At 41.8% G+C, this 105,801-nt stretch overlaps 2 protein-coding genes across 4 annotated transcripts; both read left to right on the top strand.

Annotated features, from left to right (window-relative positions):
• Window positions 1–32,328: 32,328 nt before the first annotated feature.
• On the top strand, window positions 32,329–64,572 carry BRPF1 (bromodomain and PHD finger containing 1). 3 transcript variants are annotated; one of them, XM_063426736.1, is made up of 15 exons: window positions 32,329–32,609; window positions 37,731–38,339; window positions 39,101–40,060; window positions 43,284–43,440; window positions 44,616–44,711; window positions 45,366–45,497; window positions 45,592–45,738; window positions 49,978–50,290; window positions 53,926–54,243; window positions 57,644–57,937; window positions 59,533–59,680; window positions 61,311–61,441; window positions 62,115–62,236; window positions 62,410–62,564; window positions 63,520–64,572. In XM_063426736.1, exons 2-15 carry the CDS (start codon window positions 37,741–37,743, stop codon window positions 63,701–63,703), a joined length of 3,756 nt encoding a protein of 1,251 aa, XP_063282806.1. In that variant the 5' UTR covers window positions 32,329–32,609; window positions 37,731–37,740; the 3' UTR covers window positions 63,704–64,572. The 3 variants fall into 3 exon arrangements, with proteins under 3 accessions (XP_063282806.1, XP_063282807.1, XP_063282808.1); XM_063426737.1 differs by lacking the exon at window positions 62,115–62,236 and having other exon boundaries at window positions 63,520–63,600; XM_063426738.1 differs by lacking the exons at window positions 61,311–61,441; window positions 62,115–62,236; window positions 62,410–62,564; window positions 63,520–64,572 and having other exon boundaries at window positions 59,468–59,550.
• A 5,829-nt stretch (window positions 64,573–70,401) lies between these two features.
• On the top strand, window positions 70,402–104,554 carry OGG1 (8-oxoguanine DNA glycosylase). Its single transcript, XM_063427533.1, has 8 exons — window positions 70,402–70,632; window positions 71,748–71,869; window positions 74,936–75,336; window positions 77,792–77,975; window positions 78,775–78,949; window positions 100,723–100,870; window positions 103,978–104,027; window positions 104,376–104,554. The coding sequence occupies exons 2-8, from the start codon at window positions 71,760–71,762 to the stop codon at window positions 104,481–104,483; spliced, it is 1,176 nt and encodes a 391-aa protein (XP_063283603.1). The 5' UTR covers window positions 70,402–70,632; window positions 71,748–71,759; the 3' UTR covers window positions 104,484–104,554.
• The last annotated feature ends 1,247 nt before the right edge of the window (window positions 104,555–105,801 follow it).

Genomic DNA, 105,801 nt, shown 5'->3' with positions numbered 1-105,801 from the left:
TTGTAACAGAACGAATATAGTTACAAAACACTAAGGCGGTGACCAAGGTGATTTTACTCTTGCACAATGAACATGTTTCTGATTTTGATTTTCTTTTGTTTTGTTTTTCTCAAGCTAGCCTTATTAAAAGGGACACTACAGGCTACTTTAGTGTAATGAACCAGTTTTGGTGTATATATCATGCCTCTGATGTCTCCCTGTTCAGTTCTCTGCCATTTAGGAGTTAAATCACTTTTGTTTCGGTCCATACAGAAACAAAAGTGTTTCTGTCCTAGCCACACCTACCCTGGCTTTGACTCACACAGCAAATTATTTTTTCATTAATCAGATGTTAACTTACTTTTCAGGTTTTCATCTCCTGCTCTGTGATTTGAACACAATCGCACACAAGAGACTCCTGCAAGGTCTAGAATGGTCTATTTTTTTTTTTAATTCTTTATTTTTGTCGTGCACGTAACAACAACAGGCACACAGAGCCGCATCAGCTTCTGTATGCATTTTTCATAGCATTTTACAATGTAGCAGGTTAATACAGCACGGTTTTTTAAGTTTAAGAACAAGAACATAAAATATCATTCTGTTGATTAATGGTAGGTTGGTATAAACACATCATACTAGACAGGCTTATGATCGATTTCTTTGTTAAAGACTAGTATCAAACTTGCTACATATGTTGCTCCATAACTTATAAATAAATGCGCATTGACTTTGGAAAAAGCCCATAAAATAACAAGAATACTATTGCACAGGAACATATTGCATATCTATACATTAATAGTGCATGCCTATCCCTGACATATACCTAAGGTACTTGCTGTCCGATGTGAGTTTTTCTAGAAAATTACGTGCATTAAAGTAAGACCATTAGCCCAGTCTAAGTGAGTACCTAACTTGCCCATATGCGACATTGTTCATCCAACCGTATCTTCGTATCTGGAGAAAAAGTAAAAATAAATGCCACCTCCCGAGGAGAAACCAGAGGAAGGGCTTTGAGAAAAAAGGAAAAAAGATAAGAACCAACAAAAAAGATGAGACCGAAAAACAAGTGGAAGTCTAGAACAAAGAGAGAGAAAAAAAGAGAAGTAACCGAAAGATAGAGAGTAGAGAAGATGTGAAGAAAGGAGAGAGGAGACAGAGGGTGGAGGGGGGCGCAAGCCATGTGGCATTGGACCAGGAACAGGTCCCTATCCAGGAGAACTCCCCTCTATATGGGGCCCGGCCTTCAAGAAAAAAGGCCCCCTCAATCACTGCTCGAGCCGAGTAAACTGTTGTCCCACAGTTCCTAAAGTTTTTGAAACGATGTTATCGTCCCCCGCACTCTAGCAGTCAAGTCGTCCATTATTCTACATTCTCTAATCCTAGATATTACCCCAGAGAATTCCAGGCCTTCTGGAGAGAGCCACGCGATCGCTATAGCACGGCGTGCGCTTAGAGTTATCTTATGCACCAATTTTTGTTCTCTCCTAGTCCAACCGTCGATTGATTTTTTTAGCAGGTATATTCAAGGATCCAGACCTAGGGGCTTGTTGAACGTCTGTCTCAAGAGATCCTCTACGGACCTCCAGAAGCTGGTTATTTTTGGGCATTCCCACCACATGTGGATATATGTGCCCCGGAATCCACAGCCCCGCCAGCCAGGGCCGGCCTTAGGGGTGTGCGAGCTGTGCGGCCGCACAGGGCGCCATGGAGCAGGGGGCGCCGTGCGGCCGCACAGCCGGCCGGGATTTAAAAAAAAAAAATAATTATTATTTATTTTTTTTTACATTTGCAGCGGGGGCGGAGCTTACCGTGCGACGGGGGCGGAGCTAAAAGCGCCGGAAAACTGATGCAGGGGAAGCAGGAAGGAGTCCCTGCTTCCCCACAAACAGTCACCAGGAGCTGCACTGCCTCCACAATGAACTCCACAGGTAACTGTGATTGTCAGGTGAGTGTGACTCTCTGCCTGTGTGTATTACTGTCTGTGTGTGTGTGTATGACTGTCTGCCTGTGTGTGTCTGTGTGTATGACTGTCTGCCTGTGTGTGTCTGTGTGTATGACTGTCTGCCTCTGTGTGTGTATTACTGTCTGTGTGTGTGTGTATGACTGTCTGCCTCTGTGTGTGTATTACTGTCTGTGTGTGTGTGTGTATGACTGTCTGCCTGTGTGTGTCTGTGTGTATGACTGTCTGCCTCTGTGTGTGTTTTACTGTCTGTGTGTGTGTGTGTGTATGACTGTCTGCCTCTGTGTGTGTATTACTGTCTGTGTGTGTGTGTGTGTGTATGACTGTCTGCCTCTGTGTGTCTGTGTGTAGGACTGTCTGCCTCTGTGTGTGTATTACTGTCTGTGTGTGTGTGTATGACTGTCTGCCTCTGTGTGTGTATTACTGTCTGTGTGTGTGTGTATGACTGTCTGCCTCTGTGTGTCTGTGTGTATGACTGTCTGCCTCTGTGTGTCTGTGTGTATGACTGTCTGCCTGTGTGTGTCTGTGTGTATGACTGTCTGCGTGTGTGTGTGTATGACTGTGTGTGTGTCTGTGTGTATTACTGTCTGCCTCTGTGTGTGTCTGTGTGTATTACTGTCTGTATGACTGACTGCCTCTGTGTGTGTCTGTGTGTATTACTGTCTGTGTCTGTGTGTATGACTGACTGTCTGCCTGTGTGTGTCTGTGTGTGTGTGTGTGAGACTGTCTGCCTTTGTGTGTCTGTGTGTGTGTGTGTGTGTGTGTGTATGACTGTCTGCCTGTGTGTGTGTGTGTGTGTGTGTGTGTGTATATGTCTCCCTGTGTGTGTGTATGGCCGTCTGACTCTGTGTGTGTGTGTCACATACAACCAATACACGCATATCACACACTGTTAATACACCGATTACAAATATCACACATAGCATACATATCACACACAGTCATCACACCTACTATCACATACACAGACAACACAAACATTACAGCATACATGGATGACGGGGGGGGGCGCTGTGAAGATTTTTGGCACAGGGCGTCTAAATGCCTAAGGCCGGCCCTGCCGCCAGCAATCATCATTATCTAACTTGTGCATGCGATATAATTTCACTGGCGTGGTATACCACCAAAGCATAGTTTTCCATGCTTGCTCTTGGAGAGTGACACATATTGAGACAGTGGCGTTCGCCTCCCATATCTCCCGCCACTCAATTCCCTCCAAGACTTCCCCGAGGTCCGTTTCCCAATGATCCGTATAGTTTAAACTACCCCATTCTCCAGTTTCTGCGCTCAAATGAGCGTACAGAAGCGTGATCATACCTTTGGGGGCAGTCCCATCGGAGCAAAGCCTCTCATAAAAGGTCAGCTGTCCCAAAGCAGCTTTCTTAATGTGAGGTGTGCTAGCAAAGTCACGAATCTGGACATAGCGAAAAAAATCAGTTGGAGTTAAATGAGCACCTTGTTGGAGTTCCGCAAATTGAACTACCTCTCCGTTTCGATATAGCTGATGTAGTCGTTGCAGTCCTGTTCGTTCTATATTATGAAAGTCTCTGGGTGCCATGCCAGGGATAAAATCCCTGTTTCTAAGGATTGGAGTCATAGGGGAGGGGGACGTTGTTAGTCCATATTTGAGATTACACACATCCCAAATTCGGAAAGAGTTAAGTATAGCCGGACACGTTCTCTGTATCACGGGTCTATGCCCTTTTGGAACCCACATCGCAAACTGGGGGACGTCAACCCCTACCTTCATAGATTCTATGTCAACCCATCTTCTCTCCTCCGGCGGGGAGTGCCACATGGCCACTTGTGTTAGCTGAGCTGCGAGATAATAGAAATATAAATTCGGGAGGCCCAAACCCCCTCTATCTTTACGTCTATACAACACTTGTCTGGATATTCTATGCCTCTTATTCTGCCAAATGAAGTCCCCCATCGATCTTTGCAAAGGGGTCAATTGAGTTTTTGTGACGCGGACGGGCAGAGCCTGAAACAAAAACAGTATACGTGGCAATATGTTCATCTTCACAGAATTGATTCGGCCTATCCAAGAAATGGGTTTATCCGTCCACTTATCGAGGTCTCCCATCAGGGCTCTAATCATCGGAACGTAATTAGCAAGGTACAAGCGCTCAGGATCAGCTGTTAGATGAGTTCCCAGGTACTTCAAGGAGTGTGTTTCCATCCGGATTTGATAGGCTTCCCTAATCCGAACTACCTCTGCATCCGTGAGGCAGACCGGGAGAGCGCTGGATTTCTGAATATTTGCCTTGTATCCTGATAACGCACCGTATTCCGTCATGACCTCCTTTAACGCCAACATGGAATCCATCGTGTTCGTAACAGTCAGGAGAACATCCTCCGCATAGGCCGACACTTTATACTTTTTGGCTCCCACCTTAACTCCTCCAATATTTGGATGCTGCCGTATGGTTGCAGCAACGGTTCTAAGGCCAACACGAATAGGAGGGGGGAAAGAGGGCATCCCTGCCTGGTTCCATTGTATAGTCGAAACGGGGTCCTCGGGGCGCCCGTTATCTGTACCTGTGCTCGCACATTATGATACATCGCTCTTGTTATCGCCATGTATCCATCCGGGAAGCCCATACTCTTCAGCACCGGGAAAAGAAATTGCCATCTAACCCTATCAAAGGCCTTTTCGGCGTCTATGGACACCACTAGAGTTTCCATATCAAGTCAATATTCCGTCTGGTATTTTCGGACAATTGTCTACCTTGAATAAAACCGACTTGATCGTCATGAATAAGCGAAGTCAACAGCGGGTTCAACCTGTCCGCTTGAATCTTTGCCAAGATCTTCAGATCATGGTTAATCAATGATATGGGCCTATAGTTTTCTGGCAGAAGTGGATCCTTTCCTGCTTTGGGTAGCAATACGATAGTAGCTAAAGACATATCAAGGTCCAGCCGTCCTCCCTGACGCAAGTTTTCGAAGAGTCGAACCAATGGAGGTGCAAGCTCCTCTCTAAAGGTTTTGTAATATGTGCCATCAAAACCATCTGGCCCCGGTGCTTTATTGCCTTTCAAATGCGAGATAGCTTTGTCCACTTCTTCCTCTGTAATCTCCGCCGCCAAAACGCCTGCTGCCTCCCCGCTTAGTTTAGGCATCCCTAGGTTATTCAAATATTGTAAAATCTGTTCCTCTTTCTGCTCCCCATGGGGACTTCCGTCCGGCGTGTGATTGTACAACCTCTTATAAAAGTCTTCAAAAACCTTAGCTATCTCGGCGGGCGTCGATTTTGTAGTACCGTCAGGATGCCTGATGGCTGAGATGTGGGTCCGTTCCTGCCTGGACCGGAGAGTCCTAGCCAGAAGGGCGTCCATTTTATTGGCCTTTTCATAGAAGGTCCGCTTGGACCACTCCATGGATCTGGCCGTGTCATCCAGTAACAGTGTACGAATGTCTCTTCGTACTGCTTCCAATTGCCTGTAGGTTCTCTCGTCCGGCACGGTCTGGTGTTTCTGTTCGAGGGTTCTCAATTGTCCCAGGAAGGTCTCCAGTTTCTGATATTTCATCTTCTTCCTCCTGGTGGCAAGTTTAATCAGGTTCCCTCTCGTAACAACTTTGTGAGCCGCCCATATTGTGCCCGCAGGGATTTCTGGGGTGGTGTTCAATTCGAAATATTCAGTTATCCCTTTCCGAATCTGTTCTCTTATCTCTTCGTCCCGTAGCAAGGACGCGTTCAGTTTCCACGTCCATGGTGAAGCCACACACAGGTTGCCCAGCGCAATAGATACATCCGCGTGGTCTGACCACGATATGTCACCCACTGTGGACCCAGTGATTCAAGACATGCCCGATGCATTAGCCAGGAAAAGGTCTATCCTTGAGTACGTGCCATGGGGAGCTGAGTAGACAGAGTATGCCTTATCCCCTGGGTGGTAAGCCCGACATATGTCCACCAATCCCGTTTCAACAATGAAATCCTTAAGTAACCTATCCTGTCCACCCCTGCCCTGGGACTTAGGTATTCCAGTTCACGAGCTCCTGTCAACAGCCGGGCACGGGGTAGCATTGAAATCGCCTCCCATGTACACCAGACCGTGGGGGAGTGCCGAGAGTTTGTCACGGAGCATGGTCCAAAAAACAGGCTCCGGTTGATTCGGTGCGTATATGTTTATCAGGTGGACTACATGCGAGTACAAGGAACCCGAGACGATAACGAAGCGCCCCTCCGGGTCTGCCTCATGTGAACTCACACTTAGCGGACAGCTGCGTCTAATAAGGTCGCCACCCCGTTGCGTTTGCGATGGGACCTGGCTTCATATGAACCTGCGAAGGCATGATCTCTCAACCTGAACTGGGCCTGTTTAGGCAAGACGGTCTCCTGGACAAAAGCCACATCGGATTTCATCCTTTTTAATTCTTTGAACATTAGTCGGCGCTTCCGTGGTGCGTTCAGACCCTTTACATTTAAGGAGGTGATCTTAATCACCATCATGAGATACTGTCGCTCTTATCATATTTACTATTTCTATAGTCATTTCGGTCGCTGTCAAGTCCCCGTGTGTACCCCACCGCCAAACCCCCACCCCCGCCGACCCCTCCAACAGGAAAAAGGTGAAAAAAGAGAAGGAAAAATAGCAAAGAATAGAAAAGTGAAAAACAGCATCTGGACTCAGTCCATCACTAAGCATCTCTGGTCTTACCAAATGCCAGAGTTTTTGGGGAACGTGCTCCCACATTCCAGTTGGGAGGAACAATGGGTCAACGAGCTCCTATACCTAGGCGCCTCCCTATGGCTATATCAGCCTCAGGTTTGCCCACCATCTTTTTGGTGTGTCGAGTGACTAGCAGGACCTATTAGTGACCTCAACTATTAGGCACGGAGTAGAGCACCCCGTCGGAGGGGACGTGAGTCGGCCAAAACCCACATTATCTAAAGCCTAAACTACTGTAACTCATTCGTTATAAGTGTACTTTGTCGATATAGTGGACGACAACGAGAGAAACCAGTATTCACAATTAGGGCATGGCACGGTACCCCTAGCAGCAGATCACTAGTGTTCCATTAGTAACATATTCCCTGGCGATCTCTATACAACATTGGTATACAACAAACCGGCATTGCACACATTACTTTTTGCCCCCCTGTTACTTTAAATAGGAGTGTTAAACATAGACCAATATACATATAGACATATCAAGGGATGCAGACATTAGACCCCAAACGGCATGAATCCCCCTGTGAAATCTCGGGAACCCCAGGAAAGAAACGCTAGAGATAATATACAACATCGTTATAAATGTAGACAAACCCATCCCCACTCACCATTCCGTTTATGCCCTACCGCTACCCCAGCAATACGATCTGGGGTCTAGAATGCTATTAACAGAGCAGGAGATAAAACAGAATGTGCAATAAAGAAATTTTAAACAGTAGATGTCTCTTTCCAGGAAGTGTTTAGGAAGGCTGTGCTAGTCACATGCATGGAGGTGTAACTAGTCCTGCATAAACAAAGTGAATTACCTCATAAGTGGCAGAGAACTGAGCAGTAAAGCTGCAGTGGCATAATCTATACACCAAAATTGGTTCATTAAGTTAAAGTTGTTGTGGTGCCTATAGTGCCCTTTGAACGTGTAACAATGTGTTCTCAAGGTTATGCTTAAAAAAACAGTTAACCACAATTTATTATTTATGGTAAAAAACACCTTTTGAAAACTGATGATTTGATGATGTGCACAAACAATGTTAATAACGATTCCTTAATTAATTACACAAATCAATTAGATCAAATAAACACAGGAACCAAAATCGAACAAGAAAAATAACATATTAAATACATATATATGCAATACCTGAAATATCCATTTAGAGGTGCCTTAATAAAACTCATACTGAAGTGCCTGTATGGAACATAACAGATTAGACACGTGTCACTCATTAGCTTCATCAATGCACTTGGCTCTCCGTAATCAACCTGTAATGTAATCAAAAACCTTTTTTTTATTTTGCATTAAACTTGAGATGTTGGCCTAAATAGATCAGTATTACAAGATTAACAGTAAAATTACCCAAGATCCTACAGGAGTTTCTCTCCTACAGCGTAAGGCAGCAGAGAGACTGATCCCTACAGCGGTCTGTACGTTTTTTTTGCAATTCTCCTATTTATAGTTAAATTCCCCCTCTCATAATATTGTAAAGCGCTACAGAATCTGTTGGCGCTATATAAATGGCAATAATAATAATAATAATAATAATAATAAATGTTGGGATAGCAGAGAACATACTTAAGACACAACCTTACATTGAAGCTATGTTGAATACTTGATACCAACTTTTTTTATTCATCATTTTTTGACCAATGGACGCAATAACAACCATCCCGATTAGTATTGATTCAAGTGCTTTTGAGTTCCTAGACAGGGCCCCCAGATATCTTTGTACAGACACTCAGTGGACTGATGCAGTGGTCTGATGCTCCTGCCCAAACTGACTCAAAACAGTCAGCTCATCTTTGGAAATCTATTAAATCCACCTGTTCAAACTATTTTATAATTTTTATTATGTTTCTGACGGCACTTCACAGACAACTTTTTCCAATTTAAAGAAATATGTTTTTGAGCAGAACCTTTGTATCACAGCATTTCCACCTTATACCAAATACACCTAGTTGGGGCCCAGTGTGCCCTGTTCAGGGAGGACGTCCTGCAATTATCCTTTACAGACCAAGACTGGACAGGACAAAACGCTGATGTATCAAAGTTCTCAATGCTCGAAATATCAGAAAATTAATTATAAAATTCTTACAAATTTGTAAAACTGCATAGATTCTTTCCAGAGCTAACTAATGCTGGTGTCGTAGATGCCATGGGGAGGTCGGGTACTTATTGCACATCTTCTGGGAATGTCCATCTCTGGCTTCTTTTTGGAGAAGAGTGTATGAAGTTATGACCACGGTGACAGACTAGGCAGTAGAATTTCAACCAGCAGATATAATTCTGAAAGTACTAAATTGCCCATTTCAAAATCTAAAAAAATTATATCTAAACACTTGCTGACAGCAGCAAAATCCCTGATACTCCCCACATGGTTTTGAAGAGACCCACTGACCCACCAGAGTTTTTGCGTCGAGTGGAGGAGATGCACCAGATATAAAAGCATACAGCGGCTCTAAAAGGAAGTTTAGACAAAAATGATGAAGTGTGGTGAACGTGGCAATATTACTTGAGTGCCTCACTAATGTGTGTGAGTAATGTGCTTTCACAAGGGTGTAGAAAAATATTTGGTGAGTGTTGGCCCATGAACCTTCACTCCTTTGTCCACACCTTAACTTGTTGCTCTCCCTTTTCCCCCCTCCTTTCTCTATATTTCTCTTACAACCTTCTATTTGTCTTTCTTATTTTTAAATTTTTAACTGTCACTCACAACAATCCTATATGCAACCTGGCATAATTCATTAAGTACAATTAGGGCACCCAACACACTGAACTCATCCTGCATTGCGGGGTGTCTTATGGAGAGAATGGAGCAGGGGCAGTAAGGGGGGTGGGGGGGAGGCAAAAAATGGACAGTTCTAGTCTTAAATATTTAATGATTCGTGGTTCCACAGGAATAGGAGTGGCATGGCTAGCGATCGGATCTTCCACAAAGTTCTTGCTATTACAGGGGTCCTGTAATTTATGATCATGTTACTGTTGGGAGCAGACTCAGAATTTTAGGTTGTCCCACCACTGCTTTTTCTTTAGAAATATTTGTACATGTCTGTTTGCAATGACGATGCTATTGATTCTTACATTTTGTAAAATAACTAAGGCGACAAGTGACATTGTTGCATATTTATTTTTGTCTGAAATACTTTAAATAAATAAATAAAGATTGTCAAACTAAAAAAAAAATAACAATATAGGCACAGTTTTAGGATGAAAGCATTTTCTGACTTTGGTGGCATTACAAGCATAAAAAGCACTGTGATTGCTTTAAATAACTGTCGAGCGACACTGATAGAATATCAGAAAATCTTATCAATCAGTTACCGCTTAACACTTGTAAAGAAGGCAACGATTCTAATGGAGGCCGTTATTAATATATGTGCCCCTCCCTCAATAACAACATTCACCAGTTATTATTATTTTATTATTTATATAGCGCCAACAAATTCCGTAGCGCTGTACAATGGATGTTATTGTAGCAAATATAACAGGCTATAGCATTGACCATATACCCTTTGCAATTCTTTATTTAAAGGAACACTCCTAGCCCTATAAACGCTACTACCAGCTATAATGGTTATGGTGCCGTGAGTGCCCTGTCGGAGGCCCAGTGTAATCTAGAATGATTTGTCAACTTACCTTAGTCACCTGATCTTCTCTCACAGTAGATACAAGATGCCTGAATTAAGCTAGGAATGGCCGAAACGAGGCTTAGAGCACTAACATTCTCTGTCAATGAGCACAGTCCTACATGGCCATGATTAGCTCGGTAGATGTAACAGGATTCTGCTTCCAGCGAATACTGGAAGCAATGTATGCAGCCGCAAGGGTTTATCGGGACTTGGGTAAGTTGTCAAACTGTTCAAAAACGGTTTGACGAATTATACTAGTACAGAGCTTGGGCAGCCCTTGCTTTATAACTATTACAATGGGCTATAGGACGTATGGTGTGTTCCTTTAAAACATTTATAGAGTGTTCCTTTGAAACAATAATGTGTCACGATCCATGAAATATCTGCACACACTTTAAGCAAAATAAATTTTTATTATTTGTGTCCACTGCCTCTCTTTATCTTATTCCATTACTTCAAATAAATATAACCCTTTAAGCAATGATAATGAAAAGGTTAGATACAGAATAATTATAAGAACAACTATTGGTGGTCCTAACGGCTATAAACGGTATATAAAGCAATGAAGACATGCTATTACTGATCCGTGTAATTATAAAATACCACCCAGGGTAGATCTTTTGAATTCCTTCTTAAACTCCTACTGGTAACTGCGTTCATTTCACAAATTGCACACTCATACATGTCCATCTCTGCCTGCCTCTGCCTGGGACAGCTACTGCAGAGTCATGATAGACGATATTAAGAAATGATGAACTTAAATGAGAAAGCAGAACCAATCTTAATTGGTTATAATAAAAATTACTAAACCCATCGGGCCTGGAAATATATTGTTCCTCGCCTTAATAATTGTTGCATTCACCTCCTCCTGGGTAATGAACTCGCTCAATGAGCCAGATTCCTTGCTTGTTAATTGCTGGAACAGGGAAGTGAAAAGAAATTTGCAGAGTTTAATGTCTGCTAATATTTTGTAAAGGGATTTAATATACTGGGTTAGGTGCATGAGGCACTATCCAGTAAAAAAGGCTATATCATGGGGTATCGTTCCTTGTGAAGGTAAACAGATTAGAATGTGATAGTTTACCGGATCATTAGAACATACTCATTTAGTCCCTCAAATTCAACCTCTTATCTACCCCTGTCTCTGCTGTTGGTCAAGAATCTAGAGATGAGGGCTCATGGGAAGAGAGACGTAACTTAGCAGCCAAATGGCTCCTGAGTGGGGATCTTCACCACGAGTAGAGCCCCAGTTAATCTGAACATTTTTGCCCCATCTATTATTATAGCAAGGATGAACATTGAGTACTGCTGTTTGTGCTCTTTAATATTACCAGGCTTATCAATTTAGTAAAGTCTTATGCCCATTTGCTATTCTCTGTCAGAATTTCAGTGATAAGGCCGGCCAGAGAGGCAGGGGGAAAAGAGAGAGTTAATGAGGGGAACAGAGGCAAAACAAAAAGCGAGGCATTGGGGAAAGACTCAAAACTGAGATGGGAACTGTAGTCAGACAAAAAACTGAGCGAGAGTTAGACACATAAAAGTAAGAGTATGGAAAGAAAAAAAAGCAATTCCTAATCACATGGCTTACCAAATTCATTTTAATATTAATATGTTCCAACATCTATCTCACCATGCTTTTTATGAGTCTGCATTATGAAAATAACCAGATGGGGGCTAGCAAGTAGGACAGGTGGGCAATTGCATACAGGGGTAATGGAATATTCTCCTGCAGGCTGCAGATTCAAACCATTGAGGTTGCTTTGGGATGTCTGTTGGTGCAGGGCTAGTGTAATAGGCAGGAGTGTTTCAAGGCATTTATTCACATGGTACTGTATGGGTTTGTTCATGGGCTGGGAGCTTGATCTTTAGGCCTGTGGTTCAGTGGGATATTTCTTTGGAGACTGCAGTATTTGTGGATGATCAGGCTGGCAGACTATGATTAGTATGTATGATGTCACTGGAGGTGTTAACAAGTAACCTTGCCTGTTGCTTGTCTATCTTTGTGTGACTGTCTGTACCTGTCTCTGTCTGGGTGTACCTGTCTCTGTCTGTGTAAACCTGTCTAAGTCTGTATGTACTAGTCTATGTCTGTCTGCTCCTTTGTATCTGTAAGTACGTGTGTGTGTGTGTGTGTCTATCTGTGCCCTTATGCCAATATGTGCCTGGGGATGTCTGTGTGTCAGTGCCTGTCTGTATATGTGAAGCTAAAGAAGGAACCACACTCAAATCCACTTAACACCGGGTGCACTAAAGCAGAACCAGCAAATGCAGAATACATGTAACAGAAAATAGGAAAAATCTCCAGGCACTCATTGAATTAAAGTCACAGGCAGGTTTATTAAATCAAAAAGGCAAAGCAACGTTTGATCCTGCTGTCTTTAACAAGTTTCAGTTGACTTCTGGTGTTAGCAGGTCGAAACGTTGCTCGGCCTTTTTTATCCCAAAAAACTGCCTGTGGCTTTAATTCTATAAGTGCCTGGAGATTTTTCCTGTTTTCCGTTATCTGTCTGTAAATGGGTCTGTACCAGTATCTGCTATTTCATATCTGTGTGTGTCTGACTGTCTCTGTCTATGTGGGTTTATGTGTATATGTGTGAGTGTCAGTAAGTAACGGTGTGTGTGTGTCTCAGTAAGTAACTATAAGTGTGTCAAGAGGCATGATAAGCTGTTAAATTGAGAAGGGGCAGGGTGGAGTCTTAGAAAGGGGGTCACCAAATATTTTTGGGGCTCAAGCCCTCTCTGTTTTTTGACCTTAGCAACACCCCTGCATATACTAAAAAAGGCCATTTATTTGTACTTGTCCCAAAGGCCAAGAGTTGCCAGCCCACCACGTATACAACGCTTTATGGGCAACAGCCATTTTATAATGCAAAGGGAAATACTGGAGGTTGGAAGCAAAGGGTACAAACAAAGGGTGTCCCTGCGGAGCAAAACTAATTGTTAAAAAAAAAAAAGTACAGTAAAATACCAGTAGGAATACAAATGAGTATAGTGGCATGTTATATATTTAGGTCCCTGACCCTCCCTTTTAAGGGGGTGAAATGTATTTTTTACTTTTTCTCCCTCACAGTCTCCACACCACCATCCCACCTCCTTAGCTGAGGCAATTGAGATCAATAATCTCAGCTAAAAACATACAAACATAATCAAAGGAGCTCTCAATGCATCCATAGGCTGCAAAAACAAACAAACTGAGAGATAGCCGGAACATCAATAGTTTGGCACATTCTGAGAAAAAAAAGAACACACTGGTGAGCTCTGCAACACAAAAAGGCCTGGGCTTCCATGGAAAACAACAGTGGTAGATGGTCACAGGTGCCCTTCCATGGTAAAGAAAACACCCTCACAACATCCATCCAAGTGAAGAACACTCTCCAGGAGGTAGGCATATCATTATCCAAGTCTACCATAAAGAGTGCAAACCATCCATATGCCTTCAAAAATAGACAGGCCAGATTAGACCAAAAAAAAAAAAATCTAAAAAAGCCAGCCCGGTTCTGGAACAGCATTCTTTTGACAGATGAAACTAAGGTCAACCTGTACCAGAATGATGTAAAGAAAAAAGTATGGATGATGTTACTGAAGCATACCACATCATCTGTAAAACACGGTTGAGGCAGTGTGATGGCATGGGCATGTATGGCTTCCAATGACACTGGGTCACTAGTGTTTGTTGATGATGTGACAGAAAACAGAAGCAGCTGGATAAATTCTCAAATATAAAGGGATATATTGTCTGCTCAGATTCAGCCAAATTTAGCGAAGTTGATTTTACAGCGCTTCACTTTACAGATGGTCAATGACCTAAAATATATTGCAAAAGCAACCCAGGAGTTTTTTTAAGGCAAAGAAGTGGAATATTCTACAATGGCCATGACAATCACCTGATCTCAACCCAATCAAGCATTGGCAGAAAGACCCACGAATAAAAAACAACTGAAGACAGCTGCAGAAACGGCCTGGCAAAACATTACAAAGGGGGAAACCCAGTGTTTCATGATGTCCGTGTGTTCCAGACAATGCCTGCAAAGGATTCTCGACAAAGTATTAAAAAAAAAAAATATTTATGGGTGTGTTACATAGTCACATAGTTACATAGCTGAAAAGAGACTTGCGTCCATCAAGATCAGCCTTCCTCACATTATATTATATTATATCCTTAAATATTCTGTTTTTGCAAGTATGCATCTAGTAGCTGTTTGAACATCTGTATGGACTCTGATAAAACCACTTCTTCAGGCAGAGAATTCCACATCCTGATTGTTCTTACAGTAAAAAATCCTTTCCTTTGCCTTAGACGAAATCTTCTTTCTTCCAGTCTAAACGCATGACCTCGTGTCCTATGTAAAGTCCGGTTTGTGAATAGATTTCCACACAATGGTTTGTATGAGTCCCTGAAATAAGGGGACTGTGTATAAAAATGGTTGCAATTCTAAACGTTTCATACAATATTTTTGTTCAATCCCTTGAATTAAAGCTGAAAATCTGCAGTTGCATCTCTGTTGTTTCATTTCAAATTCATTGTGGTGACGTACAGAACCAAAATTATGAAAATTGTGTCAGTGTCCAAACATTTCTGTACTTACATACTCGTTTTCCTGGCACTATAGGGTCTCTAGATCCCCCCCACCCTCAGGGCCCCCCTCCCGCCGGGCTCTGGGGGTAGAAGGGGTTAAATCTTACCTGTTTTCCCCCGCCGGGCTCCCTCGGCGCGGGGAACTCTCCTCCTCCTTTTCGCCGTCATCGGCTGAATGCGCATGCACTGTAAATTGAACTGTATTCACACAGAGGAGGCTCATCCAGGCTCTAGCATGCTATTAACAGTACAGGAGATAAGAAATTCGAAATTAAAAAGACTGTGCAATAAAGGACGTATAAACTTTAGATCTTTATTTACAGTAAGTATTTAGAAAGGCTGTGCACATTACATGCAGGGGAGTGTGACTAGGGCTGCATAAACAAAGTGGTTTAACTTCTAAATGGAGATAATTGAGCAGTGAGACTGCAAGGGCGTGATCTATACACCAAAAGTGCTTTATTAAGCTAAAGTTGTTTTTGGTGACTATACAGGGAGTGCAGAATTATTATGCAAATGAGTATTTTGACCACATCATCCTCTTTATGCATGTTGTCTTACTCCAAGCTGTATAGGCTCGAAAGCCTACTACCAATTAAGCATATTAGGTGATGTGCATCTCTGTAATGAGAAGGGGTGTGGTCTAATGACATCAACACCCTATATCAGGTGTGCATAATTATTAGGCAACTTCCTTTCCTTTGGCAAAATGGGTCAAAAGAAGGACTTGACAGGCTCAGAAAAGTCAAAAATAGTGAGATATCTTGCAGAGGGATGCAGCACTCTTAAAATTGCAAAGCTTCTGAAGCGTGATCATCGAACAATCAAGCGTTTCATTCAAAATAGTCAACAGGGTCGCAAGAAGCGTGTGGAGAAACCAAGGCGCAAAATAACTGCCCATGAACTGAGAAAAGTCAAGCGTGCAGCTGCCAAGATGCCACTTGCCACCAGTTTGGCCATATTTCAGAGCTGCAACATCACTGGAGTGCCCAAAAGCACAAGGTGTGCAATACTCAGAGACATGGCCAAGGTAGGAAAGGCTGAAAGACGACCACCACTGAACAAGACACACAAGCTGAAACGTCAAGACTGGGCCAAGAAATATCTCAAGACTGATTTTTCTAAGGTTTTATGGACTGATGAAATGAGAGTGAGTCTTGATGGGCCAGATGGATGAGCCCGTGGCTGGATTGGTAAAGGGCAGAGAGCTCCAGTCCGACTCAGACGCCAGCAAGGTGGAGTTGGAGTACTGGTTTGGGCTGGTATCATCAAAGATGAGCTTGTGGGGCCTTTTCGGGTTGAGGATGGAGTCAAGCTCAACTCCCAGTCCTACTGCCAGTTTCTGGAAGACACCTTCTTCAAGCAGTGGTACAGGAAGAAGTCTGCATCCTTCAAGAAAAACATGATTTTCATGCAGGACAATGCTCCATCACACGCGTCCAAGTACTCCACAGCGTGGCTGGCAAGAAAGGGTATAAAAGAAGAAAATCTAATGACATGGCCTCCTTGTTCACCTGATCTGAACCCCATTGAGAACCTGTGGTCCATCATCAAATGTGAGATTTACAAGGAGGGAAAACAGTACACCTCTCTGAACAGTGTCTGGGAGGCTGTGGTTGCTGCTGCACGCAATGTTGATGGTGAACAGATCAAAAACACTGACAGAATCCATGGATGGCAGGCTTTTGAGTGTCCTTGCAAAGAAAGGTGGCTATATTGGTCACTGATTTGTTTTTGTTATGTTTTTGAATGTCAGAAATGTATATTTGTGAATGTTGAGATGTTATATTGGTTTCACTGGTAAAAATAAATTATTGAAATGGGTATATATTTGTTTTTTGTTAAGTTGCCTAATAATTATGCACAGTAATAGTCACCTGCACACACAGATATCCCCCTAAAATAGCTATAACTAAAAACAAACTAAAAACTACTTCCAAAAATATTCAGCTTTGATATTGAGTTTTTTGGGTTCATTGAGAACATGGTTGTTGTTCAATAATAAAATTAATCCTCAAAAATACAACTTGCCTAATAATTCTGCACTCCCTGTAGTGTCCCGTTAATAGGGTTTACTAATAGGGTTTATTAATAGGGTTTATTATGATACTATTTCTAGTATCGCAGATTGTGAAAACTGTATTTCGGCCATGATATTTGAGGTGTCGTATTAGTCCAGTAATGTAGATGCAAAATAATTAAGTATTGCAGTTTTTTTTAATATTTTTTTATTGGACTAACAGAAATTTGTAGTGACGAGCGCCATCTTCGTCAGTGGTGTATTTTGGATTTTTGCTGCCCTAGGCACGACTAAATTTGGGCACCCCCAAAATCTAAATTTGCCCCCCAAGTTTGTGTCAAGGCCATTTTTGTGACTGACAGACACATGCCCTCATTGATACATGCACTGATATACACTCACTGACAGATACACACCCACTTTCACTGACTGACACACACTGACACACCCATTCACTGACAGGCACACACTTTCAGATACACATAAAATGACATACACACACTGACACATTCACAGGCACACCCATTCTCACTCACAGACACACACTGACAGCTACACTCACTTACTCACTCACGGTAAGGTGGACAGCCCCAGAACATGAGGCAAACAAGGCATTTGTCTGGGAGATTGGGGTAGCATTTTTTGGCGCCCCCCCCTGAAAGTGCTGCCCTAGGCAAATGCCTTGTTTGCCTTGTGGTAAATACATCCCTGATCTTCGTTTAGACTTGATAAAAGTAGAAAGGTCACAAAAGCATTGCTGCTACAAATTTTTTTTAGTATTAGTATTAGTATTTGTAAAGGTATAAAAGTGACTCACCAATGTCTATTTTCTGACTGTACTTCCAAGTTCCTCCTGATCTTCTTCTTTCTTGAGTGATGCCTGCTGCACCTCCAAACTTCTCTCTTACATGAGAGTGAGATGAGGGCCTCAGGGGGTGGTCACAGCTCCCAGTGTAACTGTGGTCGCCATTTTAACTTTTGGCCACTTGTTGGCACTGGGCACACAGACATCAGACAGCCTGGCTCTGTATTGCTGGACACTGGGGGCTGCCTCTGCTAATGATTCTGTTCTGTATCCTGAAGGAGTAGTGGCCCTGGGATAACAGCACTGACAAAACAATGTGCTCTCTCCATGTCATGCTCCCTCCAGGCAGGGCCGGACTGGGAATTCAAAGCAGCCCTGGAAAAAAATTATTTACCAGCCCCATAATGCGTCGCGCCAGCATAGTGTGCAGATACAGAGTTAGAAAAGATAACTTAAAATTAAAATTATTACTCCAACGTGAAAAAAAGCACATATAGGCTTAAAAAAAAAGAGTGCAGATTTATTTTAAGCAGACGTGCCTTTGCATATAACCAATGTTTCAGTCCAACTACCATGACATATTAAGGAAAGCTTGGTAATGGGACTGAAATGGTGAATGTATGTAGGGCACAACTGTAAAAAATGACGTTATCTTGTTTATTTTGAGGTCCTGTGGGTGCACTCTTCACTTTAAATATGTTATTGTGCTGGATTATGCACCTAGCAACAAGACTGGGCCAATATCTGCTTATTACATATTGTACATATCAATGACATTTCTTAGTGTATTATGCATATATAAATGTACATTAATATATGTGTAAATATAATAGGCATAATTATATATATATATATATATATATATATATAATATAAATCAGTGGCGGATCCAGAGCCTGATCTCAGGAGGGGCACCTATAGATTATTTAAAGAAATAATCCATGCACAATAACCACTACTGCTCTGTGTAGTGGGTATGGTGCCAGGAGTGCCGGGACCCGCTCCCAGATTAAGTAGTCAAACCGTTTAAGTACAGTTTGACAACTTACCTGGGGTCTGCTGGGATATGGGGCTGTAGTAGGGTAAAGGAGCAGTGGTGCAATGTGTGAGGGGTGCAATGTGTGTGAAAGGTTCAGTGTGTAGGGTGCGTGGGGCAATGTGTGTATGAGTGGCTGTGTGTGCAGGGGAATGTGTGTATGGGGGTCTGTGTGTGTGTATGGGGGGGGCAGTGTGTGAATGTGTATGGTGTGTGTGGGCAGTGTTTGTATGGGGCTAGAGTTCACTCTCACCACTTGGACCACCAGGAATCCCTGGTGGTCGCAGTGGTGAGAGTGAACTCTAGCCCGTAGCTCCAGGGCTAGAGTTTCCCTGTGGCACTCTCCCTCCCCCTCTGTCTCTCTCTATTCACCCCTTTTTCTCCCCTTGTGTCTCACTCTCCCCTCTCTGTCTCTTTCTCCCCCCTTTCCCTGTGGCACTGTCTCTCTCTATTCACCCCTCTTTCTCCCCTTGTGTCTCACTCTCCCCCCTCTGTCTCTTTCTCCCTCCTTTCCCTGTGGCACTCTCCCTCCCCCTCTGTCTCTCTCTATTCACCCTTCTTTCTCCCCTTGTGTCTCACTCTCCCCACTCTCTCTCTTTCTCCCTCCTTTCCCTGTGGCACTCTCCCTCCCCCTCTGTCTCTCTCTATTCGCCCCTCTCTCCCCCCTTGTGTCTCACTCTCCCCCCTCTCCCTGTGGCACTCTCCCCCCCTCTGTCTCTCTCTCTATTCACCCCCCCTCTGTCTCTCTCTCTCTCTATTCACTCTCCCCTCTGTCTCTCTCTCTCTATTCACTCTCCCCTCTGTCTCTCTCTCTATTCACCCCCTCTGTCTCTCTCTCTATTCACCCCCTCTGTCTCTCTCTCTCTTCACCCCCCCTCTGTCTCTCTCTCTCTTCACCCCCCTCTGTCTCTCTCTCTCTCTTCACCCCCCCCTCTGTCTCTCTCTCTCTCTACTCACCCCCCCACTTCCATCCCCCCCACCCACCTGAGAGGAGTCAGGGGGCCGGCCGCATTGCACGCTGCAGCCTCGCCGGTACGGCAGCACTGTTAATGCTGAGGGCTGAAGGGGGAGGGAGGAGCATGTCTCTCTACCATGCTCCCTCGCGGTTCCCACAATCGCGAGGGAGCATGGTAGAGAGACATGCTCCTCCCTCAGCCCTCAGCATTAGGTGTGCCGCCGGACCGGTGAGGCTGCAGCGTGCAATGCGGCCGCCTGCCGGCCGGCCCCCTCAAAGTGTGTGCCACCGGACCGGCCACCCGGTGGCACATATATTGCCAGAGCAGCCCCCAGGTGCCGCGGCCCACCGGGAAATTTCCCGGTATCCCGGTGGGCCAGTCCGGCCCTGAAAAAGTGACTCACCAATGTCTATTTTCTGACTGTACTTCCAAGTTCCTCCTGATCTTCTTCTTTCTTGAGTGATGCCTGCTGCACCTCCAAACTTCTCTCTTACATGAGAGTTGCCTCTGCCAATGATTCTGTTCTGTATCCTGAAGGAGTAGTGGCCCTGGGAGAACAGCACTGACAACAATGTGCTCTCTCCATGTCATGCTCCCTCCAGGTTCCTACAATTCCCAGCACAGACACATCATAGACTCGGAGTAATCACTACTCTATGATGTGTCTGTGCTGGGAATTGTAGGAACCGGGAGGGAGCATGACATGGAGAGAGAACAGCACATTGTTGTTCTCCCTCAGTCTTCCAGGGCTGGCCTACCTGACAGCTGCAATGCTGTCATTACAATTGAGTGTGTTGCCACACTGGCCCCCGCAGCAACACCATCATCACACTTGTTGCGGCCACCTGCCGCTATGGAACTGTTGATCCCGGCCACGTCCAGCTCCCTTTGAGTGAGCCGCACTCACCCTTGATGCGGTGCGATGTAAATTAAACCACCCGCAGCGGCTCCCTCTGCTTCTGCTAATTCCCTCAGAATCTGGAAATTTCCTGGTATCCCGGTGGGCCAGTCCGGCCCTGCAGGTATCACAAAAAATGCGAAACTTTATTATTTTGCATCTTATTTGGCCACACGGAGTATATATTAATATTATGGGTAATCATAGCTAGATGCCAATCCCAAAAAATTCTGGTCTATGCATACACAGATGAACTATCATGCTTACACATTTCTTGGTGCAACATCCCCACCTGCAGGCAGAATCCAGAATTCAGTCCACTGAAATTACTTGCAGGGGCATTATTTAACTTCAATAGAAACAGTCTTGTATATTATATTTCCTTATTCTCATATTTAACAAATATGTATTTGTGAGTTGTAAACAATAAAATTCATTGTAAAAATCCACGCCTGTTTATATTGCTACTGGATACCTCCATCTTCGCTCCCTGTGAGACATTGTTATAAACACTGCATCTGACAATCAGCATAAAGAAAACATAGGAGAAGAGGCGAGATGAAACGCTGTTTCTATTTTTCCTCTCCATTTGCGATGTTTTCCCTGGCTTTGCCTTGTCGAAACTGGATTATGATGTAGTATGCTAAATTTTTAATGCAGATTTAAAAAAGCAGAAATTATCAGAAAAATGTTAACACGAGTTGTAGGTGATTTACAAAATTTTCTTCAATTGCGTAAATCCCGGAGAAGTCATGGTTTGTTTTTAACAATACAATTTTTAAATATGTTTATACCATCCCGTGGGTACTTACTACTTTAAAAGAAGTTTAAAGCTATAGTGTCCTTGTTCCTAGTTATATACAGGTGCCCCTACAACCACTTTGCAATGCAAATTAATAAATTAAAGGCTTTACTTACCTTTTCCCAGTTCCGAATGAGCCTCTTTGCCACTCGCAATGTCATTGAGGAGGCATGGCCTCATCAAGCGATGGTCCTGGGTTAAAAGGAAAGGGCTACTGCACCCAGACCAATTCAGTGAGATTAAGTGGTCTGGGTGACTTTAGTGGTCCTTTAACCCCTTAAGGACCAAACGTCTGGAATAAAAGGGAATCATGACATGTCACACATGTCATGTGTCCTTAAGGGGTTAAGCAGACCATACCAGTCAGGATAATCATTCATCGAATGTAACTATGTATGTATAAACAGACCATACCTCACAGCAGACTCAAATGTAGAGTGATCATCCCAGCAAGTTTCCATGGTCCCCTGCTCCAAGACTACAAGGAAAACAAATGGAATGACCAAACGTGTATGCTCAATGGCATCATTATTACTTATTATTATTATTATTGCCATTTATATTGTGCCAACAGATTCCGTAGCGCTTTACAATATTATGAGAGGGGGGGAATTAACTATAAATACAACAATTACAAGAAATCTTACAGGAACGATAGGTTGAAGAGGACCCTGCTCAAACGAGCTTACAGTCTATAGAACGAGCTTACAGTTCTATTGGTTTATTGAATAGGAAGTATGCTTTAGAAAGCTTATTCACTAAACACTTGTGATTGTGCATCTAAATTACACACAATTTTAGCTAAGTATCCAAGTAAGGAAAAATTCACCAACTGTGTATCCATACTCGTGCGCTTATGTTTTTATTGTGTATATAAACCTGGAGAGGTCACTAGAACAAATAACGTGTTTATGGCCAAGGAACAAGATTCTCCAGAATGCTCCAGAAAGCCATTTGTTAATTTTCCTAGGGGTCTGTTCTTCGTGATGGCAGGATTGTTTGTTTAACTCTTTCTGTGGTAGTGTGGAGAGCAATGTGTGTGCTGTCCCAGCTGCAGGCAATACCTGCTCTGTAGTGGCTTTAGAGCTCTATGTAACAGAGTCAACTGCCAGATCATAAGGAAGCAGGAAGTTTGCAGCAGTAAGAAAACCCTCTGCTCTTGCCACAGAAATAACCCCAACTCTAGAACAGGGGTAGACCACCATCGGCACTCCAGATGCTGTGGACTACATTAAAGCCATAGGGTTGGCAAAAGGATCATGAAGTCCACATCATCTGGACTGCCGAATGTTGCCAATCCCTGCTCTAGAACATTAAACTATTCCAGCACATTTAATATGGTGACAAGTGAGGGAGAACAACATTTATTGCAATACTGCAAATGGGCAAGAGGACAAGTTAACCCCTGGTAAAGGTTTGGAGAAAAACATTTATCACAAGTGAAATTTAGATTGCGCCAATTATTATGTGCCGCTAACTCAGTTTGCTTTCAAATACGATTATTTGCATGGAGTGGCTATTTTATTTGTCATTTAAAAAAATCTATGTTTTTTTTAATATGGAGGATCAAAAAGTAAAAACACGTGTTGACCTTGTTTTCGTGTAATTATTTTTTAATGTTGCTTTTTGAAGAACATCACAGCTCACAAAGCTCCCAGAAGAAATCAGAAAATATTGCTGCCCACAGTTTCCCTTCAACATCCTCTTGATGTTAGTAATTGGGCATGTGTTTCCCCTTCTATATTGCACCATTGCTTGCAACCACCACTTGCAATTAGTATTTTGCCGTGATTGAACTGTTTGCGTTTTTGTGATGCCTTTTGACTCTTTGCAAAGGAATATGATGTAAAATTTAAAGGAATACTATATTTAACAATATTAAGTATGAAATTGGGAATGGAGGTGGAGAGTAGAGGAGGGAGCAATGGACATCAATCTGTAAGGACGCATGACAGGCAGCAGTTCAAGCCTTCAAATCAGAAATGCCCATGAGCGAGTTGTGTTGAAGTGCTCTGGTATGGGTTAGATTGTGGCACTGCCACAAGCACATTCCATGAAGTGCTTGCTCTGAACTTTAGTAGACGATTTCCATGTCACAGAAGTGGAATGCCAAAAATCTATGGATGATGGGAAGAGATCCCAAATCAGGACTGTCCTGGCAAATCCAGGATAATTGGGAGGTATATTCTGTCACCTAGACCAGTGTTACCGGCCTCTCACCTGTCCCAAATCTTGTGGGATGGTACCAGTTTGGGGGTTCTGGCCTGCCGTCCCAGGTTTGATCCCTAGTGTTTTGGTGGACCACGAGAACCTGTTTCAAGAACATAAACAGTGTGTAACAGCATGTAATGTTATATTTTCGGAAAATAAAAGTACTCACACACTTATACACTAGGGAGTAGAACATTTTTTGTATTCTGTACTTTTTTTCCCCATGTTTATTCTTTATTGGGATTTTCACATAACCATGCGACAATAAAACAGTTCCATCACATATAAGAAACTTTGCTGTTTTTGATCCTGTGCTCATTACAATTATCTCAAATAAAAAGTATACTTATAGGCTGACTGAGCATCATGGGAATCTGAAGTTCGCAAACATCTTAATTTTCAAAGTTACATAGTTACATAGGTTGAAAAGAGACAGGTGTCCATCAAGTTCAGCCATTCTCACATTTGTTTTTGCTGTTGATCCAAAAGAAGGCAAAAAACTGTTTGAAGTGCTTTCCAATTTTGCAACAAACTAGGAATAAATACTTCTTGACCCCAAAATGGCAGTCAGATGTATCCTTGGGTCAAGAAGCTAATACTTAACAAATTAAAAATGATATCCCTGAATATTATGTTTTTGCAAGTTTGCATCCAGTTGCTATATAAATATCTGTACTCTGATAAAACCACCTCTTCAGGCAAAGAATCCAACATCCTTATTGTTCTTACAGTAACAAACCCTTTCCTATGCCTTGGACTAAATCTCCTTTCTTCCAGTATAACGCGTGACATTGTGTCCTATGTATAGTCCTGTTTATGAATAGATTTCCAGACAGTGGTTAGTATTTGTATGATCATCTCATATTTAGATGTGTTAACCTTTCTTCATAACTAAAATCTTCCATTCCTTTTATTATTTTTGTAGCCCACCTCTGCACTTTTACTAGTGCCTTAAATGGACACTATAGTCACCAGAACAACTACAGCTTATTGAATTTGTTCTGGTGAGTAGAATCATTACCTTCAGGCTTTTTGCTGCAAACACTGCTTGTTTCAGTGATAACTTCACTGACCACTCCTCAGATGGCTGTTAGAGATCCTTCCTGGGTCATGGCTGCCTAAAATGCATCCAAACATTCAGTATTTCCTCCCTCTGCGTGCAGACACTGAACTTTACTCATAGAGATGCATTGATTCAATTCATCTCTATGTGGAGATGCTGATTGGCCAGGGCTGTGTTTGAATTGTGCTGGCTCTGCCCCTGATCTGCCTCTTTGTCAGTCTCATCCAATCCTATGGGGAAGCATTGTGATTGGATCAGGCTACCACTTCTGCTGATGTCAGCAGGCAGTGGGCAGGTCTAAAGGAAACAGTGACAAAGCAAGCAGCTCAAGACTTGAATACAAGTAAGATTTTACAATATTTAGGGAGGCATGAGGAGGACAGGGTGGCTATATGGTGGTTTTAACCCTATAGGGTCAGAAATACATGTTTGTGTTCCTGACCCTATAGTGCTCCTTTAATATCCTTCTTTAGAACATGTGCCCAAAATTGCACAGTATATTTGAGGTGTGGTCTTACCAGTGATTTATAAAGAGGAAAAATTATATTTTCATCCTGAAAATCAATGTCCCTTTTTTAACATGACAAAACCTTACTGGCCTTAGCAACTGCAGATTGACATTGTACATTGTTTCCTAGTTTGTTGTCTATAACAATTCCCAAATCCTTCTCATGTTGCTTGTGCATTCTTTACCCCAAAGTGTATAACTTTGCATTTTTCTACATTAAATGTACCCATTATTACTACAGTACATACAAAATTAAATGTATGTTGTGCCAGCAAAAACATTTTTTAGTTGTAAAGAAAAAAAAAAACGTCAGTGAAATAAGTATTTGGGTCAGAGCTTGTAAGAGGACGAGATGTAAGGCATTAATGAATCCTTCTGTAAACTATAAATAGAATGCGTACATTGCTTTGTCTAGATTTTGACATCTCCACCTCTGTGTCAGAATCTACATGGCTACACAACTTGTTGATGGGTACCTGGGTGGCACCTCCTCTTTCCGTACCATGCCTTCATAACAACAATGTATACCTATACATACTCTACGGAGACACTGACTGCTCATTTACACCAAAACATTATGCAACTTGGAATTATGGACTCTGACGTTCCCAGCGTGAGGATATGGCTTGACAATGCATTTGTGGATCCTCTTTGCACACATTACTAGACTTGTGCAGGGTGGAAAATCTCAGTTTTCCTTTACTATTTCTGCTGAAAAAATAATAATTAAAGTAGGCAGAGTTTAGTTGAAGTGACTGTTTGATCAGATGAATTTTGGTTCCTAGACAAATTTAAGAAGGTTATTTGGAAGGTTATCTGCGGACATGCAAAAATGGTTAACATTTTGCCCTTTCTAATGGCTACACAATACCAGACATTTTTGCAATGCCAATTGTGATTTGCCAAAATTAGGTTATTATATATCTGGATTAAAAAAAAAAGAAGAAGAAGTGAGGGAAGGAGGGAATGTATCCATAAATTAATGAAAAAAGGCAATGGGCAATTTACCACCCACTCACCCTTTCCACCTTGAACAAAACTTTTTCATACAACCAGTCTGTAGTGTCAGTGACCATCCTTCAGTGTGGGAAAAAACAGTTCACCAGCTACTCCCAATTGCGTCTGTGGAGGTAGCAGGCACCGCAAGAACAAGTCAGGCAGGGCAAAACCACTACAATGAAAGGCATTTGAAAAGAAGTCAAAACAGCAGCAGGAGTGGGTAAGCATGGAGAGGGCCATCAGCAGCACCAGATACATTTTAGAATATTTTATTTTCCACAAATAGTAAAAAAAAAAAAAAAAGACCTGACACAGTTACTGTAGGCACATTCTATATATAATATTGAGGGAAGAAGCATGCAATTACCAAACTAAAAGCAGTGGCAAAGAAGCACACTGAAAATGAAATACCCTATCTCTCTCTTACTAGGAATAAAATAAAAAATAAATGACAAATCAGTATATCAATTCTAAATCAGTGAATCAAAGTAGGTGTATGTAGCAGCTATGGTATTTTTTTTTTTTATTACACCAGATGATCAGGGGTCCAACTATTTCTGCCCAACCTGCCTGTGTTGACTACTGGTACTATCCTCACCATCCCCCCTGCTCTGCCTAAGGGTGGTGTTAGTAGTAGTAGCCAATGAGGCATTGTGTTGGTGGTAGGTTATGACAAATGCGCAGAAGCAGATACGTCACCAGTGAACCTTCTGCCCTTCACTAGTATTTTCTTGTTCTGCATCTCCTCTCAGTAATACAGACTCATGGTATCTTTGCAGATGTTGCTTTATACCAGCACTAGTGAGATGACCCATCACATGTCCACTACGGACTTCCTTGTTGCACAATTCCTAATTTGCAAGTTGACCTTCATTGAGGTGCTCAAAATTATCTCAAATTTTACTTCATTGACACAATACATTAGCCCCCAAACTTTGCCTTGTGGCTGATGATGGCAGTGGATTTGCATTGGTGGCAGTGGAAACTGTCGCATTATTAGCCTGTATACCAGAACTTGATTGAGTAATGCTAATGGAAATGTGGACAGTGTCGGTACAGGTGACGGTGATGGTAACATTGACAGCGGGTGAGCTATCTGTGCCAGTGATAGCAGGTTCAGCTGATGTCACAACTGCTGTCTCCATTGGATGAGGCGATTCTATAGCACATAGATATGGACTTGGAAATGGTTGAGAAGATGCAGGAGGTGAGTGCACGCTTGGTGCTGGAGAAAATACTGGGCTGCTTCCTGTCCTCTTCACACTCTCTTCTTCTAATTCCTCTTGCTCATCCAACTCATACTCGATTATTTCCTGGGCCTAAGGTAAAGGTGCTGTATCTGTAGTTGTGTGGGAAACAGAATTATCACCACTGGATTCATCACCAATACAAGACATTGGGGACACTATTTTGGTACTCTGCACTAAGTCCTCAATAAAGAGTGACTCTGATTACCCCCACAAAGTAGACTCTGCTGCACTCTCCCTTAGTTACATTTTTGGGTGCGGGCACCAAGATATAAAAGAAGTTCGGCAGTACAAGTTGCCTTTTTTCTTTTCAATCAGAAGTTATGTACATGCTCCTAATCCCACTATCCTGAGGCTGAACAGTATGAACAGTGGTGGTAGCGGCGGTTGTCGTGGTGTAGTCAGCATGATGATGATATTATTATTAAAGTGAACTTTTTCAACATAAATTACAGGAGGTTTTGTATAGCAATAGATGTCACTTTAATCATTTTATTTCATACAGGGAGTGCATAATTATTAGGCAAATTAGTATTTTGACCACATCATCCTCTTTATGCATGTTGTCTTACTCCAAGCTGTATAGGCTCGAAAGCCTACTACCAATTAAGCATATTAGGTGATGTGCATCTCTGTAATGAGAAGGGGTGTGGTCTAATGACATCAACACCCTATATCAGGTGTGCATAATTATTAGGCAACTTCCTTTCCTTTGACAAAATGGGTCAAAAGAAGGACTTGACAGGCTCAGAAAAGTCAAAAATAGTGAGATATCTTGCAGAGGGATGCAGCACTCTTAAAATTGCAAAGCTTCTGAAGCGTGATCATCGAACAATCAAGTGTTTCATTCAAAATAGTCAACAGGGTCGCAAGAAGCATGTGGAAAAACCAAGGCGCAAAATAACTGCCCATGAACTGAGAAAAGTCAAGCGTGCAGCTGCCAAGATGCCACTTGCCATCAGTTTGGCCATATTTCAGAGCTGCAACATCACTGGAGTGCCCAAAAGCACAAGGTGTGCAATACTCAGAGACATGGCCAAGGTAAGAAAGGCTGAAAGACGACCACCACTGAACAAGACACACAAGCTGAAACATCAAGACTGGGCCAAGAAATATCTCAAGACTGAGTTTTCTAAGGTTTTATGGACTGATGAAATGAGAGTGAGTCTTGATGGGCCAGATGGATGGGCCCGTGGCTGGATTGGTAAAGGGCAGAGAGCTCCAGTCCGACTCAGACGCCAGCAAGTGGAGGTGGAGTACTGGTTTGGGCTGGTATCATCAAAGATGAGCTTGTGGGGCCTTTTCGGGTTGAGGATGGAGTCAAGCTCAACTCCCAGTCCTACTGCCAGTTTCTGGAAGACACCTTCTTCAAGCAGTGGTACAGGAAGAAGTCTGCATCCTTCAAGAAAAACATGATTTTCATGCAGGACAATGCTCCATCACACGCGTCCAAGTACTCCACAGCGTGGCTGGCAAGAAAGGGTATAAAAGAAGAAAATCTAATGACATGGCCTCCTTGTTCACCTGATCTGAACCCCATTGAGAACCTGTGGTCCATCATCAAATGTGAGATTTACAAGGAGGGAAAACAGTACACCTCTCTGAACAGTGTCTGGGAGGCTGTGGTTGCTTCTGCACGCAATGTTGATGGTGAACAGATCAAAACACTGACAGAATCCATGGATGGCAGGCTTTTGAGTGTCCTTGCAAAGAAAGGTGGCTATATTGGTCACTGATTTGTTTTTGTTTTGTTTTTGAATGTCAGAAATGTATATTTGTGAATGTTGAGATGTTATATTGGTTTCACTGGTAAAAATAAATAATTGAAATGGGTATATATTTGTTTTTTGTTAAGTTGCCTAATAATTATGCACAGTAATAGTCACCTGCACACACAGATATCCCCCTAAAATAGCTAAAACTAAAAACAAACTAAAAACTACTTCCAAAAATATTCAGCTTTGATATTAATGAGTTTTTTGGGTTCATTGAGAACATGGTTGTTGTTCAATAATAAAATGAATACAACTTGCCTAATAATTCTGCACTCCCTGTATAGAGCAGATATATGGGGTACTGTGAAGTAGTGGTGGGCTTAAGAAAATATAGCCAAATGGTGTAACTGAATCCTCATATTTGCTTTCTAAGATAGGTGATTTTACGTAACCTTGTAAAGTGTAAAACTGTATTTTTGTGTAAGCACTGTTCCTTAATCTGTATTTAACAAAATGTATATGTCAGGAATCCAGAGCAATGCCACTAGACAGGTTAATAAATATATATTAGTTTCCCCTGTAAATCATTCTGACACATAAGGAAATTAACTAACATACTTGTGAATATTTTCTCTGCACTGGACTTTCTCCAGTTTGTATGTGAAAAGAGGCAGATAAAGGAGATGAGCAAAAGGGAAACTGCACAAACAATGAACTTAGGAAAAAGGGCTTTGCAGGGAGGAAAAAGAATGAACAAGGCATAAGGCTAAGGTGGGCAGCTGGGCTAGAACTTGCTTGTGGAGCTCTTTAAATGCTATTGTCAGCCAGTACTGCTGCTCTGAAGTGGTGCCCGCTTTCTCAGGGTCTTTTAAACAGCATTATGGGCCCCCAGGCAAAGTCAGCCAGTACTCTGGGGCCCTGCCTACACAACCACTCACATGAATGAAAATGTAAATTATGGATACAATTAAGCTTCTATTTATTGGTAGTCAGTTTCCTTTCTTTCTTTCTTTCTTTATGATGAATAGATAGCAGGGGACGGCAACTGGCATGAACTGCTAAAAATATTAGAAGAACTTTATTATAGCTTTACGGCTTCGAAAAATGCATTGATTTTGTCTTTCTTATGTATATATGATATGTATTGTCAACAGCAATGTACAGATAACAGCTGATACTGAGGTGACTAGTCCACCAAAACGTTTAAAGAGGGCATAAAGGCTCCTGGAATTATATACTGAAAAGTTGGCAAGCATATAGGGCCCCTATGCTTGTAGTGCCCCCATGCAACTGCCCAGCGTGCCCATGCGTTAAGACAGCCCTGCGCTCTCTGTGCGCACCCCTTCTCTGTGGTCACACAAACCTAAGGCCAATCTTTAGTCCCACAGATGTAAAAACCATAATTGACCAGCTTTCACACAAACATCCTGATGGCGTAGCTCAACTATTACCATGGATGTCTGTCTCAAGTGTTTCAATTTATGAGGATCCATGTTTGTATCTGAGCATGGGTCTACGAGGACATGTATGTGTAATTCTGAAAGATTGTTTATGAGCGAGCACCTGTATGAATGAACACTTGTGTGCATGTATGTATATTTACATTTTTGCAAGGCATTTGCCATATGTTTCCATATATAGTTTAACACCACTCTCCCCTGAGATTTAACTAAGCAGTGATCCGAGCAGAGTGTCAACAGGTAGCATCCATTAAAGGGACACTATAGTGGTCTAGGTGCACTGTATCAGTTCCCTTAAAACTGCAATAATTACCTTACAGGGTTAACTCCACCTCTAGTAGCTGTCTACAGGCGGAGTCTCAACCAGTGCCGAGGGCTATAAGCGCTGGAATCAGGTAAGTGGCGGAAGGGTTTTTTAACCCTTTCTGCACCATAGGTATTGGGAATTATCCTCATATGTATTGGTTGTTAGGATGAATATTAAAACACTAACAATAGGGGGGAGGGTTGGGGATGGCAATGATTAGGTAGGCACCATAGGAAGCTATAGTGCTAAAAAAAATAACTTTGTTTTCCTAGCACTATAGTTTCCCTTTAACTCTGTTGCATCAATTTAAATAGTACATTTGCAGGGGACTTTAAAGACAAGTATCTTTTTCTATACATTTTAATGCATTGTTTAACTATGTAACTATGTGATTCATTGAACAGAATGGCATTTCTATGCAGCAGTTTGCATTTAAGGAAAAAATGTCACTTCCAGAGAACTGACAGTTCCTTCACCCAAGAAAGCCTTCAGAATTCTCTCTCTTTCTTACTATTCCATTTGCATGCATGTGCTATGCTTACAGCATTGTGAGAGTTCGCTAATTTACACACTTGGCCTTGGCCAGAAAAGTGTGTCACTGAAAATATTATAGAAAAGTAATAAATAAATAATATATATATATATATATATATATATATATATATATATTTAGCACAACAAATGGTTAACTTTAAAGTGTTACTTTAACAAAAAACAAACCAAAAAAAGTGTTTTAACAAAAACACTGGTTTTGGTTCGAGTAACCCTTTCTACCCTGGTACCCCAAGGAGCTATCCCTGCACTGTATATCTTACCTCTGGGTAGTTAGTGCAGGGTGGAGTGAGGCAGCACACAGCAGACCCCCGGTAAGAAGTCAAACCAATCGAAAAAGGATTGACTGCTTGAAATAATGGGAGAGCACAGTGTGCTGGGCTGATTATCGAGCTTCAACGTTCCTTTAAGCTTCTTAAATAAATATATAGACCCGGTATAAATGTATGTGTGTATATATATATATATATATATATATATATATATATAAATAATATATTTTTTAATTTGTGTCTATATATTAGTTTATTTGTGTACCCTTGTGTTGATACAAACATGTGTCATATATATTTATTAAATACATCCATTTCAAATTTGCATTAACAACAAAACCCCACATTAAGTAAACCCAGGAAATAATAAATATAAAGTATCAGCCTGCAGTACACAGACAGCCCTGGGCATGCTGCTCTCTCTCCCCCCGCCCGCTGTCTGTGTGAGGCGGTTGGTATCGGCAGATTCGCCATTAACTGGAGACCGTCCAAAAAAAAAAAAAAATCCCCGTCTCCCGGAGCCGGCGGATTTTCGGGCGGGCCGGCCTGGGCAGAGCCGTGCTGACGGTTTGTGGGTGCTGGGATTTTTTCCGAGGGCTGTTTGCCCGCGGGATGGGGCTGTGTGGAAAGTGCGGGCGGTCGGTGTGTGAGTGCGTGGGTTTACGCGGGCAGGGCCGCAGCTCCCGGAGGTGGCTCCCATTGTTCCCCGCGGCTGCTGGTCTCGGGCCGCTCACTCGGGCTCTGTAACGGCCATCGGTGTAACAGCCACACCCCGAGCGGGAATCAACCTGCGGACTGTCCCAGCCAACGCCTCCTCCTCCCCGGCCTCTCCCCAACTCCATGTCCCCGGGCCAGGGGCCCAGTGTGTAACCCGCACCCGAGCGGCTCCCCCAGGCCGGCTGCATCAGCCCCCGCGATGAACCATAACCACTGCACGCCGGTGAGCATGTTAGATCGGCGGCCAGCGGGTGATAGATATACCATGGCAGATAGAGGGCCAGCGGGGCCATGGTAGATATAGGGCCAGCGGGGCCATGGCAGATAGAGGACCAGCAGGTGATAGATATGCCATGGTAGATATAGGGCCATGGTAGATAGAGGGCCAGCAAGTGATAGATATGCCATGGTAGATATAGGGCCAGCAGGGCCATGGTAGATATAGGGCCAGCAGGGCCATGGTAGATAGAGGACCAGCAGGGCCATGGTAGATAGAGGACCAGCAGGGCCATGGTAGATAGAGGACCAGCAGGGCCATGGTAGATAGAGGACCAGCAGGGCCATGGTAGATAGAGGACCAGCAGGGCCATGGTAGATAGAGGACCAGCAGGGCCATGGTAGATAGAGGACCAGCAGGGCCATGGTAGATAGAGGACCAGCAGGGCCATGGTAGATAGAGGACCAGCAGGGCCATGGTAGATAGAGGACCAGCAGGGCCATGGTAGATAGAGGACCAGCAGGGCCATGGTAGATAGAGGACCAGCAGGGCCATGGTAGATAGAGGACCAGCAGGGCCATGGTAGATAGAGGACCAGCAGGGCCATGGTAGATAGAGGACCAGCAGGGCCATGGTAGATAGAGGACCAGCAGGGCCATGGTAGATAGAGGACCAGCAGGGCCATGGTAGATAGAGGACCAGCAGGGCCATGGTAGATAGAGGACCAGCAGGGCCATGGTAGATAGAGGACCAGCCTTAGAGCCTCCATGGATTCCTGGACTCCTATCACTAACACTGTGTGATGGGCAGGGCATGAAAAGGGCTGATCTCTATCATGGGGTCATTCACATGCAGCAGGTAGGAAGGAGCTGGGTCAGGTAAAGATATTAATACTGCAGCACAGGAATGCTGTATACAGTGGGGGAAGCACTTTTCATGTGCTGCCCATCTGCAACGAAAATTGGTTTGTGCCCAGGAAAAACATGGGAGCAACTGTGACCAGGCAGGGTGGACGTACAGCGTATTAATTGTTTTTTTTGTTTGTTTGTTTTTTTTCTTCTCACGTCAATCTACACTCAACCCCCATGATTACAATGCAAAAGGAAAAAAATATATTTTTACATTTTGCAAATGTAAAAAAAACAAAGGGGCTAAAATATCACGTTGACGTAGGTATGAGACCCTTTGCTATGACACTTGAAAGGTAGCTCATATGCCTCCCATTTCTCTGGATCATCTTAGTAATCTTTCTACACTTTGGATGCCACCTGTAGCAAACTCGCTTGCTTGGAGATGATTTGGTAAGGCACGTAGCGGTAAATGCGTATCAGAGTACAAATCAAGCCATGAGGTCATAGGAGCTGTCTACCAAGTTCAGAGACAGAATAGTGTTAAAGCAGCACTGTCACTTTATGGGGACTTTGTCGAATTCGCAAAGTCTGCTGATGGAGACATCGCCGCTGAGGGTCTGGAGGCGGGACAGGTAAAGGCGAGTTTACTTACCTGAACCTGTTCCTCACGGGTGCTGCCATTTTGGTCCGGTGTGGTGTTCCTTGACGCTGACATCACTGCTGTACTCTCGAGCATGAGGTCTATGGGTAATTCCATACACAGCCAATTCTCTGCAGCCATCACTGATGACAGCTGCAGGTATTGACACTAAGGCTCCACCTTGGAACGTGTCAAAAGTCAGGCAGAAGGAGAAATACAAAGACAAAGTAGTCTCTACTTTTTCTCTGTATGTCTCTTGACTGGGTTGGAATTTCATGACAGTGCCGCTTTAAGGCACAGATATGGGGAAAGTTACAAAAACAAAACTTAATTCCCAAGAGCACATTGGCCTCCATGATTCTTAAATGGAAGAAGCTTGGGACAACCAGGACTCTTCATAGAGCTGTTTGCAGCTGTACTGAGTAATTGGGGTATAAGGGCCTTATAAGAGAGGTGACCAAAAACCCAATGGTCACTCTGGATGAGCTGCAGAGATCATGTGTGGAGATGGAAGAAACTTGGAATGACAACCATCACTGTAACACTTAAGCATACTGGCAAGACGTTAGCCACTCCTCACTGCCACAGGAAAGAAACTAGGAAATTGCAACTACAAAAAACCTCAAACACAAAGGACTGAGAGAAACAAGATTCTTTGATCTGATGAAATGAACTTTGAGCTGTTGTCCTCTGTTCAAAATTGCATGTCTGGAGGAAACCAGGTACCGCTCATCAACTACGCAGTGCCATTTTAGTGGTGAAGCGTGGTGGTCGCACCATGCATTGGGGGTGTTTTTTCAGTGCATGAGACTGGCACTGGTTGAGGGAAAGCTGGACACCGTAAAACAGAGAGATATCCTTAACGACAACCTGGTCTCAAGGCACTCAGGACCTTAGACCTTAAGCACACAGCCAAGACAATACAAGAGTGTCTAAAAATGCAAGTAAACCAAAATAGTGGTTTCTAGACCACTGAAGTGATGGGTACCATTAAATTATATTAAAACAGTACAGGACATTGATGTCTGTCTGGCTCTGCAGTACAGGTTTCTGGGTTTTATTTGTGTTGTTGTTTTTTCTGTGATGGTTAGTGTTGTTATCAAAGTGTTGGTTAATAAAAAGCATTAAAGGATCACTATAGTGTCAGGAAAACAAACTTGTTTTTCTAACGTTATATAATCCTTAGGGGCCCCCTCCCGCTGGGCTGAAGAGTTAAAACCCCGTCAGCCACTTACCTTAATTCGGCGCTGGTGACCTCTCCGACGTCTGCTCCCCACTGGAGCCGAATGCGCATGTGCCGCAAGAGTCGTGCGTGCATTAAAAACACCCATTTCTCAATGCTTTCCTATGGATGTTCTGCGTGCTCAATGCATTGAGCGTTGCAGAAGCACCTCTAGCGGCTGTCAGGAAGATAGCCAAGCTGGATTAACCGTGCAATGTAAACATAGCAGTTTCTCTGAAACTTCTATGTTTACAGCTGCAGGGTTAAAACCTGGGGGACCTGGCACCTAGACCACTTCATTGAGCTGGAGTGGTCTTGGTGACTATAGTGTTCCTATAAGAGATTAAATGTGCCTAGAAGTTTTGTTGTTGTTGTTTAGAGATTGAATGTACCTTGAAGTTTCTTTGTTGCTGTTTTTTAAATTTTATTTCGTATGCCTTAAGTCTGGTTCAGTGGCATATCAGGAAGTTGGAGTTGTCAGATTTGTGTGCTATTTAACAGAACAACTACTACTAGAAAACTCTGCAGTGGAGATTTAGGATAGCGTTCTTCAGTTAGAGACAGAGGAGAAAGCATAGTTACTGCCACATGACATATATTTAAATGTGGGGATAGGCTTATAGCTGCAGTTATTCAACACTGTTGTTGTTGTGTTTGAAGTGTCTCCTTAAAGATCATAATTGCAATATATAGCTTTAGTTTTATTTGTAAGCCCAGCCATTCACTTCTCTGTGGTTTTTTTAAAGTTACAATCTTCTTTAGAACACATGTTTGTGATCATGCATTTTGTCATGGCTCAGATAAATAAGATATTTATAATTAAACTTATACCATGTGCTGTGCAGCTGTTTACAGTTTAGTGTGAGTGAAAGTACAAACTGTCCTGAAATCCTGTAATGTAAACTTGCGCTAAATTAAATATTGCATAATTAAATAGTATGAGTATTGTAAATATTTTTTAAAGATAATTTTCAATGACATCTCTAACTTTACACATCTATTTAGTTCTTCAAACGATAAGATTCTAGTAATTAATTTTAGTAATGCATCAACCCTATAGTGTATCTACTTTTATTCCAATAAAGGTAGATCTAGCTTTCAATCATTCTGAGACTAATTAAAAGATCTAGTAGTAAATGTCTGTTAATCATCTGTCAGATTTTTAAATCAGAGAGTGTTCTAAAAACTGAGTCACCATTTGGAGAAAAGAGTTCTACAAAAATAGTTGAAAGTAATACTCTAAGGACCAGTACAGCATTTGTAGTGGTTATACAGAGTGTTTGGGCGTTGTTCTCCCAGTTTGTCCCACTAAAGTGTGCCAAACCGTTTTGGACTGGTTTGACAAAACTGGCTATCCTTGCGTGTACCGCATGCTCTCTCTGCTGCAACTTGAATGATGCGGAACCGTGTATGCATTATCTTGTCCATCTTTTTATAACGACCTACCCCTATCCGTCTACAGTCTAAAGCAGATGTTTACTTCCCATTCGCTGAGCTGCAGCATAGTTGCTAGGAGAGCCTTTAATTTTGTGAAACCACTCAATAGTGGTTTGATGCACACTGGGGGAGACAACGCCTAGAGGCTCCACGTCTTAACCACTACAGTGAGCTGTCCTGGTTATGTTTCTTAGAGTGCATATTTTAAATAATCTTTGCAAATATCAATTGCTCACAGATTCAGACATAAATCAGATTTTAGATCTACTGGAAATAGACTGAGTGGTGCATATTATTGTGGTCTGCATTTTAAATCACGCTACAGGGTTGGTTATACTTAACAAAAATAGTAGTTTTTTTTTTTTTTTCTTCATTATAATTTTATGGTATTGTTCTTCATCTACAAAAGGGAGTGGTGTTTTGTGTATGGAAAAAAAACTACCACTTAAACTTTAGGTGTTTAACTTCATGTCTCTGAATGCCTGTTTTATAAAAGTGCAAATTTCAAGAAAAATCTGCACTTTTTATAAATCCCTTTAGTACATTCCAACCGTCAAGCAGACTGTAGTTCAAAGTGGAAGTAAGTACTTATCTATGAGAAGTATTCAGTGGATTACTGAAATTGCCCTGCATACACTGTGTTTTCCAATGCTGTTCTGTGAGAAACCACCACTAATTGAACGCAAGTCAGTAATTATGACTTTGCAGGAGGCGGATTGGAAATACAGTGAAGATCATCTCCCTACGCTGGAATAAAGGTGAGTTAATGAATTTGAACTCTTACAGTGATAACAATAAGTACCTCCCAAATCAAACATGTTTAACCTGTTATCGGTATGGTTTTAAACTTGAAAAAGGCAAAGACCAAATCAAGAACTATATTTTTAAATACTTTGTATTCTTGTTTTATATTTATTTGTCATGTATCCTGTTTTGTTTGGATGACTTTATCTCCCGTTCTTTTATTGTTACTGCAGATGTAACATAATGGGGGTGGACTTCGATGTCAAGACATTCTGCCACAACCTGAGGGCTACCAAGCCACCCTATGAGTGTCCTGTAGAGACCTGCCGTAAGATATACAAAAGTTACAGTGGGATTGAATATCACCTGTATCACTATGATCATGACAACCCACCACTTCAGCAGCAGACCCCAATTCGTAAACCAAAAAAGAAAGGACGCCATCCTCGCTCCGCAAACAAACAGTCGCCTACACACTCAGAATTATCTCAGTCACCCAGCCGTGAGGTGATGACCTATGCACAGGCGCAAAGGCTAGTTGAAGTAGAGCTACATGGCAGGGTTCATCGTATAAGCATCTTTGACAACCTGGACGTTGTTTCAGAGGACGATGAAGTGCCAGAGGAGACGCCAGAAAACGGCAGCAACAAAGAAAACAATGAGACTCCTGCCACCACTCCCAAATCAGGGAAACACAAGAACAAGGAGAAGAAAAAAGACTCCAACCACCACCACCACCATAGTGCATCCACAGGGACCACTCCAAAACTCCCAGAGGTAGTCTACCGAGAACTAGATCAGGACACACCAGATGCACCAACTCGTCCTTCTTCCTATTACAGGTAAGTTATCGTTATTTAGTTATAATCTCCAAAAATCTGCTGCTACTATGTTTTTTTTTTTTTTTTGCATGTAAAGATTCTATGTCATGTGGAGGCATAACCTCACTGTACAACTAGTAAGGGATTGAGGAAACACACATGATTATTTATTAATCAAGAGCTTGTACTGTAGCCATACACGCGCTCAAATGCTATAAACGAAGCTACTGAGAAATTTGCAACTGTAAAGTTATTGTTCTGCATGAGTAAAAATTTATTGGTGCAGTCCATTTTAAATAAACACTTGTGCAGTTTTGTATTTATATGACATGGAGCTTATACCCAGGCTCTGGAAAATATGGTTTAACCTGGAGTCGCCCTCCGCATAGAGTAGAAACATTTTAATATAAGGTGTTCTTACAAAACTGGTATTTTCTAATATTTCTATTTCATAATACTTAACTTATAGTCTTACCTGGCTATTTACTAAAGTGAGAATTCACAGTGATATTCAAATTTAAAGCCAGAGTAGCTGAACTGAAAACATAGCTTACTGAGAGTATTTTACTTTTAGCTACTTTTACTTTAAATCTACCCTGTAGATGTGTGTTTTCTACTTGTACATACATAGAGCTGGAAAGTTGTCAGTCCACTTAAAATCACTGACAAAATCCGTATTCTGATTGGATATGCTCCTGATGTTTGCCCTCTATTCTGTGCATCTTTCCTGCAGTAATACCACCCAGATCTGTTTTGTAAGTGATTATTTTTCTGTTATTTAGGTACATTGAGAAGTCCACAGAGGAGATGGATGAGGAAGTAGAATACGACATGGATGAAGAGGATTATATTTGGCTCGATATCATGAATGAGCGACGAAAGACAGAAGGCGTGAACTCTATCCCACAGGAGATCTTTGAGTACTTGATGGACAGGCTGGAGAAAGAATCATACTTTGAGAGTCATAACAAAGGAGACCCGAACACATTAATTGACGAGGATGCCGTATGTTGTATCTGTAATGATGGGGAATGCCAAAACAGTAATGTTATATTGTTCTGCGACATGTGTAATTTAGCTGTGCACCAGGAGTGTTATGGGGTCCCATACATACCAGAGGGCCAGTGGCTTTGTAGAAGATGTCTTCAATCACCTTCTAGAGCAGTGGATTGTGCACTCTGTCCAAATAAAGGAGGGGCATTTAAGCAGACAGACGATGGACGTTGGGCTCACGTGGTGTGTGCCCTTTGGATACCTGAGGTTTGTTTTGCAAACACAGTCTTCCTGGAGCCTATAGACAGCATTGAACATATCCCAGCAGCGAGGTGGAAGCTGACGTGCTACATTTGCAAACAGCGTGGCTCGGGTGCGTGCATCCAGTGTCACAAAGCAAACTGTTACACAGCCTTCCATGTCACCTGTGCACAACAGGCTGGACTGTATATGAAAATGGAACCAGTGCGGGAGACTGGTGCCAACGGGACATCTTTCAGTGTCCGAAAGACTGCGTACTGTGATATCCATACTCCTCCTGGGTCTGTCTGCAAACTTCCAGCCCTCTCTCACAGTGAAGGAGAGGAAGAGGATGAGGAGGAAGAGGAAGATGGCAAAGGCTGGAGCTCTGAAAAAGTGAAGAAGGCAAAAGCCAAATCAAGGATCAAAATGAAGAAAGCCAGAAAAATCCTTGCAGAGAAAAGAGCTGCTGCCCCTGTTGTGTCTGTCCCTTGCATTCCTCCACACAGGTAAAACATTGTGCAATACCTGTTCTACTACTGCACGGTTATTATGTAGTAAATACCCCTGCAGAGGAGGTGTCAATGTCTTGTTTTTCTGTGCCAACTGTATTTCCTCTTTCTTAAAGAGACACTGTCACCGGTGACAGTATGGATTTACTCTTAGACTCCGCCTTGAGTAAGAAAGTCAGACGGAGGACAAATACAGAGACAAAGTAGTCCCTACTTTGTTTCTATATATCTCCTAACTGGGTTGGTTTTTCAGGGACTGTGCCGCTTAAAAAACAAAACAAAAAAAATTACAATGTATGAAAACCCTGTATATCTCAGTTAGTGTTCCTTTTACGCGGCGCAGTCCTGCAATAGCAATATTAGCTACTGTTATCTTTGGAAGTGACTTTGTTCCTCCTGACTGTAAGTTACTTTTAATGCGCATTTAGAAGGCAGTACGTTGGGTGCCTGAAGCCACCCAGTTTTATGGCCACAAGCAAGATGACCATTCTAGCAATGTAAGGGTTGTTGATATTTTCTGTTGCTGAGCGTCTTCAGTTTATTAATTACAGTAAATACTTAGATTGCTTGTGTCATGTGGGAGAACTTGCAAGTTTGGATGCAATAGGATACATGCATCTCCATAAGTGCTTTTATATTGTAATGCATGCTATGGCTTGTACATGCACACTCACCTGCTGGTGGAGCCAAGAACACATGGTGATGGCTGTTTCTGGCACCCTAAATCTTTGGCATCTCATTTCCCAGAATGCTCAGCCTGACGGTTGATCATCAATGGAAATATATTTTCCAGAAATCTGGTGTGACATGTTTAGCAATCATTGGTATTAAAGGGAAGTTCTAATGTTATAAATACATCTATTAGTGTCCCTTTAAGATATAAGCTTATATTTGAAAGATAAAAAATATATATATTTCATTGTAGATCAGAGACATGCATTCTGTACTTCTGTCATTGTACAGGTACAAGATTCCAGACTGTCTGTTAACTCTTATCTGTAGATAAATGTTTCCTTGGCAACCCAATACCAGAGATTGGGCAGGCTGCATTCATAATCGATCGCAGTTTGATGCACAGTGCTCTTTTTGATCCCCTGCCACTTTGCAATTGTCATGACAACCAGTGCAGACTGACCTTTTTCTTAAGTGTACAAAAAAAAATCAGTAAGTGTGTGGTAACTGCAGTGTTAAAAATATAAAAAGATTAACAATAGTGCAGCATATGTGCCAAAACTGCTGTGGTTCCAGCACAGCAAAATATAGACCAAAAAAAATAGAAACTCACAATGCACTGCTTAGTAGATCAGGTCCACTCATGAAACCCACATTCAATGAAGTTCATTGTTTGGAGTATATATTTGTTTATTTGAGGATATGGACACTGGGATACACAACAGGGAATAGCCCCATTACAAATCACATATGAAGTGTTTTTTTTTATGATGCCGACAATCAAATTGCCATCTTTTTACAGGCTAATGTTGAGATCATGCAGCTCTTAGCATATTAACATTTTTCATGTATCCTGAAACACTGCTATTTGTTCTTTGATACCTGCATTGGAATGATACAATGCCCAGAAAGTGCCACAAGAATTGACCGCATTTACATGGCTGAAAAGGAGCTTTTATACCATCGCAGATTAATTTGTCCCCTGAGGTGCTAATTAAAATGCTCCTTTCACATGTGTTATTACCACCATTGAGAGTAATTTAAGGATTATTCTGTCTATAATCTATATACAAAAGAAGGAGTTTTAATGGTTGCAACTCCTCTCTCTCAAGTTACGTGTAAATAAAGGAAAAGGCTGTTTGAATTTTTTTTTTTTTAAATGTTTATTGAACTTTTTCAACCTTTTTTTCATTTTTAAAGGTAATGCCACAATGTCATTATTGCAGATGGTAGTGTAACCCATAACTAGCTGAACATCAGCAACTGACCCCCTCCATTTTTTTTTTCTCCTATTAATCTTTTTATACTGTTAATCTTTCAAGGGTATTTATATACATATGCAAATCTTGATATAGTTACACTCCATGCATTATAGTGTTTAAAGGAACACTCCAAGCACCATACCCACTAAAGCTTGCAATCAACGGAAAAGACAAAGCAGGAAGGAGAAAGCTCAAGGAGCACTAGTGTTGGGGTTAAGCCAGGGAATGGTGAAGTATTAGTAAAAAGAGAAGAAATGAGTGCCCTAAATGCATTTAAAATATAACCTTTAATAGTAATAATAAAATCTAGTATAAGTATCCATAATGAGGGTAATACTGACAAAAATATAATAAACTAAGGTATATACACACTCTGGTAGGTAACAGTCAATAGGAAAATATGTAGACAAACTTGCTGTTTCACTTTTTTAGTGTATTATCGTGTACACGCATTTTTATAGCTAGCGGTAACTACCCAGCTATTGTGGATTGCAAAACGATCCCTTGCATATACCACTAGATAAGGTCTCTGAATACTTTGAAACATGACCTATCCTAGCCCTGTATCCCATCATTGTTATGTCTACATGGTCTCTCTACATATTTTCCTATTGACTGTTACCTACCAGAGTGTGTATATACCTTAGTTTATTATATTTTTTTCAGTATTACCCTCATTATGGATACTTATACTAGATTTTATTATTACTATTAAAGGTTATATTTTAAATGCATTTAGGGCACTCATTTCTTCTTTTCTCTTTACTAATACTTTTGCAATCAATGTATACTCATGTCCTTTGAGCTTAGCCATGCATTGCAGGAACCAGCTGGGGAAAGCAAACATTTTTCCTACAATGATATTGGAGGTAGGCAACGGTGCCCAGTGAATCCCAGGTAAGAAGTCAAACTATTCTAAAACAGTTTGACTCCTTACCTTAAAGGTGGCAGCAGACTCTTCTGGTACCATAACCAATGCAGTGAGCTGTAGTGATATGGTGCTTGGAGTGTTCTTTGATACCCATCAATTCATTATGGCTTATGTGAAAGGTTATTAACTGGACATTCCCACGCAATCCTTTTTTTTTATTTTTGCTTAATAAAAATTCGAAATTAAGTGAAGCAATGTGGTTTGGCTAGACTTAAAATCAAAACTCCCTGTTTTAAAGCCACTTTAGCATCTCTCAAAATTGATTCCTTTAAATTCCTCTGAAAATACTTTGATGTTTTCCACCCTTTGTCATCTCTGATGTGTGTTTGTGTTTTGTGTTTTTTCTTTTTTGCAGACTCAGTAAGATCACAAACCGGTTGACGATCCAGAGAAAAAGTCAGTTTATGCAGAGGTTGCACAGTTACTGGACGCTAAAGAGGCAGTCGCGTAATGGAGTGCCTTTGTTGCGTCGACTGCAAACTCACTTACAGTCGCAAAGGAGCTGTGAGCAGGTCAGAAAAGAGCTCATCTGTACCTAGAGCTAAGAAAAGCGCTGAACATGAAAATAAGTCCCTTTCTTCTTTTTTTTTTTTTTTTCTTTCTCTTAAATTAAAGGGAGTCTATAATGAAAAAGATGTAATGTCTTTTGTGTGTTAGTTGTTTGATGTCTCCTGTGTCAATGTAGTATAACTATACGTTATGTCTGTTTAAATCTATTTTACTACGATGGTAATCTTGCAGGCACAAACTCACCCTGCAACCCCTTCTGTGCTTCTTCCTGTCTGAGGTGATATAACACTATAGGTGTTTTGTGTTAAGAACAGCTGTGTAAAAATCACCATGGCAACCAATGGAATGTTTCCTACAGTAGTTTCGTTTAGAACTTTGCCCTAGGTTTGCACCTTATCAGAACCCACTGTGATTCACTGATTCAAAGTACATATCACTATGCATAACAAGATGTAAGTCTGTTTATGCAGTATCACAATAAACACTATTTGCAGATTTATGTAGAATGCAACTTATTGTGTACATAACTATGCAAAATAGCATCAGAGAATTAAAAAAAAAAAAATGTGACTTGACTGATCGAGAATAGGGGTAGGCTGCCTACAAATTTGAAAATGACATGTAAAACAAGTGAATTGTTTTCGATAACCCAGAGTAGAGAGGGGTTTGACCAACCCGAAAGCCTAACAATCAGTTGTCAGACCTAGAATTTCACAGAGTATTCTTCAAAAACAGTTTAATTTCAGATAACTATAAACTAATTTTATGGCTACTTTAAAAAAAAAAATATATATAAATTCTCTGGGCCATGGGACTGCAAGTAGGTTATTGTTGCTGAAACACTGTTCAGAAAGTCAAAGCTTAGTGTGAGGTGTTTTAGGCCTCACTTGACAGACCCTGCCAACAGCCACCACTCCTATATATGTTAACCGCTGTCTCCTAATGAATCAGTGCTCTGTTTATTCTTCTGCAATGTTGTGTGTTAAGTCATGTTGTTTCCTGTCTGGGCAGGGTTGTCTGCCTTTTCTGAGCAGAGTGCAATTAAAAAGAAAAAAACTTTTTTTAAAAAAATCAATTTATAATGGATTTTTGCTTTCAATCTGAGCATCACGCAATAGATTGTGTAGTAATATGATCATAGAAATCAATCTGTATGTATTGTATCCCTACCTAATAGGAAATGAAATGGCGTATACCTCTTCCTGATGATGTACCGGTGCACCTGGGAACAATTGCTAAATCAAATGATGAGTCTGGAGATCAAACCCATAAGGTGATAAGAGAGAAATCTCAGAGGAGACATATAGGGTTCTCTTTTTTTCTTTCTTTTTTTCAGTGCAGTTTTTGGTTTTCCCCTTTCCTCTTATATTTAAATGGGTTTAAAGAAAACATGGCTGCATATGGGTAAATCATTGTGTGACAGAACCATAATTAAAATACAACATTTTATAATTGCAAAGACTAAAGTCTACAAAAGAACTAGGAGGCAAAAATGATGTAAAAAATAGTATATTATGAGAGAGGTGAAATATATCTGCATGTGTATTGCAGCAGATGGTGACAAGACACTGAAAATTCATAAAGATAACCAGAAAGACAAAAGAGCATGGCCATTTATGGCAGTGGTGTCAAAAGATGGCTCCCCACAGATTAACCAAGAAATATGAGAACGAGTAATCCAACAACTGGAGAACCCAAGGATCAATTCCCCTCATTTAGGGCAATGTAGTTAGGAGAGAATTATTTGAATCTATTCCTTTAATGCGTAATTACCTTTAAGATGAATTGCTTTCTACTAAGAACTCATGATTCAAGACTTGTTATTTTTTTTATTTTTTTATTAACACTTGTTAAAATACAATTATTGAGTGAGGGTATGGTTCGCAAAGGGTAAATAATTTTGCATGTCCACTCTTTTTTTTAATAGAATGACTCCAGTGACAAGAACTGGGTGTTAAAGGAACAGCTGAAATCATGGCAGAGATTGAGACACGATCTGGAGCGGGCACGTCTGCTGGTAGAATTAATACGGAAACGAGAAAAGCTGAAAAGAGAAACGGTAATCGACCACAATCCTCCAGCTAAATCGTATTTTCCTGTTTTCTTTCACTGGTCTCTCTCGGCTAATTCTAAAGCGTTTCTTTCTCTTGCAGATTAAGGTTCAGCAGTTGGCACTTGAGGTGCAGCTGACTCCATTTCTCATTCTTTTGAGAAGAACATTAGAACAGTTAGAGGAGAAAGATACAAATAATATATTCACTGAGCCAGTCCCTCTGTCAGAGGTAACAGAAATCTACGAAGTAAGAATACCACCTCATCCTCTTTTATTTTTATACTTCATGTTCGACAGTGTGCATTTTATGTTCTGAATTTTCTGTTATTTACAACGTAAATTCATACATGGCATTAAGTATGTTTTTCAAAATGCAAGCAAAATATAACACTTAAAGAGTTTAGTTTTTTTTTTTTTCGTTTTTTTCTTTTCAATTTAGTTCTACAGGATGTCTGCATTTTTTGCAGCTATTTGTATTTTTTTTTCTCCTCTGGGCATTTCCTGATCAGATACTATGCCTTGAATTAATATCCGTGCTAAGATTGACTCAGACCAAAAAGCAGCTATTCGAAATGCAGTTTTGAATTCAAACGGAAAATAAAAATAATTGGTATCCCTGTGGAGCTATTTAAATGTATTTCATAATACATGATTGGTTGTGGAACATAACTCATAAAACACAATTCAAATATACTGTTTTACATAAATATAAACATACACCCTCCTAACTGTCTTAGATGACGACAATACAGGAAAGATAAACCTTGATTAAAGTGAACATGTAATGGAAAAAATGTACCACTTACCTTAAATCGCCCCCATATATATTGAATACATCAAGTTTTACTCACTCTTCCTCTGTTCCAGCGCCACTTTGTTCCTCCTTGCCATCGAACTCTTTGCCTTGCTTGGGATGCAGGCAAATATTGTGACATGGGCCAGCAGGCCGTCACATCACTCCGTTACTATACTCCCATAGCAACCACAGAGCATGCAGTGCGGTTGCTATGGAAGGAGAACAGAGGGACCTCCTGTGGGAGATCTTTTCTGCTCTCCCTCTTTTTAAAGCAGGGCTTAAAAATTCATGTCGTATGTTACCAGTGTAGGACAAGTAAATTTACTCTCCACTGCGAGCATAGAGAGTCCATGGCTCACTTACCAGGGTGAGTTTCTACTCACCAGGGTGGTATTTTTACTTGCCACTGAACATCAAATCCTGCAATATAGCAACAATACTTCTCATAGAGAAGCATTGAATCCACTCACGTACTTTAAAGTACAGTTCCAAACGAATGAGGCAGGAAACTTTCCCGGCTGTCTGCTTGACAGTCCGGACTTGTTACTAAAGGGATTTTACATCATGTTTTCTTTTGAGACATCCTGATCAGCCAGCCATTGTGCATTAAATCTCCTGATTAATCACAACACTAATAAAACAATGAATTAAATTTATCTTACTGTGACCAACTTATATAACCAGTATAAACAGTTAATTAATTGAAAAAAACAGTTGCCCAATGCTTATATTATTCTTTTAAATATTTTGTTTGTTTGTTAAGGAACTGCATAATGGTTATACCCTTATATATCCAATGGGAACAGTAAGAATAAAATTCACATTATAACATATATATATATATATATATTTTTTTAAATAAGAATGTTATCTTAAGATAACAAGCCTGATTTTCCTGTAGGTGTAACTATTTTTAATTTTTTTTTTTTTTTTATAAATTTTTGTTGTGCATGAAATAACAGTAGGCTTGCTCAGCTACAAGAGCAGTCGCAGGCAAAGTGATAACAGCCATTATAAGTATGACATGGCATATGAATAGACCGCACAATTGTTGGTTTATAGTAATAGGAGGGATAGACCGTGGAGAGACAAAGCATATAAGATACAGGCTTTTCTAGCTGTCTGTGATAGTAGTATAGATTAGAGTTCAACGCTTATAGTACATGCTAGGCAACTTAAAAATTAACATTTTTATATGACCAGGCTTAGACGTAGTTTAGTGCAGACAGGGTCATTTCTTGAGCTGGTACTGCACTATTGTTAGAGTAGATTAATTAAACTTGCTTATGCAGGATATGTCAATGAGTGATTGAGCGGTCATTACGTCTCATTGTGTAACATGTTCTGGCATTTGAGGTTTAAAGGAGCACTATAGGGTCAGGAACACAAACATGTATTCCTGACCCTATAGGGTTAAAACCACCATCTAGCCCCCCTGTCCGCCTCATGCTATCCTAAACATAGAAAAATCTTACTTGTATTCAAGCCTGCACCTGCAAGCTTTGTCCCTGTTTCCTTTTGACCTGCCCACTGCCGGCTGACAGCAGAAGTGGTAGTCTGATCCAATCACAATGCTTCCCCATAAAATTGGCTGAGACTGACAAAGAGGCAGATCAGGGGCAGAGCCAGCATGATTCAAACAGCTCTGGCCAATCAGCATCTCCTCATAGAGATGAATCAATAAATCTCTATGAGGAAAGTTCAGTGTCTGCATGCAGAGGGAGGAGATACTGAATGTTTGGATGCATTTTAGGCAGCCATGACCCAGGAAGGATCTCTAACAGCCATCTAAGGAGTGGCCAGTGAAGTTATCACTAGGCTGTAATGTAAACACTGCATTTTCTCTGAAAAGACAGTGTTTACAGCAAAAAGCCTGAAGGTAATGATTCTACTCACCAGAACAAATGCAATAAGCTGTAGTTGTTCTGGTGACTATAGTGTCCCTTTAAGGGACGTAGCTTTGAAAAAGTAGAGGCAATGCTTTGGTATGAGTTGGCAGACATGTTAATTAGAGTAATGTAATAATGGTAGTTTAGTCCAAATGTAGATATCTAGTACTCTGTAAAGTAAAAAGAGCAATTAACGATTGGATTGACTATGAATGCCAGAAGGACACCAAATAATGTGGTTACTGCAAGCGTTTCATACGCGTTCGGAGCATCCCTGTGGGCTGCTTAGCCGATGCCACGTGATGGGTGTAACTATTTTTAACTTTGTGTCTATTACCTCAGAATGCTTAGATTTTATTTTTATCTTTGCAGAACAGGAATATTCAGTAACTTGCATACTGAATGCTGTTTTGTGAAAATAAATATATATAAGCTGCATTTTTTTGCCTTTCTAGTTACTCAGTGGGGTTTATATGGTGAGCACTAAATTGAAAACTGAATCTCAAAATAAAGTTAGAAATTGTTAAGCTGTTATTACAGCTGAGTTGGAGAATATTTCCAAACAGAATTACAAAATATAGGCTCTGCATTGGTCACAGCTTGCAGCATCATTCGTGTATGGGCTGACTAATGTCAATTTCTGGCTGAGTGGTCTGTTAATGCGCTCAGCCAATGAATGGATGGCAAGTTTGGCATCTGGCTTCTGTAGCTTAAAGTGTAGGTACCATTCGGTATAAACTATGGCTCTTCCTCCAGCACACCTCTTGTTGGCTGCATTGATAATGCACGATATATTAAATCAATCTTCATTTTGTCCAACTTGGACTGCAGTGATTATTTGAGAGGACTGGAAACAGGAAAGGTTGGACAAAATTGTTAAAGCAAAGTGTTAATTCCACATTATTAATGGTCTACAGGTGCCAGGAAGACCAGGAAGTTCTATGTCAAATTGTTCTTAAATGATTTGACATTTAACCAGGGGACAGTGCGAGGTTGTTCGATGCATCATAACAAATATACAGAGCTGGACTGGTAATGCATTATTTGCATTAATCACCCCAAAGGGTCCCTGTTTTTTAGCCGCATGCTCTTTTCTCAGTGTTATGGTAACTTTTATTAACCCTCTTGAAACATACAGTATGCATCAGCTAACCGTGTCTATAAACTTGAATACTAAAGGTTGTTCTTAAATGGCATATCCAATAGCATAGTTTTATCCAATTAAATAGATTTATTTTTCTATAGCCATTCATCATGACCTTTCAATAATATTATGTTGAGTTCTGTGTGGTAAGAGGATATTATCCCCCTGTGTAATATTTATCTTACACTCACATGGCTTTTTACTAAAGAAAGATTTAGAAGTGAATTGAAAATTTAAGGCCAAACTGGTAGTGTAGGTGACTCGGATGATATTTCCAGTTCAGCTAATTTGATCTTTAAATTTGAAATTCACTTTGAATTCCCATAGTGAATATCCCTGCCAGTACTGGATTTTGAGTCTAGACATCTGGATTCTACAGATTTCTGTTGTGGACAAGTCTTTGTATGAGCTTGGGGCAACTGATTATAGTGGGGAAGAAAACCAGCAAGGGATATTGTTGAAAGTGATCTTTGTTAAAAGTTAGTTGTTTTGGAGCTTACATCTATTTGTTATATCATGGATCTTGGTTTTCAGCAGATCTGGGCAAACATCTGCTGTAAGTAACTTTTTAAAAAGTCTAACATGCTAAAAATAAACCAAATCCGCATTTCTTGCATCAATTCTTTTTATTAGCTGCTGTTCTTATTTTTTCCAAAGGTACCTGACTACCTAGAACATATCAAAAAGCCCATGGACTTTCAGACAATGAAACGTAATTTAGAGGCATTGCGCTACCAAAACTTTGATCAGTTCGAGGAAGACTTCAATTTGATAGTCGGAAATTGCATAAAGTACAACTCTAAAGATACTATCTTCTACCGAGCAGCTGCCCGTCTCAAGGAACAGGGGCAAGCTGTGCTTCGACAAGCTCGTCGCCAGGCTGAGAAGATTGGCATTGATTTTGAGACCGGAATGCATTTGCCCCAAGTCTCTACGGGAAATGAGATTGGCCGTCACAGCAGGAAAAATGGTAAGTGATAGTTGAACACAAAATAGTTGGGGAAAACTAATTCTGTTAAAAGGGTGAGTTATCACAGAGTGTGTCTGATGGAGGTGAAGTGGTAACTTTGGGAATTTAATAGACATGTTATGTAAGGTATTGCAGTGGTTACGGTGAAAAGGGTATGTGAGCAGTTATTTCTGTAAACCTTTTGAAAAGAGATGTGGCTTCTCTGGACCCAATGTCCACATATTCTACTTGTGCATTATTTATCTGAAGCTGTTCAACCTTGAACAGCAATGAAAGGCTTTGAGCAGCTTTGCCTTGTACTTGTAGCCTTTGATTGCCATCCAAGCATAGACTGCTTTAGAAGTATAATGTGAAATTCCACCAAATCGGAGCAGAAGCAGTGTTGCTGGGCTTTGATTGCTGGGACATTTAAATTTTTTCTGATCTGTTCAAAACTTTTTCTAAATTGTAAGATGGGCATTAAAATACTCCTTGAACTTTAATAGCTACAATGAGCTGTACTGGTGAAAGTACTTTGCATTGACACATTACCTAATCTTTAAGTGACAACGAATTTCTGAGTAAATAATTTTTCTTGATGAAACCATGGCAGCATTAATGGGACACTATTGTCACCAAAACAACTTTAGCTTAACCCCTTAAGGACACATGACATGTGTGACATGTCATGATTCCCTTTTATTCCAGAAGTTTGGTCCTTAAGGGGTTAAGACCGCAGCCAAATGTACAAGTTGTGAACGAAACAAAATGTAAACAAAACCTGGCATTTGCGCGCTATATGTCTGTCCAACCGTAATTCACCTCTTTCATATTAAATGCACCCCCCTTATTATATATCATTTTATTCAGGGGAAACAGGGCTTTCATTTAATATCAAATATTTAGCTATGAAACATAATTTAATATGAAAAAAATGGGAGAAAATAAGATTTTTTTAATTTTTTTTAGTTCTACATGACATTTTAACTGTCAATGTCATAATACTGTTTGCTTTTACTGCAATAAAATACACATATTTGTATTCAGCAAAGTCTCACGTGTAAAACAGTACCCCCTATGTACAGGTTTTATGGTGTTTTGGGAAGTTACAGGGTCAAATATAGCGTGTTACATTTTAAATTGAAATTCGCCAGATTGGTTACGTTGCCTTTGAGACTGTATAGTAGCCCAGGAAATAAATTTACACCCATCATGGCATACCATTTGCAATAGTAGACGACCCAAGGTATTGCAAATGGGGTATGTCCAGTCTTTTTTAGTAGCCATTTGGTCACAAACACTGGCCAAAGTTAGCGTTAGTATTTGTTTGTGTGTGAAAAATGCAAAAAACGCTAATTTTGGCCAGTGTTTGTGACTAAGTGGCTACTAAAAAAGACTGGACATACCCCATTTGCAATACCTTGGGTTGTCTACTATTGCAAATAGTATGCCATCATAGGGGTAATTTTCATTCTTGGGCTACCATAGGGTCATAAAGGCAACGTAAGCAATCTGGCGAATTTTAAAGTGAAAAAAATGAAACACAAGCCTTATATTTGACGCTGTAATTTTTGAAAACACCATAAAACCTGTACATGAGGGGTACTGTTGTACTCGGGAGACTTCGCTGAACACAAATATTTGTGTTTCAAAACAGTAAAAAGTATTGCAGCAATAATATCGTCCGTGTAAGTGCTGTTTGTGCGTGAAAAATGCAAAAAACGTAACTTTTACTGGCGATATCATCGTTGTAATACATTTTACTGTTTTGAAACACTAATATTTGTGTTCAGCGTAGTCTCCCGAGTAAAACAGTACCCCCCCCCATGTACAGGTTTTATGGTGTCTTGGAAAGTTATAGGGTTAAATATAGTGCTAGCAAATTAAATTCCCTTTTATTACAATTAGCGGGACCTGCCTGACAACCCATGCCGAAAGTAATTAGGATACCTAATTATGTAAAATTATTACATAAATATATGTGTAGAATTAATATATGAATATATGTATATATATACGTATATATATATATTTTTTAAAATATTTTTATTTATATTTATATATATATATATATATAGTGATATATACGTATATATTTATGTATATAGATATATATTTCGTTCTACGTGTATTTTGATATAAATATATATTAATATCACAATACAGTTAGAACGAAATAAAACACATTATATATTTTTTAATATTTTATTTTTAATTTTTATTTAATTTTTTTACGTATTTACATATTTATTTTTTTATATTATTTATAAATATATATATAACAATAATTATATATATATTTAATCAGTATCAGTCTACGTGTAATTTGATATTAATATATATATTAATATTAAAATACACCTAGACAGTGTATGTGTGTGTGTGTGTGTATATGTGTGTATATATATATATATATATATATATATATATATATATATATATATATATATATATATATATATATATATATATATGATCTAAGTATATATATTATTTTTTTTACACTTATTTAACATTATTTTATTTTATTTTCAGCCAGCAGGGGGACCAACTGTCATTACAGTTAGTCCCCCTGCTGGCAATACAGAAGCCAGCTATACCGACCATGTGATTGTGAGGTCCTCGCAAGGACCTCACTCTCACATGACCGGGGGGGACCGGAGGAGGAAGATCTGCCGAGGGGGAGCTCCCTGGGTAAGTAAAAAAAAAACGGAGGGCGTACATTTACGTCCTGTGGCGTTTAGAGCCGCTTTTAAAAGGACGTAAATGTATGCCCTCCGGACTTAAAGGGTTAATTACGCTAAATTAGATTATGCCCCTGCAGTCTCACTGCTCAATTAACTGCTTTTTAGGAGTTAAATCATTTTGTTTATGCAGCGGAAGTCACGCCTCACTGCAAGTAACATACGTGCACAGCCTTCCTAAACATTTCCTGTAAAGATAAATCTGTTTAAACTTCCTTTATTACACATTCTGTTTATTTAAGAATTTCTTATCTCCTGCTCTGTTAATAGCTTGGAGAAAAAAGCGTTCTATAGTTTACATCTGATTTGAAAATGAAACCAGTTGGTTTTTTTTCATGCTGTCTGTCACTCAAAACCAGGGGGGGGGGGGTGACTAGGGCTGCATAGACAAACAAAGGTGATTTAACTTCAAAATGGCAGAGAATTAAGCAGTGAGACTTCAGAGTTATGATCCATATACAAAAACTGCTTCATTAATCTAAAGTTGTTTTGGTGACCATAGTGTCCCTTTAACTATTGTGTAGCATCAATTTCACAAGGGACAAAAAACAGAACTTATCACAAACTGGCCTCTAAAGATCCATGGATTTCATACATTGTTAACTCTTGACAACCCTGCAACCTTTAAAATAGTTGGGCATTACATTATGATATGTTATTTCTAGGCTGTTAAGTTTTAAAAGAATAATACCATCTTTAGACCTTGAGGGGATAAAGGTGTTGATCAATGCATATGGGGTGCACTTCTCTCCATATTTTTTTTTGTTGTTACCAGTTTTTGAGTGCCCCAAAAATCTTGAACTAACTGATCAACTAGTACTACTAACTGCCTTATATTTCTCTGGGTTGTTTGCAATAATGTATATATCTACTTGAAATAATGATATTTAAAACCTATATATATTTTACCAGATTTTGAACGGACTCCTCAATCTGACAACAGAAAACATCAAACTTTGGAAGAACAGTTAAAGTTTCAGCTGGCGCGGCTGGATGAGGTCAACGCAAGCAAGCAAAGTGTAGGGAAAGCCCGCCGTGCCAAGATGATCCGCAAGGAGATTACGTCCATCCGCAGGAAAATGGCTCATCAGCAAGAATCCCGTAGGGATGGTGGCATGGGCCGACACGGCTCATCAGGGCGAGGAGCTATGCCTTTGCACGGTCCTTCGGAGAAGGATGGACAGACGGACAGTGCTGCAGAAGAGAGCAGCAGTCAGGAGACGGGGAAAGGTACTGACCTGTGTTAGTTCAGACTGCTTTCTTATCTCAGGGGCCTCTTCTGCAGCTTTGTGTAGATTTGAATCTGTTTACATTTGTGTGTTTGTGGTGTTTTTTTGTATGGCACTTTTCATTTGTTTCATTTTACACTTTTTTTTTAAATTTCTTTTAAGCTTGCAACTTGTGCACTCCCCTTTCACATTAAAAAGAGAAATCACTTATAAATAATTTTAAGAGTTGATACATAGCCTCTTCCTGAAATTGAAAATTCTACTTTACTTTTATGCCATCAGGAAGGACAGAATTTAAATGGGCACTGGTAACCATTCCACCTCATTGAAATGATCATAATCCCTGGAATACCCTGGCACTCTCCCATCATACTGTGTTATTTCAGTCCAGGGAGAGATTACAAACTTCCGATTCATATCTGCAATGGACGCTGTCATAGGCAACCATTCAGCTGACACTCTCAGCCAATCACAGCTTCCAAGTGTTGCTCAGACTGATATTTCTGCATTGGCCCAAACAGAAAATAGAGGATGGGTTGCTGAGTTTATCATTTAGCATTAAAACATTAAAAACAGTTTAATTCTGAGTGGAAGAACAGTGCCAAGAAACTTCAGACTCTATTACAACTTCAATGAGATGAAGCATTTACAGTATCTACAGTGTCCCTTTTAATGCTGTATGATAGTTCCCAGCAGCCCATCCCCTCTATGCTACTCAGGCTAATAAGGAAGCATTAGCCTGAGCAGCAGTGGGCAACTGTGATTGGCTGAGAGTGTCAGCTGAAAGCTTTTAGCCTATCACGGTGTCCATTCTGGTATGAATCGGTATGGCTACAAGGAAGTGTGTAATCTCTCTGCCTTAGCCACGCCTCCTGTAGGGGCTGGACTGTGGGCAGTCAAGGCATCTTTTCAGTGTTAAAATGGTTTAACATTTATTTGATGGACAGTGAATGATAACCATGTTTTAGTACAGGTGAGTTAGTCAGTGACCAGGAGCTGAGGATATCTCTGACAGTGGGACTGTTGGACAGAAACAAAATCCTAGATTTATAAACTATCATGAATACTGTATTGTTAGTGTTAAATCCACCAACAAAAACACCATGCATAGGGGCTACATTTTAACAACTGGTAACCTCAATCATTCCAATTCTGTTGTGATTTTGTAATAGTCTTAAACAACTGTGCACTGTAAGCAGCTGCAGGTTGCCTGCCTTTGCGTTTTATGCACACTGTATCAAGGAAAATGTGTTGACACTTTAGCTCTCTCGCATCTCTGCGACTTACCGAGTATGGTCTAGAGTGTTGCTTAAATGATGCAACCTGTAAAAAGAATGTTGAGATTAACCCATTGTAGCGCATTGTGGTTTATAGTAATGATTATATTGGGATTTGGTGTAATTATAGATGTTATACAGTCTGACAAGAGAAGCACTTGAGCATGTGTTAGCCTAGCAAAGTGTTGTGGGAGTTGTAGTTACAAAACCTGTTTGCTATCCAACATATGAGCTCTATATACTGTGGCCTATTCAGTTTCAGGAAGAGGCGTTCGTATTTAAAATGCTGATTGAAATCGTCTCCTATCCCTTTAGTAAAAGGGCTAACTCTGACACTGTATATTTTCCTGTTTGTTTGTCGAGTAAGAATAACATGCACAATCTGGTTGCGAAAAAAGAGGATCTATAGATTTACTACTGGTTGGGAATTGGCGAGTGAGCCAAGCTAATTTCAATAAATGTTTATAATGGCGTGCAGTAGAATGCCAATCATGGCAAGTATTGAAAACTGTAACAATCTCTCTTCCGTGTTGGAAACTGTTCACGATAGAATTATGTAATGTTCGAGAAATTGGAGAGACTGGATTTGGATACATTAGAAACATATTGACAGAAAAGGGTTTAACGACTGTGATTGTTGATTATATACACTGTACATATTGTACTCCCTCTGTACTGTATTTGCATTGTACATTTTTGCTTCCCTTGGGTGTGTGTTTTTTATTTTTAAAGAGTTTAGAAGCATGCTTACCTACTACTACAAACCTGGTAGCATCCACTTTAATTTCTGCATTTTCGCAGAGACTCAGCCTCATTGAGAGGTGACTTTGGTAACCACAGATATGTGGGACATTAATTTATTTCCTTTTTCTTTTTTTTTTCTTTTTTTTTCTTCCAGGCCTTGTGGTCAATTTTGAATTACTACTGTTGTAAATAGCCATGTCTTTATGTACAGTATAGGGTTGAGGGATAGAAAAAATATTCAGCACTTAGCATGTTTCTTGTTCCATACAAGACCGCATAATGTTAGGCCATAGAGGTCTGAAAACTATTATGATAGCTGTGAAATGATGTTTCAGGTGGAAAGAATCCACACAATATGACAATGCTACATAAAAAGGGTACAGGGTTTCTTATTCCTGACGAATGTGATTGTAACAACCTCCGAATTTAAATTCTTAACCATGTAGATATCCATGCTGTGAAATGTCTTTGTTCTTCTTGGATGTAATCCTTTGGAAGAATAAACACACAGATGCAGTGGCATTCTCTTTACAGTGCAATGCCCAGACTAGTGGTAACCCTTAGAAAATGCTTTAGTTTCAAAGATGTGATCCTTTGCTGTATCTTGGTAAACCAAAGTCTCTATGCCTAAGATTAATGTAATTTGATGAGGTATACAGAGCACGCCAGCTGGCTACCCCTGGAATAACTGCTTGTGTTTTACACAGCACTAGCAATTAAAACAAAGTACAGCAATAGTTGATTCAGTGTATCTATATACTACTTCTACTGTGTAAGAAAAGGCATTCAATGTATCACATGCTAGAAACAAGAAATAAAGATCTAGATCATAATTGGTGTGTCCACCATTTGTAAATGCCATTGTTTTCTTAACAGTATTGTTGTACATTTTTTTTATTTTATTTTTATGGGGTGGGGATTTTTCTGTCTTAGACTCAGTGCGTCCTTTTTTTATTTTTTATACATATATATATTATTGTAATCAAGGACTGTATATTCTGAAAATTCTTTTTGGGTAATGTTTTTTTTTTTCTTTCTATCAATAAAGTGTGTTTATTTAAAACTTACCATTTGCCCCTTTTGTGTTTTTGGTGCGCAGGGAGATATGCCTCTTTCTTTCAGCGCTTCACACACAAGCACAGCCATATATTGTAGATCTGCAGAAAACACATTCTGTAACCTTTTATCCAGCTTTGGTAGCTGTTTTGATATTTACCTAAAGAAATTACATACATTCATGTTCTTCCCTCTCCTCTTTTGTCCCAACCGTCTGTATTTCTCCCTTTGTGACATACTGAAAACAAAATAAAAATCCTCCTCCTTGCTCCCTGTGCCTTAAAATTCTGCGCTATCTCTACCTGTCTCTGTTTCTCCTCTCAGGAATTGGCCCAAACACTTCCGCCACCCCTGCACATGAAGTTGGTAGAAGGACCTCTGTCCTTTTCTCCAAGAAGAACCCAAAAACTGCTGGACCTCCAAAGCGACCAGGGAGGCCACCTAAAAACCGAGACAGCCAGCTGGCATCAAGCCAGATCAGCAGCCCAATAGGGCCACCTCAGCTTTCAATTATTGGGGGGTCACAGAGACTACGTAAAAGAGGCCGAAGTCCACGTCCAACTTCCAGCTCAGACAGTGACAGCGACAGTGATAAGTCAGCAGAAGAAAGATCTTTGGGTGAGTTGGATCAAGCACAAATATTCACCATGCATTAATTCTGATAAATGTGTTTTTCTAAATAATGTAATCTTGTTTAAAGGGACACTATAGTCACCTGAACAACTTTAGCTTAATGAAGCAGTTTTGGTGTATAGAACATGCCCCTGCAGCCTCACTGCTCAATCCTCTGCCATTTAGGAGTTGAATCCCTTTGTTTATGAACCCTAGTCCAGGGATGTCGAACATGTGGCCCCCCAGATGTTGCTGAACTACAACTCCCATGATTCTTTCAATGAAACAGATAGCCAGGGAATCATGGGAGTTGTAGTTCAGCAACATCTGGGGGGCCGCATGTTCGACATCCCTGCCCTAGTCACACCTCCCTGCATGTGACTTGCACAGCCTTCCATAAACACTTCCTGTAAAGAGAGCCCTATTTGGGCTTTCTTTATTGCAAGTTCTGTTTAATTAAGATTTTCTTATCCCCTGCTATGTTAATAGCTTGCTAGACCCTGCAAGAGCCTCCTGTATGTGATTAAAGTTCAATTTAGAGATTGAGATACAATTATTTAAGGTAAATTACATCTGTTTGAAAGTGAAACCAGTTTTTTTTTTCATGCAGGCTGTGTCAGTCATAGCCAGGGGAGGTGTGGCTAGGGCTGCATAAACATAAACAAAGTGAATTAACTCCTAAATGACAGTGAATTGAGCAGTGAAATTGCAGGGGAAGGATCTATACACTAAAACTGCTTTATTTAGGTGACTATATTGTTCCTTTAAGTTTTTGGGAGGGGATCGTAAACTGCCTAAACATCAAAAGGCAGTTACAGTATATATAAATCCTTCGCTTTTTCACTTTAGTGCACATATTTACAATATTATTGTGTTTTACCCCCCAGAGAGGCGTTAAGTCTATAGTGCAGGTTATAGAAGGCAGAGCAGTCACTATGAGTCTGAAACTGGACTCACAATGCTTTGCACCGTATATGCCTTAAAAAGTGACTTTTACCCGACAATGCTTTGGTCAACACCTGGTCCCAGGCTTTGTTTTCTTACAAATGTCAATAAGCTGACAACACAAATAACCACTTAAAGGGACATTCCCCCCTCCCCACAGCTTTCAATCAGACAATTAGTCCTGTTACTTCCTGCTTTGGTTAGCTCAGTAAAAATAAACTCAAGAAGGAGCAATTGCCAAGAGCACCTGCCTCGCAAAGGCTTCTCATTCAGCTGCATTGGGAAGTCTGTGATGTGACAGTTACAGAAAACCTGGGCTGAGTTAGAAGGAAGGGCTTGCAGGCTCTGCGGACAAGATAACATTTTTGCAATATATTTTAGATAAACCCCAATTGAGAAAACAGTGATTTTTGTATTTGGCTGTGGAATGTTACATGGTCCATCTTAATAAAGAATTACAGTCTATTGCTAGAATTATTAACAGGCGTAGCAATGTAACATCAGTCAAGCCCTCTACATTGTGTTTAGCTGTTTTAGTGACTCATGGGGAATATGTTGTACTGTGTGATTATCATTTGCCTCACATTCCAGAATAAATGAGAATGCAATGACCCATCATTCTGGGGCTGGTTTCCCCTCTTCTGTTTCTCCCAAAGACTTACCGACGAACGGCTTCAGTGGCAGTAACCAGCAAGTCAAAAAGAGTTTCTTAGTTTACCGTAATGATTGCAACCTTCCCAGAAGCAGCTCCGATTCGGAGTCTAGCAGCAGCAGTAGCAGCAGTGCTGCCTCCGACAGGACCAGGTATGCCTACTCTTTATGAATTCAAGTTTTATGAATTGTGCATTCTATCATGGTCTACCAGCCTTCTGACACCATAGCTGTTGGTGATTTCTCATGAAGCTCTACAAGTCAAAGGCTTACATGCTCAGTCTAGGCGCATTTACTTCTACATGCCAGTGTAGTGGCTATTGTGCCATTTGGTTGTAGACTGTTGGTCCCCTAGGCTCATGTGGACTGGCCCACTTGCCAAAGCCACTAATGCAGAATTTTCACATTAAAGGGAAAATATAGTCACCAGAACCACTAAAGTTTAATGTAGTTGTTCTGGTGTCTACAGCATGTCCCTGCAGACATTTCAGTGTAGCCCACCTATCAAAGTATAAAACTCACCTTATTTCCAGCGCTGGCTCCACCCCCTTTGTGACATCATCAAAATGGACACCTTTTAGCCAATCCAATGCTTTCCCATAGGGTAAGCATTGGATTGGCTAAAATCGGCACGGGGCGGGGCCAAATGCCGTTTTGGCTAATCAGGACCTCCTCATAGAGATGCATTGATTCAATGCATCTCTATGAGGAAAATTCAGCGTCTCCATGCAGAGCGTGAGGACGCTGAACAGCCGGGCTGCTTACTGTGCAGCCCTGAGCCAGGAAGCCCCTCCAGTGGCCAGCTAAGGAGTGGCCACTAGGAGGTGTATCTAGGGGCAATGTAAACAATGCCTTTTCGCTGAAAAGGCAGTGTTTACATGAAAATACCTGAAGGGAGCTATTATCCTACTCACCAGAACAACTACATTAAGCTGTAGTTGTTCTGGCGACTTTAGTGTCCCTTTAAGACTATAATCTCAGGAATACATGTTTGTATTCCTGACACTATAGTGCTCCTTTAATAATATAAATTTCTTCTATACTAAGGCCAGTCATTGGCTGATGCTTGTGATATTTAAATGTAATGGGCATGGAGCCCAGACTGATCCATAACCACCGCTGCTCAAGACTCAATATAAAAAAGATCACGTCAATAAAATAATGTAGTCTTTAAGAAATGTTGTATAATTTTTGTTTGTTTTTTCAACTAGAAACAGACTAGATAATAGAATGTAGTAGTTTTTTAGTACAATCTAAAAATTATTTGTTCTTTATTTCTGCTCACACCTTTTTGGTATCTTCTCGATGGGAGCAACTACTTCCACTAGCTGATGTTTTTAGTGTGGGGGCTTTAAACCTTACCCTGAGACTCAGCGGTTTCTTCTACAGATTACACATCTTGATTCTACAGATTTTTAGAAATGTCAGTGGTTATCGGGCTATAACAATTGCTTAAGTGAACTTTTTCATGAGTCAAAATCAGGCTACGTAATTAAGTAAGCCCTATTGTTAATCAAAGAAGTACTCCATCTGTCCACACAAACCAGGAGATACAGCAGGTAAAAGTATGTGGAAGGTGCAGCTCCGAGATATGAGTCATATGTCATAATCACCCCCTCAATAAAGTGCACACCCTATTTTGATGTGTGTCTGTATACATGATATAAATAGTAAATTGTGTCTTGAAAAGATAATACTCCCTCCCCCTATGTACCATAAAAGTGGTTTTTAAAATGTTTTACCTGTATTTATATATAATACTTGGCTTTTATCTTCCCTATAGCACAACCCCTTCCAAGCAAGGTCGAGGAAAACCTTCTTTTTCTAGAGAGAATTTTGCAGACTATAGCAGTGAGGATACATCTGGAACTGAAAACGAATCTTATTCTATGGGCAGTCGAGTTGGACATGGCTGTAAGTGATTCAGCTAGGATTGAAAAAAAAAAAATTCTTGTAAATAATTTTTTATTTTATTTTTCCCCATGCAATTTTAATTAGGCACAGTAGAAGATCTTTTAATGCCCCTTGCAGAATGTATTTTATTTATTTTAAAATATAGATATATAAATGTTATGGAACCAGTGCAAACAGTATTTTTCATTACAGTAATCATGAAAAATGCACATGTGTAGAAATTGAAATGGCAAAAAAACAAAATCGCTTGGCCCACCCAGTCTGCTTACTCCCCTCCCTCCTCCCCCATTTTATGTACCATGAAACACATACATTCATTGATTTTCAAAATGTTTATACCAATTTCATAACACATTTGTGCTTTTGTTTTGTTATGAAATAAGCTGCAGTCTTAAATCCGTTTAACAAAGTTTAATAACAGTCAGAATGCTTTAAATTAATTTTCACTTTTACTAAATTTGCTTTAGAATTGCTATTTGTACATGTCCACCATTGCATTTCAAAGTTCTAAAAAAAAGTGGAGCAATGAAGTTTAATATCTTTGCTTACTAAACACAAACATTGTGGTCCAAAACTATATTTTCAACCCCCCCCCCCAAAATGAACACTTTTTGTATGCAGTTTAAGAGCCCAAAACATGCTGGTGACTTGACCTTTTTCTGTTGTTCAATAGTGGTACGCAAAGGAATGGAGGGCCGAGGGGCTGGGTGGCTGTCCGAAGATGAAGACTCCCCTCTAGACGCCTTAGACTTGGTGTGGGCCAAGTGTCGGGGATATCCTTCATATCCAGCTCTGGTAGACATCCTCCCCTATTATATACTTTTCCTTAATTGTGAAATGTCATGGAAATAAAACTTGTGCAGTTACTGACCACCACAGGTCCAAACAAATCAATGAAACCTGACAGATTTATTAACTGCAATGTATAGCACAAAATTTGAGCTATTTTTGAAATCTTTTCATTTTAGATTATCGATCCCAAGATGCCACGAGAGGGAGTGTTTCACCACGGCGTTCCAATTCCCGTACCACCCGTAGATGTCCTCAAGTTAGGAGAGCAAATGACTCAAGAAGCACAAGAGCATCTCTACCTCGTTCTGTTTTTTGACAATAAGCGAACCTGGTGAGTCAAGAGACTACTCGGGTACTCTCCTACAGACCACAACTATGTTTGCACCAGTGTTTGTTTTTTGATTTGCGAATGGACACTGCAAGCACTGGAGCACTGTTCAAGTCATGAGTGGAATATTATTCTGTAAATGGAAATCATACAGTCTGTGTGTTCTGAAGTTAAATGTCTGGCTTACTTTTTTACAACTGAAACAGAATAAAAGAGACTAGGATAGACACAGCTCAGTTTATCATAGCTCTACTAATTTATTTATTTATTGCTAGAAAGTACTTTTATATGCAGTATGTTATATTGATTATGTAGATGTTTTAGGAATTTACTGTATGTGTACCTGCGATAGCAGTAACTCCTCCACATGAGTCCTTGTGCACGTCCCGAGTGACAGTGCTTGAAAGATGTGCCATCATTTCACTTTCTCCTATATTTTTCCTGCCACCTAAATTCTAAGGATGCTTGTCAGGCATTGATGTAGAAAAATGCACCTGTCTAGATTGGAGGTAAATCCCCTTTGCGCTTTTTTCCACCATTTTTTGTTGCGTGCTTGCTATAGGAGATTTATTAATCCATACTTATGAGTTGAAGACTTGGTTTTTTTTGTTTGTTTTTTTTTTTCGATGGAGTCCAATATTACAGGTCTATTTCCACCTACTCATTGCTTAAAGAATAAACCCACTAAGAGACTAACGTTAAATAGAATTCCAGGCGGTGGATAGGTCGTAATAAGCAAGGACTCCAACACTTCTATACAGTACCAATCTGAATTCAGAGTTGTTTCTTTAGTTTTATTGATAAAATATGAATATATTATACAGTGGCCTGACTTGTGTTTTGGCATTAATGTTTTATTTGGTGCAAGATAATAAAACTAAGACGATGGTTTAGTTTATCATACTGTTATGGAACTCTTTTCTAACTCGTGCAAAATATTTTATTCTCTCCCATGCAGGCAATGGCTGCCACGGACCAAGTTGGTTCCACTGGGTGTAAACAGAGAACTGGATAAGGAAAAGATGCTAGAAGGAAGGAAATCAAATATCCGCAAATCTGTGCAGATTGCATATGACCGGGCCATGCAGCACCGCAACAAGGTTCAAGGAGAACAGAGCAGCGATTCCAGTGAAAGTGATTAACTGCGTCCTACCCAGAGAAAGGCAACAGCGTTTGTGACCTTTTTGTCTAATTACTGTGCGTCATTTTACATTCAAATTCAGAGAACTGGGCTGCAATATGGTAATCTAAGAGCCAAGGGTGCCACTTTGAAAGGACTAGCACTCAAGAGCCTTTTTAACAAGAAACTAAATGAAAGAGAGGCCTGTGTAGGATAAAAAGGGTCAGCGACAAGATGTGACACTTTATAGTTATTTGCTTCTGCCTTCAACAGAAAGACACAGATAAGATCCAGCAAGGATCTGTATGGAGTGGTTGCTGGTTGACCACTAATTGTATCATGGGTTTGTTTTTGTTTTTTCGCTTCTCTGAATGTAACTCTTGTGAAAGGAGGAGCATCTTTCTCGGGCACTTTACGGGCTTGCCCTTTAAGGATCAGCAACATCCTCCCAAAACCGTGATCATGGATTCCTATGTACAGACTCAATTTTTCTACATACTGTGTTTTGTTGTACAATCGGACATATTATGCGTGGCTATCATGAAATGAAAGGGAGATGATATTTCTGTCCCCCTATTTAGCAACCTGCTCCATCTTTTCCAATAAGTGCTTCTTTTTGTATACAAAAACATACATGTAGTCCCTGGCTAAGTTGCCATTTTTCCATCCCCAGTTATCGTGCAGCAAAAGAAGTTGGCTTACTGATCAGAGAGAGCGGTTTGTGTTGTAAAGATTGAAAATGGTAGATGTATTATTTATCGAACACCTATGATCTATTCTATAATGCTACAGAGTTTCTTACTCTGACCGATATAAAGACATGAAACAGCCATTTCAGAAATATTTTATAGGAAAGAAAAACAACATTGGCAATATTGGTCAATATTTTTATTTTTTCAGCAAAGAATTGGTGAGTTAGCCTCTTAGTGGTTATTTAGTAATGAATCAATTTACCAATCAAGATATACATTTAAGTAGATTTTTTTTTTTTTTTTTTAAGTACTGAATCAATAAGTTATTTCAGCATCTTAACAGCACCTTATCTATAATCAGTGGAATTACTCTGTATCACCTGAGTGTGGTACATATCTCGCACCACAAATGTGTCCAAACGCCATTCATTATCCTGCTGTGAGTCCAAATAAGCCTGTCCAATTCAGTTTTTTTCAGAAGAAAGAAAGAGATTCAGAAATCCATGAAAATGCAGTAACTTTGGATTTCATCAGCAAATGTCTCATTGGGGATTACTTTGTGTAGTTTAGAATACGGTTCGTAAATAGTCTAAACATCTGCAAACATAGCCTTGAGGACCTGCAATAAGGTTCATATTTGATTAGGCCTCATCAGAAGAATAAATGTATTAGTCACCTCAAAACTATTTTAATATAATAAGCCTTCCATCAAGTTTTGAAAGGAAATGGATTTTTTTTAAAATTAAGTATATGTAAAAAAAGAGAGAAAACTCACCCCCTACCTTTTAATATATGATAGGATCTTTCAGCCATACACATGCAACATGCACCATGTGTCAGACAGTGTTTGAAAACAGTCTCCATGATCTTCACTGCTTTACATCCTGCACAGAAGCAGGAAAGACCAGAGACTGTCAGTGTCTCACCCAAAATGTGTCCATATGGTTGAAGAATCCAGTCATGTACGAAAATTAAGGGATGAGATTTTCTAATTTCTTTACATTCTAATTTTTTTTTTAATGAAGTATATCCCCTTGTAAAAATTTGATGAATTATTATATAAAAAAATGTTTTGAGATGACAGTTGTCCTTTAAGCTGAACTTGCTGAATGCAGGTGTGCAGCTTTTGTAAGCTGTATGTTCATTTAGCCCCAGAACAAAAAACATGCATGTTTTCTTCATGGTAATATCTACTAAATAGGTTTTTAAAAAATTGCAATGGAATATTACTTTAAGGTTGTCCTCAATATCCAACTATCTTTAAATACTAAATGGTTTTAAGGTCACTCTACAACAAAGTTTTTTATTGCGGATATATTAAAAAGAAACATTCAGCATTCTATCCCGAAATAATGATTCGTAGTAAACCAGGTCTTACAAGACCAGAAGGTCTCTGCTATAGAAAATGTCTGCAAGTGGAAATGAAGACATTTTAACTAATCTTTTAAAAGGTTATAAAAAAAAAAAAAAAAGTAATTATACTGGTAACAACTCAAACAAAACACCAAAATTATCGAATGGTATAAACACAATTGTGAATCAAAGGACTTAATTAGGTCACATTCTAAATATCCTGCATCAGGAAAGCTTAGCATTTGACTACATTAGAAGTAATCTGTTCTGAAGATGCTGTACACTAATACAAAGCAGCAGAGATAAGGAATCTAGTTCTATAGAGTGACAGGAGTGTTTATTTTTTTATTATAATTATTAAATGTTATCAATAGAACATCACTTTATTACAACTTATTGTTCTTCAAACAAAAAAATATACTGAACTTATAATTTTTTTCCCCCCAAAAGGGACACTATAGTCACCAAAACAACTTTAGCTTAATGAATCCGTTTTGGTCTATAGATCATGTCTCTGCAGTCTCACTGCTCAATTATCTGCCATTTAGAAGACAAACTACTTTTGTTTATGTCCATGCAGCCCTAACCACACCTGCATGAAAAAAAATAATAATAATTTTCAATCGGATATTATCTCCTACTCTGTAAATTTATTTTTAATCACACACAGGAGGTTCCTGCAAGGTGTTAACAGTGCAGGAGATAAGAAATTTAAAATTAATCAGAATTTGCAATAAAGGAAGTGTAAACATTAGATCTCACTTGAAAGAAAGTGTACAGGAAGGCTGTGCAGGTCACATGCAGGGAGGTGTGTCTAGGGCTGCGTAAGCAAAGTGATTTAACTCCTAAATGGCAGAGAATTGAGCAGTGAGATTGGATGGGCTTGATCTATTCATAAAAACTGATTGATTAAGCTAAAGTTGTTTTCGTGACTATAATGTCCCTTAAAAAAAAAAAAAAACAAAACTTACATTTATTGTGCTTTTCCTTTTTCTGATTAAAAAAAAAAAAAAAAAAAAAACTGCCACCAACTGTCTTACTCTCCATTGGTTTCATTAAAGAATTTGAACAAGAGGAAAAACGTTTTCTATCAAATACAGCTTTAAAAATTGTTTGCCCAAATCCTGTGATGTCAGATATTAGGCAGTTACTCACTAAATGGTGAATTGTAGGAATTCACTAAGAAACTGCAAGTTTTAGGCGTAAATAGCAGAATCTGAAAATTCAAAGTCTGCTAATTTTCTAGCTCCGCTATTTTGGCTTAAAACTTGCAGCTCCAATCTATTCAGTTTATTAATGAATTCCCATGTTTGAAATATATGACTCTTGTGTTATACCCATTATTTGGAATTTATTCCACATTTGCACATTTAACAACTGGTTCTCATTTGTATTTAACAGGTTGAGTTTTGGGGTTTTTGTTTTTTTTATTTGTCTAGAGTTGAAGAATTGGGCACTGCTAAATGTGGTCTATTTTAAGACTTTTTCAATATATTCAATATATTTTTTTATGGTCTTAGTCTTGTCTTCTCTTCCTGATATTACACTTGGAATGTTAATTTACTTACCCTTCTGTGGAACTAAGCTGATGTCACTATGTTGCATAACCTTTGTGCTATAACATTTGCAATGTATTTTTCTCATCTTGAATCAAGGCACAAACATACAATGAAAATGCTAGTGTGCATTAGTAGTCCGGCCAAAACTCTAGTTTTGGGCTGTCTGATACTCCAGTCACACTGCCGAAGTTGGAGATAAAACACTGCACATTCAGAGTCCAGATACCATGACCACTTCAAATCACTGAGGTGGTCATGGTGCTTGGAGTAACCCTTTAATCTTATAGCATTTTGAAAACTGAATTGTGACTGTTCCTTGCGAGGTAAATGAAGATTAACATTCTAACATTGTCACCAGGAAGAGAAGTCCTTAAGATAAAGTAAATATGTGTACATGAGTAACTTGAATACAGCACACATCACTGCTGAGCTTGTGTGTGTTTTACGTATATACATACAGAGACACAGAATTAGGTGAAGAATTGTATTATGTAAGAAAAATAGCAGTAAAGCGTTTGTGATTAAATTTACGGTTCAATAATAGACTCCTATTTCACAAACCTAATGAGAAGTAGACAGCACAACCTTGATCTCTAATAGGTGCTATGCCCAGTCTTAAAGCACACTTTTAATGTATTTTTTTTTTAAATCACAAGCAATAGGTATTTCCTAATGCTCCAAGAGGCATGGAAAGCAATATATTACAAGCATCCCTTTTACAAATTAATTTCTCAAATATTTGCTGTTCCTATAATGCTTGCATAATCCTTTCTCAACCATATCATGTAATTGTAAATAGTGTACATGAGAGGAGAATTTAAATTATTCTCATTTGTAAACATATAGGAAGGGTGCCTTTTTTGTTTTGTTTTTTTGGGGGGAGGGCAGTGGAGGATGGAAGAAATGTTTTTTTTCTAAAGTATTGCTCCATAACCTGCCCCTTTTACAATAGTCCTAGTAGGGATTTTTTTTTCCTGTGATATGATTGCCTATTTAACTTAATTTGTTTGGTAATATTTTAGACCGAGCCCACATTGTCGTTTAGGTTTTCTTTTTATATAAGTGTATTTTAATTTGTGGTTTCCTTTTTTAAGTCATTTTGAGTCTTTTTGCGTATATTTCAGTTTTGTATTTATTTCAAAAGGAAAAAAATATATTGTTCTTAGAAAATAAACTGACTATTTGAAATGCCTGGTGGTTTTGACATTTATTCTAAAATACGTTTTCATCTGTTATCAACCTTACTAAAAGCAAAGCTATAGTTTTAGGAATACAAACATGTATTCCTAACACTATAGTACTGGAATACCTGCTTAGGCAGAGGTGTAACTAGAAACCATGGAGCCCCGGTGCAAAAATTTTCCTGGGCCCACCCCACCATGCAGACAAACAGATACACATGACATGCACATACAGGCACACATACATGTAGTCTCACATACATACAAATACGCATACAGAGACCCAGACATATAGACACACACAGAAATACAAATACAGACACACCCACTCATACCCTCTTGTTTCCTACCTTTTAGGTGCAGTTGGGTGACTTACCCAGGGGTCCAGTGGCTCAGGCTGATGGGAGTCAAGAGTTCCCACTCTGACTCCCTCTTCTCTTCCTCACGCGTGGGCTCTGTAATTGAAGGAATAAAGTGACCGGGGCAGTCACTTCCTCCCTGCGCTCTGATGTCATCAAAGGGGGCCCGGTTGCGCTGTTAAAGTGCCGCAGCGCTAACCGGACCCCCTGGAAATTCATTTCCATCGGGTGGCCCTAACAGGATGGGCCCCTAAACGTGTGGTTACGCTGCACGGGCCGGGGCCATCGCACATGGGTGGCGGGCACCTCGGCAGCTGCGACCGCGGTAGTTCCGCCACTGTGCCTAGGTCTCTGCCCCCCGCCCCCCTAAGAATGGAGTAACAAGGTTTTGAACTAGCTTTTTCTCAATTATCACGCTGGTCTTGTTGCGGCCAGCCCCACCCCACCTTCATGGTTGAGATCATTAGTCTTAATGATCTGAGCCAATACAATTGGTGAACTTGGTGAGACAAAAAGCAGGACAAATCTGGGAAAAATTAACAGTGCTGCATTAGTGTTGCATTCTTACAGTCCCAATTTTGGGGAACAACATGGAACTGTCCTCGAGCAGCACAGTGCATGCAGATCATTAAGATGTGTTCTGGTTCTTCAGCAGCGCTCTCTACATTATCCTGTAGTTTGGGGGACAGCGAGACAGGACACTTCGTTTAGGCCAAAACCGTTAAACTGGGAAATATTCTCCACTGATAGCTATTTTTCCTAGTTTAATTTTGTTTGCCCCATAACCTGCAATTTTCTTCTCTGTTTTGCACCCCAGTTGCATTTGCTATTTTGTCCACATACAATATCAAATTCAACATTAGTATTGTGTATGCATGCTGTGAAAATTGAAATACTAAATGGAACTTTGCATAAAATGACAAACAAACAGCGCTACTTCCAACTGGTAGCTATGACATCAGGGCAAAGAGAGGGTATTTCAGGTATGAAACGACTATTCACTAAAAAATACTGAAAACTAATTTGAGAAATGTAAGCTATAGTTATTATTATTAGTGTTCATATAGTTATATAGCACCAACAAAAATCTAGAATGGGGATCTGACAACAGCTAGTTGATATACTAAATACTAACAGAGGAGAGGTGAGGAAGGCCCTGCTCAAACAAGCTGACAATCTACTCATCTGGAAAATAATATCCAATTCTGCTACAGCGAAAGCGTGACTATTTTAGTATTTTTCAAATTGGTTTTACAATTCATTACAATTTTAAGTTTAGTGTAATTTTACTCACTCAACTCTGAACTATGGTAAAATCTGAACCTGCAAAATTCAGGCTAAAATAACTGAGCTGATTTTATTTTTCTCAATCTATTTGAGCCATAAATATGCAGTTTGGATTTGATTGCCCCCCAATTCAGTACACATAGAGTGCATTAACTCCACTGTGTTCATTGTGACCAAACACTACAGGAAATCAACTTTCTGAGCAAGTAGGAAGTGCTTCATTCGGGCAGCGCACTGCACATGCGCATACCTACCCGGCCGTCGCTATCTTGGTACTGCGCATGCGCGGGGGAGTTTCCCTCATGGTAACCGTGAAACCCGTGTCATAACACGTGCCTATTACTGCGGGGAGCTTTGCGGGGCTCACTTTCCATCCCTATGAGCAAATGACACCGTTTAATAAACCTGGCGTGCTTTAGATAAATTCTGGCTGCTTTCTACGTGTTTCTCGCAAAGGATACCGGAACTTGTAGTTTTCATTACCAGCTCTCCTCCTTATTTCCGGGTCAGGGGTGGTAAGGTAAGGACAGTAATGTAGTGTCATCCTCATTGTCACCACTAGGTGGCAGGCTGAGCTGTGTAAGGATTTAATGAAAGAGGAGTTTGCTAAAAAAGCAAAGGGAATAATATTTGCAGCCATAGCCTGTCTGTTTGTCACCTGCTATCAGTGTGTAGACTGGCTAGGCTTCCAGTTCCTCCATGTGTCCTGGCCACATTTACTTGTAGATACTGATGGCATGTTCAGGAAGAGATCCCTCTTATAGTATGCAGCTTTCAATAGCTGCAGAAGAAATATTAGGTAAAATAACACTCAGAGCACTATAACCACTACAGTCCTTTGAGTGCTCTAGCGCTGTCGTAGTGCAATTTGCCACACTGTTTAAAGGCCCACGAGAGTGCCCTGTATCCGGGGAACTGGGGTCAGCACAGATAGCGTATGATTATACGCGCTTGAACTGTGAGTGGGCAGTAGGACCCTGGAGAGAGTGCTTGGGTACCAGTCCATGGGCCAGCTTGACCATTATGGGCATTACCAGTGTTGCGAGTTGCATTACTGGTGACAACCCCCCATAGTGCACACCAACATGTCCCCATATCATACCTTTACCAGCATCACGGTGGCCACCCCCTTGCTTCCTGTCTTAAAATAAAATAAATTAATATAATGTAGTAGAGTATGTATTTTTTTTTCTTTTCACAAAAAATTGCCACTTTTGTAAATTAACTTTGTCACAAACTTCTGGCTGTCAATCAGATAACCGTTATGTTACTTGCTGGTTTGGTTAGCTCAGTGGAGCTAAACTCAAGAGGAAGCAATTGCACAGAGCACCGGTATTGCAAAGACTTCATTACAATGTCTGTGATTGGACAGCCACAGAATGTCTGGGCTTGCATAGGAAGAAGAGGAGAAATACTGCTTTTGCAAACTGTTTTTAGATATTCCCCCAATGAGAAATTAAATGCATGCAAGTTTTCATTTGGGGTATATCTACTAATTGATTTTTATTTATTTTGTATTTGGGCAGTGGAGAGTCCCTTTAAGACACCTGTCTGTGTAGCGTGTAGACCCCTAGGCTTTAATAGTGACATATTTGCCTTTTTTTTTTTTTAACCAAATTATTTATTTTTATTTAGGCTGAATATAGAATGCATCACAGAGCTTCTCTTTCAGTCTGCCCTACGCTATGGCGTTCTATACCATGCCAAAAGGCTGAGCTGCGACTGGACTTTACTCTCTCATGTGGACAGTCATTTCGGTTAGTAGTATTTTCTTTTTGACGTTGGGAAAATGAATTTAACTTGTATGTATGATGTCTGATATCACGGGTAATAAAGAAGCCCTTGCACAGGACCCTCTCTATGTTAGTTCTGCTACTGGCATATCAAGTTAGTATGTGTAGTGTGTATGTGTGTGTTGATGTCTTAGTGCATGTATGTCAGTTATGTATGAGCAGCAGTGTGTGTTTGTAACCGTGTGGGTATCAGCCAGGGCCAGATTAAGAGCCCAGTGGGCCTGGTGCTGACAATTATGATGGGCAAAATTACAGAATCTTATCAACCAAAAACAGTAAAACAGTTATACCTCTCAAGCGTCATGTATCTGATGGAGATGGTATTGGAGGGAAACTCAAAGGATGCAGCTATAAGAAAACACATACTCTATGCTAATCTCTCTAATTTATGCTTTCATCTTTCAAGTGAATCCATACGCCCTAATAGCAGTGTCCAGTGAAGCAGGAAGTCAACGGGCGGGGTAAAATGGTGGGCCACTGACGCAAATCACGTGACCAGAACTGCCCAAAAAGGGGGCATGTCTGTCCAAAGAATTGGAAGGCCAGCCTGGGATCAGTGTCCCCATGTCACCCAGTCCCCTAGTCTCCCAGTGTCTCAGTGTTCCTCGTGTCACTAGGATACTAGAGGACACTGAGAGACATGGGGACACAGTGATACATGGGGACACTGAGACACTTGGGGACACTGAGACATGTGGATGGAGACATGGGGACACAGACATTTGGGGACACTGGGAGACATGGGGACACTGAGACATGTGGAGACACAGACACTAGGGACACAGAGACATGGGAACACAGACACTGGGAGACTTGGGGACACATGGGGATACTGAGACACTAGGGACAATGGCTGGGAGACATGGGGACACTGGGAGACATGGAGACACTGTGTCCCTAGTGTCTCAGACACAGTTTGGGGACACTGAGATATATTGGGACACTAGGGACACTGGCTGAGGGACTTAGGGACACTGGAAGACATGGGGACACAGACACTGGGAGCCATGGGGAAATAGAGACACTAGGGACACTGGCTGGGAGACATGGGGATACTGGGAGACATGGAGACACTATTTCCCTAGTGTCTCCGTGTCCCAGTGTGTATCCTAATGTTTCTATGTCTCACAGCGTCCCCATGTCTCTCAGTGTCCCCATGTTTCCCAGTGTCCCCAAGTGTCTCATTGTACCCAGGTCTCCTAGTGTCTCAGTGTCCCTATATCTCCCTGCTGCCTTTCCCCTCATCCCTCACTTCCCGCTGTAGTCTGTTTCTGCAGGCTGTGAGCTGATATATCAACTCTCTGTGCTGTGTAGCTGCTCCCCGCGGATTAGTGAGTAGAGAGAGGCAGGGAGGGATATGCTGTTACTTCCTACCCCTGCCTCTCTCCACACACAGTGATCCCTACTGGCTCGTGCTGGTATTGCAGGGTAATCTCTGTTTATACTGAGAAAAATATCTGCATTTGTATTGCCAGTATTACTGCAATATCGTCACGGCTAGGCAGCCTCAAATACCGTCTGTGCCGGTAAAATACCAGTCAGGTGGCAAACCTAAGAGTAGTGTGTAAAAAAAAATATATATATATTTATTTATTTATTTTTTAAATGAGCCTATTCCATGGGCTTGGGCCTGGGCCTGGAGTTGCAGCTCCATCGGCCCCTATGTTAATCCGGCCCTGGTAGCAGCATATATGTTTGTAACAGTCTGGGTAATAGCAGTGTGTGTACAGTCTGGCAAGCAGTATGTGTAGCTGTGTGTGCCTGTAATGTATGAATTACCCATTGTATCTTAATCCTTTTCCTTCTCCTGCCACTAGCCAGTCATCTCCCCTCTGCTTCCAGGAGGTCACTGTGCTCAGTTTGAGAGCGCAGTGCCAAGAGCAGATCAGGCTCCCTCAGACTGTATACAGCGATCCCAGGATCCAGCAGAGAGCGGGCCATGAGATAGGGAGGGAAGGGACCTTTAAGAGGCAGAGCAGGCAACCCCCTCAGACATGCACCTGTAGGCTGGTGTCTACTCTGCCTAATGGGAAATCCTGCCCGGACCATGATCCTCTGCCTGCAACAATGTAAAATGTATATGGCCATTTAAGCAGGGAATAAAGCCGTTTTATAGCCATTTACTAAACTGGGTATTGTGAAGAATTGGCAAGTGAAATGCAACTTTTAGGGCACACAGTCAAGCTGAAAAAACTTGGGATAAAAAACAAACAAAAAAAATCGCAATTTGGCTATTTTGACCTAAAATTTTTAATACTCCCGTCAGTTCTGTGCAATCCCAGTTTAATAATTAAAGCAAATCTGTCACCTACAAGGGTCTTTCAGCTGAAGGGATATCCTGTACTTATTTGAAGTTCTCACTCGCAAGTACTGCTGTCTAACGTCTTCAGCTCCTGGCACTTCATTTGCCACATCACCGCTTTACAGCTTTACCGCTTTTATGAATGCGCAACAGTACAACCCTGAGGTCTATGGGCGATCCCTCCTTAGATCAACTCTCATGACAGGCGCTGATGTTCTTCTATGCATGTGCAAGAGTGCAGCACAAACGCCTATAGGGGATCCCATAAGGCCGCAGGATCATCCTTCCCCTTTTTGTTAAGTTTTGTCAGTTTTACGCTGGAACATAAATTAAGTGGTTCCTGTTTTGTCTCTATTAAGAAAAGTTGTCCCTATTATATGTTTAGTTTTACTGGAATTTCAATGGATATCTATCACAGTAAATATGCGTGTTTAATAATTATTTTATTTTTATGACATTCTCAAACGATAAAGCCATGACAGCTTCTTTAACCGCTGATGGCACTTCTCCATGTTTGTTTACTATATACTTGAAGATTAGCAGGGGGAGGATGTAGCTTACTGTAAGTGAAAGATGCTTGCGCTCCACATACAAAAATTAGATTACTGACTGTAATGTCACATCTGGTTTTGATGTATCATAATAATTGGCTCTGAATATTGACAGAAAAATTGATTGTACTTAGTTGTAAATAAACACAAGATCATCCTTTGTAATTGAATCCTCAGGTGGAAAGAATGGAGTCCTGGGTTCTGGACTGGAGTATTACATGGGCGCATTTGGACTCTCACCCAGACTGAGGAACATATCTGGTACACTATGTATACTAAGGAATGCTGTCCTGGGGAAGATGCAGATGCATCGAGTGCAACAGCAGCGTTGAAAAAAAGACAGAAAAGCATAAAGAAAATAGTGCCCTGCTCACCTCCCAAAATTCTAAAAACAGAACATATTAAAGAAGAAAAGGGGATTGTGGAAGATTTTGATAAATTTGTTGGTGGAAACGACTGCAAGAAAGATGAGGAGTTGCTACGAGATTACTTCCAGTTGGATGTGAGCTTGAAGGAGCTTTATCTGCTGTGGGGCAAATCAGACCCAAACTTTGCAAAAGTAGCACAGGACTTCCCAGGTAATGAAATCTAACTTAAAGACACTCTGGGCAAGTAGCACTTTATCATAGGATACGATCACTGCAGTATGCATGGAAATCCTTGCTACCTTGCTGATGCTGGCAATGCCCCAGTGGGTCAACTGGCTGTGGCCTGAGCTCAGTGAGGCCCATACAGCAAAGATTGCATTTTCCCCAAAGGGAAAAAGCATGACCTCAATCATTGAATATAAGTGGGGGGGAGTGCCTTTTTTTGCACTACGCACATATACATAGCCCTCTACCTGTTGTTCCCCCTTTTTCTTTGCTGCGGTGGAGCTTCTACAGCAAGTTCTTCAAAGATTATTAAGCAGCACAGGCACTTGTGATTTTCCTACATTGGGGTCAGATCAATATTCTCTACTAAACAGTGAGTGACTAAACAGCTTAGTAGTGAAATTGGATTTAGGACGCACAATCCCCAGGTAGCATAAATACCATTGTCTACAGTGTTCCTTTAAGCAAAAGACTGGTCTATTGGTATGGTTAATTGAATAAAACAATTTCCAATCACAAGTTGGACTGATCTCCTCAGCATAGTGATTGGTTACAAGACACATATGTGAACCAATTTTCAGGAGAAATAAGGTATTCCACTCAAATAAACAAAAATTGAAATTTACCTATACCTTTTCAGTTTTCAGTAGACATGGAAACCTCCCTCCAGATTCAGCGGTCCATTACTACAATGTTGTGGACACCCAAGAGGTTTAGATCGGAACAACCATACTCCTACCCTACCACAGCATGGGCAGTAAAATCATGTTACAAAAACTTGGTTAACAAAACTTTTTACACTACTAGCTCCAATAGGTACTCTACATGCAGTAAATCTAGACCCATAAACAGATCCCTAGATGTCAAGGGAGATCACAAACCACTAGGGATGTGAATGGGCAAAAGTGTAGGTTCGGTTCGGCAATTTGGGACTTTGGCATTACCCTAACCCTACCCCCCAACCCTAACCTAAGGGGAAAGTTGGGGTTGTGGTTAGGAGTAGGGTTGGGGTTAGGGTTAGATTCCTGTCATTATTCCCATAATTTTCCCTCCACTTCCAAAATTCTGCACTTCAGCTATTCGGACATTCGGAAGCATCCGAATGTCTGAATTGCCGAAAAACGAATTGCACATGTCTACAAACCACTTTCATTTGTTTAACGATGGTAATATGGTACCGTTCCCGACAATGCAGGTAGAATTTTCGTTAATGCCCCAATATATCTTTACTTGCAGTTTAAGGGTCTGCTTTTAAAATATCTTGACTGGCATAAGCATTTACGGTCGTCCCTTGGTTGCAAAAAATATTTGAACGGTGCTGGTAAAGCGCTACAAAACCTAAAACCTAAAAAAATATAATTTTATAATGATCTCTTATGGGACACAGAAGATGTTAAAAGAGGCTTCATGCAACAATGGGAGAGGGATTGTGGGGTGTCATATACTGTTGAGTGGATCAGACTTCTTAACTGTCTAAAAGGAATCACTTGGTGCAGCAACCATATAGAGGCACACTCAAAATTCAGATTTCTCTGGTATTGGACACCTGGCAGACTACATAGGATATACAATTCAATTAACCATCTTTGTTGGCATTGTCAAGCACACACAGGAACACCAGTTTACATTTGGTGTGCCTACCCTTGTATCCAGCCTTTTTGGACGTGGTCCAGAACCAAATTAATTCCCTTTGCCGAATATCTCTGGCACTAGATGTCAGGATTTTTAACTTCCCCCCTCTTATCTCACTTTCACAAAAAGGGCACTATGTTGTGCTCGCGGCGAAACATCTCATAGCTTCAAAATGGAAAAGCCACAAAATTCCTACTATTTAAGAATAAGCTATTAATTAATAGCTAGGTTGAAAAGGAACCGCATTTATAAGGTCATGGCCACTTTTAATGGACCCCTGGCAGGAACAACACATCAAATAAACATACCGTTGCTCGCTAATCTGTGTTCCTCTTCCCAAATTCACACATGAAATTCATTCACCAATTCTAACTAGACAATGCTGATATAAACTCACAATGTCTACTCCACTCACTAACAGGCCCGGAATGTTAAAAGTTTATTCATTCTGATATTTCATGCCCTGATGTCACTACATCCTGCTTTCTTTTGGTCTACTATGTGAATCCTTCCGTGCACTAGGTGTTCTTTTATTAGTATTTGTGTTTAATTTGTATGTTTTTTTTTGTCCAAACGTCATGAAGTTGTTGGGACTATTTCAGAGTTTCATTCATTATATAACTCTTTAAACCAACCCTCAGTCTACCAATAGGCCACTATTTCATGATACTTGAACACAGGTGGTATGATAAACTACTTATTTGTTTGTTTGAGACATTTGTGCAATGCTAAGCACTCATTTATTAAGGCCATTTCCTTTAACACTGTTATCTGCAATGTAGAGCTGATTAGACTCTCTTACTGCTAGGTATCCGTGTGCTGCGGCAGGACCCCACTGAATGTCTCTTTTCATTTATCTGCACATCTAACAACCACATCTCTCGCATCACTGGCATGATTGACAGAGTCTGCAGCTCCCTGGGCAGACACTTAGGACAGCTGGACTCGGAGATCTACTGTGCATTCCCCACTCTGCAGGCTCTGGCAGGCAAGTAGAATAAAAGGTCTGTTTATGTTGACTAGAGATCATAGGAGCTCCCATCTCCAATAACACAGCTAGAGGGTCATAGCTGGGCATCCTAGCTGCAGCAGGTTTTTTTTTGTTTGTTTGTTTTTTTTGAAACCCACATTTATAGCATTGTAGAATGTATTATTATTATTATTATTATTATGCAATTTATATAGCACCATCAAATTCCGCAGCGCTTTACAATGGGTGGACGAACAGATATGTAGTTGTATCTTTTTATTTTCTCCACACGTCTCATCCTTCTCCTCCACACCTTATATCGTCAAAGAAAGTGTAATCTATGAGCAATAAACAACAGACTCAAATGTTTATTGCTCATAGATTACACTTCTTAATTTTTATTCATTCCCAAGTGTTTCTATAGACAAAGGAGGAATTAGAAATTACTACTTATATGGCTGGGGAAAACTGACTTATAGAGGGAGTTTTTCTTTTTTTCTCTTTGTGTGCAAGTCTCTTCATAACCTATGCAAGAGAATCTTCTTCATCCTTCTCTTTGACAGGTTTGAGGTTTTGAGGTAGGATGGGGTAGATTGGAATTAGAGTGTACCAGGAAGAAACTTGTCATTGGAATGAATGAGACATTACAGGGCAGCATAACAACTAACAATGGATTTACAATACATATAGAGTTTGAAACTTTTAGATAATCCTAAATCCTTTTTGTTTGGTTTGTGGGGGCCAATTTAAAAACCACTAGTCTACAGTACAGTTCCTGCTGTGTTAACTATCACTGTTTTTTGTTTGTGTATATTAGAGAGTGACACTGAAGCCAAGTTAAGAGATCTCGGCTTTGGTTACAGAGCAAAGTTTGTCAGTGAGAGTGCACAAACTATCCTGTCCAAGTATGGCCCAGATTGGTTGGAAAGGTTGCGTATCCTACCCTATGAGGAAGCAAAGTCAGCACTATGCACCCTGCCAGGGGTGGGAGCCAAAGTGAGTACAGATTGCTATATATTGATCTAATCACCAATTAAAATAGTTATTTATACTCAAATGTTTTGTGTTGTGAAGATTCCTTGCCTGAAAGAACCTGTACACATTGTTTATTGCAAGATGTAAAGACGTTTTAACACTTTAAAAACAGAGATATGAGAGATGCTCATTTTCTGTTGACTGCAGATTGATATTATTGGCTACATCATTAAAGGACCACTCTAGTGCCAGGAAAGCATACTCGTTTTCCTGGCACTAGAGTGCTCTGAGGGTGCCCCCACCCTCAGGGACCCCCTCCCGCCCGGCTCTGGAAAGGGGAAAAGGGGTAAAACTTACCTTTTTCCAGCCCTGGGCGGGGAGCTCTCCTCCTCCTCTCCGCCTCCGTTCCTCCCCGTCGGCTGAATGCGCACGCGCGGCAAGAGCTGCGCGCGCATTCAGCCGGTCACATAGGAAAGCATTCATAATGCTTTCCTATGGACGCTTGCGTGCTCTCACTGTGATTTTCGCAGTGAGAATCACGCAAGCGCCTCTAGCGGCTGTCAGTGAGACAGCCACTAGAGGAAATAGGGGAAGGCTTAACTAATTGATAAACATAGCAGTTTCTCTGAAACTGCTATGTTTATAAAACAATTAGTTAACCCTAGCTGGACCTGGCACCCAGACCACTTCATTAAGCTGAAGTGGTCTGGGTGCCTAGAGTGGTCCTTTAACTGTGTACATCAAGCATGTCAAACTCAAAGACTAGCACGGGCAAAATAAACAAGGTTTAAGTTTATGTGAGCCGCAACAAAACACAAAAACGTAAATTTTCATAGAAACGTAGGTTTAGTTAAAATAAAAAAGTATAAAATAGGGGGCGGGGCCAAGTTAGCAAACCGAGCAGACGCATGTAAGCATGGCTCCTGCCTTACTAGCCAATCTCATGCAGATATTCGCCAAACTTGACAAATTAAGCAAACCGGGGCGCACTACCTGCTTCAGGAGTGACCTGGTGATCATCCCGATATCTGAACTGAACGCTTTGGTGACCAGGAGCCCAAGATGGACAGCCGCGGCCTACTGGTGGTGAAATCGGGGAGAGACGGCCGCTCTCCTCGCCTAAACATCAGAGGTACGGACTCACAAATGCCCTATCCCCCCCCCTGGACCGGCGGGGGTCATCCCGGTCCAACCCTGAGGGGAAAACTACCTGCCCGGGCCTCAGGGGTAGAACCCAACGGGCAGCGAGAAGCAGCGCAACCAGGCAACATGGCCGCCGCCACGTGTGCTCAGGGCATGGAGCAAACTGACCTCGAGGCCAGGCTGGATGCACTATTCACCAGGTTCTGGAGGACAATAGCTATCCGGGAGCAAAGGGCCAAGGCACACAACATCGCTACTATAGAACAGGCGAACCCCAGGCACAAGCGCACGCCTCCTCCTGCAATCGGGGCTCGCAAACGGCGCCGGGGATGGCACATTGTAAGAACTCGAAAGCCCAAGCAACTAACACCGTCATCGGCGGCAACCCATCCACGTAAGTGCCCAAAGAAAATAAACTTAACTGAGCAACTACCACAATCAAGGACCGGACATGGCGGAGGGACCCCAAGCGGACCGCACCGCAACATCTTAACCGATGCCAGCATGAGGCAAATCTTCGCCCGGGCATACCCCGGAGGAAACAAAGCCACCTGCAGTACGTCGCCTCACACAGAATCCCCCACGCTAACAGATCCGCCTTACCGGAATGGGACTCTGACCTCGCCGCAGCAAACACCTCCAGTGCCGCACAGAGTGTCTGGCAACATCATAGCATCCCACAGCACCTAAACAGCTTCAACAGCCCTCCGAGCGCCGGCATCGGCTGACACGCCACAAGACTGGTCACCAGCCACACTAAGCTGTTATCTATGTGGCCACCGTAAACTGCCTGCGCTACTGTGTCACTAACCCACGGGTATAAATGGTGCAAGACCTACTTTAAGCAACAAGCACGGACACACGGGGACTCAGTGACTTATATACCCTCCAAGCTTATGTTTTTGACTCTCTCAGTGAGGCATTTCCCTCTACAGCTCGCAACACACATATTGGACAGTAACTAATATCGGCATCTTAAATTGTGAGACAAACCTGTCCCTAATAATATGTCTTTTCTTTTAAGTTACGTGACCTAAGACCACATGAGCCTGTTCTATGTATTTAAAATCATTATTGTTACCTTTTTTTATTTTTATTTTTTATTTATTTTATTATTCTTAAGTAACTACTCCTAGTACGGGCCTGGGCATCACCTAACCTACCTGCACGCATATGTATAGCTATTAGCAGTAAGGGGCAGGGAAATTCCAGTGGAATCTACAAAGCAGAGGCTAGCTACTAGAATTCAGCTTGTTTACATTTAATCGACTGTACCAAAGTTTACTTTGCATTACTTTTTGTTTTATTCATGCTTTTACTTGACATAACTTTATAGCAAGACTCAGGGCCTAGGACGTGACGCAGGCAAGAATTAGAGCAAATATCATTATGTCAGACACCTGAGCTTGTACATGTCTGTAATTATTTTATTTCAATGTCAGTTTGCATACCCGTTCTTGTCTACTTTTCTACGCTGACGGTTGCATGTTCACTGACATAGCTACTACTTCGCCTGAAACCAAGCTTGTATGTTAAAGATAAAAATTGTGCAGTCGTAACTTATGTTTGCTATACCAGAACCGCCGGCACCTGCTGTTGTGGCAGTAACGGCAAGTTTGTAATTTCTATGCACACCAAAATAAAGAATTTAAAAAAAGTATAAAATAAAAAAAAGGCATCCCCCTCTATTTAACCGCAGCTCCCTCATCTACTAAGCCCCAGCCCCCCCTCTATACTAAATCCCAGGCCCCCCTCTCTGTTTAAAAAAACCCCAATATTAGCCAACAAGCAGACTCCACTCACATTGCCGCTGCCAATATGTGACTTTATAGTCCGGCCTCTGGTATACCCCCAATTGCGCCGTCCAAATCCTGTGCCAAAGCAGATCCCCCCGCTACTCCTCGAAACCCTGTGAAGGTGGAGCACGTTGACGTCACTCCAGGTCCTCCACTGTCCAGCCGCGGCCATCGCAACACTGAGAGACACACTCACTGACAGACACACGCACTGACAGACACACACTCACTAACACACACACTCAATGACAAACACACACACTCACTGACAAACAAACACACACACTGACAGATGGACACACACTGACAGACACACAGTCACTGACAGACACACTGACATTTACACATTCTTGCACACACTCCCAAATATTTAATATATTGCTCCCTAACTTTGGGAGCTGATGTGGGGCTACTCCCTGGGGTCTCCCCTCCTGTTACTCACTGCTTCCTCACGCGCACAGTTTAGTAATGATGTCATGTTCCGGCACCCAGCATCACTACAGAGGGTGTGCGTGAGGGAGCAGTGAGGAGCAGAAAGAGCAGACTGAGCTCCCTCGCTGCCGCCAGCTCCTCTCCAACCGTAAATGTTAGCAGAGTAGGCACCTGCAATGTGGGGAGAGCAGGTGCCTACTCTGCCTTAACAGTAAGGATGTCAAACTCACGGCTCAATGGGCCGCAAAGATATTCATTGTGGGCCGCAAGTTTGACATGCTTGGTGTACATCGATACATCTATTTTGTCTTCTGTCATTTTATCTGTTAAAGTTTTTTCCTATTCAGAAGACTGAATTAAAAAAAAAAAATAAGATATGTATATTGTTCACTCAATCTTCTGAATGGAGAGCTAGTGATAGGCTGAGAATATCATCTGACACTCTTAGCCTATCAGCAGCACCCAGTCCTGATTGAAGCCTTGGACCTCTGAAGGACGTAGCTGGGCAACATTAATAAGCACCATTTCTAGGGGGGCAGAGCCAGCAGCCAGATGTGCAGACGTGCATCTAAGGAGCTCCCAGAGAAACAGCTCTTACCTGTTAAAAGACGGGGTCAATCCTTGTCCCACTACCCCCAAAGAACGGGATACGTCAGCTTAAACGATGGGCCGCAAAAACAAAAAATACAAACCAGAAAAACCACCGGCATCTGCCGATATCGGAGAGCTATTTCGGAAGTCTTGGGAATTCTATGCACCCGGCAGGTGAGAGAACCTGTATCCGCAACGCCCACAGCCACCACGAGCATCCTGGTGATGGAGGGTACGCTGAGAGGCCTTCTGGCCGAACTCCGGCGCAACATCGCGGCCGACATAAGCCAGTTCCGCGAGGAGATCAGCGGGATGTCAGCTCGTCTCCACGAAGCAGAGCTGAACACAGCTGCACATGACACCCAACTCACTGCCCTGGAGCACACAGTACAGGCGTTGCAACACAAACAACGCCATTGCCCTAGACCGCATGGTGGTAATGGAGGATAGGAGGAGGTGGAACAATGTGAAGGTGAGAGGCTTACCGGATGTCATTACTGCTGCCGAAATTCCTCACTTCTTCCGAAGACTGCTACAAAACCTCTTCCCAGCCAAACAAGCTAAAACTATGCTGCTGGACAGCTGCTATATGATTCCGGCTTCCCCTAAGGCCAATGTGGGGTCCAACATGGATGCCATGATCCGTTTCCTGAACAGGCTAGACCGCCTTACCTTTATGGTCGCCGTGTGCAACACATCTCCATATCGATTTGAAGACCACGACCTAACGTTCTACCCGGACTTATCCAAATTGACACTAGATTGGAGAAGATTCCTGCGTCCTCTGACTAAGGAACTTTCCACTCACAACAAATCATAGAAATGGGGTACCCCACGTTGCCTGATCATCACCAGGTAGAGTGGGACTTACAAAGTCACGCAAGCTTCAGAAATAAAAAGCACCCTTCAGCAACTTGGCCTGCAGGCAGCACCCGGGGAACTACACCCTACACAGGCAACGTTACAGCGGAGAACCTGGGACCCTGACAGAATCCAACCGTTTATACCGGCCGCACAGAAGGGGAATCCTGCGACAGCTGCGATACCATGAGCGCCCAGCGGGCACCCTGTCTTTTCCAACTGTTTATATACATTGTTATGTTGCTTTGTTTCCATGTCTTTTTCCACAACTGTTTCTTGAATAACTTAATTTAGAGCGTCCACAGATTACTAAGCGGCTTAGCTGTACCTTCTGGCAAGTGGGACTTACACCCCCACATATTCCTAACCCCTCAGCCCACTACAGGTCTGCACTACCTTGCAATCTTCCCCCAGCCTAAGTGGGTGCCAGCTTCTGATCACTGTACCCTGGCATAAGTGCCACTGACCCTACCTGCAGTTTGCAGAGGCAGCTCGCACTCTCTACCCAGACACAACACGTTGATATGTCCATAATTTACACTATCTGAGAGAGAAGCGCATCTCACTACATTAACTCCTACATAATTTACTTATATGTTAAAACACCTGCCCCGTTCTACAAAATCCCTGCACCCCACACACACTTACAGGTAGACAGTCATACACACAGTTACAGGCATACAGACAATCACACACAGTTACAGGCAGACAGTCACACACACACACACAGTCACATGCAGACAGACACATATACAGTCACAGGCAGTCACACACACAGTTGCAGGCAGACAGTTTTACACACACACACACACAGTCAGTTACAGGCAGTCACACACACACGGTCACAGGCAGACAGTCACACACATATAGTTACAGTCACACACACACACACAGTTACAGGCAGACAGTCACAGACAAACAGTCACACACACGGTTACAGGCAACATTACACAGTCACAGGCAGACAGTTACACACACAAAGTCACATGCAGATAGTTGCACACACAGTTATAGGCAGACAGTTACACATATAGTCAGTTTCAAGTAGTCACACACAGTCGTAGCCAGACAGTCACGCACACAGTTACAGGCAGACAGTCACATGTACAGGCAGACTCACACACAGTCATAGGCAGTCACACACACACACACACACACACAGTTACAGGCAGTTACACGCACACACAGTTACAGGCAGGCAGACAGTCTCACACACACATAGCCACAGGCAGCCATACACACACAGGCACAGGCAGACAGTCACACACACACACAGACAATTACAGGCAGTCACACACACACAGTTACAGGCAGGCAGACAGTCACACACACACACACGCAGGCAGACAGTCACACAGACACAGACAGTCTTACAGGAAGACTGTAAATGTGTCACACAGACACATTTACAGGAAGACAGTCACACACACATATATACACAGTTACAGGCAGGCAGACAGTCACACACACTCTCTCTTACTTACAGACAGTGTGGGCTGGAGTAGGAGTGGATTCACTGAAGTCCTTCCCTGGATCCTTTTAGTTGGAGAAGCAGGAATTCCTGCTTGCTTTACCTCTTTACCTCCATGTGCAGCAGAAACAGCAGCGGGTAAGGGCTGCATTAAATAAACACAAAAATAATTCAGCGCTAGTAATCACAAAATTAGTCAAGGTAGGCAGCAACCCAAATGAAGGAAAACCCCTCGGGTCCTTCGGTGGATAGATATAAAAGGATATGGAAGGGCTGCGCCAAATAAGGGTAGATAGTCCAGTAAAGTATTGCTAGGGTGCCAATAGATGGTCTAGGATACTTGATAGAGTTCCTCTGTGGATGCGTATTCAAGAGAGCTATGGCCAGATCTGGTGTGGTTTGCGTACAGCGGTATAATCCCCGCTTATGGCATATGTATGGAGGGGGTCTCCGTCAACACCGTCTGGTAGTCCAGAACTCGGAAAAGAAAGACAGAAAGCGACAATAGTGCTCTCAATTTTGATGTGGTTCAGTGTGCAGATAAGTAGAGGTAAAAAACTCACATTTGAGGGAGCTATGGCCAGCTCTGGTGTGGATAGCGTACAGCAGTATAATCCCCGCTTATAGGATATGTAGCGGCGATACGTCCGTCAGCACCGTCTGGTGATCCAAGGCTCCAATATAGAAGAATAAAAAGCAGCAATAGTGCTCTCAATTGTGATAGGTTAAGAGAGTAGTAGAGGAAATAAAATAATACTCAAAAAAAAACTTTTATTGATCTAAAATACACAATAAAATACAGAATTAATCATTAATTCTGTATTTTATTGTGTATTTTAGATCAATAAAAGTTTTGTGATTACTTAATTCTGTATTTTATTGTGTATTGTAGATCAATAAAAGTTTTTTGGCTACTTTATTGTACCAATCCTCTTTTTATTGCACTGTCTATGCACTGTAAACTTTTTTTTTTTTTTTTTTTTACCTATTCCTGGCATTTTAACCTCTCCTGGTTACTTTTACTTCCACTGGCCATTTTAAAGTTCCAGTACTGCAAGAAATCCTAGGTGGGGATCATACCACCAGCGCCTATCCATAGAGCAGTACCTCTGCTCTATCTTTGTGAGTATTATTTTATTTCCTCTACTACTCTCTTAACCTATCACAATTGAGAGCACTATTGCTGCTTTTTATTCTTCTATATTGGAGCCTTGGACGGTGCTGACGGACGTATCGCCGCTACATATCCTATAAGCGAGTGATTATACCGCTACATATCCTATAAGCGGGATTATACCGCTGTACGCTATCCACACCAGAGCTGGCCATAGCTCCCTCAAATGTGAGTTTTTTACCTCTACTTATCTGCACACTGAACCACATCAAAATTGAGAGCACTATTGTCGCTTTCTGTCTTTCTTTTCCGAGTTCTGGACTACCAGACGGTGTTGACGGAGACCCCCTCCCTACATATCCCATAAGCGGGGATTATACCGCTGTACGCAAACCACACCAGAGCTGGCCATAGCTCTCTTGAATATGCATCCATAGAGGAACTCTATCAAGTATCCTAGACCATCTATTGGCACCCTAGCAATACTTTACTGGACTATCTACCCTTATTTGGCGCAGCCCTTCCATATCCTTTTAAGGGCTGCATTAAGCTTTGCCCCTGCTGCCGGTTTGGCCCCGCCCCATACTCTTCTTAGCCCCGTCCCCACTTTCATTTTGTGCGGCCAGTTCAGCTGGTCTCTGCATGTGTGAGCTGTGCCGGCTGCCTGGCACCCCAGCTGCCATGGGGCACTGTGTGGCGCACAATTCACACATCCCCCTCCAGCTCCCAGACCAGGGTCATGGCACGCCCCTATCTGGTGGCACCCGGGGCGGCCCGCCCTCCCCTTAGTACGCCACTGGAGATGAGTAAATCGCAATACTTTAAATTGAAAACATCATGTATCTTTATTATATATGTTGTATTCAATGTGTTGAATGTGGGATAGCCACAGTTACTAGTTGCTACACAGTTATTTCTATAACAGGTTCGCTTTAGCAGTTTAACGCACTTAGGTGCCCAGGACCTCCTTGCCCCATTGCACTTCATTGCGTTGAAGTTGTAAGGGTGTTTGGAGTGTCCCTTTAAGGAACATTACCCGATGTTATGCCTACTATACATTAGTGGTACCTGGCAGATATTTATTTTCCTGTTCATAAATCTACCGAATTTCACATATATATGTATTACATGTATACAAGTCCTCTAACTTTAGAAATGTCAACTTGTGGCATGTTTTCCTAACTATGTAGATTCTCGCCTCTGATGATCATTACAGACAATGTCAGCCAGTCATGCTTACTCATAGAGAAGCATAACAGGGCTAGTGCGCATGTGCATCAATCGCTGACCTGCGCCAATCAGCATCCTATGATATTGATGCATTGGCTCAGTGCATCTCAGTGGCATCTCTATTGGTAGTTTTCGGCATCTTCATTAAGAACGTGAGGCTGCCGAACGTCAGCCCTTAACAGATTGCAGGACTGATCCAGTAAGCACTTCTAGTGGATGTCTGAGTGACAGCCACTAGAGGGGACCTTAGAGCACAATAAGAACACATTTTTTTCCTAAAAGGCAGTTTCTGCATCACTGAGACTGTGAGGATAATCTCTTCGCACCACAACCACTATATTAAGCTGTAGGGATTGTTGTGCTTAGTGTCCCTTTAAATATTGTCCACTACACTGTAAAACTAGTGTCCACCACAGCAGCAGCCTTTCTACATATTGTTGCTGACTACCTTGGATCCTAAGTGGTAAAGTCATTGTATCTATAATTAGAGGTTGCCAAGGAAATGTTAAACAAAACAAAGGTCTTTGGATGCTCTATCTGAAGTTTATATATTGCATAGCTAGTTTTATATACTTTTAGCAGATATTGGTGCAACTCAAACATGTATAGCCATCTTTGGTTAGGGAAGAGAAGGATGATGAAATGTGCCCAATGGGCATACATACCTGTTCTTCTATCTACCACCTATCTGCTATTTAGCATGTAAACAGAACTAGCCCCATTTCCAATCACATCTCTTCATTCACCTCTAATAACTAGAGGCAACGACAGTCTGTCAAACCTTGGTTCCCAGAAAGTTTTGTCCAGTCATGAATGCTAAAGAATAACTATTAATGCAGAGTTGGCCTGCATATTGGCTGTCTTCATGGCCAAGCCTATAATTATCCAAGCTACATTTTTCTATATACACTGCTCAAAAAAATAAAGGGAACACTTAAACAACACAATGTAACTCCAGGTCAATCACACTTCTGCGAAATCAAACTGTCCACTTAGGAAGCAACACTGAGTGACAATCAATTTCACATGCTGTTGTGCAAATGGGATAGACAACAGGTGGAAATTATAGGCAATTAGCAAGACACCCCCAATATAGGAGTGGTTCTGCAGGTGGTGACCACAGACCATTTCTCAGTTCCTATGCTTCATGGCTGATGTTTTGGTCACGATTGAATGCTGGCGGTGCTTTCGCTCTAGTGGTAGCATGAGACGGAGTCTACAACCCACACAAGTGGCTCAGGTAGTGCAGCTCATCCAGGATGGCACATCAATGCGAGCTGTGGCAAGAAGGTTTGCTGTGTCTGTCATCGTAGTGTCCAGAGCATGGAGGCGCTGCCAGGAGACAGGCCAGTACATCAGGAGATGTGGAGGAGGCCGTAGGAGGGCAACAACCCAGCAGCAAGACCGCTACCTCCGCCTTTGTGCAAGGAGGAACAGGAGGAGCACTGCCAGAGCCCTGCAAAATGACCTCCAGCAGGCCACAAATGTGCATGTGTTGGGGCGGGGCCTGACCACCGAGCCAGGCAGACGTGCCTGATACGAGCTCCTGCCGGGCGGCCACATTTCGGGGCAAAAGCAGCGGCCACTTGGCCCAAAACCACTCAGGGGTGCGCCACCCACGTCGGGGGTGCCCCCGAGAACCCAAAGATACCACCCCAGGGCCCGTCAAAGCTGGAAACACGAAGTTCTACACACGGCCTACAGAGGCTGGAACTGAGGAGCGACGGCTGCCCTCCTCGGCTTAAGAGCTTTCAAGCAGGAGCTTTGCAATTTACCCCCCCCCTTTCCCCCTTTGGACTGGCGGGGGATATCCCGGTCCCCACTGGACACAACGGCCAGGAAGGACAAGCGATCCAGCCACGAGTCACTTTGGGGCAAACGGCCCACAAGGCAGAACCAAGATGGCCACACAACATAAGCACGGAGACCGGAACACATGCACTCAGATACCCAGGTCTCCTCTGGAGACATTTGATCATCTGTGCACAAGCTTCAGAGATACCTTTTGGAGCAGAGGGGTGACATACAGCCAGGCGGAGGCAATGGTAACCGCTTGGATCCGGCCTGCTGCACGACGCAGCTATTACAGGAAGACCCCACGGGCATCCAAAATGGCTGTCCGGCAGCGCAGATACCAGCGGGCCCAACGCCGGAAGGCAAAGGCAGGCATATCGGGCGCACCCTCCCACCCGCACTCTCAAATACCTGGGACCACAAAGCAAAGGTTACAGACAGGTATCTCACCTAACCACAGTTTCGGCATCCGGCGCAAAGAAATCCGACTTTGCAAGAAGAACGATGTAACACAAGCGACGGCAAGGCAACATTCTCCAGGGGGCTCTGCTGGAGCCGGCCCCCGAAGTGATACCAGTAAGCCAAGGGGTGACAAGGGAGAAACAGAAAGGGACTTTCCAGAAGTAGGTGTCGGATGAGGCACCCTTTGTGCCACCCTACACCGGCTTTCTTGGCCCGGACTGTTCTGTGCCTTTATGATGACGAGACACTAAGACACAGAAGCCTCAGGCACATCATGTGTAATCTCTACCTCAAGGCAGGCATTTACCGGTGCTCGAGGTGATACTTGTGACTGGACTTGTCTCCAGTGGTTTAATGCCTGATGATATACTGTTATATTACTGTTGTATTAGCAATAATACTTTATGGGGTAAGCAAGGTTTAACGCTATTATCCACAAAGCAAGGACTCTTAGCCTAAACGCTTACAGCATAACGTCTATAGGCATTGTATTGTATCAAGACATTACTCTAAAGCGTGTTTACCTTATACCTACTCTAAAATAAGCGATCTAGCAAGGTTCAACGTTTAGCATCTTTGTTTTATTTAACTTCACTCTATGTTATTCAAGCCTATTCTGCAAATTAACCGTTTAGTTTACAAAAAGCTAGACTTAGCATGTGCGACAGCCTGAATGTTACTCTATGATACCCAAAATTAGCAGTCTAGATACACCAGTGAAGTTACCTTTTAGTCATGTGACAGAATTAGCTGTCGGACCCTCTACTGTTCACTAAAACAAGCAAGTTACTTAGCAAATTGTTTATTATAGTTCAGACATAACTGCCTAACTTATCATTATGCTCTTCAAAACAAAATATGAGCAAACTCTCTATGCCACTGTTTCACCTGTCTATGTTCAAGTATAAATGCACGCTGTTGTGGCGTATGGCTATCCTATGTACTCACCTGCACAACAAAAATAAAGAATTAAAAAAAAAAAAAGTTGGTGGCCTGGAGCGCAACCGAGACGGTCGCATGAGAGGGTAGCTCCTCTGCACTGGCCATAATTCTAAGCGCAACGTTCTCCCGAAACGCGACACACATACCCCAAGAGATGTCCCAACAGAAGGGCAGACGCCAAACGGAAAGGAATGACAAGGCAAGCTTCTTCAATGCCCGCAACGCCCCAGTAAAAGCCGCGGAAACGGCGGAGGAGGCCCAAGATGGCGCCCGTCACATGTCCAGGGATGCCGCGGACGACGGCCCAGTTACACAGAGCGTTCTGCAGAGAATGCTAGAAGACATGCAGGCAAACATACAAAACACCATCCAAGTCTCAATAAAAGAAATCAGGTCAGAAATTCAGGATGTAGAAATGAGAACCTCCTCACTGGAAGATAAAATGGCCGACCAGGCTGAGGACACAAATGATATCAAGAGAGCCATAACTGACATGGAAGATACCATAGCAAGGTTTGAAACCAAAATGGCAGATATGGAAGATCGCTCCCGCCGAAATAACCTGCGGTTGAGGGGAATAGCAGAATCAGTCGGGGTGGCGGAGCTGCATGCACACCTGCAAGGACTATTTAAAATGCTGATCCCAGATATACACCAGGATATGCTGCTGCTAGACAGGTACCATAGAGTACCAAAACCCAGATTCCTTACACAGGAGACTCCTAGAGATGTACTAGTGAGACTACATTACTTTCATGTGAAAGAAGATATCATGAGGGCAAGCAGACTGCGCTCCACTTTGCCACCTCCATACCAGGGAACAACGATATACGCTGACATATCAGCCGCAACGCTGCAAAAAAGAAAAACCTTCTCAGGTGTTACTGAACAGCTCAGGATCCACAAAAAGCCTTACAGATGGGGCTTCCCGGTAAAGCTGCTCATCATGCATGAAGGCAAGACGGTGCCCATCGCTACACCTGAGGCTGGAGCAAAGATCCTCGCAGAATGGGGCCTACCACCGCCGAAGCCGCTACCCGCTGCCGTTAACCGAGACAGATCCAACCCAGAGTGGAAGAGGATCCCCGCAAACGGATCAAGGAAGCACACATAATCCGCAAGTACTAACACATAAGACTCTGGGGCAGATAATATAACCGAAAGAGATACTTACCAAAGTATTAGGGAGGATAGACGAAGCGTGAAAGGGGGAGAGAAGGAGAAGGAAAAGAAAGAGAGAAAAAATAAATAAATCAATAAATAAATATACACAAAAAAAAAAAAAATATATATATATATATATATATATATATATATATATATATACAAAAAAATAAATAAATAAATAAAAAGGGGGGGAGGACATCAGCCTAGAAAGAAGTAGACATGGGGAGAGATACAATAAGTAATTGCAATACACGGCCAAGACCGAGCTGTACAGGCATGGAAGCGAGAAGCTTCCTACCCCGTTGCGCCTATCGTTGGCGCCAAGCCACACGTTTGGCTTTTTGTTTAATTAATTGTTGGAATGTTTATTTTCTTATGTTGTTTTTATGTGAATCACAATGTACACACAATAAGGTTATACCATCTCCGCAAGAGAGAGTAATTGAAGCGTACTGCATGCTTGGGAAAACACACACACAACGTGCTCATAACAGGGAGACGCCACCTAGATCGATGCAGCTGGGAAGGGAGGCGCTCCAAATCAAAATAGCACTAGCGACACTACCACCCAAACCCAAGAGAGACGACCCCCCATGAAAATATATACCCATAACACCAAGGGACTCAATCACCCATCCAAACGGGGCCTACTGCGCCGAGACCTGACTAAACACAAGCCTGACGTTTTATGTCTCCAAGAAACGCATTTTAAGACCAATGCACACGCACCCCTGCTGACACGTGACTACCCACATCAATATCATGCCACTAATACCAGCAAATCCAAGGGAGCATCCATTCTTATCAGCAAAGACATAGCGTTTACCCTCTCATATCTTGACATAGATAAAGAAGGGAGATATGTCATAGTGGGAGGGACCTTCAATGACGTTGAATATACCATTACGAACGTATATGCCCCCAATACAAACCCGAGAAACTTCCTCCACCGTGTATTTAAGAAATTAGAGACAATACAGAAAGGAATAGGAATAGTATGCGGGGATTTCAATCATGTGCTAGATGCCACAATGGATACCTCCACAGTACACGCGATAGCGCGACTAAGACCACTAAAGAGACAATGCAAGGCCATAGGCAAACTGTTGCATGAGCACCACTACTATGACATATGGAGAGCAACACATGTCGGGGAGAGAGGATATACGTTCTTCTCCACCGCACATAATTCATATTCTAGAATTGATGGCATACTAATAACAGGACAACACCTAGAACAGGTTAAGAGCTGCAACATAGAACAAATCACCTGGTCAGATCATGCCCCAGTCGTGGCAACCCTAGCCGACATATATGAATCCAAACATAGGTGCCCGTGGAGGCTAAACGTCTCCCTGCTCACAGACCCTACATTCACAAACAAAGTACAACAGGAACTTGAGCATTACTTTGCTGAGAATGACATAGAACACATGCCGTACAATACAATATGGCAAGCACACAAATCAGTAGTTAGGGGAATGATGATACAGAGAGCAGCACAACTAAAGAGGCAAGCACAAACACAAATGAGGGACTGGCTAACGGAACTGCAGAGCCTAACGACCCAAAATCAAAGAACGCCCACACAGGGGCTCAAAACACAAATAATTAAAATTACCCAAGATATACACAAACAGGCCCTAGAAAAAACGGGTCACCAACTACATAGACTCAAAGCAACTCAATACTCACAGGGCAATAGGGAGGGTAAACTGGTGGCCCAACACCTCAAGGCCAGACAAACCAATCAAAAAATAGCGCACCTCTACACGGAGGCAGGCCATAAAGTCACAGCACCCAAAGATATCAGCAACGTCTTCGCAACGTACTACACGTCCCTATACAATTTAGCCAAGGATAAACAAACGCACCAACCCAACCCCCAAACTATACAGGCTTACTTAGATACAGTTAACTTACCAACTCTTACGCAAATGCAAAAACAGGAACTCACCGCCCCCATCACACAGAGTGAGGTAAAAGAAGCTATCCTTAACCTACCGCTAGGGAAATCCCCGGGGCCGGACGGCTTCGCAAACGGTTACTACAAAAAGTTCCAAGAAACCTTAACGCCATATTTGGTCAAAGCATTTAATGAAGCCACGCAGGCACAAAAACTACCCACTGAAACCCTACTAGCCCACATAATCACCCTCCCAAAACCAGGGAAATCCCCTACTTGCCCACAGAATTTCCGCCCTATATCCCTGTTGAACACGGACGCCAAGCTATACGCTAAAATATACGCAACACGCCTCAGCAAGATATTACCGCACATAATACACACCGACCAGGTAGGATTTATAAAGAACAGGCAGGGAGGGGACAACACCAGGAAAGTACTAGATATCATACAAAGTGCCCAACGTAAGAATAGGGGAGGCTTACTGGTATCGTTGGACGCAGAAAAAGCTTTTGACCGCCTGAGCTGGGAATTCTTAGAAAAGGTCCTCCTCAAATTTGGAGTGCCAGAGGGCTTCCTCTCGGCGGTCAAAGCACTGTACAACTCACCCACGGCGAGGGTATTAAACGCAGGATTCGCCTCAGACCCGCTTAAGATTACCAATGGATCGAGGCAGGGGTGCCCCCTATCACCGCTACTGTATGTGCTGGCTCTAGAACCGCTGGCAGCGGCCATAAGACAAAACAAATCAATCCATGGAGTAAAGATAGGAGACAGGGAATATAAAGCGAACCTATTCGCGGATGATGTACTCCTAACCCTGACGCAGCCGCACATATCGCTTCCAAATTTAATGGCAACTATCGCTGAATACGGGAAACAATCCTATTATAAACTGAATGTCACCAAGACACAGGCCATGGGCATAGGGATACCAATAGCCACACTAGAGAGGCTCAAAACATCCTTTCCATTAGACTGGAGGACAGACCATTTAACGTTCCTAGGCATCAAAATACCACCAAACCTCAACAACTTACTGGACAAAAACTACACCGCACTCACGAAGAGCATAGCCAACACACTCAGGTCATGGGAAGGGAAATACCTATCGTGGGTGGGAAGAATGGCAGCGGTGAAAATGATGCTGCTACCAAAATTCCAGTACCTTTTACGAACCCTACCTATAGCATTGCCAAACACATACTTAGCAGCCCTACAAAGATTAATAACCCGATTTGTGTGGGCCAACAAACAACCAAGAGTGGCAACCAGCATACTACAACAACCTATTCAAAGAGGGGGGCTAAGTCTCCCGAGCATTAAAGACTACTACAAAGCAGCACAGCTAGCGACAGTCAAAGCCGCTACAGCAGAGGGGGAAACTCCACAGTGGACCAAAATAGAGGCCCATTGGATAAATAGACAGGACCTGGGGAACCTATTTTGGCTCCCGAAGGCCATGCGCCCACAACACCTTAACCCCTTACCGACCACTAGTCTGACACTTAAACACTGGGACGAAACCAGGGGCAGAGAGACAGACCAAAGAGTACTAAGGCAGGGAACACCACTTGCATGCCTCAAAGTAGGAATCCCAAATCTAGATACGAAGCAGTGGGAAGAACGGGGGTGCACCAAGGTTAAAGATCTATATAAGGACAACAAACTGATGCCCTTCCCTGAACTACAAACACTATATGGCATACCCAGCAGAGCACTATTTACATACCTACAAATGAAGTCGCTACTAGCAGACATGACAATAGAGCGACAAGAAACGATACACACGAACAGCATTGAAAAACTATGCCTATCAGGCAGACCGCCCAGGAAAGCATTGGCTATGATGTATAGCCTCTTACTAACGCCAGTCACAGAGGAGGCCATGAACTTCCAAACAGCGTGGCACACAGAATTGGGACACAACATTAGGGCGGAGACATGGCAAAGGGCATTCACCATACACAAGGGAAACACGCTATGCACGACTCACATAGAGATGATACGAAAATTGCAATACCGGTGGTACTTGGTGCCAGAAAAACTAGCGACGATGTACAAGGGTATGACCATTGAATGCTGGAGATGCAGAGGGAGGGAGGGCTCAATGAGCCACATATGGTGGTCCTGTGACGGCATAAGCCCATTTTGGAAGGATGTGGAAAAGGTGGCGACGGAGCTGTTAGGTAAACCATGGCCTATAAACATAGAACAAGGCATACTATTCATGATACCTAAGACACTGAGCAAAGTAGAAGAGAAATTAGTATTCCACCTACTTGTAGCAGCAGTGACCATAATAGCAAGAGCATGGAAAACAACACAGACACCCACTAGAGAAGCACTGATATCACAGACATCTCTCAACTGGAAATACGAATTAATGGCAGACAAATACATAGGGCGCAGGAAGCACACTAACCAGGCCGGAGAAAAATGGAGAGCATATCTCGACACAGGGTGACAGGAGGGGGAGAGACAGACACAAAACTGAAAGGGGGAAAGGCGGGTAGACAGGGAAACATTCGGAGGTTACAAAACACCGGGTAAACACTCAAGACCTAGGCGGCCATACATGCCTAGCCAACAAGGGGACCATGGGAGTCCGAGCAAAAGTAAAACTAAAGGAGAAATAATACACAGAATATAAGACGAGAATGTATTGAAGCATGGTATGAAACACTGTAATTGTATGTGACCCCAATGTTGTAAACAAATGTCCTGCACAACCCCATCTTCTATTCTGTACCCCGGCGCGCAGGAGCCAAACACTGAATATTGTGATGCACAAATAAAACCAAAATTCAAATTTGAAAAAAAAAAAAAAAAAAAAAAGTTCATGTGTCTGCTCGAACGGTCAGAAACCGACTCCATGAGGGTGGTATTGAGGGCCCGACGTCCACAGGTGGGGTTGTGCTTACAGCCCAACACCGTGCAGGACGTTTGGCATTTGCCAGAGAACACCAAGATTGGCAAATTCGCCACTGGCGCCCTGTGCTCTTCATAGATGAAAGCAGGTTCACACTGAGCACATGTGACAGACGTGACAGAGTCTGGAGACGCCGTGGAGAACGTTCTGCTGCCTGCAACATCCTCCACCATGACCGGTTTGGCAGTGGGTCAGTAATGGTGTGGGGTGGCATTTCTTTGGGGGGCTGCACAGCCCTCCATGTGCTCGCCAGAGGTAGCCTGACTGCCATTATGTACCGAGATGAGATCCTCAGACCCCTTGTGAGACCATATGCTGGTGCGGTTGGCCCTGGGTTCCTCCTAATGCAAGACAATGCTAGACCTCATGTGGCTGGAGTGTGTCAGCAGTTCCTGCAAGACGAAGGCATTGATGCTATGGACTGGCCCGCCCGTTCCCCAGACCTGAATCCAATTGAGCACATCTGGGACATCATGTCTCGCTCCATCCACCAACGTCACGTTGCAGTACAGAGTGTCCAGGAGTTGGCAGATGCTTGAGTCCAGGTCTGGGAGGAGATCCCTCAGGAAACCATCCGCCACCTCACCAGGAGCATGCACAGGCACAGTAGCCGACACAGCTCACACATGCAGGGGCTGGGAGCAAGCAGGAGACCTGCACGGGGATTTGGGGGCGGAGCCAAGCCGGGTGTGGGGGCGGGGCTAAATGCAGCCTCTTGCTGCTGCACACAGAGGGGAAGCAGGAAGGAGTCCCTGCTTCCCCAACTACAGCACAGCAGGACTGAATCCACTCCTCCTCCAGCCCAAGCTGACTGTAAGTGAGAGAGTGTGTGCTGTGTGTAACTATGATTGTGACTGTCTTTGACTGTGTGTGTGTGACTGTCTGCCTGTGATTGTGTGTGTGATTGTCTGCCTGTGTGTGTGTGACTGTCTGCCTGTGACTGCGTGTGTGATTGTCTGCTTGTGATTGTCTGCCTGTGATTGTCTGTGTGACTCTCTGCCTGTGATTGTATGTGTGACTCTGTGTGTGTAATTGTCTGCCTGTGTGTGTGTCTGTCTACCTCTGATTCTGCAGTACAAGGCTAAATAGGGCCCTGGGATGAGGCACCTGTGACAGGGAGGGGAGCAAAACCCAAGGAGTTGGCTAGACTCCCAAATATAAATATATGAAACAAGGGGGGGTTGGCTGCACTCACCTGAACATGCATAAATGGGGGTGCTGCTGGGGGCCAAATTATACAATACACAAGATCCAGCGCATATTTAGACTTGTACTGCAGACAGCCCCAGATGGAATTTTTTCCCCAAGTAAGTGAGTTAATCTCATAAGAGCAGACATTAGGCTGTTAGTGTAGGACAAAGATGGGGTACATTGACGTTGTGGCAGGCACATGCAATGTATGATCATATAATGTAACTAAACCCCCATTATTTTTGCCTAGATTAGGTGTTTTTAAAAAAACAAATAAAATCTTTCAACATTGAAGTTGCTGTTTAGTGAATAGGTGAGTGCGCTGGATCTTGTGTTTATATATATATATATATATATATATATATATATATAATTTTTTATTTATTTTTGTTCTTTAATTAACACGGATACCATCCGAGAGTATACATTGCAATTTAAAAAAATATAGTATTTGGTATCGAATTCAGTTTTTCTTTTTTTTTGTCAATCTTTCTTTTATTGAAGCATTTGTGATGGGGTACAGAAGAGAAGAGGGAAACGTATAGTTTGATTACATTAGAGGGTGTAGACATTATCAGAGTTATACTAGTACATTTCTGAATAACAATGCTTCGTTTTTTTTTTTTTTATTATTAAATTATGAACTTGTCGATTGGGAACAACATAATGTATTCAAGAGCACAGCATGACGTGTTAGAAAGTCAAAGGAATAGCAAAAGACAATATAATTTCTAGACATGCAGTCAATAAACATAGCACGATTCAGGCTGGATTTACTCCAATTTAGGGGACATAAACACATGTGGATTGTCGGTAGATTAAACTAAAAGTAGGTAGACAATGACATTAGACTAACACAGCAAACGATAATATTAACGTGTTGTGAGGGTCGCCATCTTAGTTTGGCATACAGTATATATTAACTCAGGAGGCATAACCCTGTTCTGCTCTAGTAAACATACGTGGGTCACATAGTGTGCCCTGACATACGCCAAGAGGCTAATGGAACAGTAAGTGGACGCGTAGCGTGCATGGTAACGTTACAGTGTGTGCTGGTAAAATTAACTGTGTGACTGTGTGGGTCAAGAATATAAACATATCCACCGCTCAGGGTGGGTAGTACTATGGAGAGATAAAACTAATGCACCCCCAGTCTGCGGCCGTATCACAACTGTAGTTGAAAGTACCCGATATAGGTCTGAGATTTATATTGGTAACATGCTACTTGAAAAAGTGACGTCTGGCTCAGCTAACGCCTCCACAAAATATAAAAACAACAGGTAAAACTTAGGTGCAGTGAGTAGTAAAACAAAACATAAGGTTATGCATATCTCGTAAGTATATTGCCAAGGTAATATTGCGCCAGGTCGTGAGTGTCCGTCAGCTTGTGGTCTGGCCTTTTATGATCAGGATCTAGGATTCATTCAGCCGATCCCTGTCGGTCTCATGGCTTGTGGTGAGCAAGGGAGTAGTCGATAGTTCATCAGCGGAGGTGTCAGGTCGGTAAGCACGGAGGTGGTTGGAGTACGGCGCGGAGCTTCACCCCAGCTCCAGGCTTGAAGTCGGGCCCACACCTTGTGTCCACAGACTCGGGTACCTCTCGGGGCCGGGTCTTTCCCGTTGTGGGCGCTTTGGAGGGCCCTGGTGGTTCTCCGCCGCCGGCGGCGGGCGACCCTCCTGCGGTGTGGTCGGCGTTTAGGAGGAAATCTCCTGTTGGGCCCCTGCCTAGAAGGGCATTCCGCCTGTAAGCGTATGGCGGGTTTGCCCGGGGAACGCTCGCTTTGTCTCACGGCCTCCCGCCTTTCCCCTACCTCTTGTCGGTGAGGTGGTCGTTGTGCCGTCCGCTGCTCCAGTTTTTCCCAAAAGCTTTGCAGCAGGGCATCCAGACGTTCGTGGAGGGGCTGATGGAGAGCAGGCTCAGCATTGAAGTTTGTGGGCGCCATTTTGTGGAGCACTGTTTGCTGGTTCGAAGCATGCTGTGGAGTATTGTCCCCGTTTGCAGCGTTTGTGGGTCGATGATAGCTGCTAATATGGACCGGGATAACCCCCACCGGTCCTGGGGGGGGGGGGGAGATGTCCGATACTGCGGGTGCATCATGATTAGTCGTGCTGGGAGAGCGGCCGTCTCTCACCAGCCCAGTGATGTGTAGGCCTCGGTCATCCGGTTCAGCGGTATGGCGGTCAAAGTGTCTCGGAAGGTATCTCCCGGTACCTCTGCCCTAGTGTAACAAGGTAGGGTGAACCAGGGTGCAGGGTTTGCAGAGTGTACCGTTGAATTTCGCCGTTAACCGTGAGCAGAATCCGGAGCTCAGAGTAAGCACGTCTGTGCAGCTCCCCGGTCAGGCTCCGCCCCCCCTCGAATTCAGTTTTTCAATAAAAACAATAAAAAAAGAAATTCAGTGTTATGTGCATGAAATTGTACAACGTATATTCTGAGTACATATTATCAGTTCTAAAGTGTTTATTGAGGATAGCACTCTTTTGTTGGGAATAATAGTGTGTAATGGTACCCCTTTGTCCATGTATTGTATTGTATTGAGTATTGCCCTTTTTTACCTTTGTGCATGAACATTTTTCAGTCTCTACTCCATTCCATCTGAATTTAGTAACAGTAAAATGTTTATGTCCATATATAATTACAAAAGCATTATGGGTAAATTCTCTAAATAGTTGACTAATGAACCTTTACAGAAAATAAAATTGTATGATGTCTGCTGTACCTTTCTCAAGATTTAATGGTATGTACCATGTTTAATGAACAGGTGGCAGACTGCGTTTGTTTGATGGCACTGGATAAACCAGAAGCCGTGCCGGTGGACACTCATGTTTGGCAAATCGCAAAGAGGGACTACCTACCCCAGCTGGGCCAGGGTAACAAAAGCCTGACTGACAGAGTGTACAGGGAGATTGGTAAGGAATACAGCACATTGCCTATTGAACTGAGGCTGATGGGAAAATATGTAACAATGCAATTTTTAGAAACTTTATTTGTCTTGTAATATTATGTGGTTAAGATTACTCCTGTCATGTCTCCATCTTTTTCTATACCATTTGGTCAACTCCCTGTTAACATTCCCATGGCTAACAAGTTCCTTCTTTTTTTATTTTAGGAGGGGGATATTTTATTATCTAAGGGACGATGCAAACACAATAACAATCTGTATCCATTGGTTATGGTGCAAGGATGTTCCAAATTTGTAAAAATTGCTGTAGCAATAGGTTAATTTATGAGATCCCACACGTACTTGCACAGTGTGTTCACTGGGAGGGCACCTTTTGTAAGTCTTTACCTCTCCTGACAGATTAATTCAAAGCTTTGTGTGAAAGAGCCAGAGACACAACCACATACATACTTAGTTGCTTCTATATTTATATTGATGACATGCTGAATAGAGTCATTAGTAAGCTGACAGCAAGCATACAGTGACTGCTGTAATTGGGCTACAGATCCTTTCACTTCTTATGAATGGAACTGCTTCTAGCTGAATTCCATGTCCTACAAACATTCACTGAGCATGGGGTTTATTGGGTATACTCAGAACAGCACAAAGAGAAGGCTAGGTTGGCTAACAGTTTTGACTGATTAACTAGTCTCTAGAACTTATTGGAGAAACTTGGACACCTTTGAGCTTTGCAGCCAAAACAGGATCCTAAAAACTGATTATATAAAATTTACCCTACTGGGTGGTATATTTATTCATCATTCTCGGGTCCTCTTCCAGAGGCCTGGGAGTTTGAGGGTTCTGCACAGTATCTTAGCTGCATTCTTACTGGTTCTGTGCAGTATCGCTGCACTTTTCTGGACAGCAATCTCAGATGTCCCACCTGGAATCTGTTGAAGCCACTCCCCCACACACAGCTCAGAGGGCTCCTATCACAACTGGGACTACTACTGCCTTCACTTTCCACATCCTATCTAGTTCTTCTTTCAGTCCTTGGTATTTCTCCACCTTCTCATGTTCCTACTTCCTGATGTTCTAGTCACTGGGTATTGCCACATCCACCACTACTGCAGTCTTCCGTTCCTTGTCTACCACCGCAATGTCAGGTTGGTTGGCCAGCACTTCCTTGCCTGTCTGGATCTTGACGTCCCACAGGATCTTAGCCTTGTCATTCTCAATTACCCTTTGTGGTATCTCCCATCTGGACTGGCATATATTTATTTATTTTAAAGCTTTGTCTATGTAATGCATTATTAAGGAATGGAGTAAGCTCAGTATTCAGGATGTGCAGGATTCTGTGGTAAGTGTATGAACACTAGGGTCCAAGTGAATCTAACAGGAGCTTGGTCCTAGTATCATTCTGGAATCTGCCAGCAGTTCAGTTTGTGATCGGTACTATCAAGTGTATTTGAGAAACATATAACCAACTGATTGCTCACAATGGAGAGAGACACTGAAAGAAAAACACTGTTTAGTACCAAAAAGACCAAATAAAAACATTCATGCATTTAATTATTATATTTTTTTCATTGGGGTTATATCTAAAAACAGCTTGGAAAAACTTGCAGATCTCTTGTCTGCTGTCTGTGCAAGCCCTCCCCTTATCACGTCGTACAAACTTGCTGTGGCTGTTCAATCACAGACTTACAAAATGCAGCTCAATGAGAGGCAATTACTGCCTCTAGAGTTTATCTCTACTGAGCTAACGAAACCAGGAAGTAACAGGACCGATTGTCTGCTTGAAAACCGAAGGGGTGTAACCAGGTTAATATATAAAAGTATCTTCACTATTTTCAAAATGAAAATAATAGTGCACCCTCTTCACGCATAAAGCTTTTCAGCAAGCTAAACTACTTAATTGAACCTAGAATGGCCCTTTAAAATACGTTCTTCCAACATTCTGATGAAGGGGCTTGTATTCAGCATTCCCAGTGGCCGCAGCTGCTTTATGGTGTTTATATGCTTGTCAGAGTCTCTCTCTCTTTGGAAAGCAGTTAAGCTGTTAAGAAGTCCACAATTAGAGTGGATGTTGGCATACCAGTCACATAATTCATACCACTAGCATGCCAACAAGCAGACCACGCCCTCTCCTAGCCAAGCTTTGTAGTTCAGAAATAAACACAAAATGAGGTGCCCTGCAATGCAAAATAATGCAGAATTATCCAATTTTTTTTAGATTACTAAACTAGATTTCTAGATTTAGATGACTAAATTTGGGATAGCAGAGAGAAAGCCATCACCACTTGATACATTTTGTGCCCGTAGGGCGTAGTCACACTTGCCAAAGTTAGCAACTATGTATTAGATATTTTAAACTTGTGTAAGTTTTTCTGTTCTGTTCTATGAATATTTAAATCTCCCCTCTAAATTGTTTTTTAAAAGGGATACTATAGTCACCAGAACAACTACAGTCATTGCTTTAAGCTTTTTGCAGTAAACACTGTCTTTCTAGAGAAAATGCAGTGTTTATATTACAGCCTAGGGTCACCTCAACTGTCCACTCCTCAGATAGCTACTAGAAGTGCTTCCTGGGGCAGTGCTGCACAGTGTGACTGCCATTCAGTGTCTCCACCCTCTGCATGGAGACATTGAACTTTCCTCATAGAGTTGCATTGATTCAATTCATCTCAATGAGGAGATGCTGATTGGCCAGGGCTGTGTTTGACTTGTGCTGGCTCTGCCCCTGATCTGCCTCCTTGACAGTCTCAACCAATCCTATGGGGAAGCATTGTGATTCAGAAGAGAACCACTTCTGCTGATGTCAGCCAAGCAGACAGATCAGGGGCAGAGCCAGCAGCAGCAGACTGGAGTAAACGTAAGATTTTACTATATTTAGGGGGACCAGGGTGGTTAAATGGTGATTTTAAGACTATAGGGTCAGGAATACATGCTTGTGTTCCTGACCCTATAGTGTTCCTTTAAATGCTTATTATATGTTGTTTTTTCAACCCCTCTTTATTTTGCATATCTCTTGTAATAGTAAATAAATACTACTGTAAAGTCATGTCATTTGGCTGCACTAATGCTTTGCACCAGGTATTTCATTGCTGTTGTTTTATATTTGTGTTTCTGCAGGAGACTATTTTCGTAGATTGTGGGGGTCCCATGCTGGATGGGCGCAGTCAGTAAGTTGGCGACTTATCTTTTATAAATGTAGAACCTGCTTAGAGACATTGCATTTGCCCTTTACTTATGATCTGCCTCTGTGTCCAGTGTACATTGCATTTTAAATTAATTTTACCTGATCTTCCATTAATATGCTTCCTGATTCAGATTAACTCTCACCTGTAATCACATGGCATGAAGATAGGTTCAGTCTGTATTGATATTAGCAGAATTCCCTTTGTTTCAACACTACCATTATCCACAGTAACCACTTGTTCATTGTTAACATTTGTGAGTTAGTTTCTTATTTGCATCCACTTTACAAGAACATGTTGACGTGATATTAATGCCAATAATTGCAATTCCAGGTTTTATTCTGCTCAGACCTCAAAAAGTTTCAGAATTCAGCAGATAAACCAGATCCAAGCCGGAAACCAAGAAAAAGAACCCAAATCAAAAAAGAGACTCTCGAATAATAGGCTATTGTAATGTTTCATTTTGTACCTGGTTTATGGATATTGTGATAAACATATATTGGAGACATTTATATATTGGTGTCCTTTTGTTTTTTGTGTTGTACTCTCAGCATGTTTCAACACTAGTTGAAAAGAATATAAGCCAGAATCTAGGTACGTGCAACTAAATAAAATAAAGAAAGAACCCCCTATGTTGTATAATAATGCTTGTATTTACTCCCTCTCACAGAGTTTACAAATTAAATGAACACTATAACGTCAGAAACAGAAACGTGTATTCCTGACACTACAGTGTTAAAAACCCTGTTGGCCACATTAAAAAAGGTTAGAACTCACCTTTATTCTAGGGCCGCGTTGTGCTGAGGCTGGCCGCACCCCTGCTCCGCCTCCTTGGGTGAGATCATCAAAATTGATGATCTCAGCCAATCCAATGCTTTCCTATAAGAAAGCTTCGGGGGGCTATTGCGCCTGCACGGCAAAATGCAACGCTGCGCTATTTAGCATCTCCTCGTAGAGATCCATTGAATTAATGCACTCTCTATGAGGAACGTTCAGTGGAGACGCTGAACATCTAGAGCCATTTAGCGCCTCCATGCAATGTGTGGAGACGCTGAACAGCACCTCTAATGGCCATCTGAGTGACTGTCTCTGGATGTGGCCCCAAGCAGTAATGTAAACACAGTGTTTATATTAAAATGCCTGCAGAGACATGCTATAGACACCATAACAACTACATTACGCTATAGTTGTTCTGATGACTATAGTGGCCCTTTAAAGTAAAAAAAGGTTCAGTACTCCTGTTTGTTTGTTTTTTTTTCTTTACAGTAAGTATGCAACCCCTATTATTGTGTCCTCACCACCAGTGCTGGACCTTTTTTATTTTATTTGTGCTACTGAAATTGCTGGTCCTCTGGACAGGACCAGGGGGTTCCCTGCAACCAAGGTGGATGTTGGCTTATTTTTACTGACATGTCTATTTACTAAATACCTTATTTTTGTATGGGTGGAGAAAATTTGGTGAAAATGACCAAATTACAGCTGAATTGGCAATTCTCATATTTACTATAATAGTATAGAAACCTGACATTTAAAAAGCACTGACTTTAGAAAGAAAATTGGGACGAAATGTATCTGGTAGGACGCTCTGTCACAAGTAATCGTTTTCTTGATTTTTACAAGCAGACGATAATAATGAGTACTATTTGCATGCTGGCAGCACTAGTAGACAGCAGGTAAATAGTTTTTTGTTGTTGTTTGTTTTTAAGTCTGTGGTGAGGGTAAAAGGACAATTATAGGTGCCATCTCAATGTCCTGTCCT

Source organism: Pelobates fuscus, chromosome 7 (genome assembly GCF_036172605.1).
Source record: "Pelobates fuscus isolate aPelFus1 chromosome 7, aPelFus1.pri, whole genome shotgun sequence".
Taxonomy (NCBI): Eukaryota; Metazoa; Chordata; class Amphibia; order Anura; family Pelobatidae; genus Pelobates; species Pelobates fuscus.
The sequence above is the reverse complement of the archived record's forward strand: the minus strand, read 5'-3'. Positions and strand labels throughout refer to the sequence as shown.

What these genes read in the sequence shown, in the direction of transcription:
- BRPF1 (XM_063426736.1), top strand. Translation starts at nt 37,741, where the DNA reads ATGGGGGTGGACTTCGATGTCAAGACATTCTGCCACAACCTGAGGGCT. An exon ending in CCGTCACAGCAGGAAAAATG is followed by an intron (nt 50,291 to 53,925) that starts GTAAGTGATAGT and finishes ATATTTTACCAG; the next exon opens with ATTTTGAACGGACTCCTCAA. An exon ending in CAGTCGAGTTGGACATGGCT is followed by an intron (nt 61,442 to 62,114) that starts GTAAGTGATTCA and finishes GTTGTTCAATAG; the next exon opens with TGGTACGCAAAGGAATGGAG.
- OGG1 (XM_063427533.1), top strand. Translation starts at nt 71,760, where the DNA reads ATGCATCACAGAGCTTCTCTTTCAGTCTGCCCTACGCTATGGCGTTCT. An exon ending in CTGCAGGCTCTGGCAGGCAA is followed by an intron (nt 77,976 to 78,774) that starts GTAGAATAAAAG and finishes TATATTAGAGAG; the next exon opens with TGACACTGAAGCCAAGTTAA. An exon ending in CAGAGTGTACAGGGAGATTG is followed by an intron (nt 100,871 to 103,977) that starts GTAAGGAATACA and finishes GTGTTTCTGCAG; the next exon opens with GAGACTATTTTCGTAGATTG.